Source organism: Ananas comosus, linkage group 3 (assembly GCF_001540865.1).
Source record: "Ananas comosus cultivar F153 linkage group 3, ASM154086v1, whole genome shotgun sequence".
Lineage (NCBI taxonomy): Eukaryota > Viridiplantae > Streptophyta > Magnoliopsida > Poales > Bromeliaceae > Ananas > Ananas comosus.
In genome coordinates this window covers 16,581,584-16,715,449 of record NC_033623.1, presented here as the reverse complement: position 1 = coordinate 16,715,449, position 133,866 = coordinate 16,581,584, and the positions used below count along the sequence as shown (strand labels likewise).

Sequence of the window (133,866 nt, the reverse complement as noted above, 5' to 3'; positions counted from 1 at the left end):
TTTTTTTTTTTTTTTTTTTTTTTGTTACTTCTGCAGGTCAAAATGTCAGATTGTCTAGATTGGTTCGTTTCCTGGTATTGGTTGTTTCTCCCTGATCTTGAAATGATTTTTCTTCGCTGAAAACAAAAAAAAAAAACTCTTTTCTTTGGCTAGTGATTAATTACCGAATGATCTGTACTTTGATTCTTATCTCGACGATGTTTCTTATCCATCGGAATTTAGTGTCCGTTCCTTTTCAACGAGAGGAAGTCCACGGAAGGCCAACATCTTTCTCTCCTAAATTCTTTTCGACAGGTTTAGAGTTTTACCTGGTCTTTTATTCTGCGGCTGTATTTGGCCGCACGGCCAACATATCGCGACGCGATAGAGCACTTCATCAAGATGGCAAGGCTTATTGCTTTTGGAAAAGGCCAACCATAAGGCACCTGCGTTGATATTTTAATGGTCTATTTATTTGTTGAGGCGGATGATCCCTCAATCTTTGTCCCGAGTAACATTGAAAAGCTCTGCTTTTCGTCTCAGTCCGAGATGCAATGTGCTTGCAAAGTTCTTTTGGCAGCTGTTTGTTGACAATCAACTATATTGCTGAATTTTCCGCCAACTATTCCATGTGAAACTTTGTTTTCTGTCCCAATTCAATATTTCATGTTGTCCTTCTCGCAGGCACAAAACACGGGTACATATTCTTCAGCTAATAAAAGATACCACGGACAAACTCAAACTAGCTAGTGAAGCAGATAAAAACAGCGAAATCAGCGTAAGTATCTTATTAGAACCTTTTCTTCTTATCCACTCTGTCTCTTTGATCTTATAAATGGAACGCATGATTCCACATTTGAATGATTTGCAAGCCTCAGTTGCTGTTCTGATGCAAGTGAGCTATCCAGAGCACCCTAAATTAAACTTGACCGCATTAGGCCCTAACCAGATCAAATTGCTTACTTGTTGCTCGATAAAATACAAGTTTCTTATAGTGTGGGCTGAATTCCAATATATGTGGGCCCTACAAACAGTTAAAATGAAATCTAGTTTATATGTATTAATCTTGCTTGCTCTCACTTCAAGTACTCTCTCAAAATCTCAAGGTGCATCTGGACAAAAGCAAAAGCTAATCGTGCAATGGCTTACAAAAAATCAGTGGTAACTTACTTCGTTATCAATTTTTCAACCTATGACTTGAATTGTTCATCTCTAGTGCTTTCAACAGAGTTGTTACCATCTTTTACTAGGAAGAGCATGATAGAGTGCGCAGGAGAAAAAACTTTCTTTCTTGTTATGCAAGGATTCTTGTTCTTCCCTCTGCCTAATTTGTGCGGCTCAATTTTTTGAATAATTTTCACAATTCTCTGGCTTGCCCTTTGGCTATGTTAATGACAGATGATGAGTTCCCATGCCTTCTGAAGCTTCAAGGTCCAGTTCCCTGCTTTGTACATAGCCTCTATTATGTTCCTTTACCATGTTGTAGTTTCCAAGCGTTTATTTCTATTGTAATTTGAGGTGCTCTTTTGTTCAGAAAGGGTTACAAGTTTATAGATGAGTGGTTTCAGCATTGTGCAATTTTCGCAGTTTGTCGTTAACTTTATTAATATCAGGTTATATTTATAACTCTATCCTCTACTTATATTTCTTTGTTGTTCTAAGAAATCTCTATTTTCACTGCAGGCAAGCAAAAAGATTGCTGATGCGAAGCTTGCAAAAGATTTCAAAGCAATTATGCAAGAGTTCCAAAAAGCTCAAAACCTTGCAGTTCAGAGGGAGACGGCTTATACTTCATTTGTTCCCCAAGCAGTGCTTCCTTCAAGGTAGTGTTACTTGGCTGGATCCTAGCGGTGTAGCTTATTTAGCTCTTATTGAATATTTTGTTCGATATTTCTGTTGTACAAAAGGGTTCAGGACTTTGACAAATTGAATATTTTGAAGCTTCCTGGTCATGTTCGTCTTCACAGCCTCACTTGTTTTGGATATAAGGAAAGCACTTGTTTCATTTCTTTGCAATGAATTTTAACTGCCAACTTATTATGTGAATCTTGTCTCTTGTCATTTTGATACAGCTACACAGCAAGTGAGATAAATGTTCGTCCTGATAAAACACCTGAACAACGTGCATTGCTTGTTGAATCAAGGAGGTCTGTATACCATGCTCTTGTTTTGCTATATATAATTATCATTAGTGGCTTACTTGATATAAGGTATGGTTGTTGTTGTTTGGCCCCAAGGAGCTATGCACTGAGAAGTTTTGATCAATTTTTAGAAAATTCTCGTACATTGGTTTTTCACCCTTGAGCTGCCACACTCTCAATTATTCAGCGCTCTTACATTGGACATCTCACTTGCCTTGTGCTATCCTATCTAGTTGCCCTACAGATTTCTCGTCGATTGTTTCAGTTATGAAGCTCAAAACAGTGCTGACTGATAATTTCAATCTGGTCCTCTGTCTGTTAAATTGATAGGAGGCTTTCGTTTCTTTAATTCTGCTTGTGCTCTTTTCCCATTGTAATGGCCACTCCAGATTTCACTTTGATCAATGTTTCGAATTCTCCATTGAAAACGGTGGCACTATTGAATAATCCAGATTTCCTGCCTGACCTGCCAGTTAACCAGTGAAGTGCCTTCATTAGTTGGATATATCAATTTAGCTCGGGCTTTTTTCCTTGTTGTCTGAATACAGTGAGCATGAAAACATCCCGACTGAACCAACCCTTGCGCAAGTCTTTAATGCTTTCCTTTCAGCCGCACCCGACAATTGTAGACAAAATCCAGCAGCTAACATTGCTATGTTTCCAACGTCCACAGGAAGTGTTTGTAATTGGATTAACCCTCCTATTTTAAATTCATGGGATGTTGCAGACAAGAGGTTTTGTTATTGGATAATGAGATTGCTTTCAATGAGGCTATCATTGAGGAGCGAGAACAAGGCATTCAGGAGATTCAGCAGCAGATTGGTGAAGTGAATGAGATTTTTAAGGACCTAGCCATGCTTGTCCATGATCAAGGAGCCATGATTGGTAACCCACACACACACCCGTCCGCCCTTGCCATTGGGAATGAAAAAGTCTCTCAATGAATGTCACATTGTTTTCCTGCAGATGACATCGATGCCAACATTGAGAACTCTGCTGCATCTACTGCACAGGCAAATACCCAACTTGCAAAAGCATCCAAGACGCAGAAGTCAAATTCATCACTGGTATGCCCAATATGCGGTCTAGAATATTTCTCAAAATGAATAATATTTGTCTGTTTCAGCTGATTGTTGGTGTGTTTGTTGCAGATGTGCTTGCTTTTGGTGATTTTTGGTATTGTGCTGCTTATTGTGATCATTGTCCTTGCAGCTTGAGAGTTCTATAAATGAACTTTTAACTGAATTTTAACATTATCTGATCTCTGTTGTGAGACATCGCTTTGCTGTAGGTTGGGTGGGGCCGTGGGAAGCATGCTTTTTTGTTAAGGCCTTGTTGATGGTCGCTAGTGTATATTAATGTGTTGATTTTGATTTGTGCATCATGCGGTTCGTCGGGCCTGTTTTGTGGTTCGTTTCGTCTCGTGTGGGGTCTCCATGTTGGAGGCTGGCTTGTCTCTTTGTGTGAATGTAATCATCAGATGCTGTAATTACCGTGAATGAGTAAAACTAAATTCTTTTTTTTTTNGGGGGGGGGGGGGGTGTTTTGCCTCTCTTTTGAGGCAATGTCTTGACCCACTTCATTCATAAGAGTGCAGAAGGCACTGCGGCCTCGTGCACAGACGCACATGGTTGCAAGCCCACAATTCAATAAAAATTGAGAGAAGTGGGATAGGTTAGAGAGTTTACTGGGAAGAATGGAATTCAGAACGGTGAGGTAGAGAAAAGAAAGCGGAGAAAATGGTTAGAACCCCACTGCCATTAATAATTAGGAAAACTAGTACTCAGTACCCGCTAATACAAATTGACTAATTAACTCCACAAAGACTCCAACTAGCGTAACTGTACATACCGCATGGTCCTTGACCGTCGAGTCTTTGGATATGGATATGATCAGGTAGGTTACTATCCGCATGGTCATTGTCGCCTAATCACTGCTTGAGAATAAAAACGTGAACCACGGGATGAACTTTGGTGCCGGAGGTAGCTTAAGGCGGTGTATGCAATGCAACGGACCGATTCGCTCTAATATTTTCTAAGGTCCATAATACTTGGAAGATAACTTCTGAGATGACTGACCTTAGTGCTAGGGACATTTGTCTATATGATTCCTTTTTCTTCCTTTAGCAAGTTGGCGGCACACATTTGCTTCAACTCAGTAAGCGTATTTCTTGCAATTGAGCTACTAAACGTGTGGTCAGGTAAAGCTACAGTTGAAAAGGTGTGTTTGTCTTCCCAAATTGGAGAGCCGAGCAGGCTGCTCTCGAAGGACTATAAGAGAGCTGGACGTGGAGGAGGCGGGGGATCTCAGACAGACAAAGCGACGGGACCCAACCATGGGCGGTCCGCACTCCTCATTTACCTGTTGTTTGGACCGAAAGTGAGTTGGCAGAGATTCTCTGTTTCTGTTTTTGTTGTCGTTGCTGCTGCTGCTTCTGCTGTTGTTGGATGGACGGCCTTGTTTTTGTTGTCCTTGCTGCTGCTGCTGCTGCTGCTGCTGCTGCTGGATGGACGGCCGGTTGGTTGGGCCAAATGCTTTACAGATCAAATGTTCAAAATCCTAGCTTCTTGATATTTCTAATTACCAATTATGCCAAGCTCCAGTTGCACCGCTTTAACTGCTAGATGAAGGTAGACTGTGAGCTCTCTTATTTTAGCCCACTATCTTGTGTTACACTCGGCTTCCCTTTCGTTTATTTGAATCTGACTTGTATTCATGGTGTTTTTTTATTTTCAATCAAAAAATATCTAACAGTTAAAAACATCTAGCTCTTTGTCCTTTTTTATTCTCATAAGTCGATCGTATCACATCCCTGGGCCCTTCGGCGCATAAGAGCACTCTGATGAAATTTTAGTTCTCCACTTACAAGTCAATCCCGAGACGCTAATAAAGTATCTTGAGAGCTCTAATCATGATTCATGAATTAGGCTAGCTAGAGCTCGGTGGGGAGCTACCAACTATATTTAAGGTCCAGCTGGCCAGTGCCGACTGGAGAGAGACGAGACATACGATGATGCAGTGCAATGTAAATGGACCGAGGATATAGGATAGGCATTGCGTTTGTTAGGTATAATACCTACCTCACCTCAAAACAATCAATATATATATATATAAAATTACAGACCGTCCATAGAATAAGTGATAAGAATTTGGTGGTGGTATCTGAGACCCAAGTTCGAATCTTAGTTGATTCACAATTTTTGTAAGTTTATTTCTAAATAAAATAAACGAAACAGGTAGCGTGCTACCTATCTCTCAAAAATATATAATATAGAGCTCCGGTACTATAATTTTATTTTCGATCTTAGGGTATTCAAATTAACGATTCACACCGTTAAATATGATTTAAGGTATATGAAGTTCTTAGGAATAAAATTTTAGTTTTTTTTTTACATCATTTACTTAGTAAATAAATTATGTCAAAATGGACAGTAAAAATTGAAGTATTTTTTATCAAAATTTGAAAAAATTTAGATTCTTCTATACCGTTAAACTCCAAACTCGCCATAGTAGCCATTGAAAATTGATAATTTTAAAATGATTTGATCATAAAATAAACTATGTCGAAAAAATATAAAATTTTATTTTCAAAAACTTTAAATACCCTAAATCAGTTTTAACAGTGTGGATCGTTGATTTGAACACCCTAAGATCGAAAACGAGACTTAGTACCGGAGCCCAAGTACTATAGATAGTATAGGAGACTACTATGCTATTAAAATACAACAGTTCTTATACTCTTTATTTCCTAACCATCCATCAATATGGATGGATGATTATGATGAGAGAGAGAAAAAAAATAGGAGAGAATTTAGGTGTCTTAATTTTTCTTCCATCAAATTTCTCTTATATTTTCACCCTAATCATTCATCAAAATTGATAAATGATTATAAAATTAGGAGCACAAAAACTGTTATACTCTTAATAGCACATTAGCCTTACTATCTCCCTATATATATAGAATTGAGCTAGAATACACCTAGGAGCACCAATCGTGTAGTGCTTTTAGGTTTCTAACATTTAGATCAAATACTATTTTACTTACCAACACCTACCACAATTATCCTACCGCTACATCACTATATTCAAGGGCTACAAACTTTTTGGTGCTTTTGAAAATATTCTAATTCAAAATTTTCCCTCTGTCTCTTCTCTCTCACATATATATATATATATATATATATATATATATATATATATATATATATATATATATATATATATATATATATATCCTCTGTGATGTTGTAAGAGAGAGATTCCCTAAAATGCGCTGGATCAGGTTCATACGCTCTTTAACAACAAATTGATTTGCCAACACTTTCACTTCTCCTTTCATGCACCTTGTTCTTGAATATAGGGAAACCTTTCCTAATTAGATTAGACTAGACTTATACTAGACAATCTGGTCATGGTGTATGTCATCCATAGATACTCTGTGCGTCCACAATCCACATTGGTGGGGCTCTAAGCCTGTCTTTCGGGGCTACATTTGAACTATTTTCTTCTATTTATTGTGAACGGGGATGGCTGCCATGGATGCCATTTATTAGTAGTAATTAGTAGTAATTATTAAATAGACAAGATCATGAGGCGCCAGATTGTACATTTTCCCAATAGTTAATTCTAAGGATGGCAAGCACACGGTGTCACAGCCTCTCTTACATTTTGCTGAGCTTACTGCAATCTGCCAAGAGCTTGAAATTATAGAGATGATCCGAGTGCAAAACATTCTTCCTAGTTCCTAACTAGTTCCTAGTTTATTTATTTATTTAATTTGTTTTCCAAAGTAATTAGTCTGTGGGTTTTGTGAGTTTGTTATAAGCTTCTCGTTCCGATAATCAAATGAATGTTCAACCCCCGCACACCCCTCCTCCCCCCCACCCTTTAAAAATAAAAAAAAATTAAAAAAATTAAAAAAATAAAAATAAAAAATTGTGCTCATGATGGACGTGGATACTTTTACCTACCTGCACATCCACCCTACTGGCTGCTGCCCTCTTCCTGGGAGACCTTTTTCCGCACGGATCCGAAACACCAACTTGTCACGATCCTGGCCGTCCGTTACAGCTATTAATATGCCTTCTCGTCAGCGCCGTATCTCGTACGCTGATTGTCGAAGAGCTGCTGGCCTGCTCCCCTCCTCGCATCCGCCAGCTCGCACAACCCCCAATCCAATCCAATCCAATCCAATCCACTCTAGGGTTAGGGTTAGGGTTAGGGTTCGCGTGGTCGTCGCCGCCTCGGATTCGCTTGGTGCAGGTCGGGAACGGCTCGATTTCTCGCTCTCCCCCCTCGATCCCCACAGCGAGCCGGATCCCACCTTGCACCAACTGAATCGGAGCCGGATTGCGATGCTCTCCAGCCAATCGTATAAACCCCCTCCCTATCTTAGATCTTCGTACCGCACCGGATTCGTGCGATTCTTAATTTCGTTTTTGTGGTTATGTTCTGTTTTGTTTGTTTGTTGATCGGTGGGTGATATCTTTACTTTTTTTTTTTTTTTTAAGTTTGCCGCTGTTTGCTTGGTCTTTTATTAGAAAGTTAAAAGGTGTGGTCGGTCACTTTCCGCTGATAACAGTACTAGTCACGCCCCTCCCTACCTCCCTACCCCCTGCCCTGGGCCGGGATGTTTGCTTGTTTTGCTCAATTTTGGATATGTATCTTGCTTTCTTTCCGCGGGTCGGCGATGATTGCGTGATGGGTAAATCTGCCCAATTTGGGATCCTTCTTGCGCGTCTGCCCATCAACACGCTGCATCATCTACTTCATTGCTTGCACACCTTATTTTTAGTTAGCAGACCACCGTCCATCATTGCTACTTATTAAATCATGATAAGCTAAGCATATCGGTGTGTCCATGATTGTGATGCTTTTTCTAGAGATATTTTTGATCTTTTCTCGTGCTTTTTTTTTTGGGGGGGGGGTCTTTATGTCATCTTAATTTGTGAATATTATGAATGCCCGATGTGGTAGGTAGTCTGCTTAAAATGGATTGCTATAATTCATTTGATGCTATGTCCTGAAGATATAGATTACTGTGGTAAGAATAGACATAAAATGGAGTGGAAGATGATCCAACATCTTCTGGGAGGAGAAGAATGCTTAACAATAGAGCTGTCAGATTTACTAATATTAGCTCATTATATATATATATATATATATATATATATATATACACACGCACATATATTTGTAGCCTCACTGCTGAGCCGTCAAGTAAGTAAATTTGTTGTTCAGCAATTGCTTGAGGAAACGGCATCTACATATCAACATATGGATCCTAATTTTAATAATTTGCATCACATAGTTCAGACTTCTACTTCAACATCGGATTCTACTCCATGCAAAATTTTTCCAACACTGAACAAAGGCAAACCAAATTAGTAGAGCTTCCTACGACTAGAAAATAGTAAATGCACTTGTGAATTCTTTATAGAATATTATAAAAAACAATCACATCTATTTTATTTTGGACTTTTTTTTAGTATTTAGCCCCCCAAAACTTTTTTTTTTACCAAATGGCTTTAACAAATTTATATTTGCATAGATAACCATCTCCTGACCACGCGAGCGCCTAGGTGGTGTTTTTAAGTTGAACACGGTAATTCAATCACCGTGTTTAAATACTGTGATTGAATCACCGTATTTCTTTTATATTTTTTACAGCTCCTAAGTTAAAAAGAAGGGATTAAAGTGTGAATATGAATACGATGATTTAATTAACCGTGTTTAAACACGGTGATTGACCATATATGCAAATATAAATTTGCTTGGACCATCTGTCAAAAAAAAAAAAGAGGGGGCTGTGTAAAAAAAGCCCTTTCATTTTTTTACCAAAAAAGGGGCAGTAACCTCTAAACTGATGACTTGGCATATATTGCAACTTGAGACCCTGGTTGCCACAGTTTCCTTCTCAACACCTGTGAGAATTGTAGTAATAAAGATCTCATGATCACTGAAACAGCAGACATGTCTTTTATATGCTCCACCTTGTTTAAGCCCACCTTTCTTTACTTAATTTGTCGTAGGAGTCATACTTATCAATTTGCTTTTTGCACTTTATTTTCTTGTAGCTTAATGACATGTTGGCATGATTCCATCGATAAGCATATTAGGCTAATATGACTTGCAAGCTTTTCTATTTTATTCCCCTCTAAGAAGTTCGGCATTGTTCATCTATTCACATTATGTTAGTGAAACGAACAGTGTTTCATTTTTGTTTTAAAATGGCATATATACTTTCTGTATCATGCGCATTTGTCCAGTAGGGCATGGGCACGTATGCAGCAGTTAGGGGGGTGGTGTTTTTGCAGCATTTCGGGAAATCCAACATAAGATAATGAAAATATCATGTATTCTACGTGTATCTACCAGCGATGAATTTTCCGCTGAACATTTTGACATCACGACACTGTGGATACAACATAGCCATCTTTTCATTGAAATCATTTTCCAACATATTTCCTTACCAGTAACTTTATGTAAAGTCATTATCAATACTAAATCATTTGCACAGTTCAGAGAGCCCAGATCAGAAATACTAGCGTCTGAAATCTGAAATTCATTTTGTCTTCTTTAGAAGATTTGTTTTTCCTTTAAAAAGATAGGTGACCGCCCAATATAAATCGGGAAGTTATTGTTTAGAATTTTAAGGAATCTCAGATAATTTTGATGAAACATTGTGAAGAACCGGAGGTGACTCATCAAGTTTTTAAGCTGTTGCTATTATTATCATTATTATTGCCGGGCTAATTAATTCAGCAGGTGCACGAACACGAGGCAAGTATGTATTTGTTTGTGCATTATTAGCCTGCAGATCTGGTGAGGTGGCAGCAGAGTTGATGTGGTCATCCTGTTCCTCGGCAACAGTTTGACTTGCTCATCAACTTGCAGGTCTTGGCATTGAATTTATCCATCGACTGTCCATGCAAGTGAAGTGGTATTGTGATCACTTCTTCCCCCTCGCTGTTCTTGGCTGCCACATAGAAGGTTGATGTGGCTTAAAAGGGTACCATCCCGTTACACCTGCTGTAGAGAAAGGCAATGACCACCTTTGTACTCCGAAATCCGCACATCACTGTAACTCAGCTGTCTTGGTTCAAGTTCTCGGACCCTCGGGCTATCTACCCGGTGGCGGATATTAGGGAAATTGATTACTCATGGGCATTGCCCTGGAATGCATTGGTCATTAGAATCTTATTACGGAAACATTCTTCAAAAATATTTTACTACAGGATGAGAAAGAATATTGGTTGTACTTTTTCCCCGCCACCTTTTTTTTTTTTTTTCCTCTGTTTTTTGTTTTTGTTTTTGTTTTCATTTTGTAAAAACTGTATAGAGAGCCCTTCAATTGAATGTTATTCAGAAAGTTCGGTTTGCCAAGACGTGTAATGCTTTGGGTATCTTTTTTGTGTACTATACTATGCCAGGGAATTTGAGCACACCAACGGTGATGTGGAACCATGAAAAGCAGTTGCATGTTTTGCCCCCAGCCGTGACGATGTACCGGAATTATCCATGCATTCTTGTGTTCTATTAATTATACGCCGAGTATTGATTCAGGCAGCAGGCCCGGCCTGTTGCTTGGTCAGCAGCTTGTTCGGGTTAGTCGTCTGATTAGCAGCTTCATTACTCAGAAGCGAAATCCATGTAGTATTTTTAAACTCTCATTGCAAATTTCAGCTTATTATAGAGGGTGGATGCGACTTGCGAGACTCGGTGGTCTTGTTAGGGGCTTACGGCCTGTTTGAAATTGTAGGTCACTCATCACAGGGCTGAATCTGATGGGGCCCACTATACCGAAAAGTGTGCTTGTAGGCCGGAGCAGCTTCAAAGTGGTAGCTTCTTCGGCCCACAATAAATTTGGCCTTAGTCGTGTCTATCCTCTATCCTATTGAGGCCATCCTACTGCCCTCGTGTATCCGGCCGACGGGGAGGGCACGCGAGAGCGAGACTAAAACTTGGCACAGCATTGAGGACACGTGTCGTCCAACCTGACACCATGGTTTTGGACGCCTCTGCTCCACCGCACGTGACGTCCACGTGTGACTCAGCAAATTCTGTTGTCCCGAGCCCCCTCTCGGCGGGTCCCCCAATTCAATCCCACCCTTGTGTCCGGTGCATCGCCAGCTCGCGCCGAGCGCCGCTAGCTCCAACCACGCCTCGTACGAACCGTCGGATGCCAATTGGACGGTTCTGTGTGGCCCAATCGCACCCGAGTCAGGGCCAAGCCCACCACGACCAATTACCAATAACAATAACAATAACAACAACAACAACAATAATAATACTAATCTTTCTCGAAAATAAGAATAATATAATGTGAACAGTGAAATTTCACAAGGATTCTCAAATCAGACGGGGATCCAACGGCAAATGTTTGGCCCGAATAATTGAGCGGCCGTCCAAAATTACGCGATAACAGTGATTCTTCAGCGGAAGATTTTATTCTTCGTTACGACGAGTAATCCGGAAGAGATCTCACATTAGGGATAACTCTTCGGTACAAGCGAACGCCATCACCTGCGACCACACCCAGAAACCTACTCTCCCACAAGACCAGCGGGGTCCCACGGAGGCTTCTAACCCCAAGAGGTCCTCTTTACTAGTCCATTGCCACGGTGGATGCAGAGTTTAGGAAAGCTGCTTAACCAGGGTTAAATGTGCGATGACATATGAATAATTGCGGCTGTTACGGCGAGAGAGAGGAAAAATAATATATATATGGGGCAATTTCATCACTAGCCCTCTTAAACATATAAATATCACAAATACCCCTATAAAATTAAAAATATCATATATACCCCTTCAAAGGTAGAAAAATATCACAATTACCCTTTATTCTAACTTACGTTAGGGTAAAATTATAAAATGACTAATTTNATTTAAAGAATTTTAGATGACTTTTTTAACGGAATGTTAGGCTTAAGGGTATTTATGAATATTTTTGCTTTTTAGAGGGGTATTCTTGATATTTTCTAATTTAGAGGGCTATCTATGAAATTACTGTCTCCTAGAGGGGTACTGATGAAATTATCCCTATATATATATATATATATATAAACAAAAAAAAAAGAGGAGAGAGAAAACAAAAAAAAGTAGAGGAGAGAGAGAGAGGGCGAACGGAGACGGAGAAGAAAACAAAGGGGGATTCTCGGCGGCGGGGGCTCCCGGATCGAGCAGAGCGAAGGTTCCATCCTAGCTAAGCTAGAGGGAGAGAGAGAGAGAGAGAGAAACACCACAGCAATCTCCCCTCGATTTCTTTTCCTGAAGAAAGATCTCTCCCCTCTCTGGAATCCGATTGGAACAGTAGTTGGCCTCTGCTGGGCGTGGGGCTCCCGATCTCGATCGGGCATTGCGGGTTTCGCCTCCGCCGCAGCTGCTTCCAATCCGATGGCGTTGACGGAGCGATAGGATGCGGATGGATTTCACGGGACGGAACCCCCACTGGCATTCGGCAGCTGAGGGCGATCGAACCGCCATCAGGGACTCGGGCTAAGCCGATTCTTCCTTTTTTTTTCCTCTTCTTTTCCTCTTTGAGAGCGCGCGCGCGCGCGTTTGTGTGCTGGGGATCGGATGGTGGTGAGGGGGCGTTGATCAGGATGGAGGAGCGCGGGATCAGTAAAGAGGATGGCTCTCAAGGTGCCGCCGACGAGACGGAGGCTGCGACGGCAGAAGGTTCCAATCCCAATTCCAATCCCAATTCCAGCTCCAGCTCTTCATGTTCTAGTTCGTCGTGGATACCGTGTGGAACGAAGGCTTTTCGTCAGTATATCTCGCCTCAGCCTTCGATGGCCAAATCCAGCAACATTCGGGTTATCGGCAGGAGGCCGGTGTGTTTGAGTGTTTCTACTCTAAATTGCTCTCATTTTTTCTGAATTTAAATCGAATTGAGATTGCTCTTCGCTGCCTTTTCTTTGGTGGCGATCCCTGGCTGTGAAGAATGCTGATTTGTTACTTGTTGGTCCCAATGGGGCTTTGTCTGGCTGGTCGACAATATAGGCAAGATGTAATTTGCATTTCGAGATTGCTCCTTTAGAAAATTCGAACCTATTTCCATCCTAGTTATAGCGAAGAGAGGAATTAGTTGGTTGCCCAGAGAAGCTGATAGTCTTTTTGCCTTGGCGGTGTAACAATGCCTGCCGTACAGCTACATGCAATGCAAACGACAATTGTAGATAAAAAACTATCAAGGGAGTGGTAGCTTTTCATTTGAGATTGGACAGTAGCTGGAGTAGATTTTTGCTTGAGTTACCTGCACTGATGAGTTATTTATGCTACCTTTGAGGCTTAGATTGATTATATTCTTTTTCTTTTTCTTTTTTTTGTTCAAGACTGAAAATAATTCTTGTTTGTGCAGCTTGTGGCAAGATTAACCAAGGATATTGTTGAAACATTCCAAATCTGCAATCCCAATTTTAAATATTCTGAGGAACTGAACCCCAAGCGCTTCCTTACTAATCCATCTGATGGAGTGCTGAATGATGGCCACGATAATGTGAATTCTGATCTCATCTTGCATGTGAACTCTGTGTTGGTCAATTTGAAATCAAATCGAAGGTTTGGTTTCAGCTTTCGGCACTGACTGCCGATACTTGATACTGTGTTATAGATTCTTGTCTCTTTTCTGTGCTACTGTTCTGACATAGTTTTATGGTTCTCTCCATAAATTCTATTTTAATTTTTCGATATTTTATCTGTATAACCTTTTACTGTTTCTCTTCTTAAAAGAAAGCTGACCGGGAAATCTGAATAAGATGAATCAATATGAATAATTACTTATCTCGTCTTTTTTTATCTCTAGGTATGTTGTCAAAGATGTTCTGGGCCAAGGTACATTTGGACAAGTGGCCAAGTGTTGGGATACAGAAACCAACAACTATGTTGCTGTCAAGATTATCAAAAACCAGCCTGCCTATTACCAACAGGCAAAGGTTGAGGTGTCAATTTTGCACATGGTAAAATGATCTCTTTGGCAGTTAAATATTTTTGTTTTAATTAGAAATCCAGAAAAGCAATTGACTCTACCATCTCGGGTGTACTTCTTCCAGCTGAATCAGAAGTTTGATCCTGATGACCAACATCACATTGTCCGCATTCTTGATTATTTTGTACATCAACGTCACTTATGTATAACTTTTGAAATGCTTGGCTCAAATCTGTAAGATAATTGTGCTTAGCTGTTATAGCATTTTTTTCATTCTCAAACAACTTCTGCTGACCTACTCTCAATCATACTGGTGGTGAAACTTCTCTTTTGTAGGTATGAGCTTATCAAACTGAACCAGTTTAAAGGATTGTCATTAAACTATGTCCAGATCTTCTCAAAACAGGTCACAATTTTATTTGAGAGCCTTTTGAGCATTTAATTGCTTTTTTTTTTCCATTTACCGACCTTGCATTTTTACACGTTTTCAGATATTACATGCATTAATTGTCATGAAAGATGCCGGTATCATACATTGTGATCTAAAGCCAGAAAATATACTTATATCTGCTAGGTGAGCTGCTGATTGAAACCTCATTTGTATCGATGTTTTCCTCTTTTTGTTCGAACTTAATTGGAGCTTTTTGGACTTTTCAGTGTGAAACCACCAGAAATAAAAGTTATTGATTTTGGATCAGCATGCATGGAGGGTCGGACAATTTACTCCTATATTCAGGTCCACTAAGTTCCTTATTGTTTGCCTTTGGTGTATGTTAACTTAAGGAGTAAACTAAGTTGGTAGTGTTGACTGGTTTCATTTTATAACAAGATATGCCTTTTTGATTTTTGTTTTTTTGTTTTTTGCGTTTTTGCTGCAGAGCCGATATTATAGGTCTCCAGAAGTTCTTCTTGGTTATCCGTATCCTCTATGACAGCTTGATGTGCAATTTAGCTTTGTTTTGTTTTGTTTTTCTTTTTGGATTTTTCATGGCAAGTATTTTTCCCTGTATATCTTCTATCTGTTTCTTGTGCTTATTCTTTTGTGATAGCATGTTTTGGATGCTGATCTGAATGCAGCTGTCATCTTTTATATGGCAGCACTTCTTTTATTGGTTTAGGTGCTGATTTACATTCTGATGTAATGATGTCAGATTTGTAACATAGCTTCTCATTAATGTCAGTGATAAATATTATGCAATTATGAGGACCTTAAGAACCAGTCATATTTGTTCGAGCATAAAAACAAAATGTTTCTGCAAATTAAACTTCATTTGTGTTGGTTATACTCACTTTAAACTTTTGGCAAGTTAAAGACTAGGAGTGTTCATTTTTTCTATTCTTAATTATCATCAGATATACTACTGCCATCGATATGTGGTCCTTTGGCTGCATTGTCGCTGAGTTATTCTTAGGATTGCCTTTATTTCCAGGAGCCTCAGAGTATGATCTCCTTAAGAGGATGATAGAGATACTTGGGTAGGTCACTTTCCCTATCGTTGCATTACATTTTTCCAAATTTATTTGTATAACTGTCACGATTCTTTTTATTGCCTACACATTTCACTCTCACTAATATCTTGAAATTGCACTTAATGCTGGGGTTGCCTTTTTTTTGTCTCTCTCTTTCTGTTTTCTTTCTTTTCCTTTGGAGTTAACAAGCTTAACTTTTAGAATTATTTTGAATTATGAAGTCTGTCTAAATAAACGACCAAAGAATACACAAGGAATATTATGAAAATATCTTGAAATAAGGTTTATTCCTGTTCATGTTTCTCAACAGTTTATGCCCCTAGTTGTGATGTACAATAGTGTTGCGGTGAAGGTGGATCACGTAAGACTATGGTATTTGCAGTCAGATTAACATGATGCTCTTCTTCCTTTATGTGTTTTGAAATTCTTCAGTGGACAACCGCCTGATGATCTGCTTAGAAATGCAAAAAACGCAAGCAAGTTCTTTAAACATGTTGGTGGTATCTATCGCTTTGAAGATTGTGGAGCCTACTACGGAGTGTCTAGTGCTTACCGAATATTAACTGAAGAGGAGTATGAAGCAGTGAGTCTTAAGCCATTCTACTAATTATATATCAATGTTTTAAACTAAATTCTCATTGTGTTCCTTGTTTTTGTTTTTATTTCAGAGAGAATCTAAAAGACCAACAATGGGGAAACGATATTTCAATTATGTAAAGCTTGAAGACATTATTGCCAACTACCCATACAGGAAAAACTTGGCTGAAGAAGAATTCTCCAAAGGTTAGTTTTAAACACCTGTTTGGTACTGAAAAATAACTACTACTACTATATTATCCTTCTGCATCTGGTTGATATCATGATCATATTGCAGAAAATTTGACTCGCATGGCCTTGATTGACTTCTTGAGGGGTCTTGTTGAGTTTGATCCGGTGAAAAGGTGGTCCCCGTTGCAGGTCTTATTGCTAAACTACTTATTGCTGCCAATAGGTGTATATGAAGGCATGCATGTGCCTTCAAAAAGCATTTCATAATTCTATATTATTTTTTTCAGGCTTCATGTCATCCATTTCTCACTGGTGAACCTTTTACAAGCCCTTATAAGCCTCCACCAGAGACCCCGAGAATTGTAAGTATGGCCTTCCAATCTTAGTTTTCATGATAAATAATTCATGATAGGAATCTTCGGACGACTATTTTGTACCAGCTTATCTTTCTGAGTTTTATTACTGTCTCCATCCAAGACAGATTCTTTAGCAACTAGAGCTTTGCCTTTTTTTGCTTGTACTTGTGAACACTGTTTCTGATCAATTAAATCGGACTAACAAGTGCGTATTGCAGCCTGTCTTTGGTCCTATTGCGGTTGATCACAATCCAGGGGGCGGTTACTGGTTTGCTGCTGGTCTTTCACCTCAGGTTGATCTCCATCTGGCTTGATTTTGTTTGTGATGTCTATTCAATTTTGTGTATCCTCATTCTCACTGAAAGAATTCTTTATTATTATTTTGCATGCTTGCTAGCTATGTGTTTCTCTCCCTTTTTCCCCATATAGTTTCATATTCTTTCTTGAGTTAATAGATTCATTTCAACTTTTCCAGGTTGGGAATGTGGACGAACCTCTCCCATATAACAGCCCTCGTCTTTCGAAGGTGCCCTTATCCTATGGTAGTAGTTATGGCAGCCTGGGAAGTCATGGCAGTTATACCGATCATGGTGGTCTTGGGAGCAGTTATGGAAGCTATGGTGATGTTAATGCCAGACATATGTACAATTCGCCATTTATTCCACGTGGACCTCATTTGCATGCTCAGGTTGGATTCCCTAGATGTAGTCCAGATACTAGATGGAGACCCCAATTATCTCGTGGAAATAATGGGTTTGGCATAAGTCCTGGAAGTTTGGGGCCTACATCTCTTGGAGCTAGTCCCTCCCAATTTACTCCTCCAATGCAAATTCCCACTGCTTCTGCTGGAAAGTATGGTTCCACTATTGCAAGAGGCCCTATGCATTCTTCCTCATTGGGAAAAGCAGTTGCAGTGGGCCAGTACAACAGGAGGAGAAGTTGGGGCTACTCAGCTATGTCTATTCAACCTCAGGAAAATGCATCTCAGCACGGGCCTGAGCAAAATTTTGATGGCATCAGTAGTAGTCACACTGGAGCTCAAGTACGTAGGCATGTTGGTTCATTTCCGAGCTCGCTTTCAAATTCAGGCCATTCTAGCTGGAGGCAACTGGTAGGTGGCCGTAATGATTTGTCTTTAGGTGACTTCCCAATTGGCAGTCATGGGACTTCTCAAGTATCCTATCAACATGCTGCGGTCTCTTCACAGCCATCAGAGGGTTTATCTGATATACCTGAATGCAGTTCATCGGTACCTGATCCAGCTGATTGGGACCCCAATTATAGGTTATATGAACTCCCTTAGTGATACTAGATAAGAAAGATAGTTAATATAGAGTTAATATGTGAATTTTGATCTCGATTTCCTTTTGTATTAGCCCACAATCTGGAGAAGGCAGCATGTTAACACCATAGTTAGAATTTAGGGTATTGAACTTGAAACTGGTGGTCTATTTTGTCTTTCTATGTTGTAAACCTACTCAGAGTTTAACAGATTTTATTGCCAGATTGCTATTTTGCCACATTTATCTAGTTCGACTGTGGTTTGGAAAAATATCCTCTTGCTTGGGGTATCTGATTTTGATTGAATGTTTTCTCTCTTTCCAGTGATGAGCACCTTCTGCAAGAAGATAATTCAGAAGTCAGTTCAATGTCTTTTGAGTTGAGTAATCGCCTACGGCTTGGCAACACTGTAGATATTACGACTCCAAGGATTGGACCTGGCAGGTCTAGCGGTGGCCAAAGCCAAGCCCACTCAAGTTCACATTTTGTACCATCAAACCAAAGGTATGAGTGATCTTTTACTTAGAAATCAGGTTGTCAATGCAATATGGCTATAGGGTGTGTTTGGCAGCACGGAGTGTGTGTTTGGCAGCACGGAGTGTGGAGGCATAACTTGGTCAGGCCGAGGATCTCTGCTGCCATCCGTGCTTTGCCGTTTGGGACGGTTGCAGGGCTCCCAAATCCTGACTGCTGACTCTGGTTCGCCTGTGTACACACTAATCATGAGATGAAGCACTAACTTTGACTTGTGACATGTACAGCCGGAGCTCATGACATTGTCTCCAAACCCGCAGAAATTAGGGATTGCACTATGGCCAAAGCACGCAAACTCCGTGACTCGAACCTCTGTGCAATTAAGCACGTTTTTAGTCTGCATTGGCTTGGCATGACGAAATTAAAAATTGCGACATCTTAATGATTTTATTGGTAAATTTTAAGTACGGGTGTTGTTGGGAAGGCATTCTTTAAAAAAAAAAATTTGTTTCATGTTGCATATAGTTTGATGAAACATTATTTATTACATCTTTTGGTCCTGCCATCGTTTTGTAACAGCTAATCATACAACTGACTCTAGCTCTTCTATCCTACAATTCCTCCAAAAACCATAGCTGACACTAAATTTATCATCAAACTGTAATCTTTGGCACCTACACATCAGTGATGTTACATGTATGTTTATATCTTTCCTTACAGAAATAAGAAAAGTGTTAAATACGAAAGTAGAATAAATAAACTCTAGTATAAGGAATTCGCTGTTAGCTTGTTACATTTTTCTTGTTTCATTATTGGTGAGCTTGTTTATAATGAAAGCTTTTAGAGGCTCAAGAAAGTGGTAGTCATTTTCCCTGTTTTCTTTTTTAATTACAGAACAGATCATATGTTTCAAGCATCTGCAGCTGGAGAGAGTAGCCATTCTACCTCCCATGATACTCATCCCGGTTATGGCCGCTCGCACTATTTTCACCAAAAGTATCCCAGCCGCTTTGGACAGCAATCTTTTCAGCGGTTTGATCAGATGAATTCTGCTATTGCACAGAATGAGAGAAGTCATCAAAGTCATCAACCAGCCTGGCCAAACTACAAATTGGATGATCCACATTCTTCTTCCAGTGTTATCTTTGATAACGGAATGCCATGGGGTAATTGACAAAGCCATACTTTCGATGCTTTACTAGATATTTCCTTTAAGTTTTAACCATACATTCTTCATCTGATCCATAGAAGTATTATACAGAATGTTTCAAATGCACTACTACTATGTAGAGCCTGCAAAAATTTCTCTTCTGAATTGCAGTTTTAGCTTTTGAATTCTTTTATTGTAGGGCCGAGGCCGGGACATTCCATTGTGACCACTCTTCCGTCAACCCATGCAAGAAAGGACTATGGAAGGATCTCGTGACCCAGCAGGAATATCATTATTTATCTATCGTGCTTATGTTTGTCTCTGTGATCTCTCATTTGGATTTCTCATAGTCCTTTTGGTCTGCTTGTTAAGACATTCTGCATCACAAATAGAATGCTGCTAAAGATAAGCATTTCTCTGTGCTTGGTGTTGGTTTTTCTAATGTCTTCACTCTATAGGAGAGTATGCGCTTGTTCTTTAACTCATTATAGCCTGCAAAACAGTTGAAACATGCTAAGGTAGCTGACATTCTTGACTTCTCTGCTGCAGCCAAAAGGATAAAGGAGGGAAAGACGATCCTGATGTGGTGCATGATATTTATCTAAATTAGAAAATATATTTATATTTGTGAACTCAACTGTTATTCTTGTAAGATTGTGAACTTTATACAGCTAATCATTGTTGAACTGCCATGTCCCATGCTCATTCATATGTTCTTTGGGGATTGTTTGCTGCCTTGTTGTTAGGGCTGAGATATCGGATGCTGTTTTTTTCCGCTACAATATGAGCATGAGGAAAAAAAGAAAGAATGCAAGACCAGGCTCTGGTGTTGGGTGTATATGGATTTTTAATTGGACAATGTGGTGTGTGGAAGCATTTTGACAATGTTTATTTGTTTTGGTTTTTAAAAGTTGAAGTATAGGTCTTTATGCACATTGGCAAGAATTAATGAATTTGCAATTTCGTTGGTTGTTTCTGGTCGCTGTGCTTTAATCTTTGCGAAGGGGCTCTCAAATCCTCGCAAAACAAAGAATTTATGCTGTTGTTTCTCATGGCACGAAGTGCAAAATTTTTGTTGTCTTGTGCAAATTTTTTGCTGTGTACAGAGGTGGTGATGACAGTTGGACAAGATAGTCTTTGCGAATGAGATACATATTCACAACATTTAGCTTTTTCTTTGCCCTGGTAAATGGCTAGTGCTTCATGAAATTTGTTTTGTCGAAATATTTAGATGTATCAGATGTTTTTACCTGATGTTTTTACCTGATGTATCAGATGTTTTTTGTCGAAATATTTAGATGTACAGAGGTGGTGATGACAGTTGGACAAGATAATCTTTGCGAATGAGATACATATTCACAACATTTAGCTTTTTCTTTGCCCTGGTAAATGGCTAGTGCTTCATGAAATTTTTTTTGTCGAAATATTTAGATGTATCAGATGTTTTTACCCTTCAAGAATGGTGTAGGAAGAAGCTACGTTAAGGATCGAGAATCTACCCTCCGCACGAATGGATCGTTGGCTAAGCCCAAACAATAGAAGATTGTTAAGATTCAGATTTGGTAGGGGTGCGCCAGGGACATGCAGTAGTGCAACGCATGGGCGACGCGGCGAGGGCCCCGGCAGCAAGCTACCGTGGGTGGGCCCTCCCCCACATAAAAATTAATTTAATATCGAGGTGGGCCATGGCCCACGTATCAGATATTAAACTGATAAGAACAGATACTACACTTGATCTTAGCCAAAAGGCCGAGAAAGGTATGCTTTGGAATGGAGGTCCAACTGCCGTGTTAAGGCGGTTGGTCCAGGTAGAGTCCTCATTGTCTTCCGATGTGGGATTATAATCTTCGAACGTTGGGTCTGGCCGGCCCCCCGCCCAAATTAGGCGGGTCGACCCGTGCCGGTTCGACCTATTCGCCGTTGCGTTATAATTCCTACGCACAGCAGTCTTCGGAGGAGGAGAAGGAGAAGAAGAAGAAGAAGAAGAAGAGAAAGAGAGACTTTGAAGAAGGCATTACTCCGATCGTATCGGCGGCTGAGGCTTTTCTGAGGTAGCTGTCGGTCGTTCATCTTTCTCGTCGTTTGTGTGTGTGTGTGGTTCCGGCGAGTTTGAAAGATTAGCTGTCAGCATATTATTCTCAACAACAAGAATGCTATTGTTTGATAGCTGTTGCTGCCTTTTCTCATTCTTGATCCCTATTTCTTGCCTCCGCATGTACGCGTTCATTTTTGTTCTTCGACTCAAAGTCATCTCAATTTCATGCCCCTCACCCAGGGTTTTCGCATAAGGACCATGTGATCTTCTGATGCGAGGGCATCTCATCTCAAGGTAAGAAACAGAAACGCCCTTATGAATAAGGCGAGGTGCCTGCTGCTAGCCGATGGTGTCGTTATTGCATGGCCGCGCACCTCCAATTAAACTCCGGAATCTCCGAGATAAATGGGAATTTCTAGTCCTTATATCTCTTAGCTCTAACAATCTTTGGCTTTGTTTGCCGAACCAAGTGTTGAAGATCGAGCTCTTCTTGTTTCGGATCGACCTTCATTCTTTCCAACTTTCTCCGTCAAACAAGTGCCCCTACACTGACGGGGCTGTAGATGGATAATGAAAGCTCAAGATGCTCTCTTTAGCTGGTCGCTCGGAATATCGATGATCACTATCTCGTCAGTAATGACGAGAGTATCTGAATCATGACAAATATTTCTTGTGGATAGAGATGCCTGTTGGACTACATACTTCAGACGTATCTCTTCTTGTTGTCTAATATCTAATCGTCGTGTTTCTTAACACAGCTCGGTAATATCTTTCGACTATTTGCAGATTTGTTTTTTTCCTGAAGCGCCTGTTAATCCATTGCAGTGTAGTGCAGCATTGCAGATTATGCTGAGCAACCAACAATCGCTTCCCTTGCATTCGAATATCATTTTAGGGCTTTTACCATATGGATGTCTATATTCTGACAAAACTTGTGGGCAGGTGGTAATTCCATTTGTCTCCCAAACTGTCCAATCTTATTCTGATGATTATAGAATCAAGACAATAAGAAATTTAAATAGGCAAAACCTGGATTACTGAGTCTGTTGCTGTCAAATCAATATTCTTGGACATTTTCTGCGTGATTTCATCAAGTATTATTTGTTGTGTTTCCTTAGAGCATGGCATATTTTCATGTGACAACTAGCATTCTAACAATATCGTCATATTTCTATCTAGGTGTGAATAGCATAAAACCACATACCATTTATAGGGGTATGGCCGGGAGTGGATTCACCCGTTCCAGAGGGTTGAGTAATGAATCAAGCCCGAACTTGTACGTTGCTAATTGTGGGCCAGCTGTGGGACTATCATTTGACAAAATCAAATCAGTTTTCAGCACCTATGGGAACGTCATAGGAGTCCATGCCGCTGATGATACTGGCACTCGTGTGATTGTTTGCTTTTCTGAAATGACTGCTGCTCAAGCAGCATTTAAATCACTGAATGGCTTCTCTTGCTTGGATCTTGGTGGTCGAACTTTGCATTTACGCTATTCAGTGCCACAACAACAGAAGGTTTGAGTTTTGAGCTGATTTAATTGGCGCATCATTTTATATCTTCAAATGCTTCCTTAGAGTCAAGTACAGAATATGCACATGTTTTTGATTGTCATTCAGCAAAAATTGACTAGCTAGCAGGGTATTATGCTTATCCGTATTCAGAAATATGTGGTAAATTGTTTTCTATATTTGTATGTATAAATGTGACCTCGACTAGTGAGGAAACTGCTCTTCCATATTCATGTTAATTGAACAATATGCTAAAAATTAACTTGTTGAAAACATTCGCAGCTTATAAAAGACGAGTATTTTATATCATGGAAATTGTTTGTTTTGTCATTAAATATATTCGTATTTTGCTAATTACAATATATCCTTGATCAATGCTGTTAATTCTCAATGTTAGGTCCGAAATAATGATTCGCTTCCTGTATCTTTCTTTTCCTCGGAAGTGGCAGTTCCTGGAATTCACCTAGTGCACGAATTTATCACTGTTGAGGAAGAAAAGGTTGGATGCCAAAATGTGCCGGTTGAATGCCATTTTTTCTAAACTTTGTATTCCTTTTGCATTCAATCATCTGCGGACTTTTCGTATTTCTAAAACTAATTTGTATCTTTTCCATCATTAGAAGCTCCTTTCAGAAGTGGATATTAGGCCTTGGAAAAATCTATCAAAAAGAAGAGTTCAGCATTATGGCTATGAATTTCTTTATGACGTAAGTTTATCTTGTAAGTACCTGATGCTGAAGAATGTGCGGTTTACTTTATTGTTTGGGATTTTGCAGTTCAGTTAATGAAAAAGATCTTTATATTTACTAATTGATTTATATAATCGATTTGCTAGAAAAACTGCTAGCAAGACCAATAGCACATATTATTAGCCTAATGCTTTCATGGCATCCGTGATTTGCGCCAACATACGTCAAAATACAGTGCTATTTTTTAATATCTCATGTAAAATCTATTATTATGAAGCAATGCTATGCTTTGCAAGGTCTTAGTTTCTTTAAATTAAGGGACTAAAGGAGCGTATTTAACTTACAAAAGAAGGGAAAGTAAGAATTAAGTTAAGAACGGTTTGAGCAATAGGGAATCCCAAATCCCTTCTAGATGCTATCTGAAACCACTTCAGTATTGTTGTCCTCAAAGGTGGGAATGCTTGGAAAATCAACAGGCTTTTATTGGAACAGTGCTATGCAGTGATGATATTAAGTGTAGAATTTATATGAGCAGTCTATGGTCTCCTTTGGTTCCAAACACTGTGCCTTACCCTAATACCTACTAGGCAATCTTCCTGTCATTGGGGTTTGTTTCCTTTTATTGTCACTATTGAACGCCTAATTGGTCTGGCCTCATTAATGCGTGTTTTGGCTCATCTAAGATGATCGTATAATGTAACAAATGAATTGCCTGATTCTGGCTCTTTTGTTGCTGCACTGGTTCATTGAATTGGTCATGTTCTAAAAAATGATTTTTCCAATAATAACTATGGTTTGAAGATTGCCTTGTACTCTCATAATTTACTAATTTGGTAACGTCAACTTCATTATGCAGACAAGAAATGTTGATTCAAAGCACTTTTTGGGTGAACTTCCTCCTTTTGTTTCTCCCATACTTGATAAGATCATGTCATTTCCTGGACCTGAGGAAAACAGAAGCAAACTGATGGATCAATTGACGGTATATTTTGGACCTAATTGTTCAACAGATTCATTTTTCAGCAGACAGTTTCTTATAATGCCGTGGTCTATCAGCTTGCCACTTCCATTCCAGTATTTAGGTGCTCGTAAACGTTTGCTTTTTTTTTTTTTGGTTTCCTGTTTTAGCTGAAAAGCCATATTGACATGTAAATGTGTATTTGCTTGAAAAGGCTGTGCGGTGGTAGTATGTGGACCAAACCTTGCCTAGCAAAGGACTGGCATTGATTGGCATTGTTTAACAATATTGATGAGATCATGGAAGCTAGTGCAACCAGTAAAAGGGCACAAAACTGGCTTGATTTTGCTACTTTTGGAACTTCACACAATTTTTTTGCACCAAAACCCCGCTGCAAATTCGCTAATAGCTCCAACTTAAGGACCTATTTAAAAGGATGATGACGATTGATTCTGCGAGGCAAATGACCTTACACCATGTGGTTGATGAACTACCTTGTTGTGAAAATCCAAGACAATTCTCAATTGATTTGGGTGAATATATTCTTATTAGCTCTGTGAGATGTGTCAATCCGACAACTCCATCAATGTTCAATAACCACAGAGGCCACACCATGCAAAAATGTTGAAGAATAGGGCTGTCTCCAAATACTCCTACTTTTGTTCCATGGCTGAGTAATTTACATATCCAAACATAAAGTTGGCGGAGGAAAAAAAAAAGAAAAAAGAAAAAAATAGAATACATGTAGCAACCTTATTTAGTTGGAGACTTACATTAGTTGAAGAATGGAAGGACAATGACAAGATTATGAAAGATTAGCATTCCTTTTGATTTAAAAAGGCACCTACTTGCTTTCCATAGTTCCTTCAGCCCTGATCTTTTTTTTTCCCTTACATAATGCCATGACTTGTTCGACAAGGATGGATGATGACATAAGCTTAATTTGGTCGAGATTTGCATGTGTACATGTGCTTTTTCTGCTGGTGTACATTTGATGGATGGTTTTTGCATTGCATGCAAGCACCTGCGTAGGTATCTCTTTGTGGCATCCTGCATATTTACATAATTTCCAGTGCTTTGCTTTTTCCCCCCTCATTTGTCTTTCCTCTTCATCTGTATGGCTGGAGATTCTACAAATTAGTGGAGCACTTTTTTAAATTAAAAAAAAAAAAAATCAGACAATAGTTGCTAGGTGAAAACAATTGCAGATGAATTTAAATAGTGATTAATACTGAAGAGGTTGTGGGACTAAATGCTTCTCATTCTTGCTGCTATATGCTTTGAAACCATTTACCTGATTATGTACCGACTTGCAAGTACTCAAACCACATGAGAAACCAATCAACCATGTGCTTAGGCTAAGTGATATTCATCCTCTTTAATAGCTATGTAGGCCCTTATTTTGTGCCTGTAGATTTAGACTGCTAAAAAAGACTGTTCACGATTGTAACCTGTCGTATGCTTTACAGGTTAATGAATATCCTCCTGGTGTTGGCTTATCCCCGCATATAGATACCCATTCTGCATTTGATGACTTAATCTTCAGCCTTTCATTAGCTGGCCCCTGCATTATGGAATTTAGGAGATATCCTACTGGCACTTGGCATCTTCCGGTTTCTACGGTTAATGGCATAGATGGAGAAAACAGTGGTCAATGGTCAACATTCACAAGGCAAGCCATTTTCCTTCCACCTCGGTCGATGCTTTTAATGTCTGGAGAAGGGCGGTATGCTTGGCATCACTATATTCCACATCATAAGGTACACAATTTCGTGAGCTGTTAACATGTTTGGTGACAGAATTACAAGGAAATTGATATTAATATGAAATCTGTAATTCTGTATGCATCTTTCCTTTCAAGATTGATACGGTTGGTGATCATGTAATAAGGAGGAGGTCAAGGAGGGTTTCGTTCACTTTCCGGAAGGTTTGTCAACATTTTGCTGATTATATTGGAAATTACGTCTTAGCAGATTTAATGTTAACAATGGAGTACCATGCGATATAAGCTTGTTCAGAAGTCCCTTTGTTTGGTATTCTTTTGTTGGCAAGCTACGTTAATGTTAGGATCATGCTCATCTCTTCACATATAGTTTGAGGTTTCTTGTACATCAAGCTAGTAGGAAAATAGATGAATTCATGGTCAGGTTGGTTTATTGTATGAAAACTATTAAGGTGGCACTCCTTGGACCGTCTGTTTTGTTCAATTGCTTGGACTTAAAAGGCAATTCTAAACCAGTCACCTCTTATACTATGGTCTCATCTATATTGGAAAGAACTATAGTAGGCAGTCAACTATTGAATTTTCATGTTCTTTATGAAATTTAAATTATTCTAAGATTAAACTTGTTAGAAAATGCATCTGCTGTTTTGTTCCTTGCTCATATTTTGACAGGTTTTATGGCTTTCTCTCTACAGGTGAGAACAGGTCCTTGCCACTGTGAATATAAGCAATATTGTGATAGCCGACTAGGATTAGCTGATGGCAAAGCATAATGGCTTGCCACACTGTCAAGAGACTATCTTGGTGACTATGCTAAAATACATATGCTCATCTAACTCACTGAGTACTTGTGCAAGCACCAATTAAGCGGAAATTAAGCGGAATAGATGGACTGGTGCAGAATAGTAGCCTAGTAGGACACAGCCCCAAGCTTCCAAGTATGTTTACATACTGAACAAAAACCAGAAAATTCTTGCAAATGGGCTGGCAGTGGTTCAGCCAAATTTTGACTGGTCCCTGAAATCAACCAGGTGATCATGGTTGTGTCACTACTCACTGACATACAGGCTGACAAAAATTGAGGCAGAAGAGATGGGCTGATCCAACATCAGAAAATTTGAAAGAATGATGGTTTTCTGGATCAACAGGGCAGCTACTTTTTCTTTTCTTTTTTTTACTCTGCCCTTTAAAATACTAAAGAGATTGACTGATTGTAGTCTTTTGGGATACCAAGTTTGTTTTTGTGCTGGTAGGAAGTTAGCGGTCACTGCAAATTAGGAATAGTTGAAGAGAAACTTATATTATTCCATGGATAATCATGCTCACTGCCCTAATATTTAGTCTCGAATTCGTCTGCTGTATTTTCCTCTTTGTCATTGTAGACCATTGAGTTGAAGGTACGAGTTCAGGCCTTAAGAGGGGAGGTGATTGTAGGTTTCCGTCTTGTGCTTTCACAAGGGGGTGGCCTTATTAACAGCTCCAGCTGTTAGCTACAATTGCTTTCACAACGATTGGTGCATCCGTGCATGCACAGCAAGTGATAACTTTTCTAATGAAACTTTTCCATGGTCTGTTGGAGCTAAGAAAACGGTGTCTGCTGTTTGTGTTCGTTCGTGTACTGTAGCTTTGTTGTGACCTTACAAAGCAAGGTAAACTGTGTTCGTTGTTTGCGAGTTTTATCCTCTAGTTTACTCGCTTTTCTGCGGAATTTTTGTGGTTGATCTTTTCCTCTTCCCAGTTGTGGGCGACGAGAGCCTATCAAAGAATAATAGGCCTTTTAGGGACAACGGGCGCGGGTGGGCCAGGTTTGGGGCTGGTTCCTAACTCCCCCGTCTCCTGTCCGAGCTCGTTGCCAGCTGTTAGAAGTTTAAACAATAAGAAAAGTTGGTAGAGCTAATAAAACCTAATTAAGCATTAGCTAGAAGATTTATGCGCTGCAAACAAGTACAATTTTTTACCAGAAAAAATCGAACTGAGAGAACTACTGATCTTGTTCTTGTACAGATAAGACATAAAGCCAAACAAGTCCAACAACAGTAAGATCTGTATGTTCTACAGTCCATCGGAATCTTCCAACTACCCTATTCGGATTAGACAATAGTACTCAGCTTAGTTCTGTGGAAAGTCGGTTCTGCTTTGGAAACTTGGTAGTTCATCATAGAAAGGATAAAGAGATGTTTTTTCAGCTAAAACTCTGCAGCCATAACAAATAGCAACAAGAATCAAATATTGCCCTCAATCCTGATTAATCAGGGTTTTCTGCCTGGATCTGCTTGTACTTGAGCCCTAAATTTGCAGTCATGGTGATTATATGTAAATTCTAGTTTTTCTACCAATCTAAACAAATAAAGTATAAGACTCGGTGGAGAAATTTAAAAAAAAAACAAAGCAATGAATCAGGTATTTTGTTAACCGCATACAGTTCATCTCATTGATTCAAATGATCAAATTTGATGTCTTGGCATATCTGAACAGTGGTCCCAGGAAACAATCTTCATAGCCAACAACTTTTAGGCATCTATACATTTCTACTGTACATGTATATGGCCAAGTGCCAACACAGCAACATTCGAAGGCTCCCCTCCTCCTCTTTTTTTTTTTTTTGGTCCTTTTTTCTGCTTTCATTTTCACGTCTCCCAGTCAAATGAAATAGGCTGCAAGAGCGTATAAAACAGGGTAATCGATGTTAAAATGACTGGCTTTGTAATAAACATGACGCACGATTATTTAACTGCTTCTGCTCATACTTGCAGTGACAACGCACAGCCTGATCTTCTATTCGCTAGCAGCTGATGACATCTGCATTAACATTCTAGGGCCCTCTTCTTCAAAGAACAAGCAATGTTAACACCTGGAGGAAAGGATTTGTCAATCACCTTTTTCTACTTAAGTGTCTCCTTCTGACCGCCAATACTTGGGAGTTGCCAAAGTTTAGCCTTGAAAGATACTACGATATTCAGAACTCAGCAACCCCATCCAAAATGCAAGGATCTAGGGTCTTAAAACCAGAAGATTTCATCTCTAATGTTAGCTCTTGCAACATCGAGTATATTTGGAAATTTTCTGGGTGCTTTTGGTCCCTAGAATTAAATCTGTGTGCTGCATTATCAACATAAATCCAGCTGGATCCAGGCACCTTCCTCAACCCCCTCTCTCTCATCTCCTTCCTCACCCTGTCAACATTGTCCCAATTACCCTCCACAGCATGTAAATTTGAATGAAGAACATGGTAGCCTGCAATCCCATATTCTTCCTCAAGTTGAAAGAGCCTCTCTGAAACCAGCTTTCCCAACTCTAACTTCCCATGCACTTTACATGCCGCAAGCAACGATCCCCAGATTCCTACGAAATTACCATCCTCCCCCAAGCTGTTAACAAACTCATATACTTCCTCCACTCTCCCAGCTCTGCCCATTAAGTCCACAACACAACAGTGATGCTCCGGTGTGGCCGCGATCCCAAATTTCTCCATCGAATAATATACGGCAAGACCATCATCGACCAACCCAGAGTAACTACATGCTGAGATCACTGCCACGAAGGTGACAGCATCTGGCTTTGTCCCCAACTTTTCCATTGTGTGAAAGAGGGACAAAGCTCTCGCACCAAGCCCATGCTGACCCAATGCGGACAACATTGTCGTGTAAGTGACTGTGTTCTTTACAGGCATTCCCTCAAACACTCTTTCCGCAGCGAAAATATCACCACACTTGGAATACATGTCCACGAGAGCTGTACCAACAAAAACATTATCATCCAGATAGTGGCGAATTGCAAACCCATGAATCTGTTTACCAGCTTGTATTCCACCAACTGGATCACAAGCAGACAGCAGTGGTGAGAGAGTCACTGCATTTGGTTCCCAGCCTTCTTCAAGCATTGCACGGAACACTGTGATAGCCTGTTCAGTCTGTCCGCTTTGTGTATATCCAGCAATCATAGCATTCCAAGTGACTTGGTCTCGGTTGGGAGGGGAATTCCCATCAAACAGCTGTCGTGCAGTCTCAACACAGCCCGATTTTGCATACATGTCAACGAGATAACTTTCCATTCCTTCAAACTGTATTCCATGCCTGAGGAGATACCCGTGTGTCTCTTTTCCAATTCGGATACTGCTCAGATTTGATGCGGCAGAAAGCAAGGCTGTAGAAGTGACAGAATCAACAATGAGTCCCTTTTTTTGCATCTCGTATACAAGCAATAGGCCCTCCAAGTCAAAACCATTCTGCACGAAACAAGTGATCATGGTGTTCCAAGATACAATATCTCTCTTCGGCATTTGACAAAACAAATCAAAGGCAGATTGAACACGACCGCACCTCGAGTACATGATGATGAGCGCATTGCGGACAATCAACGGAACCGCCGACAGATTGTCCTTTATCAAATAAGCATGGACCTGCTGGCCCAGCTTGACATCCTGTAACTGAGAGATTGCCATTAGGGAAGACAAGAAAGTCACGCCATCCGCATTGACCGCCTCGGATCCCAGTATCTGGAGGAAGAGATCAATGGCTTCAACATATTGCCCATTCTGAACATGCCCGTTTATCATTGTGTTCCACACCTCGGTGTTTTTATCGTCAGCTCGATCGAAGACCTGCCGAGCAGATTTTATGTCCCCGAGCTCAGAGAACATACATATCGCAGAACTCACGACAAACAGGTCATCTGCATATTCTTTTCCGTGCTTAATGAGCAATCCATAGAGTGCATCGTGGCAAATCACACCATCTGCTGCGGCCACTGCCGGGAATACGTTGACGAAACTGACTGTAGAAGGCCTAATACCCGCCTCGATCATGCACTTGAACAGCGCCAGGGCGTCGTTCGGGCGGCAGGATCTGACGTACCACGCAACGACAGTGTTCCAAGACACCGCGTTTCTGCGGGGCATTCTGTCGAACAGCGCGCGGACGACGTCGGGGCGAGCGGGCTCGGGGTCGGAGGCGCAGGCGTACATGTTGAGGAGGGAGTTGTTGAGGACGGGGTTCTTGGGCGGGGCAGAAGAGCGGCGGATGAGGTGGCAGTGGATGGACCTGCCGAGGCGGAGGCGGCGGGAGTGGGCGCAGGCCTTGAGGGCGGAGGAGTAGGTGTAGTGGTCGGAGTCGGAGGCGGAGGCGGAGGCGGAGGCGGAGCGGGGGAAGGAGTTGTTCATGTTCATGAGGGCGTAGAGGCGGAGGGCGTCGTCGGGGAGGGAGTTGCAGACGTAGCCGATGAGGAGGGTGTTCCAGAGCAGGGTCGGAGGGGGGTCGGCGGCGCCGGGGAGGATCGAGTCGAAGAGGCGGCGGGCGCGGTCGAGGCGCCCCTCCTTGCAGAGCCGGCTCAGCCGGGCGCGGAGGAGCGCGGTGGGCCGCTTCGGCGACTTGGCATGGTCGGATTCTTCTCGTATCGTCGCCGCTGGGGTTGTCGGGGAGGAAGGGAGGAGAGGAGGGAGACGCGAGGAGGAGGAGGAGGTGGCGGCGTTGCTGGGGCATAGGACGAGAAGAGGTGGAACAAGGGAGGACGACGACGACGACATGGCTCCGCAGCAAATTCTCTCTTCCCTGTCTCAACATCATGGCGCCTTCTTTATGCTTTTTATCTTCTTACTTATACATATGCTTTTTATCTTCTTTCTTTCCTTAATTCCTCACCCGCTTTTTTTAACCTTGGTTTTTTTTTTAAATTTTATTTTTGTTTTTATTTTGTGCGTGCGTGCGCGCGTGCGTGCGTGTTGTGGGCAGCAGCAGCTAACCCACACAATCCTCACTACAGATTTTCTCTCTCTATCCGTGGGACTGGATCTTTTTGCACTTCATATCATACTTGGACCGCACAAATCAAAATGCAGCAAGGAAATAAACACAAACAATTATTATTATGACTATTTATTAATTATTTATTGAATACATCTAGTTTTGATCGGACGGTTTTAAATGCACTCAAACAAAATCAAACGGCTGGGAAAAGTAACCAAACTCTTTCCCCTAACCTATTTCTATCGCAGCAAAGAAAGACTTGGATGATAACGAGATCGTGAGCGTCCACGTGGAAAGTTATTTTCTTCATCTTTTTTTTTTTCCCTGCACCGATGATGATATGTTTTAAAAAAAGGAAGCCCTATCGCGTGTTTTAAAATTCGAATCCGTCCGTCTAACGGAGGAGAGAGGGAGAGGGGAGAGAGAGAGAGAGAGAGAGAGAGAAAATGGCATCGAAGGACATCAAGGGTTTCTACCGGCAGACGAAGAAGAAGGGCGGCGGCGGTAAGGCTAAGGCCAAAGACAAAGCCGCCCCCTCCAACTCCAAGAAGAAGGAATGGGGCGGCAAGCACACCGGCGGAGCGTCCGTCGGAGCTCCCGATCCGGCTCAGACCCCGGCCCTCATCGCGCACGGATCCTTGGATCTCGTAGGTGGGTTAGAGCCCTCTCCTCCCCCAACCCCTCTCCTCTCCTCTCCTCTCCTCTATAATTTGAAAACCTACCCTGATGATATATTATATATTATATATAAATAAAATATTAGATTACTCGCTCGTTCGTTGGTTCGTTCAGATGACTACGGAGAAGAAGAGGAGAGGCTGAGGCAGTTCGACATGGACATGAGGTACGGGCCCTGCATCGGGCTCGGCCGGCTGCAGAGGTGGGAGCGCGCCGCCGCCATGGGCCTCAACCCCCCTCCCGACGTCGCCCGCATCCTCCAACGGCCCTCTGCCGCCCTCGAGTGCCTCTGGGACGGCCGAGTCTAGTATAACACAGCACCTATACCATGTCTCCCAGTGCCCCAGAACACGAAACATATTATCGAGGAGGACATGGACACGGACATTATCTTAATTAGTTAGGGTTCGGTTCAGCCTTCTTCTTTTTCACACTTGTGCTCCATCAGCTGTATCTCAAGACTTTCTCTTTCTTTTCATCATCATGGGCTATTACTGTTCTGGAAATCTTTGGATTGATCTTTATTTGGCGTTCCTTGCTGCTCGAACCTGTATGCACCATTTGCATTTCTTTGACTAGCGTATTACAAACAAACATCGTTCTCTATCATCCTGTGTGTGTGATCGAGAACCAAATAAACTCTTCTGAGCGCCGTCATGTAAGTGATCATGTACATGCTGCAGACAACAAAAGAGAGCTACAAAATGCAAAATTATACATATACAGACCGCACTGTCCGTCTGTTGCCCCTAATGCAATGCAAAACATAACAGAGTTACTTGCAGAGTAGTGCATGAGATACTCATTGCTACTTAAGCAATAGATCATGTAAGTTACAACAACCGTACTCCAATGTACTCAGAAAGCAGTTGCAAGCTTCAACACAATTATCAAAGCATAGAGCTCCTATGTTATCAAAAGTATAGAGAATTTGATGCTTCCGACTTTTTGACCCTTGGATCAAAAATGATATGGTTGGAATAATTACAATTCCCCCCTAAGGTTGATTAGTACCCCTAAAGTAGAGTGGTCCACACATGATAATAGTATTAATTCAAATATTAGAAATGATCAAATAAGCTAATTTAAAGGCAAAAAAATCGAAAGCATCAGATCCTCCATGTTTCCGATAGCATAGTAGCTCTACTCATTATCAAAAATACTCTCAAAACTGAAAATATTGACAAAAGCTAAGCTGCAGGGACACAATGCTGTTTGGTGCGAGTAATTAATATCAGTGAATATAAAATACGTAGTTCGTGAAACATTTATCACTTGGCTTCGGTCCGGTATATCCATTAACAACAAAAGTATCCTCCAAAAACTAAGGCCGGAAATTATGCGGTTAGAGGAATCGGTCTCACAGCACCCTGAATCCTCCGAAATGCCATCCTCACCCTTTCCTTCAACCCCTCGTTCTCGCATTCCACCTCACCATTCTTGCCATTCAGCTGTGCCACATCCCCGTCCACGGTAATAACCAACTTCCCTTCCTCCGCAACTTTGACATCCCCAAAGAGAGAGACCATCAGAGCATATATTACCTTGTGTGCCATCTTTTCCGTCTCTTCCTGAGTCCTGGTAGCTTCCTCTACTGGGGTCACCTTAGGGCCTTCTCGGTTAATATTCAAGATCATAGCCACAACAGAATCAGAAACCATATCACTTATTGGATCGGAGGACCACTGCATCGTCACGTAATTCTCCGACTCTTGCTTTATAGTGACCCTTTCGTGCACAACCAAAGTAGGGGCATCAGCCTCTTGCGATGGGGATTCAACACTCTCGTAAATTTGCTTTAGCCTATACTTTATGACTTCGAACGAGCCCGAATAAGGGACAGAGATCCTTTGGGTAATATTAGCTGTCGATAGCTGTGAGAATACATGGAGGTCCTCCGGCGCCATAATCTGATACGTGAAGCCCTTCTTGACAAGTAAGCCGCTTACAGTCTCCCCAACATCCGGTACCTTCTCGGCCAGCCGTCCAATAGTTTTAGCCATCTTCTCAGAACTAAAGTACATCTCCACAGATTGGCAGTTCTTGGGGGATATGATCTTTGTATTTGTACCAGTGAACTGAGTTATAAGGTTCTGCTTGAGCCGTGCCATCTCATTAGCTTCTCCATGTACAAGAATAATGTTGGGCGGCATTAGCTCATTCAAGAAGGCGCTTGTCTGAGCGAAATCTGCATGGGCGGAGAAGGAGATGTAGTAGACCTGCATGTTGAGAGGGGCAGTGAGCCCATTCATGAGGGTGACTTCCTTCGGTTCATTAATGATGGTCTTCGCGAGCGTCCCTTCCATGACATACCCCGGAAGGACACAGGCATTTTTCTTATCTGAGCACCATTTATCAAATAGCTGCCGGGAAAGCCCGCTCTGTAGGCTACCTGGGCTGGCCATCACCACTGATGGGCCCACATCATTGAAATTCTCTATGCTCTTCAATGGAGATATGTGCTTGAAATCGAAAGGGTTGGACTTTGCAAACTGGTTCCTTATCCTCTCATTCATGGAATTTATGTAGGTCTGGTAGACAGCCATACACCTCTTGGCAAGAGGGGAGGCATAATATATTGGAATGTTATGGAGATCGGGGTGATTGGACCAGTATTCATCAAGAATGAGAAGAAGCTCTTGGGCTCTCCCGAGGGCGAAAGCAGGGATGAGGACACGGCCGCCCTGGGAGACGGTGGAGTGAATGATTTCGGTGAAGCGTTTCTCACGGGCCAGACGTGGCTGGTGGAGCTGAACGCCGTACGTGGACTCGATGATACAGATGTCAGGGGAGAACTGGGGGATCTCGGCAGCGAGAAGGTGACGATCCTCCTCACGGGAGTAGTCGCCCGTGTATAGGACCCGCACTCCAGCGATGTCGACCATGAACATTGCGGCGCCAAGGACATGGCCTGCAGTGTAGCACCAGAAACGGATCCCGTTCACCTCTAGCGTCTGGTGGAAATCGATCACCTGCAGAGAGAGACATCAGTATATTCACCTTGTTTAGTTCACCTTTCACAAAGCTTGTTAAGCACCAGCAAGAGGACGAAGACATGAGAAGTCAAAAAGAAGTCCCTCTTCTTTTTTTTTTTTCCCTGACACACCTTACCACATATTTCTCACCAGAGAGTACATCCTCACCACCAAAGCAAATCAAGATTGTAAGGCATCTTCTCATGAATTTATTATGCTACGCGCATTTTTTATATACTAAGACACTGCAACAGGATACTTACACTCATGAAGGAAAACTTTATATTTTCACATGTGCGATTTCTGTCAATAATAGTAAGTTGTCTAAACCTTCCAAATAACTTATACATATTTCAGGGCAGGCCTTGCAGACAGCAGACCACTTGGATGTCCAACACAAACTGCGGAAAAACTAATGCTCACATAAGAGTAGAAATGACTAATTTAATCTATTCCGAGAAAGGAAATGAGAATTAAAACACAAGAGACTGGGCATCTAACATTTTGTCGACTCAAAACTCTTCTATTTTATCACTGACCCTATAAACCCCCCTACGAACTCCCTCCAGTCATATCAGACCAGTACCACAGAAGATCACCTATCTGCAGCTGTTATATCAAATCAAAAGAAAACTCACAGACCAATATTTTTATCAAAGTGGGAGCAGTACACAGTACTGAGAAGACGTCGTGTAATGCTGAAACCACTTGGCAGTCATATTACAAAAGTTCCCCCCTGATTGGATGAATGGAGGAAAGAATACAGGTACTTAGTTATTTCGAAAAGCAATGAGTGTAAAAAGAAAACATATGGTTGACGAGCTTTGTCTTATGTACTAACAATTTTTAATGGCTCATTGTAGAAGCCGCATGATAAACTGGTGCACTGAAAACTTTCCTCACTCATATAAATTTGTACATTCTGATAAAAGCCAAGGATACTCATGTGATAATTATGTTTTTAGCACGCAAGGTAGATTAAAAATTATCATGAAGCCATTTTCATTTCACAGTCGAAAAACCAGAGATGCGGAGTATCTTATGCACAAATTTTCTGCTATGCCTACATCTATCCAATAAATTTACAACCAACCCGAAAGAATTTGTCCTAAATGTCACTCAAATAACATGTTGATGGCATATTCACGCCCTTCAAACTTAACAATCAAATCACCCTCCAGAATCTATGCATTGCATAGGATCAGCATAAACTACCTCAAAACCAACTAACGGCAACTAACGTACCTCTATCTTATCCATTGAGCGGAGAATGTCTTGCTCATCATATAGCATATCCTCAACAGAAACTTTGCTCACTTTGACATAATCCGACAGAAGCAGCTTGTAAATGGCCTTTGTTGCATGAGTCATAAAAACTCTCCCTTTGAAAGTGGTCTGAGAATCAGATTGTCTATTAGGATTACAAGGTTCAAGAAGTATGATAGTTAGATCAACGTGAGAGAAAACGAAGCATACCTTCTCTAAGAAGTATGGCAATGACGCAGCATGATCAAGGTGAAAGCTGCAAATCAATTACATGGCTATCATATTAGAGTCTGTTTACATTTGATTTCACGAGGATATCCCGAAAATAAGAGGCGATAAAAGCATAAGAGGAAATTTTTAAAGAATAAGAAAAATAATAATGTGTACATATAGTTTGGGTACTTATGGGATGAAATGAAAGACAGAGCAAAGAGAAAGCAAGGCATACTGAGTAACGAGAAGCACATCTATGGTTGAAGGATCAATCTCATCGAAGTAAGGCAGGGCGGCCATGCCGGAGTACGCCGGATGTATCCCACAATCGAACTGTAAACCAGAATCAGAATCCGAAAGAAATACTCAGTTAGTTCGTAAACCTCCCTCAAACGAGAATGCAACACAACCCAACCCAACCCAACCCAACCCAACCCACCAAGACGATCTTCCCCTTGTAGGACATGTAGACGCAGGAGCGGCCCACTTCACTGCCGGCCCCCAGCGGGGTGATAATGAGCTGATCCCCCTCCCTCGTCGCCGCCGTCGACTCCCGCCTCTTCAAGCTCGAGCCCTGCCCGGTCATGCCCGACGCCGCCATCTCGGAGAGAAGGAGAAGGAGAAGGAGCGATCGAAGAGAAATGAAATGGTGGAGGACTACTTTAGGTCACTAGTTTGGGTTTTGGGTGCGGTTGGGAAATTGCAAGTAAAACCCTAGCAAGGCGGTGGAGACTGGAGACCGGAGGCAGTCATACTCATAGAAGAACCAGCACAGGGGCAAACGGACCCGTTCGAAGAGGAGGATGTCGGATCGACGCAGTTTGAGCTCGGGTCTCATCTTCTCACCGCCTCCCTTCTTCTCGTCTTCTTTTAGTTCCCGTCTATGCCAACAGGCAACAGGCAACAGCAGAGAAAGGAAAAGTCCCACATCGAAAGCGGTGAACCGCTATCATCGGGCGGTGGGAATTAAGGGCGGACCGAGGCCCATGCAGCAAAGCATACCTTTTTCGGCCTTTTGGCTAAGATCAAGTGTAGTATCTGTTCTTTTCAGTTTAATATCTGATACGTGGGCCATGCGCCCACCTCGATATTAAATTAATTTTTATTATGTGGCGGAGGGCTCAACCCACGGTAGCTTGCTGCCGGGGCCCTCGCGCGTCGCCCATGCGTCGCACTGCTGCATGGGCCTGGCGCCGCACCCCTACCAAATCTGAATCTTAACAATCTTTTATTTTATTGTTTGGGCTCAGCTGATTGACTTGTTAGACCGGTAGCGATCCATTTGAGGTAGCTACGTACGCAGGCATAGTGGTGCCTAAGGTTTTGTCAGGGAAAATCATCTAAATTCTTCCTCATGTACTAGATATATACTTCTACGGGGGGTGGTGGTGGTAGTAAATATTGTGAATATGATATTTTCTATAAAGATTAGCTTAATCTGAATATCATCGCTTTATTTCACCAAAGTTTCTCTTTAGATATCAAATGGTGTCCTTAACACCCCAGAAATAAAGAATTTAATCTCATGCAGATCTGCCGGACAAATAAAAGAACTTTGATTGAAAGTACCCGTGAAGTCAAATTCTTATACATTTTGTTATTCTTGAAGAGATTATTCTTTAGCAATTGCTCAATTTTGAGCATAAATTATTCGAACAGATACAATATAATGAATGAGAATAAGAGGCAAGGGTACTGTAATTGCTATGCGGCCGAGTAGTCCTCAAATATGCGGTTATGGCAAGTGGAGTCACATGGGTAAGGGCAGTCGATCTTCTGAAAGGCACTGCGACCGTAAAACCAGTCTCCTACAGCCTTTCCAATTGTCTGCACGGGAAAAAAAGGAAAATAAAAAACAGCCTTTCCAATTGTCTGCACGGGAAAAAAAGGAAAATAAAAAAAGAAGGGGGGGGGGACTTTAAGCATCGAAGGAAAGAGTTTTTTTTGAGAAAATAGGTAGCAAACTACCTGCTTCATTCATTAGGTCAAATGAACTGAACATACAAGTTGGAGGCAGCTTGGGCCTCCAAGAGAGCGGCAAAAGGTTGAAAAAAGGAGTAAGAAAGAAGAAGAAAGAAAGAAGAGTGGAACAGAAAGGGAAGGTACATAGGGCATCAGAGCATCATCGAAGGAAAGAGTTAAAAGTATTCTGAGAGGTCTGAAGTCTTTTTTGCATGCTTGAAGACCAGAAGAAAAGCAGGATCTAGGCTGGTGTTTTATGGTTTGGAGTTGCTTTATGGTTTGATAGTTTGAAGTTGAAAGCCTTACAGTATTTTGAAGCATGGGAGAATCGGATGCGAGCCACGTCTCCTGCATCTCTGATTGGCAATGGGCATAACAGGAGTTTATAAACATCCCTCTAGATGAAGAGCTTCCAAGTTCAGCCAACACGTCCAGAAATTCCGTTCTGAAACCTGTTACACCAAATTAAAAATAGTACAGAGATTTGCTGAACCAATCAGAATTCCCTTGGTCTCCATGCCAGCTAAGAAGTTAAAACAGTATGAACATTTGCTAAGCCATCACACAGAATTTCAAACACTATTCTAATGCTTAACAGCTCCACCTCACTACAAGTTCCTACAGCATAACAATTAGAGCAACTGGCTGTATCGGAGAGCACTAACCTTGCATGATTTGAAGTTGAGATGAAGAGCACTGTTTTATATCAAGCTTACAGTCATGCCAAGTACCATGGGGATCAGCAACACCCGGTGCCAAAATATTCTTTATCTAAAATGGAGAAGCACCTATAGTAGTTACGTACGCACTTCTCACTATATGAATACATGACAAAAAAAATAAAGTATCTGAAGAAATTTTACATTAACCATCTACAGAAAAATGAGTCTCTCCTACTACAAACGGCAAGATAAAAAGCTCAATCACCATTTCAAAGAAGTAAATAAATTATCCGAAAAATTGAGTTAACAAAGATATTTTGTTAAGTTCATTCTCTCTACATTCTTGTTATAAATACATTAGCATCAATGATAAGAAGCTAACCTGCCATGAATCATATGCCGCATTTAATATAAAGAGTGGCGTTTGTATCTGCTGCACCAAGTACTGGGGAAAAAGACACTGCAATTGCAGAAAAATGTGCTGACAAGACAGCATGGTTTCTCTAAAGTAAGAAGTTCATGTTTGATGTACAAATGTACTTACCAAGCCCGGAGCCATTCTTGAAGTGCAAAAAGATGGCAAATTCTTTGCCGAGCCCTACAGGTCATGAAACGAATAAGCAATGGACAAACATCAGAAATAAATAGAGTTGAATCAAGTACATTGGCTACAAATTGCAAATCCCCTGTAAACTTTTCATCGGAATTCAAAATCAATCTATGGCATACATGTGTTGTCACCACATCATCAAAGAATGCAGCAATGTGAGCTGTTCCAGTAATATCCTTCCTGTCGTTAAGAAGAGATAAGAAAATAGAGTCATAAGCAACTTGAGATGGTAAGCTTGTAGATAGATATGATCAACAAGCCTACTCTGTGGATTTGAGGAATCTTATACATAGAAAAAGAACTTCTGACTAAGAAGGAAAAAGATTAAAAAGGATCTTACACATTAATAAAATAACCGGCATCAGAGAGGCATTTTACATTGGCACCCGTTGGTAAAAGTGCACGAAAGTTATCACAGTGAAGTAAGGATGTCAACCCACCAGCTGAACACCCAGAAAGAAGAGCCTGCGAGAATTTAAAGTTTCTAAAGACTACTCTTGTAATTTTCTTCTCTTTTTTAAAAGGGAAAGTTAGGATTCACAGGAAGCACACATTCTCAGCCTTGTCCATTCCTCGGGCAAGCAGATCCTCCATAATAGCAAGCCACACCCTTGCTCCTCTGTAGTGAAGATTGGTTACCTACTTATATGCCCATACAAAAGCAAAAGTTAATCTATGAATATTTCTGATGTTGTACCTAATAATGACTAGACTATTGCGAAGTCGCAACAGGAAAAAATAAATAAATAAAAAGAGATGAGAAATCAAGGTACGTGAGACTCACAGGATCTACTCTTTCTACGTCACCAGTAAATGATGAACCATCACAATAACGAACCTTGACCTTATTCCAATTATAGAAATCTGGGAATGGCAGTCCAGCCAACACAAGAAAGAATACAGAACAATGTGCATATCAGTTTAGAACTCATACTACTACATAATCTCAAGTTTCTTCACTTTTTATTAGGTGTTAAAAGCTTCAAGTCACGTGTGGGAGAAAATCGAATTAATAAAGTTTTTCTTTGACCTGCTCATGTAATCAAGCACACGGCATTCTATGATATGTTAAATGCTGTGGTTAAGAGGGAGTTATACATGTCCTTAAAGGCTATAACAACTAGCTAAGGCAAGCCCATTAGTCACAATATCTGGAATCACAAAAGGAACATATTGCTACCAAAAGGAATTCAGAAACAGAAAGAAATTTGCCGGTTCCTCTTGTAACGAACAGATAGCTATCATAGGACAAACCTGGATTAAATGGAGGAGTGTTGCTTAGGATTCCAGAAAATGCCAGCTGCTTCACCATTTGCTTAGAGGATCCTAAACGTGTAACCTTGCGCGCCAGGCAAGTCGTAACATTGTTGCACCATCCTCCTCCCTGAGATTTGAAGGGAAACAAATTCCAACTAAATGTGATAAAGTAATTATTACAAAGAAAGAGATTGCAAAATATCAATTAGAAACAAACAAGTTCACTCTTTGATTGACCCAAATAGTACAATATGATATACTGACCTCAATCTGAACCAACCAATTGTTCACCCCTGACCCAAAACCTGGGGACAGATGATATGCAGGTGGGCTTCCATCCAAACAAACTGCATTTTTATTCAAAAAGAAGGTGGATTATGGGCAAAACAGAAGAGACAGCTTAGAAAATAAACCAGAAAAGAAACAAATCAAGTAGCCCAGTTCACACCAAAGTATTTGATGTGGTTAACATTTTTAAAAGACAAAAGGAAATACCAGTAATGATACCAACTCAATTGGAATGAGCATTTGGATATTGGCACGATTATTTACCTGCCCCTTTTGCTACAGCGTCTTCGACATATGTGATATCCACAAAATAACCTTCCACTTTCAAAAATATCAGTACCCAGATAAGAGCACGGCGCCATGCATATGACTTAGCACCTTCCATCCTGAGAAGTTATCAATAGTATAAACTTTGATTATAATTTTCTGCTGAAAAATCTAATGCATTATAAGCTGATTGGTTTTGGATCATGAGTTCCAGGAATATATATATATATATATAGTTGAGTTAGAAGACTATCAGTAGCAAGTGGGCTCCATTGCTACCGATTTATTTTCGATGATGGAGCTTCCAATTCGACGATCGGCACAGTTAAACATGATCTACACTACTTGAGTATGGTTAGAATCTATTTTTGTAGTACCAATCGCTGATTTACAACCATGCTTTAAAATTGAAGCAGAATTAAGAATAACCAGAAGTATCACCAGAGTCTTGTCTTCTGACACACTGTTTAACACACCAAGTATACAAATACAAGGAATCAAACAGACTCCCTCAAGACTCTTTGCATAGAACTCAACCATCTCTTCTACTAAACTCAAGAAGTTAACATATTTTATTAAATAAGCCCAGAAAGATTGAGCAAGATGATAACAATTTGGCCACAGAAGATCAAAACAATTTTCCTGTTTAAGCAACAGGAGCGAAAGTATAATCAATCATCAGAAGTTAAGCCACGGTAATGGCATGTAATTTGAACTTCCAAACTTTTGAAGGGGATATTACTATTACAAAGGCAACCGAATTCAACAGTTCAATTTAGCGCTCTATTTACTACTCCAGAAATTCAAGGCGAAAAATTTCATTCGCATACTAAATCACTTTATTTATCATCGAGCACTCAAAACTGTAAAGCTCTGATAGTGCTAGATTTGAGACGCAGAGACTCGCATGCATAGATAATCTCCGAGTTCGAAACATCAAATAGAACAGGTAACTAACTATATAGAAGGAAAAGAAAAGCAAAAACAGAAGAGAAGAAAATAATAATAATAATAATAATAATAATAATAATAATAATAATAAGTAGTAGGAGGAGGAGGAGGAGGAGGATGAGGAGGAGGAGAAGAAGGCCACTTAAATCTTTCACCACTCTTCACTGGCCGTTTCCGTTTCTTTTGACAAACCAAACAACCGAAGAAAGAGGGAATGATTGCAAGCAAGAGTGGTTTCGAACAAAACCCGACCTGAATTCGGAGATCCCCAACACCCTCTTCAATTTTGACCCTTCCCGCCGAAAATCCGAGGCGCAAACACAGCAGCACTCCCCGGAGAGCCTAGCCTAGCCTAGCCTTGGTGAACCCTGTCCCTCCCTCCACTCCTTTTGAATATTATTATCCAGAATTATTATTATTGTTATTGTTATTATTACCATATACATTTCTATTTATTTATAGCACTACTATTAAGAGGGGGGAGCGAACGCCCCTGCCCTCTGAAGAAAAGTTTCCCTGTCAAAAACAAAATAATAATAATAATAATAATAATAATAATAGATAGATCGATAGATATTTAATGAGCAATATTAAAGAAATACAACAAGGAAAAAGGACGTCGGTGATTGATCCCCCTTTCTCTTTCTCCTCTCTCTCCCCCTGCGCTTTTTCTTCTGAAGTCTGAACAGCGGGCGAGACGAGGGACGCGGAAGGACAGCAGCACAAGGATTAGCGGTATTGGTACCGGGAGTGAGCTAGCTACCTGTACCGGTATTTTTTAAAAAAAAAATTTCTCAACACGTGAATCGGGAGCGATATGCTAATTAGTGATGGATGGAATGGAATAAAGATTGCCCGTATAGATAGGGATTGGGAAGTAGACCGCGATGATTTGCGTGCCGGCGACGCCACATTTCGTCCCCGCTTCTCCTCTTCTGATCACGCACGCACACCGACGACAAAAGCCGTAAAATATAAAACATAAGAAAGGAAAAGAAAATTTAAAAGACGGTGACAAATAAAAGAAAAGTGTAGTCGCAAAAGAATGGCCATTCATTTCGGGCAAAGTAAAAAAAACCGTATGTGATACAGTATTCTAAGCAATACAATTTGTAGACTAAAAATTAAAAATAAATTTTGCATTTCACTCATCCAAATTTTAATTTTATCATATTACTAATTTTACCGCAGTTTTTCTTATTATTAATAATAAAGATTTTAAAATAATTATTTCAACACTTTGACGAGAACGCAAAGCTTATACTCTGTTTTTGGATGTGGAGGCAGTATTTCTCATTCACAATTTGGCGCTGTGCAGCTCTGATTTAATCTCTACCGTTTTCGGTTTGTGACTCTTGCCACTGGAATCCGTCGGACGGCTGCGATTGACGTCCGTGTTCTAGTTGGTGTGTCTGCGTGCGTATTTTGGTGTCTAAAGCCAATGGCTTTTTCTAACTTTCGATGGCGATCACTATTAGTGAAATGGCTCAATAATTGCAGGTGATGTCGTAACAACCTCAGCTCGATGCCAAACTTGGAGACTGACGTTGCGAGAGCAGACGGCGGAAGGTCTATCCACAGTTTCATATTTATAGCGGCGAGTATGCTGAATGGCTGGATGAGCTGGGCCCCGCAGCCCAGTGTCCTCTTCACGTTCCCACCTTAATTAACCCAGGCCCCATGGACATTTACGCCATATTACTGCAGTGCCAGATTTTTAAAAATAGAAAAAAAAAAAGGAGAAAACTTTAAAAACCCTCATGTGGTTTCACACTTTTTTATTTTAATACCCTATAGTTTAAAGTGTATCAAGTTAGAACCCTATGGTTTCTCACTTTATCACTTTAGTACCCTGTGGTTTAAAGTGTATTAAGTTAATACTCTGTGGTTTTGCATTTTATCACTTTAGTACCCTATGGTTTCATACTTTATCACTTTAGTACCTTATAGTTTAAAAAACCACAGGATACTAACTTGATGCAAAATTAAAACCACAGAATACTAAAGTGATAAAGTGCAAAACCATAGGGTACTAACTTGATACATTTTAAACCACAGGGTACTAAAGTGATAAAGTGAAAAACCACAGGGTACTAACTTGATACATTTTAAACCACAGGGTACTAAAGTGAAAAGAAATCACAAAAGGATTTTTGAAGTTTTCCCAAAGAAAAAAGCACCGGTTATTTGGCAAATTGGAAGACGACCTCCGCGTGAGCCGAACCGAAATTCTGTTCCAAATATATATATATATATATTTATATATTATTTTGCTCAACCACTGTGCTTGAATCGTAATGCTACGTGCAGCACCGTGCCCGAGGCCGAAGACCGGAAGCAGCCTATAGATACGGTTGTCTATAGATATGGTTGGTTGTTCAGAATTTCGGCTGGCCCGAAATGCTCAGAAATTTACCAGGCTGGCTCGAACATAAGGAAACCCAAAGTTTGGTTCATTGCCCGGACTCGTGGATGGCGACGAACCACGTTCGGGCTCGATCGAAGGAGGATGATTCGATCCAGAAGATACAACAGGTTGAGCTCGAGCAGAGTTGAGCCCAAACCTACCTTTTATTGTTCCGCCCAAATTCTACAGAGCATCTTTTACCATGTCTCAGTTATCTTCAATCAAATACCAAACAGAGCGGGACAGAGCGAGGGAGGCCGGCGAGAAAGTGGGCTTACACTTTATTACTTTGTTTATTCCAACTTGCCACAAGCCAATCCGCCGACACCGACCGAACCAGTGTCGCTCCTACGGGACAATTTCAACCAACTTTTCTCACGGAATATCGCTATCAAAAGTTTGTTGGTCCACACAAACCTTGAATTTTATTGCTAGTTTTCAACTAACGTCCAAAAAATCGGAATCCATCAACTTCATTAATAGCACACCAAAGGGCAAATCAAAGGATTATAATTAAGAGCTGAAATTGATATTAATTTTACTATTTTAACTCTCTGTTCCAATAACCGTTAGCAAATTGATGAGCACCGTGCTTGTACTCTTGCGGATGTTTGTTTTGGGTTTGGATGAAAGCCCGTAGGCCACCCTTGCGCTGATGGCCGGAGCTACAAATTATGACTAATCCTGGACGGAATCATCCTCACGGTTGCGACATGATGGGTTGCAAGGATAAGGGCAATCGATCTTCTGAACGATATCCCGATCAAAATACCAATCTCCGACGGCTTTCGCAATTGGCTGCAAAACAGAGTTTGAAAAATGTTGTTCATAAAATCCAAATTACGACCAGCTTACGGTAACTGTTACATTATCCATGCTTAAGCAGACATCTAAATGCAGCCTCGTTTTGAAGTTAAATTATTTTAAAAATGAATGAAGAGTGCAATTCAAATTCCAATTCAAATTCTAAAGCGAATGGAAGAGGATCTTACTATCTTTTCAATAACAGGAGAACCAGCAGCCAGCCATGTATCCTGTGAACCAGACTGGCAATGGGCGTAGCAGGAGTCTATGAACATGCCAGTCGACGACGACTTCCCTTGTCTTGGAATTGCACTTAGAAACTCCGACCTGAAATCTGTGCATAGAAAACCAACAACCAAGTGTGTTCAATGCACTACTCATAATGCTTGGCACCAATATACACTGCACATCACAATTTGAACATCACAGAGAACTGTCAAACACTAACCTTGCATGGTCACAAGTTGGCTCGAAGAACACCGCTTTATATTCAGTTTGCATTCGTCCCAAGTGTTAAAGGGATCAGCAGCACTGGGTGCCAATATGTTCTTGATCTGATATGTTGAGAGCAAAATAAATAAAAGTTCATCTATATAAAGAAAGGACTTGCAGGCACAGAACACTTGAATTATGAATAGTATTCGTTAGTTCAAGTCACTAACAACTTAAGAAAAGGTTCAAATATTAGGGGCATCAGTGTTAAAAAAATGGATTAATTGTCATTATAGGAGTTCCACGGAAGAATCATGACTGAACCAAAAAGAAAGACTATGCATACAAGGAAAAAGATCACCTGCCATGCATCATATGCTGCATTCAGTATAAAAAGAGGTGTGCGCATCTCTGGCACTACATATTGCGGGAAGAAGCACTGCATTTGATTACATGCGATTAGTACTCCGTAGAATCCAATAAGGAGGTATCTTAAAATCAAATCTCTTTCAACTCAGATGATTGAAGACTAACCAAATTTGGTGAAATCCTGGAAGTGCAGGAAGATGGCAAATTCTTTGCTGACCCCTAGACGAAAAAAGACATAATTAAGGCAAGCACATATTCTAAATTCCGTTAATATTGGGACATCTATATATGTCCTTTTAGAATTTAATTTTCCTGCATATGGGCAGAAGTTCTTATCATAGCCTGTTAGTAATCTGGGTTAGCAGCTCTCTCTTCACTTCTTCAGTGAACTAAATATGCAATATGAGCCAGGAAAGGTAAAGATAGGCATTTTGTACTTACTATATATTGTAGTGAAAGGAACTGGAAAAAAAAATTAACAGCAGTTTTATGGAATTACATGTGTGGTTACGACATCTTGATAAAAAGTTCTGATAGAATCATTTCCAGAAACATCCTTCCTGTCATAAGAAGTAAAAAATGTCAAATTAAGGCAGGCATGGTAAGAAAAACTAAATATCAGTTATTATACGATGCCCTCAAAAGGAAACTGAGAAGACTCAAAAAATCAAGCAAATTAGTTGCGAGCTTACGCGTTGATAAAATAACCGGCATCGGAAAGGCATTTAACTTTTGTGCTTGCTGGTAGGAGATCACGAAATTTATCACAATGCAGTATAGATGCCAAGCCTCCAGCTGAGCAACCGGAGAGAAGAGCCTATAACCATACCTCATAAAGTTATAATAGCGTACGGAATTACAAAAATATATATATCTTGTTCAACTCGTGTATCTCTCCGTAAGGAGGGGCCTAGAGTGGCTAATTATGAAACCATGTGCCAATTCTGGAGACATTGTTCTTATGGCTTGAAACTATGCTGCTAGAGTGTGCATAATGAGGTATGTAACCATCAGAGGAATTTAACCACTAGCATTTAGTGCCTGTTTGGCCTGACTTGTGGAACAGTTTGTCCAGTCCGAAAAGCAGCTAAGTTTTCAAAAAATATGGTGTTTATAAAAGAATGAAGCTAAAATGAGCTTTCCGGGCTATAAAATAGAAGATCACATTTGAAGCTTTTGCATCTCTTGCAGGAGAAAGCAACTAAGGAGACCACAATAAGATATGAATGCTTCAAAAAGCTATAGTCAAACAACACTTGTACAGAAGGTTCAAACAAGCTAGATAGGCCCTTCAGAGATGTAGTGATCATACGTAGTATTTGGTCTCACAAAACATACATTTTCAGCCTTGTTCATCCCCTTTGCTAAGAGATCTTCGATAACAGCAAGCCAAACCCTGGCACCTCTATAGTGAAGATTTGTTGCCTAATTAAACCACAACAGAAAAACTATGGTTAAGTTTAAACATGCTTTTCTGTCTGTGCATAAAGAATAAGAGAAAAGGTAATAAAATTGCAAGTAGGCTCATATATTGTTGTATGAAACAAAACACTCATTTGACTTACAAGATCAACTGTCTCAATATCCCCCGTAAAGGACGAACCATCGCAGTACCTGATCTTAATCCTATTCCAGTTATAGAAATCTGCATGCAGTCCAAGCAAGATAAATGCAAGAGCATCAGCGGATTATAGATATCAGAGCAACTGCAAGTAGATGCATGTCATATTGTGCAGTGGATTATAGATAGCAGAGCAACTGCAAGTAGATGCATGTCTTATTGTGGGTAATTACTCTGCACAAATGTTCTACATCTCTTCTTTGCACCATCTTGTTAAGAGAGAAATCATAGAGCTTTACACTTAAACCTCAGCATTCCTGGTTTAGTTCTTCCCTAATTGTTCATTTGATTGTTAACTCCCCACAATATTAGTATCCGCATTAGTGATCATTGTTTTGTGAAGTGAAAGCTAAATGTGATACCAGGATTAGAGCTTTTCTCGGTGCCTAAAATCCCAGAGAACGACAGCGGCTTCATATATTTGGAAGAGCCTCTGTGGGTATCTCTTCGGGCTAGGCATTCTTGGGTACCCCGGCACCAGCCTCCTCCCTGTCAAAGACATATAGAAGTTAGACAAACCAAACTGCAGTTAGATTAAAGAACCCGAAGAAATAATAGGAACATCTCGTTAATGTGCGCCTAGATAAACTACCTCCCCCAAAAAAGAAAAAAAAAAAAGAAAAAAAAGAAGTGTGTTGTAGTTCTAAACTAATGTTCTGAAAAAGAAAAAAAGAGAACATAACAGACCTCCATGTGAACCAACCAATTATTCACCCCGGAACCAGAACCCGGCGAGAAATGATAAGCCGGGGGACTCCCATCCAAACAAACTGCGTTACATGTCACAAGGCAAAATACCCATAAGTGTATCATTAAATAGAGAGTATTTTTTCTGGTTGCGAACTCGTCGACAAACTGAAATTGGAAACATGAAGTAAATAGAGCTAAAAAGGAGTAATTTGGAATGGAGCATTGGGTTGGTGGTGATGAAACCTGCGCCTTTGGCCACTGCACCAGTCAAGATGGTCATATCCACATTGGCTCCATCAACTTGTACTAATGATATAAGGAGATAGAATGCATAGATAAGAGGATAGGCCCACGACCGCAATTTAGCAGCAAACATTCTGCAGAGATCAATTCAAGCATATTGAAACACTGTATAGATTATATTTTCCGATTTATGGCTTATTACTTTTATCAAATAAATATATCTCGACAACACCTTTTCAGACATTAAACAACAAAGCTTTTCTAAACAATCAAGTAAGTATTCATTATATTCCCTCAAAAAAACCTCAAAAAAAGAAAAGAAAAAAAAACGTCTTCGTCATCTCGCATGAGGAAGAATGGAAGCCTCCTTCTAGTTGAAATAAAAAGCAAACACACTACCGTCCCTAGCGCAAGTGGCAAAAGAGTTTGATGGTTGGTGCTCGAGACCCAAGTTCGAATCCTAGTTGATTCACATTTTTAGCTAAGTTTATTTCTAAATAGAATAAACGAAACGGGTAGCATGCTACCTTTCTCTCTCAAAAAAAAGAAAAGAAGAAAAAGCAAACACACTCTGGATGAAAGAATTACAAGCATATCCTTGCCCACTCTCGTACTTTCTGATAATGTAAGCTTTTCTTTTTCTGTTTTGAGAAAGACGTCAACATTATTTTCTCTTTTCCTTTCTCTGGATTAAATGTTGTCCGCGGTTTTTGAAGCAAACGACCATCAAACACGCGCGCGCGCGCGCGCGCGCACACACAAAGAAAAGAAAATAATAATAATAAAAAAGAAACTTGAAGCCTGAGTACAGAAGAAGTGCACAGATTTTTTTTTTCTTTTTTTTTTTTTGGTTGAATTGGAAGAGAAATGCACAGATGGAGCAAGAGAGGTGATAAAACAGAGTAAGAAAAACCTGAATCTATAATTAGTTCAGCAATCAATTAAGGTGTACAAACGCAGCAATAGCGATGCCTCGGAAGACGCATCGAGCAAATTCAAGGAGTTATATTCTCTTCCGACACGAAGAAAAGCAAAGATACTAGATTCTCACCTGAAAATACTTGGAGTCGAGTCTCAAGGAAACCGATGCTCTACGCTTTACAGCTTATAATCTCCTCAGGAAAAAAGACGATCTTAACTCATATACCTCCCCCGTGCAAACAGATATAAAACCTTACAGCACTAAATGCTACAATTCTGCAAGTACAGCCCCTAAAAAATTTTAGTTATTTCTATATATGACCCGCCTAATCATATTTTTTACCATATTTTGAGACACATAACTTCGCAAATTGAGCTATTCTTGCGTAGTAATCCGGGTGCCTTTCTGAAAGTTCGGTTTCTGTTAGATCTTCTCTTTTTTTCTTTTTTTTTTCCTTTTTCTTTTTTAGGGGCCTTTTTGGGCTTTGTGTTCGAGTTTCGTGCCCCTGCCGCAGTCCTGATTCTCCTTACGAAACAGAGATCTATTTTCTTGTCTTGCCTTTTTGAAAATAAAAATAGCCTCCTTTTAAAAAAAATATTTCTAATCTAACCTTATTTTTATAAATTATTAAAATAAATAAATAAATACTTTTAATATATATTAACATATTAACATACCATTAATAGTAGTAATAATAAAAAAATTATAATTTAGTAAATTATAACTTAAAAATGAGGCTATAAATTAAAAATATTCCTAATCTAGCCTCATTTTTATAAATTAGGAAAAAAAGATAAATTAATACCTTTAATATATATTAATTAATATATTAACATACCATTAATAGTAGTAATAATAAAAAATTATAATTTAGTAAATTATAACTTAAAAATGAGGCTATAAATTAAAAATATTCCTAATCTAGCCTCATTTTTATAGATTAGGAAAAAGAGATAAATTAATATATATTAATATGTTAACATGCCTTTAATAGTGGTAATAATAAAAAATTATAAATCAGTAAATTATAAATTAAAATGAGGCTATACATATTAATATATATTAAAGATATTAATTTTTTTTTTTAATCTATAAAAATAAGACTAGATTAGAAATATTATTCAAAAAGAGATTAAATAGAAAATTTTTATTTTCAAAAAAACTAGACAAGGAAATAAATCCGAAACAGAGGACGGGGTATGGCTTGTTTGTTTATGAATATGTTCCCGTGGTGCGATCCAGAAAAACTAGACTGGTTAGACATATTATTCGCCCATATTTTATTTCTTATATACAAGGCACCTACCATATGAACATATACGTTTCATGTTTGTTACTTTGTATGGCTGAAAGAAGCTGTGAGATCTACTCGCCCAATAAAGCTGCTGCCTTTAGTCACGGGCGTCTTGTCCTGCACTCCGTCTCTCTCTCTCTCTCTCTCCCCTTCGGATTTCACGCGGAGAAGTTAGAGTTAGATAATGCGGAGGCCCACGACGAGTCATTTCATTCTATACTTTTAAAAATATCGAGTTATTAATATTTATAGAGTTTTAGTCATTGAATTAAGAAATATACGATTAGGATGATGTGGGCCCCCCTAGAATTGAGTGGGTGATTGATTGAATAGTATAATCTAACGGTTGAAAATGATCAGAAGAGAGTGGATCAACATTATGTCTTCTACACTTTTCCCATGAAAAATTGCGACCATCTATTCTCTAAATGCGTCTTCGTTCGTTACCTTCTACTTACCACAGCGGGACAGGATATTCCAGTTGACGACCTTGGGGATGTCCGCAACTATGGACCAAAACTGGCAACATCACCGACGCTGCTTTGAGATCGAAAGGTCTCATCTGCTTAGCTGGAATTTGGTGGGTCGTGTGGAGAGACAGAAATAGCATCATTTTTCAAGCCAAGCCACACAACGTCAATCGGTCATCCAAACGACTGAAACTTTTGTTGCGAGACTGGACCGAGCACCTTTGATCACCTGGGTTCCATGCTCCTTTTCACTCTACGCCTTACTCGTTTTACGTTTTCCTCTTTTTGTTTTTCTCTTCTCTTTGATTTTTTGTTCTTGCTCTTTTAATCTCCCTTTCATTACTTTCCTCTTTTTCCCCGGAGGCCCAGCTACCTCCACCGTGTACACCTAGTTCATTTTCCTTAATGAATAAAGCAGGTAACTTGCTACATTTTTCTTAAAAAAAAAAATCATAAGAGTAGATCTAATGGTAAAAAATTTACAAGCACAAGTGTTTGGTGCTTTTACAAGCACCAGAGCCGGACTCATATTTATAGTATAAACAGTATTGTTATGCATTCAAAGGGAATGAGTATAGATTTTAAACGGTATTTTTATACTTTCAAATTAAGAAAAAATGTATAAAATTTGATATTATTTAATATTAATAATTTTTTTAAAAAAATTATATTTTAGATGAATGAGTATAATATTTATATTCTATTTGTAAGATTTTCAAATAGCATTTCTCTTGGAATGGCGAGTTGACAAGGGAGACAGTTGAACACATCTATTTGTAATATTTTCAACTATATGCCGTTTCTCTTGGAAAGGGATTTAAGTTTTACTGTAGCTCGACGGATCGGACGCGGACACGACTCACTAGTGCATAGTTGGCGCTGATGAATGTGGGCGTTGGAGTCATTACTATGGCCGTGCGGTTGCACCGGTACAATTCACTGTGTAGGTGTCGGCCATTAATGTCGGCCTTGACTCCATCCTCTCTCGGCAGCCATGGGCTCGTTGGCGGGATTTAATGAACTGAAGAGAGAGTCGCCAGCTGTTTGTGTTTGAATTTAAGATTTATAGATTCAAATCCAAATTACTGCCCCTTTGAATCCAGAATTTGAAAAGGTTATCTTTTATTATGAGAGGAGGTAGAAAGGGAGAGAGAATCCAAGAGTTTTTTTTTTAAAAAAAAATAACAAACAAACAAACAAACAAACAAAAACCACTTGGTCAAAACACACAATCAATATTATCTCCATATTATTTTGCATTTTTCAACAAATATAATCTCTTTGGCTATTCTAAGTTGTTATATCTCAAATTCAGGTACAATTTTATTGGATATCTTATAAATTATTTGGTGGGACTCACAATAGGGGTACTGGCAATTGTGCAGATAGAAAGAGAAATATCTGCTGCAGCGATACAACAATTTATTGGGCCTGAATATCCTGGCCCGTTGCTTCCGTAAGAGATTTCGAGGTCATTCATTGTGGTTAGGAGTGGGCCTGGCCTCTCTAAGCGGGTCTGATAAGAAAAGTTTTCAGGCCTTACGGGCTGGGTCGCGTTAAGCTCGGAGTCAGGCGGGTCACGCGCATTTCCCGCCTACGACGGAGCATCTTCGGCCCACACGCCCAGCCCCGACTCGTCTTATTGCGGATATTATGTAGATAAAGCCCGTCTTAGTTATTTTGCCGTACGCCTCTGCCGTGTTGGGACTTGGGATGTGACTCTTCCCTCGCAGCTCTCAGCTGCTGCTGAGGAGAAAGTGCCTGCCGTCATTGCCGTGTCATAGTTGGCACTATATATTATATTATTAATAAATAAATAACTTATATTTTTATGTTTTAAAACAAATTATAATAAAAATATTTTTTATAATTACGACGTGGATGAAAAATTTTAGAAAATAATTATTTGACTGATTGAAAATGCCACGTTATTTTTCTAAAATTTTTTTTAAGCTGCGGAGAGCTGCCCTTGTTGTGTGTAGTAGGACTTTCGTTAATTCGTTCCCAAAAACAAACATAGATAATAGGGATAAGAGGGGATACATATTATTATGTAGGAATATATAATATCTCTGATAATCTCCTCTAGTGGACTCTAATAAGGCAGGCGATGGTGAGGAGCGCTTCTCCGCCGCTGCGCCTCCTCCTTCCCCCCTTGTTCCAGTTCCCGGCGCTCGAGCAGTTTGTTCAATCCCAATCCTCGGTAAGCGAAGCTTCCTCCTCGCCCTCTCCCCTCTTCGAGATCCCTTCCTCCTCTATTCGGCTATTTATTCCACGCTTGCACTGCAACCCAGCTCTGTCGATCGACTCGACCGACCGGTTTCTTTTCCTCTTCCCTCGATTGGTTGATCTCTTCGTGCAAGTTTTCTCCTTTTGCCGGCCCCAAAAAGCACTTAATTTCTCTCCCGTACTATTCTAGCACAGCTCTGGGGATATTTTTTCTTGCTTCTTTTCAGGGATACTTCAGAGTTCACTGCACTAACGGTCCTATCTTACTCTTAATTAATTGGCTTACGTAGAAAGCTCCCCTTTGAGTTTAATTTTGCCCGTTCTGCTTTCGACCTCCCTACACAAATCAAATCGTTCATCCTTGCTAACGTTTTTCGCTAGATTTTCCTTTTGTTCTTTTTTTTAATTATTTAGCTTCTATAGTTCCTAAGTTATATGGATGCTTTGCCTATTGGATTGGTCGTTTGTTTATCGTATCGCATATTGTTGTCTGCTTTTCTTTTCCATTATGAATATTGATGGCGTGTGCGGTTAATAAAAAAAAAAAAAAAAAAATTCAGCTTGGTTGTACTATAATTAAATAGTTGGCTCTTTCAGTACGCTGATCTAGCCCTCAATTTATGAAGTTTAGCTTTACGAATAAAAGAAATTTCGCTGCTACCTTCATTTATTAAAAGATTTCAACTTTTAGTTGGTCTGCAGGAGTCACAAAAGGAAGATGAGTGCAATGGCTCAGCCTATCCCAGGAAAGTTCGTACCTTTGGAAAGTAGCCAACATACAGAAGAGACCTCTTCTTCTGACGGTATCTTTGTAAACATCCAATTCTTTATAGCCGTAATTCTATGGTTGCTTTCAACTTACAAAAATGTTGAATCTCCCTCGTGAAAGGACTATTGGTTGATTGTTAATAGCTTACTTGCAGGCATTCGTAGCTTGATTAAATGTATAATAACAGAAAATCATTAAGCCATTAGGGGGAGCCTCCACATCTTCTAAGATGTCATCTAAATTCTCTTCCCTCTAACTGAGAGTTGGGACTGTCTAGATTTCCGTGCTACTATGTATATCAATAGCATGCATATACGTGGGAAGTAATAAACTTTCGTACGTACTGTATATCTGTGCAGTTAAATATTTACTTGTATATAGATATGCAATATCGTAGATGTGAATCACATTTTTGTTTTCTTTCTCGGAAACTCTGATTCTGAGATTTGCTTGTAGGTTTCAAATTCCGCCTTGTCTCATACAACATACTGGCCCAGGTAGGCATATTCTGATTTATCTAAATTATCTTTTAGACATAATTTCTGGATTATAATTGTTTTTTTGGTTTTAAACTTCCTGTCCATGATAAACTTCACGCACAGAAATTTCCTGCCTTGCTCTGTTCATTTTAATGCAGCAAGATGGTTTAAGATATTAAAGAGTATATATATATATATATATCAAATGCAGCTAGATGCATTGATATGTTATCTGCTGCCAGACGTTCCTGGCACGCTTACATATCGTAATGCCATTTCTTTTCTATCACGTAACTGATCTACTTCTTTTTAATTGAGTTTAAAGAGGTCATCTCTTGCATATTTCTGAAGCTACGACTATCTTAACATGCAGGTTTATGTGAAGAGTGCCTATTTCCCCCACTCTCCATCATCCTGTCTCAAGTAAGTCATTTAGAATTTTGGTCTATATAAGCAACTGGCACATTCAACATAGCTATGTAAAGTGGCGCATGCGGTTCACCATTTTGTTTATAAATGCCAAACTTAAATCAGAAACCTACTAATGCATGATGTACAGGGTTTTTTTAAAAAAATTCACTTTAAAATCGTGGTATATCCATCAACATTTGCTAATTTATATCCTATGGACAGGTGGAAAGCTCGTTCACAGGCCGTTTTAACAGAACTTAGAAATTTCGGTGCTGACATCCTTTGCATACAGGTGTAATTTCAACTATTGGCATATTCAACACTTATATGTTTTGTGTTAACATCCATGTTATTCTGAGTTCATCTGGTACAATGGTGAAAGTAAAGCATTTAAGATTTCTACTAATCCGCTTGGGGTACAAAGCGCCAATGATGATGAGATAAAGGCCTCTAAGAAGTTAATAGAAATGAATTTAAATATCAACTAAGATCGCGCTCCTTAGCATATTCTGTCTAACCTTTCATTGTCATTGTATAAACTAATTCAAATATTTTGGACAAACTTTCACGGTAGTTCAATAGATGTTTCTCAGATTTATTATTATTATTATTATTATTATTATTATTATTATTATTATTATTATTTAGCTTATATGATGCTTTAGTCTTCGAAGACATAATTTAGCTGCAGGGTTTGTGGCATTTGTGGGTAAACTAATATGTATCGTAGTAATAACCTCAATACTTTAGTCTTCGAAGACATAATTTAGGTTATACGATGCTTTCGTCAGAATTTCTGTTATCTAGGGCGGAAATTGTCACGTGGCAAGGTTTGCTGTCGATATGGGAGACATGGTCTAGTCTTGACGCGACAGTTTTTGTCCATTTAACAGGCTATGTGACTAAAGGGACTTGATCGGACAACTAATAGACATTGGGCACTTGATTGTAAAGTTAACAGGTTAGGACGTAACGAAAGCAAACATATTAACGTGAGAACCTAACTTTCATTAGGTATCTTCATTGGTTATATTCCATGAGCAAAGCAATAAATATATTGTCTCATCCAACACAGTGATGCACTGATGTTTCATGTTGTGTATACCTTGAGCAGTGGCTAGCATTTCTCTGTCTTTCTATATCTAAGAAATGTGTCATTTCAGGAGTTAGATGAATATGAAAGTTTTTACAAGAAAAATATGGAAACCCTTGGCTACTCAAGTGCTTATATCCAAAGGACAGGAGAAAAACGTGATGGATGTGGGATCTTTTACAAGCCAAGCAGGTAAAAAAATATTATGCTTTTCCCGTGGTTAATGGTTATGCATTGCAACTATTTAAGTTACATATCCTTGAATATAAAATTAGTGTCCCTTACTAAAAGTCTAAAACATGATAACCACAACATCGTTAAATCTATATACATAAAGCAAGCATTTCAAATTCTTTTATGCAGAGAAAACAAGTGTAAAAGTCCTAGTCACCTAAAGAAATGACAGTAAAAAAGTTGATTCCCATTATTGCATTTCGGTTCATTAAAAGTAGGAGAATAGGAATGATGCTGGCAAATATAGTGGCAGATCTACTTAGCAGAGGTGCTTGTGGTGGCGGCTATGGAAGCTTTTGCTAGATGTTGGAGAATGGGGTGGTGCAAATAGGGTTTCGGAGGTGCATAAACTGTACTCAATTGTTCCACAGTCATGTGTGTTTTCTGTCTAAAAAAAAAAAAGTGGATTACGATAGTAATTTGAGACTACCAAAGGTAGGTATGCATTAAAATTTTGACGGTGTCATAAGAAATCCCCATTGTTGCCATGTTAGTTCCCCGTGACAAGTCAAGTGTGGCTAGTGCTGTAGCATTTTTTGGATGAAGTAAGTTCGGTCAATTAACAATGAACCTCCTATAATTAAATTGGTGTTCTGCACATGGTTGTAACATCAGATTATCCAACTGCAGAATTCGGTGGCTCCAAGTATATCAACAGGTACTAGATCAACTTTGGAAGCATGAAATTGTGAAAGTTTACTTTTAATGAGCACTAACGTCAATTGGTATAGGCCAACATTGAAAATGTAAATGGAGGGGTGCTATTCCATGATCTGAGGTGCAGAGTTTGTGTGACAGAAGTTTAGATTTTGGCAATAGTGATCATTTTATAAAACTCTTTTGCTGTCCTCAACTGTTTGTCGTAGCTTATAGCAGTATAATTGCAAACTACTATACTGGAGGATCCTTTATCCCTGCCCTTTATTTTAAGAAAGACTACATACTGTTCGCACTTTATTTAACATCATGCTATTTTATTGCAGTGCAGAATTAATCCTGAAGGAGGAAATACATTATAATGATCTTGTAAACTCTGTGGATATAGCTGAAAAAGGCAACAATAGCACGGCAGAGACTTGCACAGGTACAAAGTTTAGCATGAATATTTTCGCTGTTTTGTTTCTCTTGCATATTATAATGGTTGAAATCTTCTTTTCAAATTGCATCTTCTACCTCATGAAAATCTTGTTGTCTGACCTATTTTTTGTTCAATTAGACATTGTAAAAAAGAGAATTTTCCATTGTTGGGGAGGTCTTAGCTATTACCCCAGTTGGCAAAAGTGCTTTCTGGAGTAAAGGATCCGATATCACTTTGCAACCATGTTGACGCCACTAGAAAAGTTATTTACACTTGGGAGTTATTTAACCTCTGAATCTTCTATACTTCCTAATGTACTTTTCATGGGCTGATGATCATTTTTTGAGTTCGTAGGCATTCTGTGTTCCTGGTTTCAGTGAAGCTATATTATTCTCTCCAATGGACTTAAAAAGGAAAGTGGAAACAATAGATAAAAATATTTATATATTTGTGAGCTGCATGTCGATTAATATTATTACGCTGCTGAGTGCTGGTAGTAGTTATTAGCACTAGCACATAATTTATTCTTTCCGGCGTCCTATTAATTCACCATTCAAGTTCCTAGTTCTGTTAGGTTTTTTAGGTTGATTTGTTTGTCATGAGTTAATCAAAAGCATAATTATTTTTTTCAGTATTAGCAGAAAAGAAAAGTAATGGTGGGCATGGAGATCCAAATGATCCACGAGTGAGATTGAAGCGAAACTGTGTTGGTTTACTGACAGCTTTTAAGCTTAGTGACTCCTATCCCCCTATTGTTGTGGCAAACACACATATTTACTGGTAGGTGACCTTCATGCCTGATTTTTTGTTACGAAAATAATTTTAAATTCAAATTCAAGTTTAAATTCTAGTAGGAAATTTTCTCGAGGAAAACGTAGCTCACCGTCAGAGTGTGAAAGTGGATGCAAATTACTGATTATGTATAATTTCTTTTTTGTTCAGTGCTCAATAGTACTCTAATTGGACCTCCTAAATCAATAGCCAGTCTTTAATACTATTAACTACCAGATACTTTTCTCATCTTTACTTTGTTTGGAAATTCTTATTGTGCCTTCTATTCTTCAGTTAGCTATTTAATTTGATGTATTGTTTTGATTGTTCTAGGGACCCAGACTGGATTGACATAAAGCTTGCGCAGGCAAAATATCTTCTATCAAGACTTTCGCAGTTTAGAGAACATGTTTCAAGTAAATTTAGTTGTATACCTCCAGTGATTGTTGCGGGCGATTTTAATTCCACTCCGGGAGACGAGGTTTGGTTCACATTGCCCTTTCATTTTTCACCAATTTTTCATCGCTCTTGTTTGTCGCAAAACAAAACAGAAAAAGAAAAAATAAAACATGGGTTTCATGATATTACTGCCCCCTCTTCCCTCGCCAGCGTCTTTTTTTATGACGGAAGCCAATTAAAACCGAACCATCAGGCATTGTATTTTGTGTGTGTGTTTTTTCTATAACCCGAAGTCGCTGTTATTATCTTTTGTGTATTGTAATGCGTGACCATTTTTCTCTTTCCAGGTCTATAATTACATTGTGTCATCCGGTGAAGCTCCTATCAAGTTGTACAGCCTATATGCAGCAAATGGTGGAGAGCCGCCATTTACAAATTGCACACCGGATTTTACCGGTACGCTGGACTATATTTTCTTATCTGATGGCAGCAGATTGAAGCCTTTGAGTCTACTTGATATTCCAGGGCCTGATTCAACTGACGTTATTGGTGGGCTGCCTAACCACCAGCACCCAAGTGATCACCTACCCATCGGTGCAGATTTTAACGTTCTTAGAACAGCGTGAGTATCGACATGAGGAGGTGCAGGGGAAAGATTTGGATTCCTTGGTGCCGCAACTTCTTTCCATCTTAATCCACCTGGAGATGACAGCAGATGATGATCTGCGCCGCTTCTCTGGCTTGCCAAGCTCTTCGACCAAAGAGAAACAAAGCCTTCTGATTGGGGAGATGTGTTTTATTTTTTGGTTATTTATTCGCTGTTAATGTCAGACTCGAAATTAATAATAATAATTCCAATAAAGCCGCCCGCGTGAGACATTTGCACGCGGCCGAACATTGGACACAGACAAAAGATGAAGTTATCTCTAGTATTAAAAAGTTAATGAATGGGACCCTTGATGCAATTGCCGCGCTAGTTTCCGCCATAGCATGGAACATCGAGTTTAGCTTTTGCAAGTTCATTCCACCGACGTGATTGCCAGGCCAAATGGGATCCATGATTCATTTGCGTGGAAAACCTAATCTAATTGTAGAAGATTGTGACCACCAGATTAGCACGAGAGTCTAAAAGTAATTTCAAGGAGAATTTATGGCATAAAAAAACGATCAAAAGAATTTCCAGATAACAGAACGATCAGCAGATAGCCATATACATCGCCTCTCTAACAACAATGATACCAAAAATAAATGGATTACTTTGTATCGGCAGATATCAGCTCAGAGGAAATTTTTGGGACCCAAACATTCTGGGTCTATAAACTGGAACAGATACCATAACAAAAGTAAATGCAGCTCTCCTCCTGATGATGCCATGAATTCGCTGCAACACTGAATAAATAGGAATATAAAAATAGCCGCCTTGCAAAGAGTTCGTGCTCCATTGCTCCAAACCAGCAACATTTTCCCATAGGCCCTACCGCAGCTCCAATAGAAGGGAACTGTCCAATAGAGTCACGGATATTCTCCACAAGAATCATTTGAAAAAGCGTAACAGTAAAGCTAATATAGCTTGGATGCTGCACATCACACCGAATCTGCTGATAATAAATTCATCTCCAGTATGCATTACCTCTAGTCCTTTGAATTCGTCAAAGGAGCCCTAGAAACCAACAGCAGATTCCATAAAACATTGGCCCAGTGACTAACAATTGTAAATACAATTTCACCTCAAAAGTCGGGTATGATAACTTATATCTAAGATAATTTGCCGACCCAAAAGGTTAAATGAATGCACGTAAATACCGAATCCTCCACATTCCCATCCAATTGTAACTTAATCTTTTTTCTTCTCCGGTATTCCTTTGTCTGGTATCCACGGCGACCAAAAGAGGGGCAGCATTGTGAAAACTGCCTGTATCAAAATGCCAGAAGAGAGCCCCGAAAATTTTGTTCCTGATACTCCCACAAAAGCTGCAAGAGCAACCCCAAAGTAGCCACTTATAACGGAGGAAAGCGCTAAGGCGGACATGACAAAAGCCATAAGGGAACCCTCGCACCCGAGAGGGCAGAGCTGTGCCATGAGAACGCTAAACGGAAGCACTTTGAACAAGAAAAGCGCTTCCAATAACCCTGAGAATAAAACAACATACACAGAATCCGGCAGTCCGATCATTCTGTATATCCCCTGAACAAATAGAGCGTCAGAAATCATAAAGAGCCCAATAACGAACTGCAGCCCTGCTATGACCTTTCTTGCCGGAATCCCTTTTAAGTACTTATCGTAGGCCACACTCCAAGCCAACACCGCCGCCTGCCCAAATACCTTAGACAAGCCGATAACTGAAGAGTCGAGATTTAAGTGCTGTGTCTGATAGAAGAACATAGTGCCCGCTAGCAGTGGAACTATGGCATAAGATGCCGAAAACCACGTGATTAAATAGAAAATCTCCGGTTTGCGAAGGGCAAAGGATAGCTCCGATAACTGTTCACGTAAGCCCGATGATTTCGACGAGTGGCCCGTCCTTTGCGGAAGTCCTAGGAAACTCTCGGGCACAGAGAGAGTAACAACAAACTGAAGCAGGAGGAGGAGAGAGAAGAGGAGAAACATGGTTTTGGGAGAGAGTTTGTTAATCGCAATGCCGCCGAGGAGGTTCCCAAGAGCACCTGCAGAGGAGCCGGCCATCCACGCGAAGGACTGGAGTTGCCCCGATCCTGATTGAGCTGCCGACGATTGCTTCTTCCCGGCCTCCGCAACGATAGCATCATTAGCGACCTCCGCTATCGAGGCGCCAAGGTTGCTGAGGAGGAGGAAGACGGTGAGAGCGGCGATGGAAGGCGATGATTCGGACAAGAGGGCAATTGCCAGCCACGAGATTGCCTGCAGGAAAGCTGCACATGGACATGGACATGGACATGGACGGTAGTATAAGCAAGAGATCACTACCGCCGGACAAAATATGCGAACAGCGATAGAGAGGGCAATGAAATCGATCGATCAGAGTAGCATGAATTAAGAACCGTTCTGAAAAGGATTCTAGTTAGTTAATGAGACATGCAGTCTACATGTTTCAGTAGTACCCATGCAATTTACCACGATACACAGTATATATAAAGCAATCGTACAGACAGCTTCTCTCTTTCAAAAAAAACACCTTCGTTAATTTCACGAAACCAAGGAACAGTTGAACAGCTAATTAATTAAGCTCCTGAATGTTTAGTTCCTAAGCACTGTATTTTGAATGGCTAATTTAGTTCAGTATCGTTTTCAAAAATCTATCTAACTAAATAACTCAAAAAAAAAAAAAAAAAAAAAAAACACCAAAATAAGAGGAGCCGTAATCCTAACTGTCCATGCATCTCTCTCGTTCTTGTGGCCCCTCCTCGATCGATACCCCCGCTCTTCCGTCGAGCATCATCGTTATCTTCTCCTTCTCCATGTGAGTGACTATTGACTGACTGACTGACTGACCGACTAGTTTCTTTTCTGCTGTTTTTAATTAATTTAATTTAATTTATTTATTTTTCACTCGGGCCTATAATCTATAATCATCTGGTAGCTTACTAGCCCACACTATACAAGGAACCTCACGGCCCGACAAAGAATATGCGGGATTGCACGCCACGCTAGGCCAGGCCAGGCTGACAGACGGTACGTAGTAATTTGGCCCAGACCGCGGGTGGTTTGTACATATATTCTCATAAAATTATTCTCCAGAGTCCTCCTGAGTCCTGAACCTGATCCTGATCCTGATCCTGATCCTGATCCTTCACCAGAGCATCTCTAGAGTCAGCCGAGACCTGCCCAAATAAACGGATCCTCCTCCTCCTCCTCCTCTTCCAAGCTTATGGAGTTACAAAAAGAAAAAAAAGAAAAGAAAAGAAAAGAGAGAGCGGCACCGACACGGGGCGATGAGATGGATCCGCAAGGCACACCAACGACGACGTCGAAGCGAGAAGGTAACGAGGGAAGAAAGGGAAAGGGGCAAAGGGGGTGCAGCGGTGGCGGATGCGATGGGATGGGATGGGATGGGATGAGATATGCAGAGGAGAGCAGGAGGAGGAGGAGGAGGAGAATAAGTAAGAAGGCAGGCAGGCAGGCAGGCAGTACCTCCGATGGCGACGTAGGGGAGGCGGCGCTGGGCTCGGATGGGGACGGCGTCGGAGAGGAGGCCGTAGAGGGGCTTGGCGACCATGGGCAGGTTGGCGGAGTTCTGCAGGATCTGGAGCGACGACGGGGCCACGCCGAGGCCGTCCTTCAGGAAGAAGCTCACCCCCAGCCACGGGAAGCACCGGAACCCCTGCACCCAGAATCCCACCCCCACCACCCACCGCACCCAATCCATCCCCCTCCCCCTCCCCCTCCTTTCCTTTCCTCTCCTCTCCTCGTTCTTTCTTTCGTCCGTCGGGATCCGCCGCTTAATTCCCAGGATACCGGTTTTGCGACTGCAGCAGAGGGCTCCCTCCCTTTTTAAGGGCTCTCTTTTCTTTATTAAATAAATAAATAAATTATTATATTACTTTAAATTTAAATTTTAAATTAAATAGACGGTGGGCCCGCCGGGTCAGGGTGGGCCTTCTCCTCTTTGCCAAAAAGCTTTTTTTTATTTTATTTTTCTGCTTTTGCTTTTAGGTCGGCGACACGTGTTGCTATGCTGTGGCCTGTGGAGATCTCAGGATTGATTATTATTGCAAAATATATAAGCAAACCATCTCGTTTAATTTAATTTTTTAATTAATTAAATTGATGACGCTACCGTCCAGTACATATACACGTGTACGAGCGAGTGCGTGGCGAGCGGTTCCGCGATGCGGCTGAAACCGCTCAACCGCTCTTCCGGGCGAAAATATAAAAAATACACCAATCGTAATGCTGTCGCTGCTTAACATATGAGTATACGACTGACTGACCGACTGACGCCGCTGCACGTGTCATTCACATACAGTGATGTGTACATATATATATATATATATATATATATATATACCCTGATTTTGTTATTATTTTTATATTTTATATTTTATATTTTATTTTATTTTATTTTCAGGGTGTCGGAGATGTGGGCCCCAGCAGTATCGTTCTCGGCGAATATATTCCTGTGATGATGGATTTGGTCGTTTCTTTATTCTTCTGCTGGTAAATTATAAGGGGAAGACAATGCACTGACTGCTCCTGGAGCCAATGATAAAAAATTCGTTGGTTGATATCTGAGATCTAAATTTGAATCTTAATTTATTCATATTTTTATCTAAATTTATTTTTAAATAAAATAAACGAAATAGATAACGTGCTATCTATTTCTAAAAAAAAATAAGGAAGACAATGCTTGATTAGGCGACATCTACCGACTTCGACCTTGGAAGAAAATTTGGGTTGGATTGGGTTGTGTTGTCGGCACGCTCTTTTCTTAGGCGGTGAGTGGTTAGAAAATAAAGTATAAATAATCTTTTTTTTTTCTCAAACACTACTAGAATTTTTTTCTTCCATCTTACCAGATATCTTTAAAATAATTAAATTACGAATTAAAAAATAATAATTAACTAATTAAGTACCACTTTTAATTTACTGCTTTAATAGATATTTAATTATTTAATAGTGCTTATTCAATAACCTACTATATTTCGACATATAATTAATTCCTTAATTAAAATTCTAATTAATTAATTAATTAGTTAATTTATTTTTATAGCTAACTAATTAATTACTGTACTTCTCCCTCATCTTACTGTATTCCTAAGTAATTAAATTCTTACTTAATTAATATTTTAATACCGATTAATTAAGTAAGATATATTTGTTTTAAAAGTATATATATATTTTTTTTTTTGCTGTTTTAATTTAACTATCCAAACTTCTGATGAATAACTAAGTTCTAATCCAAACACAAATTTGGTGTAATTCGACCTTATTTCTGAAGTTGTACATGTATTAAAAATTAATAACAATAGTTTATTTTCCAACCAAACGGTATTTTAGTGCCTTGTTTAAATAAATGACTTCTTTTTTCCTACTAAAATGTGTGGTACTAATGTAGATTCCCCATCAGGATCAAACAGACCTTGGGCCTATCGCAACACATGCTAATGGTCCAGAATAATCAGGGCATGGACGAGACATTGGGCCGTGTATGTTCTCAAAAATTCCATGATCTTATAACATGTATATATTAGCATATAAGAGATTGGTATCATATGTGTGATTATCATTTCTTTCTAGCGTGCGTGGTTGGTATTTAACTAGCTTTTTACTTTAGAAAAAATAATAATTTCAATGACTTTTAATGTTGGCTGTTCGCCCGAAGCACTCATTCCCCTGGTTGTTTATTTTTCTTTACCATTTAAGGTGGCAATTCGCTCCACCCAAAACTGTTAAAAACAAGTACCAAGTAAGAATGAAATAATTGTACTCGATCATTGGCAATTTTTTTGCGCATAAAATGGAAGATTTATTAGATATATTCTTGTTTGATTTGAAGGATAAATTGAAAAGAGTATTAGAAAGTAAGGGAGAGTTGGTTTTAATTAGTTTGTAAATTAATATATCCAAGAAAAAATTAAGGAAAAAAATATGGATGTTTTTTTTTGTATAATTAGGTATAAGCTTTGAAAGGGAATTTGGTATTTTAAAAGCTAAATTTGATATTGTTTGAATCTAGTCATGATTTAGACTTTTTTACTCTGAAAATATTAATACCTGTTCTGAAAGCGATTAAAATTTTCCTCTAATATACCACATTTTGAGATTGAGAAAAAACGTAAAGTAATAAATTTTATTGAATTGAAAAGATGCAAGGGTGGGTCATGCTCAAATTTTAGTATGTGGTTACATTTCCTTGTATAGAGTTCTTCTCAAACTGTTCACACTTAGGATTAGGTCGCGACTTCCCTCGAAGTCCGCACCGAAGTGATTTTCAAGCTTCATTTCCAGACTGGATTGGGTCTGTCTCACTCCAAACTCTCCAAAAATACCCTCATTTTAGTACATTTACACATGCCCATTAATATTCCAAGACATAATTGAAATTTATCAAAGCGCAAAATAAGTTTATCAATTTTTTGCTAGTAACATATATATTCCACTTTAAATTGTCAAAAATTAAAAAAAGAATACTGCTGTAAATAAACCAAACTAGAATAAGCCCACAAAGGTACAAGCTTTCTTCGAATAAATGTCACGTCCTATTATTTTTATGAAATTTGAAGTAAAAGTCATTTCAGTTGAGCTTAATCTAGCGCATTTTCAAATCCAGCTGTCTTCAAGCTTGAAACTAACAACTAGTAATTCCGTGCTCATGCATTGTATAATGTAATAGTTTGTTTTATGTACCAATATCTTTTGTAAAGATTTCGATTTAAGAATATATATTTTGGAGTTTCAATGTAATAACATACACATGTAATAGTTTAAACAACTATTTAGTTTTCAAAGGAAAAAAATCCATGCGAATATACATATATAGTTATTATAGAAGGAAACAAAGTTATAGAAGAAAACAAATTTCAATCATCCTCAAAATCAGAAAATAAAGACAGCAATGCTATAGAAAGAAGTTTTTCAAATCAGCCCCATTTATAAGGAATTGATTGAATCATCATATAGAAGGAAACATTTCAAGCTGATAATTATTTACCATATATTTTATTATTTTCTTGTAAAATAGTCTCTAGAATGTTCTCTAATATGTATATAAATATTTATCCTGAAGAATAATAAAGTGTGAAATCTTTTACCCAATACCCTCGTAATAGTTATAATGTAGGAAAAGTATAAACTTTTGAGGAGGACCAAATGTCCGTGCGGTGGAGCAGGGGAGGGAGGAGCTAAAAGTCTTACTTGGTGCTTACGGGCGACCCAAGGGGCACGCTCCGTTTTATCAGTTATTATTTGTTTGGCTGATCTAATTTTGAATGATAGTTGGTGTTGAGACCCATGTTGGAAAAACTATTAGTTCTCTTTCGAAATCTTTAGCCAAATATTTGTATAAACAATTTTGTTTGAAAACAACTTAGCCACTGTTTTTAGAAACGTTGATTAAGAACGAAATAAATAAAAAAACTGTAGAGAATAAAGGATTAGATGGAGCCTGTGAGTCGAGGCGTGCGATTGCACTGTCCTAGAAGCAAGATTGCCCCTCCACGTACGAGGCGCCGGCAATCACTCCTAGCGATACAACGACCTCCGTCCACCCCGTCGGCATGGCTTCAGGGTGGCGCAAGAACGAACCGTCACAGCTTTTCAGAGATCCAGCAAAACAGTGAAGAAGAAGGAGAAGAGAGAAAAGGGGAGAAGCTCAGGCTAGGGTTTCTGTATGTCACTACTGTCCTAACCCAGCCACTCACCCTAGTAAATAGGAGAGCAAAAGAAGGGTTCCAACGGGAAGACCACCTTCCCGAGGTAGACCGTTGGGGCTGGTTGAGTCCCGAGGTGCGACCCTTCGACTAGACCAAATCTGGACCTAATCCAGGTAAGGCCAAAAATAAAATAATAAAAAAAAAGTGTAATAAAATGAACCGGGTTCACGCGCGCCACCGCCCGGCTCGGCTCGTGCCGTGCGTGCGTGTATTTAGACGAGAGCTCCACTCTCATCGCTTCCCAAGTAATAATAATGAGAATAAAGTAGAATATAAATCAGAGCAAGTGAGGGTCTCTTTCCAATGTGGGACTAAACACCACATGAAAAGAGACCAAAGCTTGGGCTCCCAGGCAAGGCCCATTGACAGTGGGCTGCCCACAAAGTCCAAAGGCCAAATTGAAGTTTTAAAACATATGAGCATAAAAAGAAGTTTTAAATCACTTGTTTTAAATCAAAATACTAACAACCCAAGTTCGAGTTCTAATTGATTCACATTTCAAACTAAATTTATTTCAAAATAAAATAAACGAGATGGATAGCATATTATCTTTCTCTCTAAAAAAAAATAATAAATAAAAAAATTGAATGACAGAAGAAGATAAAATTGTAACAGTAAGAGCGGAACTGAAGAGGAAAAGCAACTCAACGCCCTGAGAGGGGGGAAAAAGAAAAAGAAAAAAAAGAAGAAGAGAGTTGATAGAATCAGCATATATAGCAGGCCGACTGAGGATCCTCTCTATTTGAATATATATCAGTGCGTCTATCAGCTCTCCTTCTCCTCAGCCTCTTTCTCTCCGCCTTTATTTCTTCTTATTGTTGTTCTCGCCGGCTTTGGAAGCCGTGGCCTGGGAGTACAAGAAGGTCCCGAAGATGGCAACGGCGGAGCCGAGGGCGTTGAGCGGCCTGACGGGATTCCTGAAGACGAGAAGGGAGGCGGCGATGACGACGACGCGCTTCATGGTGTTGCCGACGGAGAAGGTGAGCGGGGTGATGTCGTCGAGCGCCTGGTAGGACGACTGGTTGTAGAGGTGGTAGAAGACCCCCGACAGCGCCAGCCAGGCGTAGAAGGCCCCGGGCGACGGCGCTGACGCCGCGGCGCTGCGGAGGCCGGCGGCCCAGGCGGCGGGGCCCTCGACGAGCAGGGCGGCGGGGACGAGGTAGAGGAGGGAGACGACGGAGATGCAGCCGTAGAGGTTGAGGCCGTCGACGACGTCGGCGAACTCCCTGAGGCTCTGCTTGGAGTAGATGTTGCGGAGGACGAAGCCGACGTTGCTGAGGAGGGCGCCGGAGAGGCCGGCGGCGTCGAAGGAGACCTCGGTGGCGGCGGCGATGCAGCAGCCGGCGACGATGGGGAGGACGGAGAGCCAGACGGGGAGGGGGTAGAACTGGCGGAGGAGGGCGGCGGAGAGGACGACGGAGAAGACTGGCTCGGACGCCTTGATGACGTGGGTGAAGGAGACGGCGACGCGGGAGAAGGAGACGCAGGCGGAGATGTGCCCGACGGTGTGGAAGAGGGCGGGGCCCAGGAGCGCGGCCACGAACCGGCGGCTGAGGCGGGGGAAGGGCTGCAGGCGCAGGGACCAGAGGCCCAGCATCCACAGGGAGCCCGCCAGGAGCTGCAGCGACGCCAGGAGCCACGGGTAGGGGAACACGTTCAGCACCTTCTTGTTGTAGATGTTGAACACCACGTTCTGCGCGTACCACAGCCCGAACACCACCGCCAGCTTCACCCTCTTCTTCTCCTTCTTCCCCTTCTCCTCCGTCTCTGTCGACGCTGCCTCTGATGCAGCATTTCTTTCGGAATCTTCTTCTCCACTGCTGCTGCTGTCATTGCTCTCATCGGGAAGGGGGGCGGAGGCGGGTCCGGCAGCTCCGGGGACGAATATGGAGTGAGTGCGAGGGCGGCTAATTACGCCGCGAGCGGTGGGGTGCCGGAAACGGAGGCTATGCCTGCGCGGGAGGAGATGGGCTGGGGGGTACTGGCCGGAGAAGATGATGCGGGTTTTCTCTGGGCGGATCTTCGTGTGCTGGGAGGACGAGAGAGGCGTCACCTGCCGTACGGTGAACATGGCGGGTGTTCGTCTCGTCGCCTTCTTCTTAATTTCCTTAATTTCCTCCTCCTCCTCCTCCTCCTCCTTGCTTTGGTGGCCTCTGCTACTGGCTCTAATTGGACAACGGATTGCAGTGTGACCGGGTCCAGCCAACGGCCCACGCTGTTTGGTGCGTGGGATGGATATTACGGCGGATTATACGGTTGGTCAGTTCAATCGTTAGCTTTTCTTTTTCAAAAAAAAAAAAAAAAAACAAAATCCAAAATGCACTTTGCTGAATTCCTACCAAAGATTGATTTTATCTTCTCCTCCTGATCACTAGTTACACAAAAAGGCAACCTCATGAGCCAGATTACTACTTCCTATTAACATAGAGGCATCGCGTCAAATTTTACTTTTCAAAATATTTTAATTTTTATATGTTTAGATGTTTTCTTTTGTGTAGATCATTCATAATTTTATCTTTGTTGTTAAAATATATTAAAACTTAAGTTTTGAAAATATCTTTGATGTCCTATCATGTGATCGTGTTGGAACTACCATAATAATCTGTAATATTAAATTTATTTTAATATCTCCATTTATCTGATCTTTTTTATTTTTTTTTCAACTTTTAAAAATCTATATTTTGCTAATCTAAAATTTTAGAAATACTTTAAGAAAGATGCTGCGTTAATAGAAGTGATAAAATAATCAAATTATCTTTACTTCTTTTATAAAAAAAAATATTTTAATATATTTATGTAATTTTGAAAAAAAATTTGGATATAAATTGTAAGAAATAAATGGTATAATGATAGAACCACAATGGAGAGGCGAGACTAAATTCCAAATGATCAGAGAGTAAAATATAGATTTTTAAAAATTAAAAAAAATAAAAAATAAAAAATAAATATTTGTAAGAAAGTTTTTTTTTAATTTAGCTTAAAATTTTATTTTTTTTTCAACTTCCGTCTACTAGCCCAAAAGCAACTTGGGGCTTAGATTGGCCTGCTCGCTAACTTTCCTTTTTGCGCTTACTGGTGAGTGCTGTCCATGATGCTGATGCTGATGCTGTGGCGGTGCTCACCTTCTTGGGCAATGGGCAATGGGCAATGGGCACCTATGGGCTATGGGGACCTGATCCGCTATTTGCGTCACGTGACTCTCGCGATCGTCTCCGTTCATTGATCCCACCCATGTGGCCATCTCCAGCTCCAGCTCCAATTCCAACTCCAGCCGCAACCCACCTCGGCACCTCGCTCGCTCACTCTCTTCCTTCTCCTTGGCCCACGCTCTCTCTGCCACTGTTGCTGCTCTCTTCACTCCCTCGTCACCTCCACCGCCGCCACCAGTAGATGGCGCTCACTGCGGTGGCGCCGCCGTTGTCCCTCTGCCTCCGCCAACCTCCGCCCTTCCTGCGCCCCGCCCCTCTCTCCTCCTCCGCTCCTCATCCTCCACCTCGGCTTCCTCTCCTTAAACCCCTCGCGTCCCTCCCCAAAGCCCTTAAACCCATAAACTCCTCCTCCCCCTTCCTTGGCCTCCGCCTCCGCCTCCGCCGCCGCCGCTCCCTCCTTTCCTACGCCGCCGCTTCTGATTCGGACTCTATCCCCTCCCCCACCGCCAAGGTATAAGCAGAGTCTCTCTCTCTGAGTCTCTCTCTCTCTGAGTCTCTCTCTCTCTCTCTCTCTCAATATCGGATTTTCTTGTAGGACGACGGCAAGTTCCATGAATGGGATTCCATGACCGCCAAATTCGCCGGCGCGGCCAATGTACCCTTCCTCCTCCTCCAGCTACCGCAGATCGTCCTCAACGCCCGCAACCTTCTCTCCGGCAATAAGACTGCCCTCTTTGCCGTCCCATGGCTCGTGGGTGCCCCTCCTCCTCCTCCTCGTCCTCGAAACTCCAACACCATTTCGCTATAGATTTATCCTCGTGCAATTTCTTTCAGCACCTCAGTTCCCCTTCTAAGTATGAAAATTTAAGAATTCAAAATCGCGGCAGGGAATGCTTACCGGGTTACTTGGCAACCTCTCTCTTCTCTCCTACTTTGCAAAGAAGAGGGAGACGGAGGCCGTCCTCATCCAAACCCTCGGGGTTATCTCGACCTACGTGGTAATCGCGCAGCTCTGGATGGCAGGGGCCATGCCGTCGCCACAGTTTGTAGCCACGTCTGCGGTTGTGGCCACGGGGCTGGTCTTGAACTTCCTCAACTACTTTGCTTGGCTAAACGATAGGGTTTGGCTGCTGTGGGAGGACTTCATCACAGTCGGCGGCCTCTCCGTGCTCCCTCAGGTGAGCTTTCCGAGGTTCCATTCCGTTAGTGTCGGATCCGTGAGCTTGATTCATTTGGTTTCTTCTTCTTCTTCTTGTTTTAAATCTGCAATGTCACTGCAGGTGATGTGGTCGACGTTTGTTCCCTTCATACCAAACAGCATCCTGCCTGGGATTATCTCAAGTGCCGTCGCGGTTGTGGCTGTTGTCATGGTGTGTCGTGTGATTCCTTTCTCGTGCGCGGGCTGCCATTTTAATGTTTGACCTCTCTGTTTCCATGCTCTGTGAAGTGTGGGAGTTTTAGGCTGTTTCATGCAATCATAAATATATGCTAAACAATATCGAGGATTCCACCAGGGCCCTTTTATTTTTCTATGAAATTCTGATCAATTAGCTAAAGAGTTATGCAAGAAAATTTGGTGCTCACTATTTCATGAGGGACGGAGACTGTAAACATATTACATATAGCTGTCTCAGACCGAAGCATTAATATGGACCATCACTTTAATAATTGTAAGCTTTAATATGATTCAGGTGAGGCACTTCAGTTATCAGAGTATGAAGTTGTCGCCTGTGTTTCACTTGAGCAAAGTTCTATTCTCGTAGTTATCTTTGTTTTATTGTCTTTTATCATGTTAGCTTTCTTGTGCGTGGATGCTTCTCAATTGAACACTCTCTAAGACGTGCAGGCTAGGATGGGAAAGCTTTCTGATGAAGGAACTAGGTTTGTTCGATCATTATCTGGGTGGACAGCAACACTTCTTTTCATGTGGATGCCTGTTGCACAAATGGTATGCTATCGATTTGAACTAATTTTTCTAGAATTAAAGGACCTAATCATTTCATTAGATCTTACAAATGACCTGTTCTGTTCTGCAGTGGACAAATTATCTCAATCCAAATAACATAAAAGGCTTGTCGGCTTTCACCATGTTGCTTGCAATGATCGGAAATGGTCTTATGATTCCACGGGCTTTATTTATTCGAGACCTGATGTGGTATTCTATTTTACTTATATGTTACCTTTGTATAGTACTTAGTCTGCAATGTTTATCTATGAGAGTTTAATTGCTAGCGTATTTTCTGGGTGGAAGAAGATGATCTGCTGATTTTGTGAGTAGGAATAGGAATAACCAACTTTATATCTTAGCATGCATTTTCATAAATCTGTTATCCAGTTTACGCCGTAAATCTATCGATTATCATAGTAGAATATGATTAACTGTTTAATCCTTTGTTTCTTTTGATTCAAAATTTCAGTACTGGTAGAAAATTTTTAAATTTCATGTATAGTTTAATCTAAAGTCGGAATGTAATGCTAAATGCTACTTTTAATAGCCCTAATTAATTTCTTAAATACGTGCCAACGGTAAACTTCTACCATGCTACAACTTTCATAAATTTAGTTATTGTGGTTATTGGACAAAGGATGAGCATTTTGATGAAGTTTCATAATTGTTCCATTGGACTCGATATTCCTTGCAAGAAAATCTTGGCCTTGACCTATTTCCATCTTCCCCTCCTCTCTCTCTCTTTGTTCTCCCTCCCAGTTATGTACACGACATCACCATCTATAAAAGTGCCATTTATGCTGCGTATTCCTTGTAAATGAAAGCAGTTGTTTTATGCAATTCAGTTGTGCTGGTTTACATTGGCAGGTTCACTGGCTCTGCTTGGGCATCCTTTCTTCATGGTTGGGGTAACTTGGCCTGCATGTACTGGTAAAATTATTTGGGCATGTCTTGAATGCTGTGGGTCATATGGTTTCTTTGAACTTCTACTTAACTTTTAACTTTTCTTTACCTCCAGCTTCAATAGTATTAGCAGGGAATTTTTCTTGGCAACAACAGTCGGCTTGCTTCTATGGCTAGGTTTTACTCTACTTTTAATTCATCTCCTTCAAATGATACATCTAGGCAATTACTACTGCAAATTTTGTAGGGTTCAGTTCAGCTTAGATTTGCAAGATTGAGTTACCATCTTTTGCTGTGTCCTAAAAAAGAGTTCTTTTGTTTTTGCCTTGATCTATAACACTGTTGAAACTTGAAACATCATTTGTGTTTTTTCATGAAGGACGTAAGGAGTCAAAAATTACCGCACGTTCATTGTGAAGTTGAAATTGCTGCTTCCCCTCAATTCTGTTGTTTGTAAATGTGCTTTTAAATTTCATAATGGAGTGCCGCATGACTAAGATAACATATTATGAGAGAGCTTCTGGTGTGACAATGAGACTGCTGCAAATTCCCTCTTTTATAACTTACCTTGCAAATTCTTGTTCTATGCAAGTACTTGATCTTTGTCTCATTTTTAAACTAGGAACAATACTTTGGAGAGATACTGTTGCTCATGGCAACAGTTCACCCTTGACTTCCTTGAAGGAGCTAGTTTTCGGACCGTGATGGGGTCTGCTGCTTAACTGCTTCCTGCATTGCCGTTGGCATCATTCCAGGTATCGTCAACCTTGATTGTTAGTTCCCCCTGAATCGAGAGTTCTGGTGCTATATCCGAGGCACTTAGTCTTTTTTGCGGCTGGCTTTTATGGCAAATCTGCAAGCGGCAACAACCACTGGCCAGCTCTTGCCTCTTGGAATGATCTCAACGTCCGTAACGGCATTATTAGTTAGCATTTTGGGGCGGTTAATTTTTCAGATGCATGTTTGACAATGAAATTTGTATATCAACCGGCCGGTAACTATAGTGCACTATAATAATTAGGAGCAAAGCCTGTGGATAATTATTTATTTATTTATTATTTATTTAGCGTGAGATTGCGGAGCGGCGAATGCTTCATAAAAATAATAGAAGGAAAATAAAACGCTAATGCAATCTCACAGCTGCCAGGGAAGGGCTGACAGTTTACTAGTTACAGCTCAATCCTCCACTTTTCTAAATGTTACTACACTCCATAATAGTTCTCGATTACTATAGGCGGGTACGTAGCTTCTTTTTTCTTTTTGGCTAAATTATAGAAAACTCTCCTGTAATAATCCGCTTTTTCACTTTTTTCTCCTGACATTTAAAAATCTATATTTTGCCCCCTTATAAAATGAAAAATGTTCACAGGGGGGTCACGGTGTGTAAAATGATCATTTTGCCCCTCGCCATTGTTGTCTTCTTCCTGAGCTTCCTCAGTCGTCCCTTCGATCCGCCGCTATTTCCACCTCAATCGGCCACGATTCCTCTCCAATTTCTTCTCCACTTGCTCCCCTTCTCCTCCTACACTGTCGTCGCCCATCGATTTCGGCGACAGTAGGGAGGATATTAAGATGGGTGTTGATGGAGAGGTAGGCAGGGACAACGAGGGCAAAGGCGAGGTGGCGGAGGAGGACGAAAGGGATGTGGGCGAGGGCGAAGCAGTGGAGGACGGTGAGGCGGCGAAGCGGCGAGCCGGAGGGAGCGAAGCATCAGAGAAGAGGCAGAGGGGTATTTTCGGTATAAAAAAATATTTTTTAACAGAATTCCTGACGGAATCCTAACGGTAGGGGTGAAGTGCACATTTTTCATTTTACAAGGGGGCAAAGTGTAGGTTTTTAAATGTCAGGAGGGAAAGTGAAAAAGCGGGTTATTACAGAGGGGTTTTCTGTAATTTAGCCTTTCTTTTTTTTCTTTTTTCCTTTTTTCTTTTTCCTTCTGTGCAATCAAGTTATTCAGTCAAGAGATCTCAGCTAAATTAGATAGTCTTCTCTACTTCGGCTACAACACTCCAATAGTCTCATCATATTCAATAACAAAAAGAAAAAGAAAAACTGTAATTTGAGGCGGTGGTTTAGACTAAACATTAAGAGTAACAGTGGATTAATTAAATTGTTATGTATGCTCTGAGAATCAAGTGGCATCTTAATCCTAAATAGGCAACAATCATTAGAGAACATACAGTAACATTCTTATATAATAATAAGAGGAGTGTATTAATCCTATAATATTATTCATTCTATGACCATTGAATGCTTAGGGCTTAGTAGGTGGTTAGTGTAATCGTGATGATCTAAAAGGTGGAATAATAGTTGATACTACTATATGTACTACTATAAATAGTTTCTTAACTGCATTTAAATATATATAGAACTAGGTTATTATATTATTAATAGCACAAGTCTTTAGCGCTACTAGATTTTTGATCCTTGGATTAAGAGATGCGTAGTTAGGATAATAGTAAGCCCCTAAGATTAAGTGGGTGGTTGGTTAAATAATATAATCTAGTGGATAAAATGATCAAAGAAGTAAATCTAACAGTAAAAAACTTGATAGCACGAGTGTTTGGTGCTATTGATAACATAATAGCCGAACTCTTTATATATATATATATATATATATACAAATTGTCAAAATCATAGTGTATATATTGTGCTTAGAGTAATTAATAAATGTTCCGGTGAAAAGATCTGGTTTTGAACTTTTCCTTGATTTGTTAAAGGATGATGATTATCTCTCCTCGTGGGGCAATAAATAGCCAGGGAATCTAAATTAAAACATGGCATGTAATTAATTAAGAAGAAGAGAATTCGATTTGTGTCTGATAAGGAATTAATCACGTCTTCTGTGATTTAATTTCCATATAAGGCGTTATTGGACGGGATTGGGGAAATCATGTCCTGATTCTGATTCCCGCGCTTTCCAAAAACAGCTATTAATTAAATTAAATTAAATTAAATTAATGCCCAATGATGAGCTTCCTTCCCCGATACATTCCTCGTATGTCCTCGTTCGCTGTCTAAACTTTTGTTACCTTTTTCTAATTAATTAATTAACTAACTAAATTCGTCCCCCGCCCCCACCTGCGCGTACGTTTGCGTCACCCTTGATCTCCCCCTTATAAATACTCCCCCTAGATCTCATGAGAGAGTTCATACGTGTGCGTCTCTTCGATCGTGTTCATTATTATTAATATTATTATTATTACTGGAAACCGAAAGTGCGTACACCCACCCCTCCCATGGCTGCCTCTCCTCTCTCTCTGGTCTCTGAATTGTCTCTCTTTGGCCTCCTCATTCTCTCTCCGGCATTGTTGTTCGGCCTCCCCAGCGCCGCCGGCGCCTCCTCTAAGGGCTTCACCGTGGAGCTCATCCACCGCGACTCCCCCAAGTCCCCTCTGTACAACCACTCGCAGACGCACTCGAACCGCCTCCGCGCCGCCGCTCGCCGCTCCCGCGCGCGCGCCGAGCTCCTCCACCGCACGCTGGCGCGGTCGGAGGGGAGGTCGCTCGAGTCGGAGCTGAAGCGCAGCACGGCGGAGTACCTGATGGCGATCAACGTGGGCACGCCGCCGAAGAGGATCCTGACCATCGCCGACACCGGCAGCGACCTCATCTGGTCCAACTGCGAGCCCTGCACCTCCTGCTTCCCCAGCGACGCCCCGCACTTCGACCCCTCCGCCTCCTCCACCTTCCGCTCCCTCTCCTGCGACTCCGACCCCTGCGCCGCCCTCCCCGGCACCGCCTGCGGCGACAACGACTCGTGCACGTACGTGGCCTCATACGGCGACGGCTCGCAGACCAGCGGCACCCTCGCGACCGAGACCTTCACCTTCCGCGCGGCGGCGGACGGCGGGAGCAGCGTGCGGGTCCCCAGCATCTCCTTCGGGTGCTCGGACGATTCGGAAGGCCTGTTTGATGGCCACTCGGGCGGCATCGTCGGGCTCGGCGGGGGCCCGCTCTCCCTCGTCTCGCAGCTGGGCTCCTCCATCGACGGCAGATTCTCCTACTGCCTCGTCTCCGCAGGGGCCAACCACTCCTCAAGCCAGCTCCGCTTCGGCGCCGACGCCGTCGTGTCCGGCAAGAACGCCGTGTCGACGCCGCTCGTGCCGGCCCTGTCGGGCACCTTCTACGTCGTGACCCTCGATGGCATATCCGTGGACGGCGTCGACCTGCCGATCGAGCAGGGGAACATCATCGTGGACTCCGGCACGACGCTGACCTTGCTCGCTCCGGCGGCGCTGAAGTCTCTGTCCCGCCAGCTGGAGAGCTCCATCAGCCTGCCGCGCGTGGACGACCCGCAGGGGACCTTCACTCTCTGCTTCGACGTCCACAAGGCGCCGCGGCACTTTGAGTTCCCAGATGTGACGTTCCATTTCGGGACGGCGCCCGTGAAGCTGCCCGCGGGGAACGCCTTTCTGCAGTTGGACGAGGGCACCGTCTGCCTCGCGATGATACCGGTCACCGGCAGCATCACATTCGCCATCTTTGGCAACATTGCCCAGCAGAACTTCCATATCGGGTATGATCTGGTCGAGAGGACCATCACGTTTGCTCCCACGGACTGCTCGCTGCTATGATGAGACTAGCTACGGGGGTCGACCGTACCTCTTTTGATTGGGATATCGATTAATTCTTTTTACTCGATCGTCTGGTTTTGGCGCTGCTACGTACGTACTACTGTTTAGTTTGCGTCGGTATAGTAGGTTGTTCGCGCATGCGTGGGTCTGGTTTAATTCTCTTCCATCCTCTCTCTCTCTCTCTCTCTCTCTCTCTCTCTCTCTCTCTCTCTCTCTCTATATATATATATATATATATGGCCGTTTTTCATGCCTTAAATTAGTTGCTCAGTTTTAAGTTGCTATACCATCGATGGTATAAATAACGTATGTCTTTGCTTTTTCGCTGTTGTAAGTATCTGGAGTTATTTCCTGCCCGATATAGGGTTGGATATATATAATCTCTAATTACATGTTGTCTGGAGTCTTCAGTAGCAGCTAGCTAGCGTTGTGCTGTTTGGCTTTTCTTCTCAAGCAGTTTATATATAAGGATAAATAAAAAATCGTGTTATTGTACTGAGTGAGAAGGCTTAAATACTTTAGATTGATTGAATCGTAATATGACTCTAAATTTAAATTTTTGTTAGAATATATAAACTTGACTGTTGTATAATTAAACAAAAATGCTACTCGTATAAGAGATTCCTTGGCCCCTCTCTACTGAGTTTCTAGGAATTTTTATTTCGCCTTTCATTTTTTGGAGAAATATTACCTTTCAATTAATTAGTGCGGCTCTTTTATAGTTTTATTGGTATGAATTTTTGTCAAGTGGTTCTGCACGTTATTAATATTTTGTCTTTATACCTTATTATTATATAATATTATTTTGATAATATAAAGATTTGTAATTGAATAGTGGGTGAAAGTGGTTAGGATTATTTTGAGTTTTAAGTAATTGGATGGAGAAATATAGGGTTGAGATGATGATGATAGGTGATGGTGGTAGGTGGTGGTAGGTGGAATAGTGTTTGATCCAAAGATTATTAGTAATCAAGGTTTTGAACAGCGGGTAAAATGTTTCTAATAATACATAGGTTTTCGGCTTTTGAATGAAGATTTATAGAGTTATAATAGTGGTACGCCTCGGGTTAGTAGGTGGTTGATGGAATAGCATGATCTAAATAGTGGAATTAGTCAAAATGATAGATTTAATGATAGAAATCTTGGTAGCACAAAGTGCTGGAAGTATCTTAGCCGAACTCTATATATATAAAATATAAAATATATATTAGGAGGCAAATGTAGCAGAGAAAACATAAGTTTCATTAAGTATTTTGTGTGTATCTGTATGTGAGAGATAGCGAGACTGAAACAGAAGTTTTCAAAATTAAAAAGTAATAAAAAGTAAAACGATTTAATTTGTGGTGGTTTAGTCCAGCTGCAATAAAAAGTAAATAGATTCAAAATGACGTAAATACATTTTGGCCCAAATAGAAGTTATCATCAAGAGTTAAAAGAAATTTAAAATTAAAATAATTATTATTTAAAAATAAGATAATATAATATAAACTGATCTGCCTTCGAGTTCATAAATTATTGTTAGGACCTAATGATCATATGATAGTAAAAATAAATAATAAAACATTTTCAATCATTAGTCCCAGTATATATTATCATTCAGACATTAATAAATTTTGATTAAAGAAAATCTCCAACGTCCAGCCATCTTAGGATATCCCCAAATTCAAACTCTGAAAACAGATGCCATAAAAGTATTTTTATTTATTTAATGAGTAAAGTGATAATATAGTACATTTTAGGGGTCGACGCGCAAATCTTCCGATTCATTTACCTGTGAGAACTAGAAGGGGGGTATGGCCGTTTGTCCGAAAACTCAGACAACTGGGAAGTGTGAACGAATGGAAAACGAAGAAGAGAAAGCAGAGGAAAAGGAAGAAAGAAAAACCTATCAACTCTGATTAATTACTGCGTACATCTCCTTCCTTTCCTCCCCCTCCCCCCAATTCATTCAATCCGACAAGAAAGAAAGAAAGAGAGAAGCTGCGGCAAGCTTCCTCCTCTTCTTCTTCCCCCCGAACTCGGCGAAGGCACGAGATTAGGGTTTCAAATCTGAATCGCGGAGATGATGCTCGGGGGAGGGGGAGGGAGGGGGAGGGAGGAGAGGGTGCCGCAGTGGGGCCCGCAGGAGACGAGGGAGCTGATCGGGATAAGGGGGGAGCTGGAGCGCCACTTCTCGGCGTCGAAGCGCAACAAGACGCTGTGGGAGGCGGTGGCCTCCCGCATGCGGGACAGGGGCTACCGCCGCACCCCCGACCAGTGCAAGTGCAAGTGGAAGAACCTCGTCAACCGCTACAAGGTTCCATGATCTACCACCACTACTACTCTTTTTGCGCCGCCCTTCGTCTATACTCTATACTATCCTATCCTATCCTAAATCTTATTAACCCGTAGTCGTTAATTAGCCAGTTAGTTGTGTGTGTTTTAGGGCTTTTAGGTTCTTTTCTTTTCTTTTCTTTTCCCCACCCTCTTACTTTCCTACTTTGTCTTGCTTCCTAATGATCTGTGACGGTCATCGCTGCCCCTGCTATTGTAGTTTAATTGATTTGTGCTCATTCAAATTATACACACCCGTCCCCCTGTTTCATATAATGCTCTCACAAGGTAGACTAAATTTCAAATAGGAAACAAGATTGGATGAAGGAAGGTTTGAACTGCGAATCCCACATACGATGTGACTAGTAGTTTATTTGCAAACACAAATGAAGAGCTGGATCAAATTGCCATAATGTTCCTCCGAATTCCTTTGTTACCTCTCAGGCAAAATTACTATTGCGATGGTTGGTGGATTCGTTAATTTCTCACATCGGCTGCTTGGCCTGTCGACATGTCACCCAGTTCAACCGGCCATTCCTCTAGGTGCAAAAACCTTGCCATTTCAAAATTCCATAGTTAACTGCTGCTTTGTTCAAAGTGAAATAAGTAAGATCTTGCAATAGGTCCTGAATCCTTGGCGCTTCATCTGAGTTAATTTCTCTCTGCATTTTTCTTACATCTCCGCTCAGATGATGATTTTATCGTATTCAAACCCTGAAATGACAATACATTACTGTTCAGAAAATATGTTGATCTTTTCATGGTGGAACATGCACCTTATTATTCCTTTCTCTCTCATTAGGGAAAGGAGACATCTGATCCAGAGAACGGCAGGCAATGCCCCTTCTTTGAAGAGCTCCATGCGGTCTTCACTGAGCGTGCCAGAAACATGCAGCGCCAGCTTCTCGAATCTGAACACCCTGGAGGTCCCTCTTCTACTCTGAAGAAGAAACCCAAGAGGTCTGGCGGCGACAGATCCTCCGATGAACTATCTGATGAAGACAATGATGAAGAGGAGGAAGAAGAAGGAGACAGTGGTGACGAACGCCCTGCAACAAGCAGAAAGAGAAAAGCTGAAAGGGATAAACCAAAAGGCGCGACTTCTTCTACAAGCAACAGCATCCATGATCTGCTGCAGGGCTTTCTGCAACAGCAGCAGAGGATGGACGTGCAGTGGCGGGAGATGATGGAACGGAGGGCTCACGAGCGGCTTTTGTTCGAGCAGGAGTGGCGGCAGTCCATGGAGAAACTGGAGAGAGAAAGACTGATGATGGAACAAGCATGGAGGGAGAGGGAGGAGCAGAGGAGGATTAGAGAGGAGATGCGGGCGGAGAAGAGGGACGCGCTCTTGACCACTCTGTTGAATAAACTCTTGCAAGATAATCTATAATGAAGAAATGAAATAAGAAATGAAGGTGCTGTTTCTATGCAGTACCCTTTTCTGGTTAGTTTGTATGGATCTCTCTATTTTCTCGTGTTACATTACATAGATACAGATTGATTTAATATAATTTATAGAGTTCATAAACTGTGTTATCCGGCCATTTATCCACATCTTTATTCATGAAACATGCTGAAAACCAAAACATCAGATCAATATGTATTTGCCAGATAAATGACATGTAAGGTATATACTGCTAAAACGACAGGTGCAGACACTTTGTGCAATCAGCTGAGGAAATAGATCTGTGGCGAATATTTATGTTTGTTGTTTTTCGGTACTTTAAAATTGTAATGTCTAATGTCTTGCCATCAGTATGTCGGCAGTGATGCATGAGGTCAGGCTGTTCATTAGGCTTCTGATAGGGTGCCCAGATTGGCACTAAAAGAAAAACTACGACCCAACACCAATAGGAAATACAAACCTGAAATTCAGCATTTAAAGCTTTAGAATAGTATCGGTATGGGTTCGTATGTGGAAAGTTATACAAGAATCTATGTCTTTGGAGCAGAATGAATAAGTTTCTGCAGTTGCATAAGTTTTTATTTCAGAAGATTCTATATCAATTGTGTATTGGAAGATCAACTAGATACCAGGAGAACTGATATTAACAGATTACTCTAGTGGAGTTGTCAGAATGTAGCTGAGCGGAACAACTTGATTCGTTTATAAAAGTCAAGGTGCATTGGGTTTATTTGAAAAGAATAGAGAATCAAAGTGAAACTTTTGTTGAGAGTTTGAAGACCGACAATGCATTTAACTGACAACGAAAGTAACTAATACAAAAAACAAAATTCAGACGAACGATTTTAATTTACAATACAAGAGTTCACATAGCCGGATATCTAGCAAGTACAAGTCGGTTTGAATATTATTATTAAGAATAGGGAACTCCTGGTCCCAGGATAGCCCCAATCTAACACTGGGAATTCTGTGTCCAGAAACAACTATGCACCATTGAGGGATGTAACTTCTATGCCACAAAGCTAAAAATTCATTTTGAAATCTTATTCGAGTGTGTTGATCCTCCTTCAATATTTTGTTAGTAGCTCCTCGATAGACTTCCGTCCTTCACAATCTGACTCTATACTAGAACCACCGAACTGCCCTTCTTCCTCACTTGACTCACTATTATCCTGTGTCATTGCCTCTTTAACATTGTCCAAGATGTAAGGTTCTATCAATTTCCAGAAACAGTCTGCATTGGCCCCTTGGAAACCTATCCAAAACACTCTACCCTTTCTCTTGACTTTACAGGCTATGGACTTTGCTTGCAATGACTTGACAATCCTTTCAACATCTTCGAATTTGTCACCCTTAAGCTTGAGCACGATATCACCTGATAAGAGTCTTAAACCCCCATACATGTACCAGTAAGCCAGAACTCGCGGCGATAACCATCTATGAATAAGCTTGGGTATAACCGGTCGCCCGTTAAGCCAGAACTGGTCTGCAAAGAATCCAAAGTAGGAGTGTGCAATAGTGGAAAACTTATGAGGTATTTCACTACCATCATTTACTAACCTACTCGACGAAGTCAACCATTCATAGAACCGTTCATGGATGTGCATTTTTAACACAGAATGGGCATCCGAATCTTCACGAAACTCAAAGTGGATAACATGGTTCCTTCTCTTCTCATCGGATTCTATCTGTACACCACCAAGAAGCAAACCGATCAAAATCTCACGCTGTTCTTGGTCCAGCTTCATGCTAACCGTCTTCTTAACCACCTTCCTATTAAGGATGAGACCGTTTTGAAGCTTTTCCAAAGAATCGGGCTGGATGTCGTACTTCTTCTGCCGCATCATATCATAAATTTTCTCAGCCTTAGCATATTCTCCTGCAGCAAGATACCCTTCTAAAATAATGTTGCACGACTTAGCATTAGAACCAATCGTCCCATTGGAGTGCATTTCATTGAATATCTCCTCAGCCTTCTCAATGTTGCCAACTCTTACTAAAGATTCCAAATAAATGTTATAAACGACTCGATTTGGTCGGCATCGTGCCAGGCACTTCAAGAACGTTGATTCCAGTTTCTCATGCATGCCCAAATCAAAATACATATACATCAAGTCGAGAAAGGCGGGGATGAGATGCTTCATACTGCTTTCAGTGAATTCGTCCATTAGGCTTTCTGCAGTTTCAATCTCCCGAGCTTCGGACATAATCTGGATTATCTTATGGTAAGCTGCAATAGTCAAAGGTATCTCTTGCTCCTTCATTGTATTGAATATTTCCAGTGATTTCACCGGGTCTCCAGCCTTAGAATAGAGCTCCATTCGACAAGCAAAAGCCTGCGAAGGAATATCACAACCAATCCGAAGTAGTTCCAGCCATGCTTTCTCTGTCTCGTCCACATCTCCTAATTTGGAGAAAGCCCTCATGGTGGAAACAAGCACATCTCTGCTCTCCTGGATGCCGGCCTGCCTCATCTCTTCTCTAAGAGCGCTTAGTCTCTCTATATCAATCTCATCTTGATAACTATGGAGCCAAATCAAACCAGCATATATATCCTTATTTATCTCGAGATCAGAGGTTTCAAGATTATGGTATATGAATTCGGCTTGTTTGAGATAGTGCTTCGATGTCCCTCCCGTCTTGCTTACGAGTGCTCGGAACAGAGAGTTATGCAAACTAAGTCGTGGGCTGTAGCCACCCAACTGGATCATCTGATTGTAAATCGAGCACGCTTCTTCAAGGCAGCCGTCGACTGGGGCGCTAAGATAAGCAACAGTCAGGATATGAAATGTGGATTCGTTGGGGACGCGGCCCTGGTTGATTATTGAATCGAACATTTCTCGGCATTTTGCGAATTTCCGGTCCTTCCCCAGGTAATCGGCCAGCTTCGTAGCAAGGGCAAAACTAAAATGGTACCAGTGCTGCTGAGCCATCCATTTGTACACCTGAAACCAACCAGCCATCTACTCAGACAGCTGAATAGTAAATGGCTTTATCTTTCATCTCCAGCCTTATTGAAGAAAAGGAAAGAAGAGGCAAGCATTCACAGCATCCAGCATAGCAAAAGTTCAACCAAGTATTCCTAATCAACTCAGTCAGAAAATGAAGCAAGAAAGTGCGAAAGGAAAGGTCGAATCGGAAGCAACAGAAGAAACGTCTAGTGAGTATATAGGGGAACGAGGGACGGATTGAATTGGTGGCAAAACGACCAAAAATGACATTTTGAAATTAAAACAAAAAAAAAAAAAGGAGAGAAGCAATTGAACGAACAGGTAGTGGGCAAGGGAGGGAGGGGGGGAGGAGGTCCAGTCCGAGGAGAAGTCGCACTCACCCGGAAAGCGGCTTCGTTCTCGCGGATGCGCATGCAGTGGACGACGATGTAGGTGGCGTCGTCCTGGGTGATCCACTTGCGCTGGGCGTTGAGGATTCTGACGAAGGTGGAGTGCTTGTAGGAAGGCAGCTCCTTGCAGAGCCACGCGATCCTCGACCTCCGCCACTGCTCCGGCAGATCCTCTAATTCTATCGCCTCGAGCTCGGGCGAGGGGAGCGACCTCATCTCCCTCTCCTCCGCCGCCGCAGCCGTCGGATCGGAGAACGGCTCGACCAACGGCCGATTCGCCCCGGACTCCTCCTCCTCCTCCTCCTCCTCCTCTTCTTCGAGCTCTCGATGTGTGGGATTGTCAACGGCGACCGAAAAGGAAGCTCGTATAGGAGGAGATGGGAGGAGAGAGTGAGGAGGGCGGAGGAGAAGAGGAGGAGGAGGAGGAGGAGGAGGAGGAGGAGGAAAGGTTTGAGCGAGCGGGTCGGCGCGGAGGCGACGGCGAGGAAAGGGGAGGACGAGGACGAAGGGGGAGCATCTGAGAGCAGATAGAGATGTAGAACAAGCAGAGGAGGCCATTGTTGTTGTCGTTGTAGGAGGCGGAGGGTGGAGGTGGAACTTAGGAAGTGGCCGCGGCGGAGGAAATGGGGAGGCGGAACCTCACGTATCCGGATTGGGTGAAAGTGAACAAACAGTTCGCTCTGGCTCTGACCTCTTGGTGCGTCCGACTCGAGCTCAAATTCAGCCCACAGTTGAGTTGACTACGGGCGTGGCAGGGTGCCGACCTTTCGCCATACGACACTAACGAAGACAATTTGAGCTCTACCTAGTATATTTTCTGCTCCGGCTGAGGCTTCATATTTTGCTTTTTGATTAAATATTCCCCCTTTTTTTTTTTTTTTTTTTTTCTCTCTGTGATATATTTGGGTTTAAATCTGGTTTAGAATTAGTTTAAGTGTTTTACTTGGAAATTAACATAAATATCAGGTTTTGAAATTGTATTGTGAGTTACGTCTTGAGATGATGGATTAGGGGTAAAAAAAAAAAGAAGAGTATTCTGAGTTACGTTTTGAGATGATAGATTAGGAAGAAAAGAAAAAAAAAAATGTTGTCCGGGTGAATGCAATGGATAATTATTCGACAAATTTTAAGTTTTCCTAGTTCTCCTCCAAACAAGGAACGATATATATAGTCGTAATCGAAATTCATAACAAAATCTTTTAACATAACAAAGAAAAGGAAAGATATTGTCGTAATAATTAATAACAGATTTTTAGCGTCAAAGTGATCTGATTTACAGGATTGTGCAAATCTCTCATAAATAGAAAAGGATTCCGCAAATCTTAAGCATAAATATACAAATATAAATAAAGAAAGATTTGATCAACTTCTTTCTCTATTCGTCGTACAATCTTTTCCTTTATATAAACTTCCACGGCTTGTGTTTCTTCTTCTTCTTTCTCCTTTCCCTCCAAACACAATCTCTCTCTTTCTGTTCCTTCCTCTCCCATGGCAGAACCTACGTCCCTCTCCCTCTTCCGTCTCACCATCTATAGCTCCGATCCTTGGCCGTTCTCTCTGTGATCCGTCCTCATCATCAATAAATCCTTTTCAATCGAAAACATCGGTTTCTCTTCTTCTTTTCTCCTTTTTCCTGCATTATTATTATTATTATTATTATTATTATTATTATCGCTGGTGTCAAGGTCTCCGAGGACAGGTGAGTGGTTGCGCCGGCACATGCCGCGCAAGGGGCACGTGGCTGTACGGGTGGGCCCGGAGGGGGAGGAGCAATGCCGCCTCGTCGTGCCCGTGAGGTATCTGAGCCACCCTGCCTTCGTCTCGCTGCTCGAGGAGTCGGAGAGGGTCTACGGTTTCGAACAGCAGGGGCCGATCGCCATACCCTGCAGCATCGAGCACTTTCGACACGTCCTGGGCGTCATTGACGGCAGAACTAGTTTCAACAACAGCAGCAGCAGCCAGCGACAAGGCAGGCAGAACAGCGACAGCCACCTTCACCTCCCGCGTTTTGCTGGATGCTTTAGAGCTTGAAGACCGGCTTAAAAAGAAAAATCCTGGGGTTTAGTTTTTCCTTTTCTATTTTAATCCCTTTTTTTCCTTTTCTTTTTGTTCAGATGATGATTGATGAAGATGATGATGATGATGATAAATTATGAAAAAGTTAAAGTTGGAGTTAGGATAATTATGTATTCTACCTTCTGTTTAATTGATATTATTATTGGAGCAGCAGGATTTATATTCAGAGAGAGAGATTTGCGTGGTTGTTAAAAATTGTGAAAACTCAGCAGCTCATTCCTTTATTTTATTTTATTTTATATTTACCCTTTTTTAATATCAAACTTCTGTTTATTTTGATAGTACCTGTGCAAAAAAAAAGAAAAGCTTCACCTTACAGTCCACTAAAGCATCTATGAAGATACCTTTGATCTGAATTGGATTTTGCTAACGTTTTTGCATTTAGAAAATTGTTTCTTATTGATGCAACTTCGATCTATGTTATTGGTCTTTGCAATATAAATGCTTAATGTATTTTTTTCTGAAATTTTTGAAAACTAGAAGAGGATCTTTCTGGTGGAAATAATTTCGGGGCAATATCTAATAGCTGCGGTTGCGCATCCTAGATTTATTTAATTTGGAAATAGTTAATTTAATATTGTTATTGAAATTTTATCAAGTTACATTCAATTAGGCTTGACTACATTTTACCATTTATAGATTATAGATTGTAGGAAAAAAAGCCACTGCACTGATAGCAAGAGTTTAAAACTCTTGTCAAACTATTCTCGACTATTTTATTATATATATATATAAATGTGTTTTATCTTTTTTCGATTATAATAGATCAAAAATATATATTTTTTTATTCGCATCCATATCTCAATTCTCAACTACTTGAATATGTTAAGAGTTGCCATCTATCACTGCAATCTGGTTGATTTTAATTAAAAATATGTTTTTTTTTTGTTATTCTATTTGTTGCAGTTATCCGTTATTATCAATGATTACAATAATTTTGTTTTGTTTTGCTTTTTTTTTCTTGATAATTATTATATTATATACTCAAAAGCCGGCTCAAAACTTCTATTAATCATTTATTAAATAAATATATTTGTATCTTCTTGTTTACATTTTTCTATATTAGCTAGCTATTCTTAATATACTTATTAATTTATTTATTTTTATATATTTTTTCCTATATTAGGAAGATTATGATTCTATTTATCTTTTTTTGAGAAATAAGGATTATGATTTTATTAGAAGCCCCTTGCTATTACTACTTATTGGGTGCTCTTGGTCTGACCATGCTTTCTATAGAGCCAGTTTTTGATAAAAGCCTAAGATGGACACTCTTTGCGTGAATCTAAAAGCACTTCTTATCTGCCTTTTAGCCAAATAAATTGAAAAAAAAAATCGGGCAAAGACACGTTCTTTTGTGTTCTCTTCTAGAATCACTGAGCTTATTTATTCATCCAGAATTTTGCCGCGATACTTATAATAGAGATCTAAAAAAGTAAAAAAAGAAAAGGTAAAAAAAAAGAAATAAAAAATAAAAACCCTTCTGGCCCAATCTAAGCTCTCTGTTTCGGGCAGGATTGGGCGCAGTTTTGCAACAGCGGCCATCTCCCTATTTTATATGGATGGGCCGAGCCGGTTTTCATATCCGACATGGGCCCGATGTACTTGTAATCGAAAGGCTCGCTACATTGTAGACCGTTGTCTAGCAAATCGGTTGGCGCGCATGGACGGCGAAATCTAGTCGGTCGGCGTGCGATTGCGAAGGCGGAGCGTTTTAATAATTAATTAATAGGCGAGCCCGACCAACCGGACGGGTTCGGGGTTGGGGCCGCGGGCGACTGCGGCGATCTCCGCCTCTCCGAGCGCCATGGAGCCCGATATCGAGGAAGAGCTCCTCTGCGTGGAAGCCGAGCTCCAGGACGTCCAAGGTAACTGCGAAAACCCTAGAAAAGAGTTAAATTTGAGATTTTCCAAGAAAATCCTTTTTGTTTCTATTTATTTATTTATTCTGTCCTTTTTCTTTGGTTCTATAGTAATGAGAGAGAGAGAGAGAGAGAGAGAGAGAGAGAAAAGGAATTCATCGTCTTATCCGGGTTTCACGTTATACTTTTTGTTCCTCGATTTGGATTTCCAGATGCTTTTTCGAAGTTTGTCAACGTAGTTTTGAAGGATGTAGGTTTGCGCTTTCCTCTGTAGCCTGTAGGAGTGATGTCGAGTGAAGAATAAATAGTAACTCTTGTTTGCAAGTTCAAGTTCCTGTTATCTTACACTTACCGTCCTCACACTGGTTCAATTCAACCGAGTCCTCGCTCAGATGGAGGAGTTTGGTTTTGACTGCCATTAAAGATTTGAAGTATTTATGCGTCCGCTTAAGTTCCTCAAGTTTTTGAAGAGCACACGGCCTTACTTTAAAGTAAAAGTTCCTCAAGTTTTTGAAGAGCACACGGCCTTACTTTAAAGTAATCTCAATAATCTAGGAAAAGTAAGAGCGATCTCGTCAAGTTCACCAAGATTCTTGATATCAATCAATTTCTAATTTCCAATTAATTTCCATTCTTATACGAAACTACAGAGACGCGTGTAGCTTTATGCACTCGTGTACGCTCTGTTTACCTAGATATGTAGCTTACCAGCACTACCTTTGATAATATAATCTCACATAGTTCCTAGCTGATGGTGCATTCTCTGCAACAGTTCAATTTTTTTCCTATTGACTTTGATATTTTCAGATCAAATCAGAGCATTACTTGATCGTCAGGAGAAGCTGTATGAGAGGCAATCTGAACTGCAGACTTTGTTGGATGGATATAAAATTTCTCAAAGCGCAGAGAACAAAGCTGCACCAGTAGCTGTTGAAGATTGGTCTGGTAGTTTTGAGTGGGATTCCCGGGCTGACGATACTAGATTCAACATTTTTGGCATCTCCTCCTTTCGAGCAAATCAGAGAGAAGTAAGTATTGTCGGAGCAAGATATCTAAGTTCCCTCTTCTCATAGTAGTCTGATATTTTTTGCGAAGAAAAGTTTGGAACCACCAAATATTTCTTCATATGCTTTATATATATCTATCTTGCCAATGCAGTTTATTGTTTACATTTCTATGTTTGGTAAAATGGAGGTCTGAAATCATTTTATTTTTTTATTCAGTGATTTGTGGTTTTAGAACTAATGGTGAACTTATGATCTGAAAGGGCAGGTTTTGGTTGTTAATATGATTTTGGAACTGTTTCTTGAATATCTTCCGCTGGTATATTTGAATAATTTTTCATGTTATTTTTGGCTTTACTATGCCATAAGGCTTGTCTGCAATTCAGTGCTTTACAACCTCATAATTTGCAAACCTGCTCGAATAAGTAAAATAACATTCTTATAAAGACTAGATTATAATTGCTGTTTATGAGCTCATCTAGTCTATGTTTGACTACTTCCAGATCATAAATGCTGTTATGAGTGGAAGAGATGTTTTGGTTATAATGGCTGCAGGTGGCGGTAAGAGCCTCTGCTACCAACTTCCTGCTATACTTCGTGATGGAGTCGCCCTTGTTGTTAGTCCTTTGCTTTCTCTCATTCAGGATCAGGTGTTCTTATTGTTTTGTTTTTGTTTTTGTTTTTTTGGCATGTCATCCATTATATTTGTAACTCGTTTCTTTGCTTCTTACTGTAGGATGTTATTTTTTCAGGTTATGGGACTGACAGCTTTGGGCATTCCGGCTTACATGCTGACCTCAACTACCAGTAAGGAAGACGAAAAGTATATATACAAAGCCCTTGATAAAGGTGAAGGAGCACTTACGATATTATATGTGACTCCCGAAAAGATATCAAAAAGCAAGAGGTTCATGTCTAAACTTGAAAAGTGCCACCATGGTGGGCGTCTTTCTCTTGTAGCAATAGACGTAAGTAATGATTTGGCTTTTTTTTTCATCTGCAACAGATGATTGTGTTATGATCTATCACCAATTAGCATTTATGTTCATTCCTTGATATAAGAATTTCAGCTGAAGTAGATAGCTTGGCACATTGTAAGATTGTAACTGTTTCCAAGAGGTTCCTGGGTCAAGGCATTGCATCCCATGCTATCAGCCCCTAAATATACATTAATCACGTGCAAGACTTAAATTGTTAATATCCCTATAAGGCTACCTCAACCATCTAGTTAAGCATTAGATAATTTAGATTATTATTTGGTTCTAATAAAATATCTGTACATGCTGTCTTTCAATGCATTTTTGCTTATTTCAAGTTTCTTATATGTTTCGTGTGAAATTTATCTATATTCTCTTTCACGACTTGTCGCATATATACCCCTCAAATGGTGCCTTTTTGCCTATTTGGAGAACTTGAAAATTCATGTACACCTCTGTAGCTCTGTCTTTTGTTTATATTTATATATAGCCTCCACATCTCTGAGTAAAAACAAAACACGCCCCTTCTTAACAGTTTCAACCTGGAATAGAGAAGATGTCAGAAGAGATGTACTGCTACTCTTCCCTGTAACATGTTTTACGTCTGTCAATAAATGCATAAAGGCATGTTGTTCACCCTAAGCATGCAGTAATTAGTCCACCAGGACATTGGTCGTGCACTGATAACCATGATCTAATTAGATTATTCGCTTATGTGTTCTTGAGCTTGTATAATTTGCAGTTCTTTTGGTTGTCGTCCAGGAGGCACACTGTTGTAGTCAATGGGGCCACGATTTTCGTCCTGACTATAAGAATCTTGGTATTTTGAAGATTCAATTTCCTAATATTCCTATGATAGCTTTAACTGTGAGTTACTATTTATGGCAATTACTTTCGATGTGAATATACTACTATGTGTCGATACTCCTGAATTCTAATTTCCACCTTGCAGGCAACTGCTACGTACAAAGTCCAAACTGATTTGATGGAAATGCTTCATATTCCCAAATGTGTTAAGTTTGTTAGCACAGTGAACAGGCCTAATCTCTTTTACAAAGTACGCCCTATTATCCGAATCAAAGTCTTGTTCTGTTTCTATGCTAGTTTGCCTTTTGTCTTATGAAGTTGGTTTACTAGGTGCTTGACAAGTCATCAGTTGGAAAAGTTGTGATTGATGAAATTGCAGACTATATACGAGGATCGTGCTCAAACAATGAATCTGGAATTGTGTATTGTTTTTCGAGGAAGGAATGCGAGCAGGTTAATGAACTGCTTTCATTGGTATTCGACACTTAATCAGTTCTTTTCTCCTGTGCTTTGATGCATAGCAAGGCTGCGCAAGATTAATGTCATCCTGTTGACAATTTGGTTACCATTTGTTTACTTACTGAGTATATGAATCTGCATATCGGATACATCATTGGTATATATAATCTCTGGACCTACTGCTGATCTTTATCATGACCATATCAGAAAACTCTAGTCCTGTCATTAATGTGTATGTGTATGTGTGTTGTTCTTATTGTTGAATAGCACAACTGTGTCTACATATCATCAGATGTTGTAGTGTGTTTCCATGGTCCCTAACGATTTTATCTTCCTTGCATTTTTTGTGTGTGCGTGTGCGTGTGTGCACGCGCCTGTGCGTGTACGGTGGTGGCGGCGGCGGCGGTGGTGGTGCGTATGTGTCTGCGTGTGTCTGTCGTTGTTGTTCAATAGCATGGCTGCATCTATGTTCATCAGTGTTCCAATGTTGTAGTATATTTCTGAAGCTTCCTTGTGGATTTTATTTTCCTTGCATTCTAGTTGGAGTGTAACAACTAACAAGTCTAATGTGCTATTTTTTCCCCTAACATTATATAGGTTGCGAAGGAACTGCGTGATCGTGGAATTTCAGCAGACTATTATCATGCAGATATGGACGTGGTTGCTCGTGGGAAGGTTCATCTGCGGTAAATTCATACATTACCGATAAATTATCACTAGTATTGGCTTATTGCTTCTTTGTTAATTTCTTGTGTTTTTGGCAACTTTCAATTCAAGTGTTTACTATGAAATCCTTTTCGATTAATGATGTCGCTGCCTTTATCAAACAGCTGGAGCAAAAACAAGTTGCAGGTTATTGTTGGTACGGTATGTATAATCTTTCTCTTCAATTTCTTTCCTTTTCATGTTTAATTATATTAATTTTATCTTCCCATAACAATTTTGACAGGTTGCATTTGGAATGGGAATCAATAAACCAGATGGTGCGTTGAGTTATTTCTATGAAAATCTGTTCCATCTTACTATTTCATGAATTATTAAGTTATTAACTTTTCATAGAATGAGGATCTGTTATTAATGGAGATTCACAGGACTATCATTTATGTTCTGAATAGTTATCTGCCAGTTATTATTTATGCCCTTCGACATATAAATGGCAATCTAGCCAAAATTTTCTACATATTTTATCTGGAGTCTGACAAAGCAATTGTTGATGTAAATGCTTTAGTTAACTGCTTACTTTGCTGTTAGAATTGTAATATCTTTTTAGATGTACCTCTGAATGAGCTATTTATTGGCTAAATAATTTCTGATTCATATTTAGTCAGGTTTGTCATTCATCATAGCCTCAGTAAGTCAATGGAGACATACTATCAGGTACTCTTAATCTGTTTTTTGAGTCCTTTATGAAAGATAAGTACCAAAATGTAAAATTCTTATCATTTCAGGAAAGTGGTCGAGCTGGGAGAGATGGACTTCCTTCAGAATGTATATTGTATTTTAGACCTGGTGATATTCCACGTCAGGTAAGGTTTGTTTATTTTAAGTTATCAGGTATACCCCTCTATGTTGCTAACCTGAGAATGACATGCATACTATATATTCGCATGCAGAGTTCAATGGTCTTCTATGAGAACTGCGGGTTGCAAAATTTATATGATATTGTGCGTTATTGTCAGGTAAAATGTATATCTTTACATATTCCTTACATAGCATTTTCTGGCAACTTTGTAGTCTTTAGTTTACCATAACTGTAAGATGAAAGAATGGATATAATTCTATGGTTTGTACTTCATTTATCTCAGTCCAATAGAAAATGCCGTCGAAGTGCTTTCTTTCAGCATTTTGGGGAGGCTATGCAGGACTGCAATGGTAATTGTGTATTGCTATTCATAGGAGTTGATAAATTGTCCTTTCGCTAGCTTCACATTGATCAACTTTTGTAATGTGCTATAATAAACATTAATTTTTATATTTCAGGGATGTGTGACAACTGTGCTTACGGAACCGAGATTAAGGAAGTGGATGCTACTTGTATGATAACCTAACTATATTGTGTTTTACTTGACTGATTCACTTGCATGAATTTGCTGTTCACCTATTTGCTTTGGGAGCAATTTTCTTTAACTCAACTGACATATTTCCTTTTTGCCCACTGAAAATCTGTCTATTATTTTTTGGTTATTAGGTGAGTGAGTATGCCTTTATCTAACCCATTGTGCGGTAACATCATTTGATATAAGGGCTTGTTTGGTTCAATAGTGGAATTGGAATGGATAATGGAATGAGAATGAATTGGAATGGCAATTGGATTGCCCTCTTTCCCCAAGACGTTTGGTTCATATCTGGATTGAAAATCGGAATGAATTATTCCTATTTTACTGTTTGGTTTATACAAAATAAAAAATAATAGAATAACATAATACTAATTTTACTTTTAAATATAATTTTATAAAACTATCTAAAATTTATAAAAAAAATTAATACTATTCTCAAGTTAGAGCTATGCCAAAAAAAGGAATTTATTTTAAAAATTTTTATGCAATAATTACAAAAAAATGCATAAATTTTTTGAATAAAATTGTAATAAAAAATAATATATCACGTTTTTTTTAATGATGACAAAAGAGGGAAAAGATTGGTATACGGAGAGAAAGAATGGATAAGATGGAGAAACGTTGGGCTGGGCCTAAGGAAGAGGAGAGTGTGGGCTTGGGATTGAAACTTCAATCTGGGCTTGGAGACCGGAATCAATTTGTAAGCTAATGGACCATTCCCATTCCGATCCGGAATGGGAGTTCCAAACCGATTCCTGTGAACCAAACAAAATTAGCAGGATTTGGTCAAACCGATTCCCATTCCGGATCCAAAATGTACGAACCAAACATGCCCTAAGTGACTTGCGCTCCAACTTATCACAGTAGTGAGGTGTTTTTTTGCATAAAAGAATAACAGTAGCCTGTTGAATGAAATATATCACAAGCTTATTGATTTTCCTTTAGTTTTGCACCTGTTGTTGAAGCTGGCTTCGAGCTATCCTCTTTAGTAATCCTTGAAAATGCCATGTTTATACTAATTTCATGTGTAGAATTTCATGGAATCTGTTTTTTTTTTCCATCCCTTGCCACGTCAGCAAGTTCTTACATTGTGACTGTACTAGTTATGTAACTCTTTCTGTTTTCAGTTTTTATTTTGGCCTGCGCTTACTTTTGGTTGGACTTGCAATAAATTCAAACATGATTTTAGAACGTTGGTATTTACTTGAGTTTACAATCTAATTCATTCATTTGGCCACCTGAGATTTGAGAAGGCACCGTTGGCATGAGCTGTGAACTTCATGGGATACAGTTACATTAATCATATTTTAAAACAGAGGAGAATAAGAACGTGGTGAAGTGTAGCCTTGAGATTAGGTTCTTGTCCTACTTGTAAACCAATTGTGCATAATTAAAAGAGTCTGCAAGGAACACGGTGAAGCATTCTACAGATATTTCAAAAAATACATCATATTTTTTCTGGTGATATCCACCTCAACTAGCTGTTGTTCCTTAAACCATGTTCTCTCTTTCTATAGATGCATGAATTGAATATTCCTCTACTAACTGAATGTCTATGCATAGTACTGAAGTATATTCTGATATTCTGATGACTGCATATATTCTATTCAGATCATGCAAAAATCATCGCCTCGTTGTTACACGATATGCAATCGAATGACCAGAGAGCAACAATGTTGCAACTAGTCGACAGGTTTAGAGCAAAGATAAAGGCTTCAGGTAGTACTTTTGACAGACAAACATTATCCATAATACTGCAGATCTGATTTGATTTCCTGTATGGTAAATCCAAAGTATATTATATTGATCTGTGTCCTGTATGGATCTTTTGCCAATCAGAGAACAGACAAAACGAAGGTGCTAGGTAGTCATAAAATGTTGCCGAACTGTGAAACTTTTATGTGCACATAACCTTTTTCCTTTTTTTTTTGTATGTTTTTCCCCCCAAGTTTTACAATATCCTTAATATAATAAGAGAGAGTATACATTCTGAGGATTCTTTAGAAGCTTTACTATTCTTCAGTTGGTGAAACTGTACACCTTGTTACCCTATTTTTGAACCCCTTCATAAATATCTTACTGGCCGCAAAGGTGCTTCTTCTTGAGATTTTTGAAATTACAACCGTAACTTTTTACAGCATCCCTAACACTTATATGTTGGTTATACTTAATAACTGTTTTTACAAATATTATCATGCCATCATGTCCTGATGCAACTATATATTCTGTTGTCAGTTCATTGTTTTTTATTTTCATTTCTACTTACAGATTTTACGCGATTGATAATGTTGGCATTGATTTCAGTTTTAGTTGGTACAAGTAAATAACAGCTGCTAATTATTTTTTAAAGATTAAAAGCAAGTTTGATGGCCCTGCTTAACGATGGGTCGTCCTGAGTAAAAGTGATAAAGTAGTAGGAAAAAATAAACCAGGGAAGAAAGTTCATTTATGTAACTATTTAGGTGGTACTTTTGCAATATTATGTTGAATGGATCTGCTAGAAAAGAACCATAATAATTTGCATTTCCTTAGAGGGATGTTTGTTGCACAAATTTGTGAAATTTTCAGAATGTTATATAAAATCTATTTCAAATGATATGATTGTCACCATGCAACTTGGGCTGGGAGGGCGTAAGGGGCTTATTGATTGATAATATATTGGATGCAACCTTTTATTTAAGCTTCATTTATGATATTTGTAATAGTCAGTACCAAACCCTTCCTTTGTTAATGGTCTGCTCGTGCATCGACATAAATAAAGTTTTTCCCACAACCACTGACGGAAACTATATAATTTCTTAAGCAGGCGCTTCAAATACCCCAGCTTCTGATCTTAAGAAAGAGGAAGTTGAACAGTTGATCATTCTACTCATATTGGACCGTGTTTTGGTAAGATGATCTGCTTATGTTGTTAATAGTTAACTGAAAAATAGTTGATGAAGTGATAAACTGGTTTTTCTATAACCTAATTACACATTATGCTTTCTCTCAAGTTCAGTACCGCTATTTCACCTATTTTGATTTTTGTCTATTTAGAATATATGTTTAACTCATAATTGTTATGCTAAGATTTGTTCGCTTTAAGATCCTTTTTGCATTCAATTGTAAGTGGTAAATACTCAATTCACAGATTCTCAAGGACCATGGGTGAATGTTTTCTTTTCCACTATTGATAGATGCTTGAGTGATTATGTTGTTCTTTCATTAGTGGATCTTATAATAATTTCTGCAGAAAATAGAAGAAAAAGATCATACTGCTAAACTACTTTTGCATTAAATAACACTTTGTCCATTTTAGAGCACAATATATATATATATATATATATGGCATAAATTTCTTTTGTCCAATTTGGTATGCTTATTGATAAAGAATTTCTGCTTCACCCGTAGTCCCCCAGAAAACTTGGGAGTGATTAGTTGGGATAATTTCCGGACAAATGTTTTTAAATGTGTCATTTGATAAGCGGTTTAAGTTGATAGTGCTGCCTATTCCCCTAACAAAAGAGGTCATCAGACTTCAAAATATTCCTTAAAGAATATTTCCATAATAATTACTATAATGCGCAAATTCAGGAGAAACACGGGTAAAAGAGAACTGCTTCCTCATGGTGTTCTAGGAAAATTTATTTTATTTTGTCTTTTATGATCAAATCCAATCATCTGCACATGCTTTTCATACAACAGACTGCAACACAAGTGATGGGTCGTAATCTTCTTTTGATTTTGTTGATTAGTAACTACAATATTACATACTTGCATTACAGAACATACTGAGTGAATAATTTTCCCTTTAGAAAGAAGAATTCCAACATACAGCCTATGCTACCAACGCTTATGTTACACTAGGGCCATTGTGGAAGCAAGCATTACAAGGTGAGATATCCTAATTTATTCTTCTTTCACTTTTAAAGTCTGTAATCCTGTACTAATGTTTATACTTTATAATCATGATAAGAGTTTTCTTTGTATACTGCACTTTCTCTTCATCAGTTCTGGCCTACATTTTGAATTACTGAAGTGTGCACATTGCTTACAATGTCGGAATCGACAGTGAATATCAAGTTTTGATGATTTTTTGGCTGGCAAATATGTTGGAGGCCCCTCAATAGGCCATATTGTAATCAACTCCTTCAAAATGTAACTTTTTCAATTGATATGCCTCAGCTTATTCTTCTTTTGATTCAAATTATTTATATCAGTTGAATTGGAGATTCTGTTAAAATAATGGCTCCATTAGCTATCAGTTGTTAACTACTAATGAAATCCGCAAATGAAAAGTGGGTAGAGCCAGTAGATTTAACAATAACTTAATGGAGTTGTTAAATTTAATTGAATCCCTAATTCAACAAAACAGAAATTACTTAAATTAAAATTAAAAGCTTATGGGTGCTTCAAAATAAGGGGAAAAAAAGAGGGTTCTATGGGCCTATTTCCAAATGGCCTCTAATTGAGAAGGGGGCTGTGCATTTTAAGACTTTTCATTTACAAGATGCAGGATAATGCAAGAGCAATAGATATACAAATTTTTCATCAACAAAGTAGTATGAGTATATGCTGCTATTCACAGGAAAAAAAGCAGTTAAGCTTGAGATTACCATTGGTCAGCGTGGTAATAAAGGTGGTAGTCCAAAAGGTGCTAATAAACGAACCAGGACATCTGGACTGGAGACTAAACTCGATGAGCTGCGGATAGAGCTCTCTTCCAGCCATGGGGGAATATTCCCTCATGCCGTTTTATCTATGCAACAGATTAATATGCTGGGCCACCAAAAACCAACTTCCATAGAAGAGGTTAGTTCTTAGCCTTCTACAAATGCTGATTCTAAATTGGTAATTGATCATACTTTTCACATATATATACTACTTTTTCAGCTAGAGAAGCTCATCGGGAAAGTCAAGGCAGAGAAGTATGGCAACAGAATTATTGAGATAATCCAGCCATATGTTACTCTAGAGAATCCAGATGTTATGGAGCAGGATTTACGTAAAGCCAGTGAAAATGGAGGGAATAAGAGGCTAAAAAAGAAGGATAAAAATCTTGTCTATGTTGAGAGCAGTGAAGACGAATAGGGGAGTTGGAAGGAAGGCACATAAAAGCCGGCTTTTGTTGAGTTTTAAGTGAAACATTTCTTTCGTACAAGTGGATTGGTCCGCTTTGGTTTTTCCAAGTCTTTAAGGTATTTTGGCAAGTTTGGAGTATGAACATGATGGGTAGTGGTTGCAAAGAAAGCTGAACTTTGTCGCTTTTTAATCGAGATGTTTGAAGAGAAAATGACCAAACCATTGATCTCTACAGCACCAACGAGGACAAAACAGCTAGAGTACCAGACATGGTATGACTGTCTCTGGCCCATGAATCTATGATACATCTACCGCATCAGAAAGCAGAACATGGACTTAACATTTACACTGATATAATGTTTAACCTGCAAATAGTGGATTATATTTTCATGTAAATCTTAAATTATTAATCCTTTTTCAAACTACTAAACACGATGAACGTAGCTGCATCATCAAGTTGGCATGTGTCCCCTAGACCTTAAGATCTATTATATCTTTCTCAAACTGTCTCTGCATCATTGGCGGTGGCATGTGTCCTTTAGGCCTTAAGAGCTGTACCATCTGTCTCAAATAGCGGTGAATCTTTCTACATAATCGGAGTTATACTCGTTCCTTGCTATGGAGCCCATTAACCATTTTTGTTCTACAAGACTGCAGATGTACTTGCTTTAAGATTCTATATGTATAAATGTTCAATGTCATGTTGGAAAATCCCAAATGAGAATCATCAAGGACCATCGGTGACAACAATTTTTATTTCATGCATAATCACTGATTTATATGTTTGATTTAATTTGTAACCTTGTATTTGATTATTGGATCTCACCATTTATTTTTGCAGCCAGAGAACTTGCTGCTAAATGAGTTTTCATCGTGGTGCTTGTTGACAGGCGGTTTAGTATGAGGTAGGCTAGCTGCTTTTGACGTCTGAAACATCTTAAATTCTAGGCACGCCAAGTATTACTCATAGTGCCTGAGTTTGGTTATGTCCATGCTTTATCAAACACGTATATGAGTTTTTTTAACCCTGCAGTGAATCCTCCTTGTTGGAATGTGCTTGTTATTTGCGATGTATCCTTATCAGCGTTTGACGGTTTGATTAGCTATTTTGTGGTTTCGGTAAGCCATATGCGATGTATTTTGCCACATTTTGGCTGGCCTATATGATATTGACCGGCGGCCAACTTTTGATCGATGTTCGCAAGGTCGTTGTAACTTTCCAACATGCCACAAGGCATCATCTCTCTCAAATTAGTGGTCTTTGATTACATTCTAGCACCTCATTACCAAATATGGGATTGGAAACTAGTTCACTATCATTTCGAAATCTATTCCTTGTACCCATGGAAAGGACATTGAAGAATTATACATATAAATTTGAAGGCAATTACTTATCTCAGTTATTGGAGTAAAGTCTAAAATATGAGTCTTGCTTTCTAGACTGCAATATAAATTTACAGTTTTTAATATAAGTGACAAAAGGTTAGTTGATGACGATACTGGAGTCTCAATTAAGTTCAGTTATAAAAAAATGAATGAAGTGAAAAGCATGCTTCTCGAAAAAAAAAAAAAAAAAAAAAAAAAAACAACAACAACAACAACAACAATATAACATAATTTCCTCCAGTTGATCTAAGAGAGTGGTCACGGCCACCGCATCAGTAACTCAAAAAAAGTATAATAGCAGGTTTAAGAAAAGTTGAACAACATAAATCTTTGAACGATACATAAACCAACCCAACCTAGAGGATGTTACTATAGCAGGAAAATTTCTACTGACGCTTTTCATTAAGACAAGGAGGATTTAACATCACCGAAACTATTATTGGCTATTCATGCCCTCTTCTTCTTGGCGTGCCACTTCTCTATAGTAGTAAACCAATTCCATTGGAAACATAGACCCAAAAAGCGCATGAAACTGGCACCGAGCACCTCGAAAAGTGCCCCCAAGAATGATCTTTGCGGAGACAAGCCAGCAGTTGCTATGGAGAGCATGGTACCTTCGAAGTTGCAGGGGACAATGAATTTGCCAACTTTAATGCCATCTAGTGCTTTTCTGGCGACATCATCAGCCTTCATTTCGCCTGATGATCCCGCTATCATATTCGTCAGCTCTGGCCTCCTCTTATGCTCTGCATTGGGTAGGCAAATGTAGTTGCATGAATTCATCTGATAAGTAAGAGGACCCCAGATTCTAGCAACACAGCAATTGCTTGGAGATGTGAAGACAGGAGTTTTTTGGCGTATGAAAGATGAGGTTTACTAGAGCACCAGTTTAAACTATTAACACCAAAGAGAGATCACTCGTTTAAAACTGTTGAGCTCTTTACTCTTTAGTTGCAACACTGAAATACATACGGCACACATACGGGGGATGTTAAGGATCTAAAAATCCAATAAAATGGCTGCTAAATATACAAGTATTGCTAAACCTTCTTAATCTGAAAAGAAAGATTTCCAAGATTTATTGAGAGTAGGAACAATAGCAACCTATATTCAATGAAATGATTTAGAAAATGGGATTTAACTAGTACATACTGCATGAAAGCAAACACAAAATCTTTTTTTGTCTAGCCTAAGAATTTGATAGCCAGATCAGTAAAGATGAAAGTGAGCATGCATAAGCTTCTTAAATCACTTACTCCAATTTATAGACACCTATAGATAGGTATCCTATGCTAGACATCTTAGGCTGCATTTACGCCTGCACTACGAATTGGAAGTGCAAGGAAAATAAATAGACATCTTTATACAAAATATTTATTTTGGACTTGTACATAAGAGTCGGCTTAGACATACTTTACTCCTGAAAATTCATACCTTAATGCAATCGAAAAAAACGCTCCATTTAACATAAAAGTAGAAAGATCAGATAGGAGTAGATGAGCATTTTAAGTCAATATTAACAAACAAGCAATATAAGTATAAGCAGTGAATAAAGAATTATGTGTCCCAGAGAACTTCTAACAGTATGCTAGAAAAGTTTCCTAATGTGGCCCTACAACCTATTTTGGATCACTAAATATGCACACTTGAAAATTGCCACCACAACACACTTGCAGACGTAAAAAAATATCAGCCAATGCAAATTATATCACCTGAAAATATTCATGTGCCTAAACTGGACCTAATGGTTAGCATAAAAAACTATTATCCATCATGTGTTCCAGATTAAAAGTTGCAATATGAAAAACTGTCAATTTAAGGAGATTCCTATAGTATAGTTTTCATTTATTCATCAGTTCTTAGTGGGGAAAAGAAATCAAGGAAAAATATTCAGTGCGTGGCTCGGAGAGCGTATGGCACATACCTTCAGCAAAGCCCGGGGTCTCTGTATCTGGAGGAAATATCAGGGACACATGAATGTTATCCGCGATGACCTCATGCTGTAATGCCTCCCCTAAGCCCCTAAGGGCGAATTTGCTTGCTGAGTAAGCCGTGTAACCGTAAACTCCCACCTACAAGACAAGATCCATTTGGGGAAAAAAGAACTTGGCAAATTACTGCAGATCCACCGCAGTTTCCATTCCTTAACATAAGTTGCTTAATGCTATGCTACTTGACTCAAGAACAATTTTTGACAAACAAATGGCAAGTGCCCCGATTAGATAAGAACTGATGCATATGGTACTAAATTGCGATATGTACTAAAATGCAAGACATCAAGAAAATCTTAATAAAGTTGATAATCGTGCGCATTGCACAGATCTAAGAAGGTGAGGAGGTACCTGGCCGGCCTGGGAGGACATGATGGCGATGGAGGCGGGGAGGCCGGTGTCGCGCGCCCTCTGCTTCATCGCGGGGAGCGCGGCCTTGATGAGGTTGAAGGTGCCCATGAGGTTGACGTCCACCATGAACCGCACCTCCTCGAGCTCCTGCTTCTCCAGCTCCTGCGGCACGAACACGCCGTGGTTGCACACCAGCACGTCGACGGTGCCCGCCGCCTCCACGGCCCGGGCCACGGCGTCGGCGTCCCGGACGTCGGCGGAGAAGGCCGAGACGTCGCACCCCGTGGCGCGGCGGATCGCGTCGCGGGCCTCCTCGAGGCGCGCGGCGTTGCGGGCGAGGATGGAGACGCGGGCGCCCTCGGCGGCGGCGGAGCGGGCGAGGGCGAGGCCGATGCCGCTGGAGCCGCCCGTGATGAGCACGTGGCGGCCCTTGAGGGGGATCCGGACGGGCCGGGGGCGGACGAGGACGGCGAGGGCGAGAAGGAGGCCAACGGGCGGGACGGAGAGAGCGAGGAGGACGAGGCACGACGCCATGGGCGGGGTGAGGGACGAGGTCTAGGGTTAGGGTGTTGTTGCGGGGGAGGAAGGGAAGGGGAGGCTGAGACGACCGTTGGAGAGGGGCATGGGCGTTTAAAAGAGGAAGAAGCGACGCGATCGGGCCGGAGCCGGATCGGTTCGAGTCAGCGCCGTGGACGACGACCCTTGAACCGGGGAGGGAGGCTCGAGGGAACTGATTGGTGCTAAACGCAAGGGGATCTAAAAGTGATCCACGTGGACTTTAGCTGTGTACGAGGATGTGAGGTGGCATCTGGTGATTGGAGGAATGAGCTAATAAATTAATGATTAATTCTCGACGTTTATTAACGGGTTGGAGGCCTGGAGCTGGACGATGGGACTCGTTCTTCCGGATCAAAAACAGTTTAGTCTGTTAAATGGTTTAATTAACACTCAGCTGCATTAGTCAACTCGGTCGGAACGGACGATATACTTTTCCCTGCTTCTATTAAATTAAATTACCAACAGCCGGCTTTTTGACGATGACACGAAGTAACAACTACGCCATGGATTCATTCATATCGACGGCGCCATCAAAGACTCAAATACGCATTACAGTCCGTGAATTTCTCGCTATCACCGTAGGAACTCCGTCGCCGTCGTTTTGGAATCAACCCCGCTCGTCCTGTTCGTGGAATTTTATATTGTCAAATAATTATTAATGAAGGAGTGGGGATTAGTTACCTCAATATCCCTCAATGTTTATTCGAGTGTCACTTCGTCACTCTCTTTCCTCGTCCCCGGAAAACATCCTTTTTCTACCAAATACAGCAAAACAGGAAAAAAGAAGAAGAAAAAAAGGAACAGTTCTTCCGCTCGCACCACATTATCATAGGATTAATCAAACACATTTGTTTCGCACGCAGGACGTTATCAGAAACAAAATTAATGAAAATAATAATATTGTGCCACAATATGAATCTTTGCTACACTGAGCTCCCGCTGGCAAAATTTGATGCCCCGAGGGAAGCCAAGCACCAAACAGCACACAAAAGAACACTGGGTAATTTCAGGCAGCACCACGTGACCAGATTTTCAAAATTTTGCTCCTTTGATCTCTTCCTAAAGATGTCAAAGGAATGCCAGCGAGAGGCCCTTACAGTTTCAGTTTACCCAAATCTATCTTCTGCACCGGATATGTGTAAGCCTCATAGTTTATTTTCTGCCCGAGGGTGCTTAACTTTGTGAGGGTGGTTATCAGATCAACCTGCCATAATCATAATTAAAACCAAAAAAAAAAAAAAAAAACATTAACCAGTGCAAAAAGTAGAAATAAAAGAAATTGAACAAAGTATTAAATTCTAAAGATTACTAAAATATAGAGTATTTGCCAAGCCTATATATGAGAACTCTGTTTGCGGTTATAGTTGCCTCTTGAAAAGCCAGAGTCTTATTAAGCTATTCATAAGAGCTTTTGGATCTATCATGGAATCCGTTAATTAACATGTAGCAAAAAATGAATCCTGGTCAGTGATTTCTTCCTTCTTTTTTTTTTTTTTACTGGAAAACTGTTCTGATCAATGAATTAGTAATTTTCCATAAAACAGTATTTATGTGGTGAACACAAAAAAGCTTTGGCGAAAAGAAAATCCTGCTGACAAAAAGTACCACCATCTTCTTACTTACAATGCTCTGCAGAGTAGAGCGTATGAAAAAGCATCACATCGAGATGTTTTCAACTGAACAAATAGTGCTTACCAAACTAAAACAAAGGAGCGACAAGATCAAGTGACTTTATTTCACATTTTAGAATGAAGAAACTGATAACTCTCACCTCATAATCAGTTTGAGACACAGTCTCTCGGCTGCGCTGATACTTCTCAACCCATGGACGAACATCTGGATCAGATGCTAAGAGACTCTCAGTAGCCAATTGGTCAGGACCCAGAAACGCAGACATCACAGCAAGCTGCAAGAAAACTCCACTATGAGACCATCATCAGAAGTATAGTGAGGTACATTATTTGCTATCAAAGTGAATTAAATATAGTAAAACTGTATGATTGCCAACTTTTTGAGAACTGAATTTGGAAAACTGGAAAATGAGACTCCGCGTTTGGAATTCATATACGATAAAAGTTGATAGTGAAAGACTAAATATAACTTTATGAACTTAATAATGTAGGACATTTGTGCATTTGCGAGGCACCTGATACTACATGACTTTAGCTCTGTATTTTCAAGATTATGTAAAATAGCCACAAACTCTTGGTTATTCAGCAGTCAGTACTAGAGCAGCTGAAAGCAACAACTTTAATTGACCTCTGGAAGTAAAACAAGGTGTATACCAACGATTTCCTCAAACTAGGGAAGAACTTTCAGATGTTATATACATTGCAAAATCCTACCAAAACAGAAAATATCTGTTTGCATGCTCATCTTAAGCATTTATGTTGGCCAATTACTCAAGAAAAGAATTATTTTTGTCGAGATTATAGTGTATTGTGTCTGCAAAAACAACATCAAAAAAGACAATAAAGAAGTTACCGCCCAAAAACTAAAATTGCAAGAAGGTACCTGGCGAGGACCAAAACCAACAGCAGAGAACTTATTCTTCATCTCCTGAACAGAGGCCTTGTCCCATTGAGGAATCCTTCCCTCTGGGTCAGGTTCTTGAGCGTCTGTTCGTCCGAATTGCTTGTCGAACAATCCCCACTGACATGGAACACATGCCCATGTTTGACATTTAAAATATTGCTTTAATATAACTACTCTTTACTAGATAGAGGTCTATATTTATAAGATGCATATCACGGACGGTGTCAATTGCATACCCAACCTATAAGCAAATGCTTGAATTATGAGTTTCTAGTTATAAAAGGAAAAAAAAAAAAAAAGGTACACAAGCAAGAAAAGAACATCAACTGTTGGAAGGTTTTAATGTAATATATGCTGTTAACATTCTCCGTTTCCAGAAAATATTGAGAATTAAGACGAGATTAATGGCTATCAACTCTACAATCTTAATGTGCCAGCAGCTAATGTTATACTGTACTGCAATTGTGAACATAATGATACTACTCATGGCGTCTGTTCATTATGGTTATGCTAATTTGGTCAGATTTTGATCAGATAAGCAGTAATCTGTTCCGGGCTTTTCCCATTGGCCATTCGAATGGCAATGGACACCGAAAAATATGAGCACTATCAAAAGTACATTAATATACCTGACCGATACTACTCATGGCGTCTGTTCATTATGATAAGCTAAATTGGTCAAATTTTGATCAGATTAGCAGTAACCTGTTCGGGGCCTTTTGCTTTGGCCATTCAAATGAGAAACAGGCACCGAAAAATATGAGGACAATCAAAAGTAAATTAACATACCTGACCATTGGAACCATATGCTGTATATAGCGTTCTACCCTTCTCTTCATTCCCACCGCACTTCCGGATGGCAGAATCAAGAAAGGTTTTCTTCACAGCAGCTTGTGCTGTTGCAGAAAAGTAACTCAGGATCAGGATTGCAAGAAATTTTCTTAATAAACATCAAAGCATAATGCAATGCAAATTATAGCTAAACTAGTTTTAACCAAGGTTGGAAAACCAGTAGTTCCAAATCATCATAAGTTAGGCTCTGCAATAAACCCATCATTGTTTTGACTCAAGAGACAAGCAAGAAAACTTAGCCTCTGCAATACAAAATAACAGTGACCTGCAAATTGGATGAGGTCTGCAAATGAAATGGGCCCTCCCTTGGACTTAGAATCTATTTCCCTTTTAGCTTCAACTAGCAGATCCAAAGCAGGAGAAAGTCCTCTATTTTCAGGTCTGCTCATTTCTGGACTTTTGTTGAAAAGTAAAGAGAATAGAAAGAATAAATAGCTGGTTAATGCAATGTAATGTTTAGCGAGGACGTAGAAGAGGAGGTGTGAACCTCCTGATTAGCATTAACTAAATTGTACCTTAGCCTGATCGATCCGTTTGGGCCTCCTGATTTTGTAGCCTACAAGCTTAGCGTGAATGAATCAGATATTTCAAGAAGTGGCACAGATAATTATGCAACAAAAAGAAAAAAGGCCATGGCCAGAGAAATGAAGTGCAAGTCAGCTAACCTTGTCGTATGTCATGGTATCATTTAGTGCAAGGGTCAATATGGGTGGGATGAGATCTGGATGTCCCTTTCGAAAGATGTGATATATATTAGATGTTAATAGACGAGCATTAGGAAAAGCACAAAAAAAAAAAGAAAAAAAGAAAAAAAGAAGAGGCTGAAGAAGATTTTGCTAGATGAATTTTTATTCTCATCAATGACAAATACGATTCTAGGGAGTCAAAGTGCTTCTTACTTTTACGGCTGCTGAAAGGATGTCTTTGATATTTGCTGCAGCAAACAATTAAAGAAAACGTTATTAACTTCAGAAACTTCTGTACATAGGTATTAACGTGAATGATGCTAAATCACTGACATTGGAATTCAGCACGTTGTCTGCGTTGAATAAGATCAGCAGCATTAGCTGCTTCTATAAATTTCCCTGAGCTCATAACCATTTCCTTATAAAATAAAAGGCAAGTGAAATGATTAAAAGTCTGGAAATAAAAATTTTAAAAGAAAATGAGTGCCACACGTCCCAGCATCAATCAAATTTTCATAATTGATTAAAATTGATAAGTCATAACTTATGAGCAATAACTTTGCCGATTTAGCCGATGCAGCATGCGTCAAATTCGACGAAGGAAGATGCAGTTAAGATGTCAACTAAATTATGTCCTTTCTTTTTCTTTTTTTTTTCCCTCTAACTAAGACAAGTACCTAAATAAAATTATAACAACAAGAACTGAAGTACAAATTGAACTCCAAAAATCCGTAATGAATAACTGGCAAAACAATTACAGCGACAACAGAGAAAAGCACAGCACCAGCAAAGAGAGAGAGAGAGTTCCTATCGACAAGAAGAAGAAGTCGTTCTTTAGTGACGCTTAAAGCGGTGCTTACCATGCCCACAACAGAGCCAAAGCACTTGAGGATATCCCTTCGATTAAACGGCCATCCCCCATCAGCAACACCAGAATCCTCACCCTTACAGAAGCAGCAGATTTCAACCTGGTTTCACAGGAAGTACAACATAAGTATCCAATCGAAGAAAAGAAGAGCTCGTTAAATCGGAAAATATATATATATACATATAAAATGGTTTCAAATCTCTGCAAAGAAGAAAAGGAAAGGAGATGCGGTTGCTAATAACACGAAAATCAATCTCTTCGGAGAAGGCCAGGATGGTCTTGCAGATTTAGAAAATGGAAGTGAAAATTTGCAAGGGCTAAAATACAGATTGCAGATGAGTCGGTTTCAAGAACAAGGATTCCATGTTGGAAATTCAAACAAAAAGAAAAGGAGAGTATAAAAACAATGTACTGAATTGTACTCCTTCGTTCGTTTAAAAAATATATATATAAACAAATGGGATAAAGTAGAAGTGAGAGTGAGAGTGAGAGTGAGAGGGAGGGGAGGAGGAGGAGGANGAGAAGAATGAGGCGAGCGGAAAAGGAAGGAAGGGAGAGTGGAGAGGAATGAAACTCCCGCCATTGCACGCCACACACCTCTCTCTCTCTCTCTCTCTCTCTCTCTCTCTCGGTCGCTCCCCCAAACCCCCCAAATGCCAAATCCACTCTATCCGAGTACGATAAGGTGACCAATAGAATAAGCGCACTATCCATAGAGCGACCCACATAAATACGGTTCGGGTAAACAATCCCGAGGATATCCATATCCGCACAATCCCGAGGATATCCATATCCGCCTCACCTTGTTCGTTCGTTCCCCCGCGCGCTCGTTTCGTTGTTGTTTTTTTTTTTTTTTTTTTTTTTTGAGAGAGAGAGAGTAAGGTAATATGTTATCGCTTTGTTTATTTTATTTAGAAATAAACTTAGCTGAAAATGTGAAACTAGGATTCGAATTTGAGTTTCGGATACTAACCATCAAATTCTTTTGCCATTTGCGCTATGGATGGTCGGTCTCGTTTGTTCGATTAGGCCTGTTTCGATGCCAATTATCTAGCACCAGTCCTATAATTCCAACCTTATAACTCTTACTTTAGATTAGCATCCAGTAAAAACTTATGTAAAAAAGAGAGTTGAGCATTCCATCTCTTATCAAGTCATCCACTGGATCCCAACTTCCGTTGGATTTTACTAACATCTTTTAGTTCGCTGTGCGAAGAAGAGAGGTGAGATCTACAACTGCGTCACATGACGTCCATGTGCTAGCAACAGCTATAGAAAATAATAAACTTGCGAATGCTGAATTCAAGCAACCGGACGATCGATGGCTTTTATCTACAATAACATTGTCCATATTTTTCTGCTTTTGTGCAAGTGTTTTTCTTTTATATGGCCAGATTTTCCTTTGCCTCTTGGAACTCGGAGAGACTGAATGGCAGTTCTTCTTCTTTTTTTTTTTTTGAATAAACTTTAAATGCCACTTATGTAATTTCACTTTTTTTTATTTTAATATCTTATAATTTAAAATATAACATGTGATTTTACTTTTTCCTTTTCGTCAGCCTTTTTATTAATTTTTTCGTTAAATTATATATAAAAAACTTCATATATCTTACTTATAGTTTGTCGAACATTCACTTGAGTATTCTTTAATTTTAACTTTATCACTGATTTAACGAAAAAAATTAGTGTAGAAAATAACAAAAAAATAAAAAAATAAAATCATAGAGTATGAAAATGATACACTTTCAACCATAAAATATTAAAATGAAAAAAATACAAAACCACATGGATGGTATTTGAAATTTTTTTTTTTTACCCGCTCAGCGGCTATCGACAAACCAGGCATAACAGGCTTGAAGAGGGATTAATTAAGCTTGCTTCATGAAAACCAGGCTTCAACGAACTGGACATACTATTTTCCAAAGGGCGCGAGTGAGAAAGGGAATGATCATGTAACAATGATGCCAATGAAGGCCGCAACAAGAAGCAAAATGTAAAAGAAGAACTGGGGCAAATCATAGGGAACATTTAGACCATTTAGTTATAAATAGAAAAAAAACCATAGATAACTCACAAAGTTCACCAGCCTACAGTACATATTTTAGCTGGGCCATAATATAACTAAATAGTAGATATGATCTGTCTGCATACATCAGTTTGCACAGGTACACACTGAATAAACATGGACAAAATCCCTATCAAAGAAGTCTCTTCAAACCCAGTTGCACACTGCCATCTGCTAAGCCAAACAAGACCCGTGTTCACCGCTGGTTCTCCCTCCGTCTCACATACCGGGTTCTGTCATTGTATCTGGGTCTGTCCTGAGCTCTCTGGGGCACTGGCTCCACCCTTCTCTGCCTCTCAGGTGATCTTTGCACTATTTCCCCATTCACAAACAATTCAGCTGCACAAATTGGAGTTGGAATTGGAATGATTTATTATTGTTCATCCCAGCACAAAGCAAAATATTTACTTGACTATATTATGGTAACCTGGAAATTCAATTGATTACATTACTTGACTATATTAGGGTGATCAACCAAGGCCCATTCAATACATATAGTGTAAACTCCCCGATGCATTCCAGAATATTGCATAACTTATAAAACATCCGATCCTCTATTCTTGTATCAATAGGTTATCTTCATCTTAGGAATCGAAGGACAACACACACACACACACACACACACACACACACACACACACATCATATAACAAATGTATAAAAAAACACCTCTGACATAAACAGCTATAACATGTCTGCTTCTTACTAGCTTGACAATGAATGAGAGCAGGACATTGCAGGCGATCAAATATAGCATAGTATTTCAGACTAACTCATGCGCTACGACATCAACACCGACAACAAGAGTAAATGGATGACGAATAATAGCCCATCAGCAAACAGAATAAGGCATTGCTTCCTAAGGTTTGTCTGCCGTGACAATATGGACTCTATGCATCCGACCGCAAAACAGATAAACAACGATGTGATAATTACTCAATATCTATCACGTTATTCTGCTAGCGAGTCCCAAACCATTCAATTCTTTTAATTGAACCATTCAATTCTTTACATAGAAAAGTGATGTTGTTCGAAAAGGAAATTGCAAATATTTCATAACAAACTAAAAAAATTTCATGATAAAACTCGAAAACACAAAATTTTATATGCCTTACCTCCATAGTCTTTGTTCTCAGGATCAACATACGAGTCCGGAAGCACAAACAAAACACCAGGAAGACCTGTATTGTCAAAGGAAAGTTGAAATCAAACAATTTCTCCTTGAAAAAGAAAACAATATGCATTATTCGAACGAACTCTGCAAGCAAACACCACATCATCATATTTACATTCAGAACCTTCAACATAAATGTAATCATCTCAATAATGAGCCCTTGAGAATTAGAGGTTAAAGCATGTAAAACAAAATGACCATCTGGAACATAATTAATTTCTGCAACAGATTCAACACTGCGGTCTTACAAAGACTCAATTATTACCAAGAACCAAGTTAATCAAAATTCACATATATAGCATCTATTTTAATGGCAATGCACCGTAAACTAACGGGGGAAAACATATGATCTACATGTTACGATCTCATGCTCGCTCTCATCCCATAATTATCTGCTTCACCAATCCATCCACAAACTTAGCTACATTCTTCAAGGATAACATTGCGACTGAACAAATATCTCAACCACAGAGACTACTAATTCCAATACGGAAAGACCGTAAGAGGTGACAATGCAAACCTTCGAGCTTGTTTGAAGTTTCCTCATCAATCTCGCAACCGAATCCAAAGTAGCGCTCGCAGGACACATTGTAGATCTTCCTTTTCGCTTCCTCCTCACTATGTCGGCACAAAACAAACGATTAATTGGGAGCGAAACGGAACAGGCCAAGAAAATCCATGGTAGAAGGAGGGAGGAGAGGGAGTACCTTCCGAGGACCTTCGCTAGGGTTTGGATGTAGCAGTCGATCATCTGCTGCTTGGTGGCGCCCTCGCCGCCGGGCTTGTCCATGACGATGAGCCAGTGCTCGTAGTCGCAGCCGGGGAACAGCGGCGCCATCTCCGTCGGCGGGCGGTCGCTGAACCCGCCGCCGGAACCGGACTTGAGCGGCGAGTACGCCGAGTCTCCCGCGCGCCGGGCCAAGCACCGCACCGAACCCATCCGTGCGGCGGCGCCGGCGCCGGCGGTGGCGCGCGCGAGGATCGGCGGCGACGTGCGGAGGCGGACGAGGCCGGAAAGGGGAGCGGGCGAGGAGCGCGAGGATGAGACGAAGAAGCGCTTGGCGAGGAAGAGGGCGACAGGTGATCGGAAGGAAGCGACGGGGGAGGAGGTGATGGCCCGAGCGGCGGCGGAGGTGGCCATTGAAGCGGCGGACGAAGGAAAAATAGGAGAAGAAAACCTAATCCGGAGGACTTGAGATAGAGAGGCGGGGAACGATGCGATAGATAACGGGGGGTTATAGCCTTTTAGGTGGGTTTGCGGTCTGGGGGACGGGAGAGCTTTTTTTTTACTGGGACGGTGGTGGCAACTGGCGAGGGCAGGCGTGGAATCTGACGGGTGAGAATGTTAGTGCTCTTTCCATCGATGGTCGTGATCTCTGGTTTGATGGAGCGGGACTGATGGCCTGATAAGGGGTGGCTCGCACCGTCAATCTGTCATCAGCCACGGATACTTCCAGAACGAAATGCCCGCGCGGACGGCCCACTTTAAAGCTGGTGCTGGACCGAGAGCCCAGCAATAAATCCTTGGTTTTGACTAATTTTTAAGTTGGTTGAAGCCTTCTGGCATTGGATCAATTTTGCCTTCTTTTAAGAACTGATGGATGGCCTAGAGGTTTTTTTTTTTTTTTTTTTTTTTTTTTTTTTTTTTNAATAGTGTATAATAAAATGTGTTTTCAAAATGAATAAATTCACAAAAAATTATTGCCACGTATTCAAAATCAGGCAGCGCTGTTCCCAAATAAATTCTTATACAGTAATTGACATTACAAGATGAAAAAAGGAAAAAAAAAAAAAGAAGAAAAGAAAGAACGGCAGGAAGAAAGAGTAATTGGCGTTAAAATTAGAGATATTTACAAAAGAGAAATATTTTGGATATCTGTTTTTAATTATGTTGCTGATATTTTGGTATTTAAAAATTTATGATTAATTTGTAGAAGCACTCTAATAAATTATAATAAATATACCAGTATTTTAACAATGTATAAAAATAATAAAATAGAACACCTGCGTAAGTGTTGTTTACAAAATGATACGGAAAATCTCTATCTTATTTTCGTCCCAGCCTGAGAGGTGGCTTCTTACTATCGCCCAGTTTCACGCCACCTCGTCTCCGCAGCCTCTGCCACCAATGCAACTTCCTCAGCCGAAGCCGGCTCGCGCTTCTCCCAACACCGGGCCGGTTCGCTCGGACCGGCTTCCTCCGCCTCCTCCTCGTGCCCCACACGTGGGTCAGCAGCGCTTCGAAGAGCGCGCGCACGTGCCCGTGCTGGTGGTGAGCCGGCACCACTTTCTCCGCCGCTCGTTCCCCGCGATCCTCCTCATCGCTCGCGCGGTGTAGGATCCGACGGAGGTACCCCCACGGGGATCTTTTGTGATGGTTCTCCCGGCGGTGGGCCCCGTCGTCGTCGTCCTCCTCCCCCTCCTCCTGGCTCGAACTGTCGCCGTCCGCGTGTCCCGGATGGTGGTGGTGGTGATGGAAATGGTGGTGGCGGTGCTGGTGGTGGAAGACGATCGCCAGCTTGTTCCTGAGCCGCCTCAGCCGGCCTTCTCGCTGGTCGGCCGGTTTCATCTGCAGGCGGTCCGCTTTGGCAGCTGCAGGTGGTCTCCGACGTCGCGGGCGCCTCTCTTCGGACGCATGGTGGCCCGTTGGAGCTGCTTGACTCGGCCCCGCCTGGTGCCGACGTGGCACGCTGGGACCCACTGCTCGTCGCGGGACCTCTCCTCGGTGTTTGCCGTTCCTTGCTGAAGCACTTGCACTCGCAGTTCTCTCACGAGCGCTCCGCGTCGACGAGTGGGACTCGGTCGCACTTGTGGTTCCGGGAGAGCTCCCTGAGTCCGACGACCGAGTTGTGCTGCCAGATGAAGAGGAGTAACGAGCCTTGCTGGACCTCGTCTTACTCGGGTTTATGGGTGGCCGGTTTGTCCGCGACGGGCCCACCCGATCGGTCGTGCCTCCGTTCTCTCTTTCCACGAGGCGTGAACGTCGACGACCGAGTTCGCGACTCGTCTTAACCCGATCTACTCGCGCTTCTTCGCGACTCGGCGGCTTTTCCGGTGCGGCGATCCTACTACGTCTGCTGGAAAGTTTGACGATTTCCTTTCCCTCAACCTTTCCTTGATCAGCTCGCTTCTTAGGTTGCGAAATCTGGGCCCTCCGATCTGGAGAGCCAGGCTCCTCGAGCCGTCCACCTTTTAGGCTCCCGCTCCTACGTAGCACGTGCACGGCGACGTTTAGCTCGGGCCCGTGAGCGCGCTCTGCTCGCTCCTTGACCCGTGGTTCCTTCGGAAACCTGTTACTCTTGACCCGAGTCAACTCGCGTTCGGTCCGGCGATCTGTGCGGACCCGGCTTGGAGTCCGACCGGGTCGCTCATCTTCTGACTCAAGCCGGCTTCTCTTGTGAGCCGGCTCCCCTGAGTTATAGCCGGCGGCCACCGCAGCATGCTTTGTGGGGCTCCTACAAGGCGGCTTCGCAATTGGCCGTAGATGTTGTTGACGCGTCAGCTCATCAACAGGAGTGATTACATGGTCGGCGTTCTTCCTGGTCTCCGACGAACGGTCGATACCGGCACGATCGAGGTCCCGACGAATCGGACGTTCATGGCCGTGCTTTGAGCCATCCTGGCTAAGAACGGACCTTCGCGACTCGAGGCGTTTCAACAAACGGAGTCCCTCGCGAGATGGGCCTGGGTTACCGCCGGGAGAAGCTTCTGCCGTTGAACTCGCGTGCTCCGACTGATGGCATTTACGGTGATAGTCCAACACTGCGACCTCTTCTACGGCAGAATCACTGGCTTGGTCCAGTCGCCTTCTTTGAGCCAAATCCAATATTGAAGGTGATAACACGGCGCACGATAGCATCTGTTATGGATCGATTACAAGGTCGTTCTTATTAGATCACATTAACCGTACGTGCATGCATCTTTAGTGAGAAATAAAGGTTCAGTTTGTTCTAGATTCTAACGGACGCACACGTACAATTATTACCTTAGCCTGTCTCCTGAGAGCCCGCCGAGTAGCCTCGTCGAGCAGCTTCACTAGAAAAGCCCTCGACTTCTCATCTAGCTGGAGAAGCCGAAACAAACAGAAGCATCATTTTAAGAAGCAATACAATTACAATTACAATCTCAATCATAATTATGACGGATAATATGCTAATATATATAGCCACTAATTGGTTTTGAATCGATCGTCTGTGACGGTATAGCATGTACGAAACTCTGTCAATTGGAACTTTTTCTCTCTGTCGCCATTGTTTTTCCAAACTTGATGGCACAAAATTAACTTCCATAATGTCACAATCTAAAGCACGTTTATATATTCGTTCGACGCCTCGCTGCACTGTATCCATGGAAAAGTAAAATATGAAAACCCTTGTTGGAAAGGTCTGAAAAAGTTTGAATAAGTACTACTTGATAGAGAACGCACAGGTCAGTTTTAGCATTCAATATTGTTCTTCCCATATATAAAAAGGAGAATCAAATGGTTGCATGAACAGCGGAACGGAATTTAAATCACTCTGGAGATGAAATAGGCAACTCTGTGTTTTTTTTTTTTTTTTTTTTTTGACCTATTAGCAAACCTGATTGGTATATTAGAACATATTTTTACACACTCAAAATTAACGCAGGCTTTCGGTAGAGGAAATAAAGTTCTAGGCCTTCCATCTAGATCTATTTGAACCTTCAACTTCTTTTGGCCTCTAAAAATTCATGAAACTGAGATTTTGGATCTGCACTGAGGCTAGTATGCCAAGAATTTTTCCGAGAGTTGGGCACAGAGCGATCAAACACAAAATCACCTAAAACTAAGTTAACAAAACAAACTGTCATTTTGTTTTTTTTGACGTGTGTGAACGAAAAGGAGCCTCAGGGACTCACCCAATCTTCAGTTTCCCGAAGTGTGTTCTCTGAGTCGTTCTCCCTCTTGCGGAGTAGCCCATACAATATCTTCAAGGCATGTAGATCTGACCGCACCTGTTCAAGTTCCAAGTCCTCCGCTACAAATTAAGTGGAAACCCATATTAGTTAGTATCATCACTAAAATCGTGTTGCGTACGTATATAACTAACGCTACTACAAGAAAGATGGTTGTGTTGGAGAGGATGGGAGGAGGGAGAGCGCGCTCACCATTCTGGGTTGTAGAGGAGGCTGAAGATTCCATAGCCGTCGTGCTTTCCCCTCCCTTATTTTATTTATTTATTTTTTTTTTAAAAAAATGGTTTTGAAGAAAGTAGCGTTTACAAATTACACGTTTTGGAGCGGAGCGGAGGATGATTAATCTTGCTCTTGCGGTTAACGCGAGCCTAGCAAACCGACGCCTTCCGTACGGCGGCCCTTGGTGCGGTCGCAGCGAATCTCATCCGTTCATGTCAATCAAAATATGATTGATGATTGATGATGATGATTTTATTTTTATTTTTCACTTCCCTTGATAACGGATGGGCCGCGCGTGGCCCATAGATTACTGGGCGGACTCGTGGGCCGAAAACCCATGACCCTGACACGAGTCTTTCGTCTTTTTCAGGTTCGATGGTGTAAATCAGAAGAGAAACCGTTATTGCTGAGATGTGGACCATTTCTTCTTTCGCACAAAGCTACCTACGAGAGAGGAAGGTGCGTGCGACACCACTACGAGCTAGCTAGAGGAATATTAGTAAAGGATAATTAAGCTACAGTCCCCTAAATTAATTATTCTTTTGCTCCTCCTCGCTTGCCACTCGAGCAAGAATCCCGGAGGGCGAAGTTGCCGGCGGTAGAAGAAAGCACACAATGCCTTTCCTGCCAAAGCGATACTTCACAGCCCATCCCGCTTTACATACTATATATATACAAACTCATTCGCTCTCTTATTTAATAAGATTATAGGCATTCCCCATGGCCAAATTACTCCAAGCCCTATGGGACCGAGCTCAAGGTGAGTATTAATTTGTCCCCTATTTTCTCCCCCGGATTCTAAGTTATTATTATTCTTTCTTTTTTTTTTTCAAATTTGAAATTACTGCTAACTATTTAGATTGTCCAAATGAAAGAACTTACCGGCTGTTATATAATTTATTTAGTTATTATGCCGAAATAGTATTACAATAATCCGTTTCTTCCTTTCTGGTATGCGGTTGGTATAATTCTTCTTTACTTTTGCCCCTTTTAACCAAAAAAAAAGAAAAAGAAAAAAAAGAAATCCTGAAGATAAATGCAACATCCTTGATTGATTACTAATGCGCACAGTATATTTGGTATTTCTGGAGAGTGGTTAAGCATGTGCAAAATGTGATTATCGTTTCTGTACGCAGATTATCTGCATTCAGGTTAATTTCTTATAACGTTCGACTCTTGCGTTGCAGGCAAGTCGCATGTGCGAAGAATATGTGACAAGGTATTTAATGATTGTGCTGATAACAATCGTTTGGATCTAAACAAGCTCCATGTTGCAACTTTGATGGTTTACAAGTAAGAGTATGTTTATTTACGGTAGCCGTAGTTTCTGTGGTTGCTTATTACAATATACTCTTAATTCCGATTGTTCTCTTCACACCGTTTGATCATATCTAATGGCATGCAGTTCTATTAACAAGCAATTACTTAGTCCGCATAAAGAACCTCCCCCTATGTCAAATGTTGCTGCTAAGATACAGGTATGATTTATTCTCAAAAAAAAGATACAGGTATGATTTGAGAGATGCTTTAATTTCATATGAGCATCCGAACAATGTTATGAACCTCGTCATCCAAAAATTCATGGGTATTTTATTTATTTATTTATTTATATATGGGACTGCCTGTGTATCTCCAAGGTATTTCCCAGTTGAAAGTCCCAACAGAAACAAACAGGCGCGGACAGTTTATTTATATATGGGAGACATGAAAAATGTTTGATAACCAATTACTGCTGTACTCGGTCTCACCATGCCGATCAGTGCGAGCTCACCTGCATGAGTGTTACTCTGTAGCTCTTTGGACTACGATACAGTATATAATAATTCGTCGCGCTTCTTTCCTAGTTCTTTTCTGCTTTCTAACCACTCTATATCTATATCTTCGCCGTACTAATATATAACAAACCTCAGGATCAGAAATGTTTTGCTGGTCACAAATGCAGGCTTACAGGTCGAAAGAAATTAACGACCTTAAAAGTGAACAATTCTATGAATTGATCATCGAGTGGATGAGGAACGACCTGCGCCTTATTTTCGTAAACAGAGCTGTGCTCGCATTCCTGGCCGCACCGGCGCTCGCGGTCATGACGAAAAACGCGGCGAGGCGGGTCCCTCGCGTAGGGAGTGTAGTGGAGAAGGTCCCAACCCCTCTTCTATTCTCTGTTTACTCTGTGGGGCTTGTTCTTCTTCAAGATGCCAGGGTGGGCTAGCAGTAGAAAAGTGTTATCACGGACAATGCTACAAAGTACAGATCAATATTGGTACAGTTAATTGGTTGCTTGTAAGGTCGCTGTTATTTGAATAATTTGCAACTTTAGATTGTTGTACTGTTGGAATTAATGAAAAATCCACCGGGAGTTGAATAACTACTGCCCTCAGAGGGGCACGAATGAATGTTCTTTCTTTCCCAGGGTTTTCCCGCAGTTCTTGTGCACCATTAAATAAAAAACACTTTAAGCTTTCAATTGATGAATATAAAACATAAAAGATGCTCTCTCTCTCTCTCTCTCTCTCTCTCTCTCTCTCTCTCTCTCTCTCTCACTCTTTTGGCAGTTTTGAGTTTTCATAGAGAAAAGATTGTTTCATGTGCTACTTGTGATCACTAATAAAAGCAAATTAAGTTGGCTTTGTATCGGTCTATCGAATGGGGACGCTCCCAGGCTCCCAGCCCACATCTTTCTCATCTTTAATTCTGGTTGACCCGTGCGTGGACCGCTCAATGTAGGCCGTACTTGGGCTTGAAATGAAGTTCCCGGGCTCCGGCCCGCCCTGTATTATTAGGCCGGAGATTTGGTCCAGATCGTAACTGGGCGCGTCGTTCTGAAAAGCGTGAACCCTGTCCAAATTTATTGCGGTGGCCCCCCACTCCCCAGGATGGACGAACAGGAACAGCAACCAAACACGCGGAATTTCATCATGTCTCCCTATTTTGGATCATACATCGGATCCACGCATCTTCTATCCTATTGGACTTTTTGTACACACTTGTCCAAACCATTAACTAAGCCACAGTCACAAGATTCTCAACCCCCGCTTCTCCTCTCGTCCCTTTTGTGATTTCCTTCCTCCTCCTCCCCCACTCTCTCTCCCCCCCTTGTGTGAGAGGAGACATGGGGCAGGTCTTCGCCACTGTTCAAGAGAAACTACAAGGTACTAATCTCTCCTCTTACTCCTCCTCCTCCTCCTAATACTCATCCTTAGATATCTTCACCTTAATTCTCGATCTGAGAATTTATTTGTCATATTAATTATGAGAAAAGGGATAAAAAAAGAAAAAAAGAAAAACCAAAAAAAAGCCCTAACTCTTTTGGCGGACTAATCAATACTGCTACTACTACTACTACTACTAATAGTAATAATAATAAACTTTGTGGTGCGGTGGTGGGTTAGGGAGGGCATGGAAGGAGAGGCAGGTGAGGAAGATAACGGACAAGGTGTTCGACCACTTCAAGGACGAGTCCAAGCAGGACCAAGCCCTCTCCTTCGAGGATCTCTACATCGCCGTCCTCTGCGTCTACAAGTAATTTACCACCCATGCCTCCTCTATCCCCCCTTGTTCTCAAATTTTCCATTTTTCTTTACAATTGTAGTCGCAATTTCCCATCACCAAGAAAAGCAAAGCTGCTCCTTTTTTTCTTTTTCTTTTTCTTTTTTTTTTTGGTGTGCGCGCTTGTGTGTGTGTGTGTGTGTGTGTGTGTGTGACTCCTTTTGTCTTGGTTCTTGGATATGCACGTAGTGACATCAACAAGCACTTGCCCGGGCCCCACCAAGACCCCCCGTCCAAGGAGAAGCTGAGAGCCATGATGGAGGTATATCTCCTTCAAATTCACAATATCCTACCTTCGATTTACTTGGGCTTATATATGTGGGTTCTGTGTGGCAAGTCCCCTTTCATTTATTTGATTGCTCTTCTCTATTTCTGGATTTGATTGTGGAAAACCATTTACGGCGAGAAATAAAAGTCACCAGTTAGTGAAAGTCATGGCGGCAGCAGTAATAGAAGCTCTTTCTCTTTTAAGAGAAGAATCTGATATCTTATTTTCGACCTCCTGTACGCTGGTTAACTGTTGGTTTAAGTTATCAATCGATTATTCTGCATTTTGCATTTGTTACTTACGCATCGAGTTTTTGTACTGTAAGGCATGGACATGGATGATTTTTGTGTCAGCCTAGCAGTATGTCAAAATATGGCTAGAATAACATTGCCGTGTTTGGCAGTAGAACTTCTTGCCAATTTCTCATGGTGGCCGTCTATTTAGACCTTCTGTAATGTGTAATTTATCCAGTTCTTTTATTCTTTTTGCAAGTTCAGGATGTAATACCTCTAATTAGAAGTTGTGTAGATCATATATCGAGGTATTGAAATATCATATATGATAAAAAGTTACCAGATACACATCCCATATTTTAGCTTTTTTCTTTTTTTTTTTCCTTTAAAGTTTACTTTATCAATTCATAATCTTTGGTTCAATTACACATGATGGTTTTTCTTATTACCTAGTCAATTTGTAACCAAGCCCTTAGATAAACTAACAAAAGGGGAAAAGGAAAGGAGGAAATGGTTCGGTGGAAATTATTGGCTGTTAATCAGTCAGTCTGTTTAAGGTTTTTTGCACTTTCGTCCTGAGAAAAGAAAGGCTGATGCATCGTGCTACATGGTGGTGTTTGGAACTGTGCTAAAATTGACCGGGCTCCTTACTTATACTAGCCTGACCCTGGCTCGGGCCAGAGATTTAGAACCCTAACGTAAAACCAATCCTAACTCGAACTAACTATTTGATTTCTCCACTAAAGTTACATGGGCTGGAGATTTGATATGGCCATTTTTGCTGAATTCACTGTTAAACCCATGAGATTATGATGGCTACTCTTGCTTCTTCTTCTTTTTTTTTTTTCCTAACTTTTAGATTTTATGAGCCTCCTTGTTACGTGATTAGTCCATGTTTCTCTTTCACCCTTACAGCACTGCCTATTATATGAGTATTACTGTACTGCCACAATATGCGAAACCTTCATCCAACTCGTAAGTTCATGACATATAATATTTTTATTCTAATATACCTACAGAAAACTGCCACATATGTGTGGACTCATAATTGGTTACAACCTAATTTGTGAATTATTTTAGCTAGATGCTACTTAGATGCTTATATTTTTCTTTTTATGTTATATGTTAATAGTTAGTGCTGCTTCCGTTCTAATAATCCGCTCTTATTAATTTGCTCTGTCTCTCAGATATTTTAGCTTAGGCATCAGATGTGCTTTGATTAACTATTTTTTCTGAGCATGAAAATGCTATGGTCTATTAAAACTCGTTCATTATCCTTATCAGCATGATTGCTAGCCAGTAAATTTTTGCTAAACCATCTTCTTTTAATGTCGGGTCATTATTAGTATGAGCTATATGTTGTTGCTGTAGGTCGACATGTTTCTGCATGTAACGATAGTAAAGCTGGCACCTCTTTTTCGTGTGACAAACAAATAAATCAACTTTAACATGGTTATGCCAATATCTTCTTCCTGTACATTGCCCAAGATTTTTAATGAATTAAATTTGGTTGTTGATTGAATGATTACTTATTATTAACCGCTCCCATTTTATCTGGGAATCGCATGTTAAATTCTATGTTGGAATACTAATATTTTTGACTTTGTTGTTTTAGTAATAATGTGCTTCATTATCCTACCGGATGTCGTCAGCAGTATTTTTACTATGTCAGAGCACAAGTACAGCTATTCATTCTTTTTGCACGTGTTTTTGTGCAGGAGTATGATATTAACCTCGATGGGCTTCTCGACCGCGAGGAGTTTGCTGCTTTCATCAAAAAATTGACCGCCGACTCCTTAAATGCAATCAGCGTGAAATTGATAATTGCATTGGTGGTGGCGCCGGCGGTGGCGCTTATGACGAAGAAGGCAACCGAGGGTGTTCCGGGTGTTGGCAAAGTGGTGCGGAAGCTGCCGAATTCGGTCTATGCCTCCATCATCACACTTGGGGTGGTACTGGTCCAGCAAAAATCTGAAGAGGGTTTTGAGTAGACCACTCGAGAATTGGACTCTACGTAACCTGGTATGTATATTTTATATATCTTGTAAATAAAAAATCAGTTTAATTTTCAAGGCTTGTTATTGTTATCTGCTGCTGCACTTGTTTGTGTCAACTATTATTTTCTAGCTGTGCAGGAGGAAAATAAAAAAGCTTTATAGACCTTTATTATGTTTCCTGCTGTGAAGTTTTAGATTTTAATGTCTGATTGCATCATTAAATTCTGTTACGTTTGAAACCTTTTCTATTACATACTTTTATCATCTTTTTCTCCTGTGGCCTTTCCTAGTAGCCTGCTTGTAATACATTTGTCTAACATCAGTTCTTTTTTTTTTTTTCAAGTACTTCTACAGAATCTGCTACTACATATGATATGTCAGTTTATGCATAGATTTTACTGTAAGCTCTTCTTCTATCTTTAACGAATGCCAAACTATGATCTTTAGTCTATCGTAGGTGGGGAAAATAACAGAGTCATCAAGGGGGTTTTATCTCATATGGCCTTGAGAAATTTTAACTAAGAGTAATGTTCTACCTATACATCTATGCTATAGGTAAATTCTAGCATGACGACTAGAATTTATTTTACTAAGATTTTTTTTTTAACCTGTCTTAGTAATGTTTTGAACTAAAAATCTAATAAAACTTTTTAAACTATTGAATTCCAAGGATGTGAGATGTACTCTCTATATGGGATTTACATGCGGCATTTTCCTTTTAGTAAAAGAACCTGAGATCTGTTTGGGCCAGATCTTATTAAGTCACTGGGCCTCAAATCAATTTTGATCGATGGGCTTTGAGAAAATGCCACGTCAGCAGGATGACAATTAAGAGGTGCCTGATCATTTGGGGAGCAGGGTGCCCCTATATTTATATGCATGTGTATCCATCCTCAGCAAAGGTTTTCCCTTCTGTGTATAGCAATATATTTTGCATCTTCCTCACTTGTAGGCTCCAGAAAAAGACCCCATCCTCTTTAAGTGAACTCCATGCGGGAGGAATAAGGATCTCCACAGTAGCCTATCTGCTTTATATCCTCCCTATCTGGTGAATCTGCAATTTTCATGCCACCCGTCTTGTCCTCGAGTTTGTGTAGCATCTAAAACCAACTGATCCAGATCAAGGAGTTAACCACTCATTCATACATTCTCTGCTATTGCGGTTATCTGTTAGCTGTAAAGTTTCATTATTATTATTATTATTTATTTATCTGTTATACTTTATATAATGCCCTCGATTTGCCTTCGCCGACTTTGTACGGCACGATGTGTTTGGACTGTCGCCCATTATTTGTGGAGTCGTAAAATTATTACCTTCAATAAAGAATATAAAACTTTTTGTTTATGCACGCTGCAGCAGTATTATGCTGAGGGCGTCGAAGAGATTTTAATGAAACTATTATCTAGTGTTTCTTAAATTATCTCTAATTAAACATATTTGTCTGTATGCGAAGGCTTTTAATTTACGTGCAGGCTCGTATGTGCATAGGAGCCATATATATGGACACGCTTGTTCCAGTATAATTGGAGAGGCCTCTCCTTTTTCTTTTTTTTTTCCTCGTTTATTTATCAACTATTAAAGAACTTATGTTGGTTGGTATCTAGTGTAAATTAAGACGAATCATTAACGTGTGATAATACATTAGTAATTTTTCACTGGATCTCTTTAAGCTGTCTATTAATGAGAGTATTGTTATACCCACTGCTAAAATAAATGAGAGTAGAATTCTGATGATAAATACTGAGTAATGTGATTATATATTTACACATATAACGAAATTGTGAGCTCCACTTATTGTTGCCCATAAAAACTAATATCTATTAAACTATATGAATACTCAATGTTTGTTGTCACGTGGCAAGTTTTTCTTCACCCTCACTAATGTAATTCTTCTTCTTTCCATCACTAAATTTTCAATATGCATTTTAACGGTCTCATTAATCAAACTTTCAATCAATGGTCCTATTACCTTCCCTTCAATATATTTTTAATTAATGTAAATAATTTCACTACCAAACTTTCAATTAGTATATTTAAATGATCCTACTACTATCTACGATTCTAATATCTCTATGTCCAATTATTCATCATGTTTACTAAATTTTCAATATATATTTTAATGGTTTCATTAATCAAACTTTCAATTAGTGCATTTAAATGGTCCCACTATCTTCCCTCTACTATACTTTCAATTAATGTAAATGGTTCCACTACCAAACTTTCAATTAATATATTTAAATGGTCCTATTACTATCTACGATCTTAACCTCTATCTCCAATTATTCATCATGATCCATTTTCCGCTTTCCACTGAACTTTCAATTATTTATCTTCGATTTGTTTATCAATTTTTTATTTCTCATCTTTAGCTATACACCATCGCCTCCTTCCCTCACTCCCTCTCTCTCTCACTAATGTGCACCCAATTCCTTCTTCGGCCGCGGTCGGAGAGATCGCCGTCGCCATCACTATCACCATCGCCGGAAAAGGCATCGTCGGGTTCATATATGTCGCCTGCAGTGAGATATTTTCGATAGATGTACCAAATAAGATATACAAGAGAATATTTAATATTTTATTATTATTAATTACTATTAAATTTTTTATTCGCTGTAAACCGCGGATCTCTTTACTAGTAATTCATTAAGGGCGGATCTCGTTTCCATCTACTGGCGAACCGAGCAGTAGTATTCTTTTTATTAATGTTTCGTATGATATATATATATATATATATATGGCTGCATGCTATTAACTAAAATGGAATGTGTTATGTGTAATAATACTAAGAAGAATGGGGGTAGTTGGACGCAATCAAGCAATCCTTGTCGTGGCGGCGGCAGGAGCAGCAGGAGCAGCAGCAGCAGTGAGAGGCTGAGAGCTAATTAACTATGCCCCTACGCGGCTGAGCACGCCTGCCTCACAGCCCTCCCTTTCTCCCCCCTCTCACGTGAACATGTTATAGGGCCCCTCCCCCACTCCTCGCTCCCTCTCTTTCTCTCTCATCCAGTTCAGCACTACACCGATTGTGCCACGTGGCGTGAATCACATACCAATCAACTCAAAATGTTGTATTACTATACAAAACCTACTCTACAATATAAAATTTTGGAAGATCAGTACGCCTGGTACGCTTGAAGATCAAAATATCTGTTTTATTCATTCTATTTCACCTTTTCTATTTTTCTTCTTGTTATTGAATTAAGAAATGTACGATTAAGATGATATTAGCCTTCTAGGACTGAGTGAGTGGTTGGTTGAATAGTATAACCTTAACGGATGAAAATAATTAAAGACGTAGATCTAACGATAAAAAATTTACAAATACAAATACTTGATATTTTTATAAACACTATAGCCAAACCCTCTCTCTCTCTCTCTCTCTCTCTCTCTCTCTCTATATATATATATATATATATATATGCCACCACCTAGCTCATTGCCTGATTGGGGAAAGAAATAACGAAATGGGAGATCCAGTTTGAGTTGATGGGACTCGTCCCTGATATCAAACATTAATGTCTCTTGTTCCCCAAACATCCCACCTTCTTGATTTGCCCTCCTTTCCATCCTCATCCTCATCCTCATCCTCTCCCGTCCCTCCTGGACGCATGCATGCAGTTAGGCTTTGGGACGCCAAAAAAACATAAAAAAAAATATAAAACAAATTAATGCACTGCTTCCCTTTTTTCTGTTTTTATTCTTATTTTTTTATTTTCTTTTTGCGGGAGGGGCTGGACGGGGATTTCTCTGGTACACTATTCACGAATCACGATCCACCGACTACTTTCCCATCATCATCATCATAATGGACTGTAAAGCTCGGCCGTTGATCCTGCCCAATGCGTGATCGAGAGGTCCAGAGTCCATCCGACGGTACCCTTTTCGCGGACAACCTGATCTCTAATTAATCATTGAATCGGAGGGTGCCCACAGAGGAGCTTCCAATTTTTAATTTAATTTAGTTTCTTTATGAAAACAGTATATATTACTACATGTACCTAAAATGTTGCTCTCGTGACAATATCAAGGTAGTGCAAAACTTTGATTTGTTGGTGCAAGCATTCAACTTAAAAATATTACTATACGAACTTATGAAATAATGTGTTTTCTCGTGTCTTTTTTATATCCGTACCCTTGTTTTTGCTAGGTTCGTACTCAAAACAAAAGGAAAAAAAATAAACGCGTGATGTATCAAATCAGCACATAAAAGCAGATAAAAACAATATTTCAGGATATATATATATAGATTTTATATATATATATATATAGCATGTTTTATATCTAAATTTTAAAATAATGCAAATGATGGAATTTTTTTTTTTTTTTTGTGTGCACGACTGCACGAGTATTTTTATTAACCAATGCTACCCATGCACTCTAAACTAAGGAGAAAAATATACACCCTAGTTTTCAGGTACATGCATGGGATCGATCAATCCACTTATGGCATTCTAATTAAAATTTACTAAAATTTTGTAAACCCTTTGACGAGCAAGATGTAAGATACACTCCTCTAATAGAAGTGTGCTAGTAACATTTTCTATTTTTATTTGCTCTAATTATTTACACTTTCACGGATAGATGTTTCCTCCCGAGCGATGCGATGATATTCCCGCCGCATCACCCGCAGCCCAGCCAAATGTCCAACATATCGTACATCTTCCATGTTGGCGCTAAGTGGTCCTGTAAACTGAGCCCAGGCAAAAGTTTCTTCCCACAACCAGATTTTTTTCATTCATTTTTTAGTTTTTTTTTTTTTAAAATAAAATAATATTTTCAAACGAATAAAATATGCATATGAGTTCAACTATAAATATAAAACAATTCAATTTCAAATCTGAAATCGCAATTACTAATCATTAAATTCTTAATCAACTATGTTCAGTACAATGGGTCATATCGTCGATTTAGAAACCGCATCATCGAAAACAATTTGGTAGCACAGAGCCCTCCGTGCTACCAATAGTATAGTAGCCTAGCTCTATATATATATATAGATATATATAATAATATATATATATATAATATAATATATAATATATTATATAGTATATATGTGAGTGGGCTGGTATGCTTATGAAACACGAGCCCTCCGTGCTTTCAAGTTGTTTTCGATGTCGTACTTTCGAATCGACGATCGGCTCCGTTAGAGTTGATCTAGAGTATTTGAAGTACCTAATTAACGGTGTAGAAATATCCAAATCACATGAAATTTTGATAGAAAATTCTTTATACCATATAAAACAAGATCAATAACTTTGATCTAAAATTTTAATGTCATATCATCATATTTTGTAAGATTTTTATTTTCAGCCGTTGATTTTGAGCCACTTCGATCACTAGGCAAATGATATCAAAAAATCGCAAAATTTATTTTCTAAATACTTCAAATATTCTAGATCAAGTCTAACGGAGCCGATCGTCGATTCGAAAGTCCGAACATCGAAAACAAAATGGAAGCATGAAGCCTTCCGTACTTCCATAAGCATCCTAGCCGCACACTATATATATATATATATATATATATATATGTATGTATGTATGTTTCTAAAACAGGCTCTAAATGATTTTGTATTGATACACTTTTTTGTCTATGGCATTTTTCCAGGACCTCGAACTTGTATCAGTTGAACAAAATACTAAGTTATTTAATACCATATTTGGCAACTCTGTGCCGACTAAGATTTACGAATCACACGGCATGATCACGTATCAAACAAACTTTCAACGGCTGATCATGCATCTTCCGGGAACGGACGGCCGAGATCGGCCTGGGATCACGGCGGTCCCGCACTGATTGCTCTGAGCCTCCCCCTCACCCTCCAACGACTCGTCGGAGCTCGAAACTATTGGAGTCCAGCTGTGTCCAGGGTGGGACCCGCACTGGGACCCGCACTCGACGTGGGGCCGGAATGCATGCCTATTGGACGCACCGGTTCGGTTCCCTTTTTTTCCCCGGTCCGCCCGAAGATAACAAGATCTCGTTGCATCGCATTCGCACAGGGGATGCAATCAGTTCGAGCCGTCCGATCGAAAAAGGACGGTGGGGCCCGTTCCGATCGGTTTCTCAACGACCGACAGCCGGCGGTGGGCCCTCCTCCACCTCGTTCTCTGCTCTTTTGCGGCCCCACACGGGGGCCTAAATAGAGAGACACTATCGCCCGCGCATACACGCTGTATCCATGCATTCACGTATTGATGAATCTAAATTTTAATAATTAATTATATTAAAATTTTAAATAATTTTTATATAGAGTCACAGAATCTGAAAGCCTACCGCTAATGCCGCAAAAAATAGCTTTCAAAGAGGCATTATTTGATTACTAGATAATCGGCGTTCGAAAATTACAATTTTATATCTATGAAGCTTTTTAATTAATACTGTAGAATTAGTACATTAAACGATTAGATTTTGAGATTTTGAAACTCCTACTAAACAACTTACTTTTTAGAAATTTAGAGTATAAAATAAAATGTACTTACCCACCCGTGAAATGAGGCAATAATTTCTCCTAAATATTACGTTACCTTTTGTGCCCGCACCGGGAAATGTGTCATGTGTGTGGCTACTGTTCTAGCGATCCTTGCACATGTGTTCCACATGACTGCGGCAGGATTAACTAATGTGTTGCATGTCATTATGAATTTAAATTTATTTAAACCAATATCTTTACATATTCTTCTCGTTTTGAAAAGTTTTGAGATTTGGACAGTTTACAGTTTTTAGGTGACAAAACCACGGCACAAGAAACAGAACTTCTAGTGTTCACGATACTACTGATTTATTTGCTAAATTAAATTACATAACGAGGCATCAACTAGGACATAAAATAACTTGCGAGTGCACTTCAACATAACTATTTTAAATCACTAGTTGTCCCTAGCGCATGTAGCAGCAGATTTGATGGCTGGTATCCAAAGGTCCAAATTTAAAGCTTAGTAATTTTAAATTCTTCGAAATAATAACATGTTATCATTCTCTCTTAAAAAAAAAAAAAAAAGAAAAAAAAAAGAAAAGAAAAAAAACTTTAAATCGAAAGCTTGGGTTCATAAGTCCGCCCAACAGGAGTCGGACATGCATGCACCTGATAACACGCATATCCTTCTCTTTTTTTCATGCCTTAATTACCACCAGACAACCTATTGAGTGGACTTAAAAAAGGTTTCACATGCTCCGAACTCAACCATGCAGATCTATACAGATTATATAGGGCCCTACCCAAGAAGGCCAATGTATGGGCCGGGCACTATGGAGGAATTAAAAGATGTTTAGAATTCGGAGCACCTAGCTATATTCGTCACTCCGAACTCGAATTATGCAGATATATAGCACCGCTCTTTGACAAATGCGCGCAGTTTGTGCAGGTGTCTTGGTACATTTTCAACAGTAGAAATTCATCATTAATTCTCGACCAATCTGCTAATTATAAAAGTTTTATATAAAATGCCGGAATTAGCAAATCTAGATTTGCTAGGTCTAATATGCATGCACGTGTCACGACCCTTTCAAACTGAGACGGGCATAAATTAAATTGGACCAGTGTCGAGTTGATTAATTTTGCTCCTCGTGCATCGTCCTCTCAGCGTCTGGCCGGCGGTGCATGGGGATGTGGGGGGCCATGCAATTGCGGTCGTGCCCATCACGTGCTCTTGCTGTTAGGGAAAGCAGAAGCAGGTGGATGTGGGGTTATGCAAATAGTCTAATAAGCGTACTATTTATTAGATGTGTTTGGCCCGGTTTAAGTTGGGCTCCTCCCCTCTGGTCGCCTCTCTCTCTCTCTCTCTCTCTCTCTCAAAATATATATATATATATATATATATATATATATATATATATATATATATGAATTAGCATATTATACTATTAATAGAACCAAGCCAATTGCGCTTGGTGTTATTAGGTTTTCGACTTTTGGACGAATAGATATACAGTTAGAATGATAGTTATTCTCTAGCAGATAAAAAATATTAGAGGGGTAACTCTAACGGCGAAAATTTCAATAATATTAAAGGCTTGATATTATTGATACTATAAAATCCGGACTTTATATATATATATATATATATAGGGCCGATTTATTTGATTAATTAATATTGTTTTATTTATGGGCCCTCGAGAATGAAGAAGAGTGATCGATGAGGTAGCTAGCTGTAAGTGAAAAGGAGCAACAGTTGGGGGCCCTCCCATCCCCCACCCCTCGTGGCTTGAAGAGTGTCGCCTAAGCTACATATGGCTTCTTAGGTGCCAACCAACCCAAAGGAGCACTAAATTGGCTTTTGCTACTAGCGGAAATTGGAAAATAATCAATGATTTCTTTTCTCTCATGCCCAACCTTCCAATATCATACATGTATAATAAATAATGTCCTACGTACAGTTGCAACCCGGCCCTCATCCAGGCGCCTCATCAGATCGATCGATTGTGTTTGCTCAGTGAATTGAGTTACACTGCTTTTCATATATTTTTAAGATCGTTAGCTTTTTTTTTTTTTTTTTAAAAAAAATTACTGATTTTTAAGATCGAAGAGCTAGATGAAATAAATAGCAGATCACTTGGGAGGTCCATAGCTGACGAGCATGGTGACCACATTGTTTAAAACAACGTATGCTTTTTTTTTTCTACGGAATCGTTCTGCTGGATTGTAAATTATAAAAATCGGAGAGAGAGAGAGAGAGAGAGAGAGAGAGAGAAAGAGAGAGAGAGAGAGATTCTTGGCTTCCGTGGGGTGATTAAGGCTGACGGCCTAAGTTGCAAGCCAATGAGAGAAGGCAGGCATGCAGATCGATGCAAAAGCAAAGGGGCCGGAAAAGTTAATTACCACATTAATATACGTACTGTGCAAAATAGGAAGGTACCAACTTGGCTTAGAGTGGGAGCAATAGTACTGAAACAGTAAGAACGGATTGAGCTAGGTTCTTCGTAGGGTGACGATCGAGTGCCAACACTTGTATTATATATTATATATTATTATATTTATAATAATAACTAAAAAGGTGGGGTTTGGTTCATTTGGGACAATTAAGGATATTGTGGGCACTTACTTACTGGCATCCACTGAAATTTAGGCCAAGTTACTGCCCACTTCCCCCCCCTTGGGTTTAACCTTAATTAATTTCCTTGTCAAAATATACGCACGCTCTAGCAGCTCTAGGTATATATATATATATATATTGAGTCCCAAATTATAAGAATAGCCATGATGTATATATATATATATATATTGAGTCCCAAATTATAAGAATAGCCATGATGCTCCCTAGTGAAAGGTGAAGGACCAACTAATGAATTAATCTACATTACCTAATTAATTAATCTCAGCCGCTAGCTAATACATTTGCATCAATCGCAATTTGATTCGCTATCTTAATTATTCGTCGTCCATGTCATTAATTAATTATTTACTATTCTTTTCATATAGAAAAAGGCTTAAATATTGCACTATTGCATGCTTTCCAACTCTTTTTTTTCCCGTATTTCAATTGGGTCTCTAACATTTATTCTTCTTCTTTTTTTGTTAATTAATTAAGTCTCCAATCTTCATAATTTATTTCAATTGGATCGCGCCGTACGTCCATGACTCCGTTATCTTTAACGGAATTAAATAATTGAAAAAAGGTTGGAGAGCAATGGTAAATTAAATTTATCTTGTAAGAAATAATGAATAGGTAAGATTAAGCTCTAAATTTGTTAATTTTGCCAGTACGTGCTAGCTCTTCACCTTATATATCTAGACGTATTCTCAATCGATCAACATTTTGTTGTCTTATTGGCCTAATGTATGACCATTCCACCATTTACGTACAGAATCGATCGACCAAATTAAGAATCTCTTTTCTGTTAGAGGTTTTGAACCTCACTGGATCC

The 133,866-nt window shown here is 40.2% G+C and overlaps 23 protein-coding genes across 50 annotated transcripts in view; 12 read left to right on the top strand and 11 right to left on the bottom strand.

Moving 5' to 3' along the window:
• The window catches only part of LOC109707486 (syntaxin-22-like), a 4,431-nt gene extending 785 nt beyond the window's left edge, over positions 1 to 3,646 (top strand). Inside the window, exons 2-8 of one of the 2 annotated variants that reach the window (XM_020228773.1) lie at positions 664 to 757; positions 1,663 to 1,802; positions 1,921 to 1,968; positions 2,052 to 2,126; positions 2,848 to 3,005; positions 3,087 to 3,187; positions 3,272 to 3,646. In XM_020228773.1, coding sequence (XP_020084362.1) covers positions 664 to 757; positions 1,663 to 1,802; positions 1,921 to 1,968; positions 2,052 to 2,126; positions 2,848 to 3,005; positions 3,087 to 3,187; positions 3,272 to 3,337 — 682 coding nt within the window. In that variant the 3' untranslated portion in view covers positions 3,338 to 3,646. The remainder of the gene's footprint in view (positions 1 to 663; positions 758 to 1,662; positions 1,803 to 1,920; positions 1,969 to 2,051; positions 2,127 to 2,847; positions 3,006 to 3,086; positions 3,188 to 3,271) is intronic. The other variant, XM_020228774.1, reaches the window with a different exon arrangement.
• On the top strand, positions 7,067 to 10,114 carry LOC109707487. Its single transcript, XM_020228775.1, has 2 exons — positions 7,067 to 7,491; positions 10,017 to 10,114. The coding sequence occupies exons 1-2, from the start codon at positions 7,067 to 7,069 to the stop codon at positions 10,027 to 10,029; spliced, it is 438 nt and encodes a 145-aa protein (XP_020084364.1). The 3' UTR covers positions 10,030 to 10,114.
• On the top strand, positions 12,190 to 27,825 carry LOC109707883. The gene is made up of 27 exons (XM_020229408.1): positions 12,190 to 12,955; positions 13,483 to 13,682; positions 13,927 to 14,080; positions 14,174 to 14,283; positions 14,386 to 14,455; positions 14,541 to 14,623; positions 14,707 to 14,785; positions 14,928 to 14,968; positions 15,403 to 15,525; positions 15,952 to 16,102; positions 16,188 to 16,302; positions 16,394 to 16,476; positions 16,575 to 16,649; positions 16,862 to 16,936; positions 17,119 to 17,927; positions 18,249 to 18,428; positions 19,293 to 19,564; positions 20,007 to 20,010; positions 20,098 to 20,134; positions 22,370 to 22,528; positions 22,702 to 23,100; positions 23,492 to 23,593; positions 23,715 to 23,801; positions 24,640 to 24,765; positions 26,211 to 26,501; positions 26,603 to 26,668; positions 27,160 to 27,825. The coding sequence occupies exons 1-27, from the start codon at positions 12,725 to 12,727 to the stop codon at positions 27,235 to 27,237; spliced, it is 4,200 nt and encodes a 1,399-aa protein (XP_020084997.1). The 5' UTR covers positions 12,190 to 12,724; the 3' UTR covers positions 27,238 to 27,825.
• Positions 28,839 to 32,321, bottom strand: LOC109707474 (pentatricopeptide repeat-containing protein At3g22150, chloroplastic-like). Its single transcript, XM_020228750.1, has one exon. It carries the CDS (start codon positions 31,983 to 31,985, stop codon positions 29,421 to 29,423), a length of 2,565 nt encoding a protein of 854 aa, XP_020084339.1. The 5' UTR covers positions 31,986 to 32,321; the 3' UTR covers positions 28,839 to 29,420.
• LOC109707488 (DNA polymerase delta subunit 4-like) lies at positions 32,465 to 33,477 on the top strand. The gene is made up of 2 exons (XM_020228776.1): positions 32,465 to 32,856; positions 32,998 to 33,477. Exons 1-2 carry the CDS (start codon positions 32,652 to 32,654, stop codon positions 33,189 to 33,191), a joined length of 399 nt encoding a protein of 132 aa, XP_020084365.1. The 5' UTR covers positions 32,465 to 32,651; the 3' UTR covers positions 33,192 to 33,477.
• Positions 33,663 to 38,261, bottom strand: LOC109707475 (cleavage and polyadenylation specificity factor subunit 3-I-like). Its single transcript, XM_020228751.1, has 5 exons — positions 37,777 to 38,261; positions 37,573 to 37,670; positions 37,335 to 37,380; positions 37,104 to 37,253; positions 33,663 to 35,855 (listed from the first exon to the last, which is right to left on the bottom strand). Exons 1-5 carry the CDS (start codon positions 37,936 to 37,938, stop codon positions 34,221 to 34,223), a joined length of 2,091 nt encoding a protein of 696 aa, XP_020084340.1. The 5' UTR covers positions 37,939 to 38,261; the 3' UTR covers positions 33,663 to 34,220.
• On the bottom strand, positions 38,872 to 44,369 carry LOC109707476 (pectin acetylesterase 8-like). 4 transcript variants are annotated; one of them, XM_020228754.1, is made up of 15 exons: positions 44,218 to 44,369; positions 43,937 to 44,097; positions 43,587 to 43,720; positions 42,381 to 42,502; positions 42,093 to 42,175; positions 41,826 to 41,955; positions 41,356 to 41,435; positions 41,124 to 41,210; positions 40,912 to 41,036; positions 40,691 to 40,751; positions 40,506 to 40,559; positions 40,344 to 40,421; positions 39,965 to 40,070; positions 39,606 to 39,751; positions 38,872 to 39,164 (listed from the first exon to the last, which is right to left on the bottom strand). In XM_020228754.1, the coding sequence occupies exons 4-15, from the start codon at positions 42,499 to 42,501 to the stop codon at positions 39,042 to 39,044; spliced, it is 1,194 nt and encodes a 397-aa protein (XP_020084343.1). In that variant the 5' UTR covers position 42,502; positions 43,587 to 43,720; positions 43,937 to 44,097; positions 44,218 to 44,369; the 3' UTR covers positions 38,872 to 39,041. The 4 variants fall into 4 exon arrangements, with proteins under 4 accessions (XP_020084343.1, XP_020084342.1, XP_020084341.1 ...); XM_020228753.1 differs by having other exon boundaries at positions 43,587 to 44,097; XM_020228752.1 differs by lacking the exon at positions 43,587 to 43,720.
• LOC109707479 (pectin acetylesterase 8-like) lies at positions 46,144 to 51,341 on the bottom strand. Of its 3 annotated transcripts, none has more exons than XM_020228759.1 (13): positions 50,952 to 51,341; positions 49,901 to 50,034; positions 49,655 to 49,737; positions 49,330 to 49,456; positions 48,912 to 48,991; positions 48,685 to 48,771; positions 48,039 to 48,163; positions 47,846 to 47,906; positions 47,512 to 47,565; positions 47,339 to 47,416; positions 46,994 to 47,099; positions 46,734 to 46,879; positions 46,144 to 46,539 (listed from the first exon to the last, which is right to left on the bottom strand). In XM_020228759.1, the coding sequence occupies exons 2-13, from the start codon at positions 50,031 to 50,033 to the stop codon at positions 46,420 to 46,422; spliced, it is 1,200 nt and encodes a 399-aa protein (XP_020084348.1). In that variant the 5' UTR covers position 50,034; positions 50,952 to 51,341; the 3' UTR covers positions 46,144 to 46,419. The 3 variants fall into 3 exon arrangements, with proteins under 3 accessions (XP_020084348.1, XP_020084349.1, XP_020084347.1); XM_020228760.1 differs by lacking the exon at positions 50,952 to 51,341 and adding an exon at positions 50,814 to 50,909; XM_020228758.1 differs by lacking the exon at positions 50,952 to 51,341 and adding an exon at positions 50,489 to 50,580.
• Positions 54,649 to 61,014, top strand: LOC109707482 (carbon catabolite repressor protein 4 homolog 4). Of its 3 annotated transcripts, none has more exons than XM_020228765.1 (10): positions 54,649 to 54,789; positions 55,507 to 55,618; positions 56,041 to 56,081; positions 56,437 to 56,486; positions 56,697 to 56,766; positions 57,638 to 57,759; positions 58,785 to 58,885; positions 59,521 to 59,659; positions 59,984 to 60,131; positions 60,397 to 61,014. In XM_020228765.1, exons 1-10 carry the CDS (start codon positions 54,697 to 54,699, stop codon positions 60,673 to 60,675), a joined length of 1,155 nt encoding a protein of 384 aa, XP_020084354.1. In that variant the 5' UTR covers positions 54,649 to 54,696; the 3' UTR covers positions 60,676 to 61,014. The 3 variants fall into 3 exon arrangements, with proteins under 3 accessions (XP_020084354.1, XP_020084353.1, XP_020084355.1); XM_020228764.1 differs by having other exon boundaries at positions 59,512 to 59,659; XM_020228766.1 differs by having other exon boundaries at positions 54,667 to 54,789; positions 55,518 to 55,618; positions 59,512 to 59,659.
• Positions 61,182 to 64,407, bottom strand: LOC109707478 (probable folate-biopterin transporter 7). The gene is made up of 2 exons (XM_020228756.1): positions 64,158 to 64,407; positions 61,182 to 62,938 (listed from the first exon to the last, which is right to left on the bottom strand). Exons 1-2 carry the CDS (start codon positions 64,390 to 64,392, stop codon positions 61,884 to 61,886), a joined length of 1,290 nt encoding a protein of 429 aa, XP_020084345.1. The 5' UTR covers positions 64,393 to 64,407; the 3' UTR covers positions 61,182 to 61,883.
• Positions 68,973 to 70,706, bottom strand: LOC109707480 (xylulose 5-phosphate/phosphate translocator, chloroplastic). The gene has a single exon (XM_020228761.1). It carries the CDS (start codon positions 70,467 to 70,469, stop codon positions 69,201 to 69,203), a length of 1,269 nt encoding a protein of 422 aa, XP_020084350.1. The 5' UTR covers positions 70,470 to 70,706; the 3' UTR covers positions 68,973 to 69,200.
• On the top strand, positions 71,215 to 75,566 carry LOC109707481 (maltose excess protein 1-like, chloroplastic). 2 transcript variants are annotated; one of them, XM_020228762.1, is made up of 9 exons: positions 71,227 to 72,058; positions 72,143 to 72,298; positions 72,435 to 72,725; positions 72,828 to 72,917; positions 73,394 to 73,495; positions 73,584 to 73,702; positions 74,363 to 74,425; positions 74,514 to 74,575; positions 75,021 to 75,566. In XM_020228762.1, exons 1-9 carry the CDS (start codon positions 71,789 to 71,791, stop codon positions 75,101 to 75,103), a joined length of 1,236 nt encoding a protein of 411 aa, XP_020084351.1. In that variant the 5' UTR covers positions 71,227 to 71,788; the 3' UTR covers positions 75,104 to 75,566. The 2 variants fall into 2 exon arrangements, with proteins under 2 accessions (XP_020084352.1, XP_020084351.1); XM_020228763.1 differs by lacking the exons at positions 74,363 to 74,425; positions 74,514 to 74,575 and having other exon boundaries at positions 71,215 to 72,058.
• LOC109707882 (aspartic proteinase CDR1-like) lies at positions 77,638 to 79,150 on the top strand. The gene has a single exon (XM_020229407.1). The coding sequence runs from the start codon at positions 77,638 to 77,640 to the stop codon at positions 78,973 to 78,975; it is 1,338 nt and encodes a 445-aa protein (XP_020084996.1). The 3' UTR covers positions 78,976 to 79,150.
• Positions 80,709 to 82,990, top strand: LOC109707220 (trihelix transcription factor GT-3b-like). The gene is made up of 2 exons (XM_020228354.1): positions 80,709 to 81,271; positions 82,091 to 82,990. Exons 1-2 carry the CDS (start codon positions 81,038 to 81,040, stop codon positions 82,676 to 82,678), a joined length of 822 nt encoding a protein of 273 aa, XP_020083943.1. The 5' UTR covers positions 80,709 to 81,037; the 3' UTR covers positions 82,679 to 82,990.
• Positions 83,503 to 86,798, bottom strand: LOC109707215 (pentatricopeptide repeat-containing protein OTP51, chloroplastic). Its single transcript, XM_020228338.1, has 2 exons — positions 86,025 to 86,798; positions 83,503 to 85,638 (listed from the first exon to the last, which is right to left on the bottom strand). The coding sequence occupies exons 1-2, from the start codon at positions 86,589 to 86,591 to the stop codon at positions 83,761 to 83,763; spliced, it is 2,445 nt and encodes an 814-aa protein (XP_020083927.1). The 5' UTR covers positions 86,592 to 86,798; the 3' UTR covers positions 83,503 to 83,760.
• On the top strand, positions 87,753 to 88,064 carry LOC109707881 (auxin-responsive protein SAUR32-like). The gene has a single exon (XM_020229406.1). It carries the CDS (start codon positions 87,753 to 87,755, stop codon positions 88,062 to 88,064), a length of 312 nt encoding a protein of 103 aa, XP_020084995.1.
• LOC109707216 (mediator of RNA polymerase II transcription subunit 34) lies at positions 89,757 to 101,614 on the top strand. 15 transcript variants are annotated; one of them, XR_002215439.1, is made up of 22 exons: positions 89,761 to 89,977; positions 90,779 to 90,999; positions 91,479 to 91,625; positions 91,728 to 91,943; positions 92,715 to 92,819; positions 92,905 to 93,009; positions 93,090 to 93,233; positions 93,816 to 93,904; positions 94,049 to 94,085; positions 94,168 to 94,201; positions 94,543 to 94,595; positions 94,667 to 94,744; positions 94,832 to 94,897; positions 95,024 to 95,090; positions 95,199 to 95,252; positions 96,887 to 96,994; positions 98,079 to 98,164; positions 99,070 to 99,148; positions 99,843 to 100,066; positions 100,148 to 100,608; positions 101,178 to 101,241; positions 101,370 to 101,614. XR_002215439.1 is itself a non-coding variant. In XM_020228345.1 (20 exons), the coding sequence occupies exons 1-20, from the start codon at positions 89,917 to 89,919 to the stop codon at positions 100,343 to 100,345; spliced, it is 2,103 nt and encodes a 700-aa protein (XP_020083934.1). In that variant the 5' UTR covers positions 89,760 to 89,916; the 3' UTR covers positions 100,346 to 101,104. The 15 variants fall into 15 exon arrangements, 12 of the variants coding, with proteins under 12 accessions (XP_020083940.1, XP_020083939.1, XP_020083934.1 ...); XR_002215438.1 differs by having other exon boundaries at positions 101,178 to 101,614; XR_002215440.1 differs by lacking the exons at positions 100,148 to 100,608; positions 101,178 to 101,241; positions 101,370 to 101,614 and adding an exon at positions 99,266 to 99,412 and having other exon boundaries at positions 89,757 to 89,977; positions 99,843 to 99,959.
• Positions 101,937 to 104,816, bottom strand: LOC109707218 (3-dehydrosphinganine reductase TSC10A). The gene is made up of 3 exons (XM_020228352.1): positions 104,065 to 104,816; positions 103,647 to 103,794; positions 101,937 to 102,468 (listed from the first exon to the last, which is right to left on the bottom strand). The coding sequence occupies exons 1-3, from the start codon at positions 104,596 to 104,598 to the stop codon at positions 102,170 to 102,172; spliced, it is 981 nt and encodes a 326-aa protein (XP_020083941.1). The 5' UTR covers positions 104,599 to 104,816; the 3' UTR covers positions 101,937 to 102,169.
• LOC109707219 (thylakoid lumenal 29 kDa protein, chloroplastic) lies at positions 105,416 to 110,572 on the bottom strand. The gene is made up of 11 exons (XM_020228353.1): positions 110,537 to 110,572; positions 109,556 to 109,663; positions 109,029 to 109,113; positions 108,909 to 108,943; positions 108,675 to 108,740; positions 108,525 to 108,565; positions 108,275 to 108,405; positions 107,947 to 108,053; positions 107,137 to 107,274; positions 106,394 to 106,528; positions 105,416 to 105,826 (listed from the first exon to the last, which is right to left on the bottom strand). Exons 1-11 carry the CDS (start codon positions 110,537 to 110,539, stop codon positions 105,716 to 105,718), a joined length of 960 nt encoding a protein of 319 aa, XP_020083942.1. The 5' UTR covers positions 110,540 to 110,572; the 3' UTR covers positions 105,416 to 105,715.
• Positions 111,570 to 114,077, bottom strand: LOC109708196 (multiple organellar RNA editing factor 2, chloroplastic-like). Its single transcript, XM_020229840.1, has 4 exons — positions 113,510 to 114,077; positions 113,323 to 113,420; positions 112,744 to 112,809; positions 111,570 to 111,967 (listed from the first exon to the last, which is right to left on the bottom strand). The coding sequence occupies exons 1-4, from the start codon at positions 113,941 to 113,943 to the stop codon at positions 111,825 to 111,827; spliced, it is 741 nt and encodes a 246-aa protein (XP_020085429.1). The 5' UTR covers positions 113,944 to 114,077; the 3' UTR covers positions 111,570 to 111,824.
• LOC109707321 (serine/arginine repetitive matrix protein 1-like) lies at positions 114,772 to 118,019 on the bottom strand. Its single transcript, XM_020228496.1, has 4 exons — positions 117,930 to 118,019; positions 117,681 to 117,799; positions 116,788 to 116,865; positions 114,772 to 116,661 (listed from the first exon to the last, which is right to left on the bottom strand). Exons 1-4 carry the CDS (start codon positions 117,961 to 117,963, stop codon positions 114,850 to 114,852), a joined length of 2,043 nt encoding a protein of 680 aa, XP_020084085.1. The 5' UTR covers positions 117,964 to 118,019; the 3' UTR covers positions 114,772 to 114,849.
• Positions 118,397 to 120,378, top strand: LOC109707921. The gene is made up of 4 exons (XM_020229461.1): positions 118,397 to 118,716; positions 119,144 to 119,249; positions 119,362 to 119,434; positions 119,899 to 120,378. The coding sequence occupies exons 1-4, from the start codon at positions 118,677 to 118,679 to the stop codon at positions 120,163 to 120,165; spliced, it is 486 nt and encodes a 161-aa protein (XP_020085050.1). The 5' UTR covers positions 118,397 to 118,676; the 3' UTR covers positions 120,166 to 120,378.
• On the top strand, positions 120,947 to 125,664 carry LOC109708157. Of its 5 annotated transcripts, none has more exons than XM_020229779.1 (5): positions 120,947 to 121,105; positions 121,346 to 121,475; positions 121,692 to 121,764; positions 123,722 to 124,025; positions 125,474 to 125,664. In XM_020229779.1, exons 1-4 carry the CDS (start codon positions 121,066 to 121,068, stop codon positions 123,992 to 123,994), a joined length of 516 nt encoding a protein of 171 aa, XP_020085368.1. In that variant the 5' UTR covers positions 120,947 to 121,065; the 3' UTR covers positions 123,995 to 124,025; positions 125,474 to 125,664. The 5 variants fall into 5 exon arrangements, with proteins under 5 accessions (XP_020085368.1, XP_020085369.1, XP_020085367.1 ...); XM_020229780.1 differs by having other exon boundaries at positions 125,455 to 125,664; XM_020229778.1 differs by lacking the exon at positions 125,474 to 125,664 and adding an exon at positions 124,953 to 125,224.

Bases quoted from the DNA above. Each gene is read 5' to 3' on its own strand.
- LOC109707487 (XM_020228775.1), top strand. From the start codon at position 7,067: ATGGACGTGGATACTTTTACCTACCTGCACATCCACCCTACTGGCTGC.
- LOC109707883 (XM_020229408.1), top strand. From the start codon at position 12,725: ATGGAGGAGCGCGGGATCAGTAAAGAGGATGGCTCTCAAGGTGCCGCC. The intron at 12,956-13,482 runs GTGTGTTTGAGT...TTGTTTGTGCAG, and splicing joins GGGTTATCGGCAGGAGGCCG to CTTGTGGCAAGATTAACCAA. The intron at 16,303-16,393 runs GTTAGTTTTAAA...ATCATATTGCAG, and splicing joins TGAAGAAGAATTCTCCAAAG to AAAATTTGACTCGCATGGCC.
- LOC109707474 (XM_020228750.1), bottom strand. From the start codon at position 31,985: ATGTCGTCGTCGTCGTCCTCCCTTGTTCCACCTCTTCTCGTCCTATGC.
- LOC109707488 (XM_020228776.1), top strand. From the start codon at position 32,652: ATGGCATCGAAGGACATCAAGGGTTTCTACCGGCAGACGAAGAAGAAG. The intron at 32,857-32,997 runs GTGGGTTAGAGC...TGGTTCGTTCAG, and splicing joins CGGATCCTTGGATCTCGTAG to ATGACTACGGAGAAGAAGAG.
- LOC109707475 (XM_020228751.1), bottom strand. From the start codon at position 37,938: ATGGCGGCGTCGGGCATGACCGGGCAGGGCTCGAGCTTGAAGAGGCGG. The intron at 37,671-37,776 runs GTGGGTTGGGTT...TCTGGTTTACAG, and splicing joins ACAAGGGGAAGATCGTCTTG to TTCGATTGTGGGATACATCC. The intron at 35,856-37,103 runs GTACGTTAGTTG...CTCTCTCTGCAG, and splicing joins GCTCAATGGATAAGATAGAG to GTGATCGATTTCCACCAGAC.
- LOC109707476 (XM_020228753.1), bottom strand. From the start codon at position 42,501: ATGGAAGGTGCTAAGTCATATGCATGGCGCCGTGCTCTTATCTGGGTA. The intron at 41,211-41,355 runs GTGAGTCTCACG...GCATATAAGTAG, and splicing joins ACGTAGAAAGAGTAGATCCT to GTAACCAATCTTCACTACAG. The intron at 40,422-40,505 runs GTAAGTACATTT...CTGCAATTGCAG, and splicing joins CAAGAATGGCTCCGGGCTTG to TGTCTTTTTCCCCAGTACTT.
- LOC109707479 (XM_020228758.1), bottom strand. From the start codon at position 50,565: ATGTTGACGTCTTTCTCAAAACAGAAAAAGAAAAGCTTACATTATCAG. The intron at 50,035-50,488 runs GTAATTCTTTCA...TGATCTCTGCAG, and splicing joins GAGTGGGCAAGGATATGCTT to AATGTTTGCTGCTAAATTGC. The intron at 49,457-49,654 runs GTCTGTTATGTT...TGTCTTTGACAG, and splicing joins ATTGGTTGGTTCACATGGAG to GGAGGAGGCTGGTGCCGGGG.
- LOC109707482 (XM_020228764.1), top strand. From the start codon at position 54,697: ATGGTGAGGAGCGCTTCTCCGCCGCTGCGCCTCCTCCTTCCCCCCTTG. The intron at 55,619-56,040 runs GTATCTTTGTAA...ATTTGCTTGTAG, and splicing joins AGAGACCTCTTCTTCTGACG to GTTTCAAATTCCGCCTTGTC. The intron at 56,487-56,696 runs GTAAGTCATTTA...TCCTATGGACAG, and splicing joins TCTCCATCATCCTGTCTCAA to GTGGAAAGCTCGTTCACAGG.
- LOC109707478 (XM_020228756.1), bottom strand. From the start codon at position 64,392: ATGGATTGGGTGCGGTGGGTGGTGGGGGTGGGATTCTGGGTGCAGGGG. The intron at 62,939-64,157 runs GTACTGCCTGCC...GTCCATGTGCAG, and splicing joins CCCCTACGTCGCCATCGGAG to CTTTCCTGCAGGCAATCTCG.
- LOC109707480 (XM_020228761.1), bottom strand. From the start codon at position 70,469: ATGTTCACCGTACGGCAGGTGACGCCTCTCTCGTCCTCCCAGCACACG.
- LOC109707481 (XM_020228762.1), top strand. From the start codon at position 71,789: ATGGCGCTCACTGCGGTGGCGCCGCCGTTGTCCCTCTGCCTCCGCCAA. The intron at 72,918-73,393 runs GTGTGTCGTGTG...TAAGACGTGCAG, and splicing joins CGGTTGTGGCTGTTGTCATG to GCTAGGATGGGAAAGCTTTC. The intron at 74,576-75,020 runs GTTTTACTCTAC...TTTTTAAACTAG, and splicing joins CGGCTTGCTTCTATGGCTAG to GAACAATACTTTGGAGAGAT.
- LOC109707882 (XM_020229407.1), top strand. From the start codon at position 77,638: ATGGCTGCCTCTCCTCTCTCTCTGGTCTCTGAATTGTCTCTCTTTGGC.
- LOC109707220 (XM_020228354.1), top strand. From the start codon at position 81,038: ATGATGCTCGGGGGAGGGGGAGGGAGGGGGAGGGAGGAGAGGGTGCCG. The intron at 81,272-82,090 runs GTTCCATGATCT...CTCTCTCATTAG, and splicing joins ACCTCGTCAACCGCTACAAG to GGAAAGGAGACATCTGATCC.
- LOC109707215 (XM_020228338.1), bottom strand. From the start codon at position 86,591: ATGGCCTCCTCTGCTTGTTCTACATCTCTATCTGCTCTCAGATGCTCC. The intron at 85,639-86,024 runs GTGAGTGCGACT...GGTTGGTTTCAG, and splicing joins AGAACGAAGCCGCTTTCCGG to GTGTACAAATGGATGGCTCA.
- LOC109707881 (XM_020229406.1), top strand. From the start codon at position 87,753: ATGCCGCGCAAGGGGCACGTGGCTGTACGGGTGGGCCCGGAGGGGGAG.
- LOC109707216 (XM_020228339.1), top strand. From the start codon at position 89,917: ATGGAGCCCGATATCGAGGAAGAGCTCCTCTGCGTGGAAGCCGAGCTC. The intron at 91,626-91,727 runs GTGTTCTTATTG...TTATTTTTTCAG, and splicing joins TTTCTCTCATTCAGGATCAG to GTTATGGGACTGACAGCTTT. The intron at 100,067-100,147 runs GTTAGTTCTTAG...CTACTTTTTCAG, and splicing joins AACCAACTTCCATAGAAGAG to CTAGAGAAGCTCATCGGGAA.
- LOC109707218 (XM_020228352.1), bottom strand. From the start codon at position 104,598: ATGGCGTCGTGCCTCGTCCTCCTCGCTCTCTCCGTCCCGCCCGTTGGC. The intron at 103,795-104,064 runs GTACCTCCTCAC...CTTGTCTTGTAG, and splicing joins TGTCCTCCCAGGCCGGCCAG to GTGGGAGTTTACGGTTACAC. The intron at 102,469-103,646 runs GTATGTGCCATA...TACCCAATGCAG, and splicing joins GACCCCGGGCTTTGCTGAAG to AGCATAAGAGGAGGCCAGAG.
- LOC109707219 (XM_020228353.1), bottom strand. The intron at 108,944-109,028 runs GTCAGTGATTTA...TGTTTGCTGCAG, and splicing joins ACAACGTGCTGAATTCCAAT to CAAATATCAAAGACATCCTT. The intron at 106,529-107,136 runs GTACCTTCTTGC...GTTTTCTTGCAG, and splicing joins TTGGTTTTGGTCCTCGCCAG to CTTGCTGTGATGTCTGCGTT.
- LOC109708196 (XM_020229840.1), bottom strand. From the start codon at position 113,943: ATGGCCACCTCCGCCGCCGCTCGGGCCATCACCTCCTCCCCCGTCGCT. The intron at 112,810-113,322 runs GTTTGCATTGTC...TTGACAATACAG, and splicing joins AACTTCAAACAAGCTCGAAG to GTCTTCCTGGTGTTTTGTTT. The intron at 111,968-112,743 runs GTAAGGCATATA...CAATTTGTGCAG, and splicing joins TGAGAACAAAGACTATGGAG to CTGAATTGTTTGTGAATGGG.
- LOC109707321 (XM_020228496.1), bottom strand. From the start codon at position 117,963: ATGGAATCTTCAGCCTCCTCTACAACCCAGAATG. The intron at 117,800-117,929 runs GTGAGCGCGCTC...CTTAATTTGTAG, and splicing joins CTCCTCTACAACCCAGAATG to CGGAGGACTTGGAACTTGAA. The intron at 116,662-116,787 runs GTAATAATTGTA...GATCCATAACAG, and splicing joins CTCTCAGGAGACAGGCTAAG to ATGCTATCGTGCGCCGTGTT.
- LOC109707921 (XM_020229461.1), top strand. From the start codon at position 118,677: ATGGCCAAATTACTCCAAGCCCTATGGGACCGAGCTCAAG. The intron at 118,717-119,143 runs GTGAGTATTAAT...CTTGCGTTGCAG, and splicing joins CCTATGGGACCGAGCTCAAG to GCAAGTCGCATGTGCGAAGA. The intron at 119,250-119,361 runs GTAAGAGTATGT...AATGGCATGCAG, and splicing joins GCAACTTTGATGGTTTACAA to TTCTATTAACAAGCAATTAC.
- LOC109708157 (XM_020229779.1), top strand. From the start codon at position 121,066: ATGGGGCAGGTCTTCGCCACTGTTCAAGAGAAACTACAAG. The intron at 121,476-121,691 runs GTAATTTACCAC...ATATGCACGTAG, and splicing joins GCCGTCCTCTGCGTCTACAA to TGACATCAACAAGCACTTGC. The intron at 121,765-123,721 runs GTATATCTCCTT...GTTTTTGTGCAG, and splicing joins AGCTGAGAGCCATGATGGAG to GAGTATGATATTAACCTCGA.